The 121896-nt window shown below is 50.1% G+C and overlaps 6 protein-coding genes, 3 long non-coding RNA genes and 22 other non-coding genes across 32 annotated transcripts in view; 16 read left to right on the forward strand and 15 right to left on the reverse strand.

Annotated features, from left to right (window-relative positions):
• The window catches only part of LOC136292922 (uncharacterized), a 2723-nt gene extending 2315 nt beyond the window's left edge, over window positions 1–408 (reverse strand). The window contains exon 1 of the long non-coding RNA XR_010721997.1: window positions 197–408. This is a non-coding gene — a long non-coding RNA (uncharacterized lncRNA). The remainder of the gene's footprint in view (window positions 1–196) is intronic.
• A 3649-nt stretch (window positions 409–4057) lies between these two features.
• LOC136292923 (uncharacterized) lies at window positions 4058–5921 on the forward strand. Its single transcript, XR_010721999.1, has 3 exons — window positions 4058–4152; window positions 4725–4760; window positions 5788–5921. It is a non-coding gene; the product is annotated as an uncharacterized lncRNA (long non-coding RNA).
• A 23014-nt stretch (window positions 5922–28935) lies between these two features.
• On the reverse strand, window positions 28936–40678 carry POFUT2 (protein O-fucosyltransferase 2). Its single transcript, XM_066189318.1, has 10 exons — window positions 40452–40678; window positions 39107–39357; window positions 38394–38538; window positions 37990–38100; window positions 35886–35952; window positions 34313–34438; window positions 33319–33499; window positions 32953–33076; window positions 30714–32662; window positions 28936–29159 (listed from the first exon to the last, which is right to left on the reverse strand). Exons 1-9 carry the CDS (start codon window positions 40676–40678, stop codon window positions 32509–32511), a joined length of 1386 nt encoding a protein of 461 aa, XP_066045415.1. The 3' UTR covers window positions 28936–29159; window positions 30714–32508.
• A 47-nt stretch (window positions 40679–40725) lies between these two features.
• On the reverse strand, window positions 40726–41481 carry YBEY (ybeY metalloendoribonuclease). Its single transcript, XM_066189319.1, has 3 exons — window positions 41083–41481; window positions 40927–40995; window positions 40726–40812 (listed from the first exon to the last, which is right to left on the reverse strand). The coding sequence occupies exons 1-3, from the start codon at window positions 41419–41421 to the stop codon at window positions 40726–40728; spliced, it is 495 nt and encodes a 164-aa protein (XP_066045416.1). The 5' UTR covers window positions 41422–41481.
• Window positions 41482–41712: 231 nt separating this feature from the next.
• MCM3AP (minichromosome maintenance complex component 3 associated protein) lies at window positions 41713–63209 on the forward strand. Its single transcript, XM_066189320.1, has 28 exons — window positions 41713–42553; window positions 42639–42862; window positions 43578–43656; window positions 44922–45069; window positions 46083–46279; window positions 47254–47393; window positions 47777–47974; window positions 48189–48457; window positions 48636–48798; window positions 49335–49495; window positions 49963–50207; window positions 51011–51201; window positions 51851–51951; window positions 52781–52912; window positions 53572–53685; window positions 53830–53982; window positions 54413–54610; window positions 54906–54974; window positions 55710–55844; window positions 56249–56402; window positions 56829–57087; window positions 57420–57517; window positions 58328–58718; window positions 58833–59090; window positions 59572–59701; window positions 60634–60828; window positions 61464–61614; window positions 61731–63209. The coding sequence occupies exons 1-28, from the start codon at window positions 41713–41715 to the stop codon at window positions 61887–61889; spliced, it is 5553 nt and encodes a 1850-aa protein (XP_066045417.1). The 3' UTR covers window positions 61890–63209.
• Window positions 63210–63392: 183 nt separating this feature from the next.
• TRNAS-GCU (transfer RNA serine (anticodon GCU)) lies at window positions 63393–63474 on the reverse strand. Its single transcript has one exon. It is a non-coding gene; the product is annotated as a tRNA-Ser (tRNA).
• A 181-nt stretch (window positions 63475–63655) lies between these two features.
• On the reverse strand, window positions 63656–63728 carry TRNAM-CAU (transfer RNA methionine (anticodon CAU)). The gene has a single exon. It is a non-coding gene; the product is annotated as a tRNA-Met (tRNA).
• Window positions 63729–63863: 135 nt separating this feature from the next.
• On the forward strand, window positions 63864–63945 carry TRNAS-GCU (transfer RNA serine (anticodon GCU)). Its single transcript has one exon. It is a non-coding gene; the product is annotated as a tRNA-Ser (tRNA).
• A 1456-nt stretch (window positions 63946–65401) lies between these two features.
• Window positions 65402–65473, reverse strand: TRNAP-AGG (transfer RNA proline (anticodon AGG)). Its single transcript has one exon. It is a non-coding gene; the product is annotated as a tRNA-Pro (tRNA).
• A 277-nt stretch (window positions 65474–65750) lies between these two features.
• TRNAS-CGA (transfer RNA serine (anticodon CGA)) lies at window positions 65751–65832 on the forward strand. The gene has a single exon. It is a non-coding gene; the product is annotated as a tRNA-Ser (tRNA).
• Window positions 65833–66445: 613 nt separating this feature from the next.
• Window positions 66446–66517, forward strand: TRNAP-AGG (transfer RNA proline (anticodon AGG)). Its single transcript has one exon. It is a non-coding gene; the product is annotated as a tRNA-Pro (tRNA).
• Window positions 66518–66789: 272 nt separating this feature from the next.
• Window positions 66790–66861, reverse strand: TRNAA-UGC (transfer RNA alanine (anticodon UGC)). The gene has a single exon. It is a non-coding gene; the product is annotated as a tRNA-Ala (tRNA).
• Window positions 66862–67102: 241 nt separating this feature from the next.
• TRNAP-CGG (transfer RNA proline (anticodon CGG)) lies at window positions 67103–67174 on the reverse strand. Its single transcript has one exon. It is a non-coding gene; the product is annotated as a tRNA-Pro (tRNA).
• Window positions 67175–68296: 1122 nt separating this feature from the next.
• Window positions 68297–68368, forward strand: TRNAA-CGC (transfer RNA alanine (anticodon CGC)). The gene has a single exon. It is a non-coding gene; the product is annotated as a tRNA-Ala (tRNA).
• Window positions 68369–68918: 550 nt separating this feature from the next.
• On the reverse strand, window positions 68919–69000 carry TRNAS-UGA (transfer RNA serine (anticodon UGA)). The gene has a single exon. It is a non-coding gene; the product is annotated as a tRNA-Ser (tRNA).
• Window positions 69001–69255: 255 nt separating this feature from the next.
• TRNAA-UGC (transfer RNA alanine (anticodon UGC)) lies at window positions 69256–69327 on the reverse strand. The gene has a single exon. It is a non-coding gene; the product is annotated as a tRNA-Ala (tRNA).
• A 1138-nt stretch (window positions 69328–70465) lies between these two features.
• On the reverse strand, window positions 70466–70547 carry TRNAS-CGA (transfer RNA serine (anticodon CGA)). Its single transcript has one exon. It is a non-coding gene; the product is annotated as a tRNA-Ser (tRNA).
• A 285-nt stretch (window positions 70548–70832) lies between these two features.
• On the forward strand, window positions 70833–70904 carry TRNAP-AGG (transfer RNA proline (anticodon AGG)). The gene has a single exon. It is a non-coding gene; the product is annotated as a tRNA-Pro (tRNA).
• A 344-nt stretch (window positions 70905–71248) lies between these two features.
• TRNAA-UGC (transfer RNA alanine (anticodon UGC)) lies at window positions 71249–71320 on the forward strand. The gene has a single exon. It is a non-coding gene; the product is annotated as a tRNA-Ala (tRNA).
• A 351-nt stretch (window positions 71321–71671) lies between these two features.
• On the forward strand, window positions 71672–71745 carry TRNAT-AGU (transfer RNA threonine (anticodon AGU)). The gene has a single exon. It is a non-coding gene; the product is annotated as a tRNA-Thr (tRNA).
• A 599-nt stretch (window positions 71746–72344) lies between these two features.
• Window positions 72345–72426, forward strand: TRNAS-GCU (transfer RNA serine (anticodon GCU)). The gene has a single exon. It is a non-coding gene; the product is annotated as a tRNA-Ser (tRNA).
• A 3961-nt stretch (window positions 72427–76387) lies between these two features.
• LOC136292924 (beta-keratin-related protein-like) lies at window positions 76388–77766 on the forward strand. Its single transcript, XM_066189215.1, has 2 exons — window positions 76388–76419; window positions 77064–77766. Exon 2 carries the CDS (start codon window positions 77084–77086, stop codon window positions 77369–77371), a length of 288 nt encoding a protein of 95 aa, XP_066045312.1. The 5' UTR covers window positions 76388–76419; window positions 77064–77083; the 3' UTR covers window positions 77372–77766.
• A 4769-nt stretch (window positions 77767–82535) lies between these two features.
• TRNAA-UGC (transfer RNA alanine (anticodon UGC)) lies at window positions 82536–82607 on the forward strand. Its single transcript has one exon. It is a non-coding gene; the product is annotated as a tRNA-Ala (tRNA).
• Window positions 82608–83167: 560 nt separating this feature from the next.
• Window positions 83168–83239, forward strand: TRNAA-CGC (transfer RNA alanine (anticodon CGC)). The gene has a single exon. It is a non-coding gene; the product is annotated as a tRNA-Ala (tRNA).
• Window positions 83240–83540: 301 nt separating this feature from the next.
• TRNAP-AGG (transfer RNA proline (anticodon AGG)) lies at window positions 83541–83612 on the reverse strand. The gene has a single exon. It is a non-coding gene; the product is annotated as a tRNA-Pro (tRNA).
• A 127-nt stretch (window positions 83613–83739) lies between these two features.
• On the forward strand, window positions 83740–83821 carry TRNAS-CGA (transfer RNA serine (anticodon CGA)). The gene has a single exon. It is a non-coding gene; the product is annotated as a tRNA-Ser (tRNA).
• Window positions 83822–85599: 1778 nt separating this feature from the next.
• Window positions 85600–85671, reverse strand: TRNAA-UGC (transfer RNA alanine (anticodon UGC)). The gene has a single exon. It is a non-coding gene; the product is annotated as a tRNA-Ala (tRNA).
• Window positions 85672–86588: 917 nt separating this feature from the next.
• TRNAP-AGG (transfer RNA proline (anticodon AGG)) lies at window positions 86589–86660 on the reverse strand. Its single transcript has one exon. It is a non-coding gene; the product is annotated as a tRNA-Pro (tRNA).
• A 562-nt stretch (window positions 86661–87222) lies between these two features.
• FTCD (formimidoyltransferase cyclodeaminase) lies at window positions 87223–93167 on the forward strand. Its single transcript, XM_066189216.1, has 14 exons — window positions 87223–87351; window positions 88118–88301; window positions 88655–88783; window positions 88896–88984; window positions 89202–89381; window positions 89470–89607; window positions 89901–90032; window positions 90692–90753; window positions 91433–91562; window positions 91673–91834; window positions 92217–92260; window positions 92340–92478; window positions 92757–92852; window positions 93020–93167. Exons 1-14 carry the CDS (start codon window positions 87298–87300, stop codon window positions 93104–93106), a joined length of 1626 nt encoding a protein of 541 aa, XP_066045313.1. The 5' UTR covers window positions 87223–87297; the 3' UTR covers window positions 93107–93167.
• A 900-nt stretch (window positions 93168–94067) lies between these two features.
• Window positions 94068–96288, forward strand: LOC136292926 (uncharacterized). The gene is made up of 4 exons (XR_010722000.1): window positions 94068–94186; window positions 94607–94642; window positions 94886–95142; window positions 95990–96288. It is a non-coding gene; the product is annotated as an uncharacterized lncRNA (long non-coding RNA).
• Window positions 96289–96726: 438 nt separating this feature from the next.
• Window positions 96727–121598, reverse strand: COL6A2 (collagen type VI alpha 2 chain). 2 transcript variants are annotated; one of them, XM_066189321.1, is made up of 28 exons: window positions 121389–121597; window positions 116535–116681; window positions 115259–115857; window positions 114765–114785; window positions 114043–114108; window positions 113592–113645; window positions 113466–113510; window positions 113199–113225; window positions 112891–112917; window positions 112755–112799; window positions 111543–111596; window positions 111099–111161; window positions 110781–110843; window positions 110207–110296; window positions 109533–109595; window positions 109097–109159; window positions 108912–108974; window positions 108386–108448; window positions 107918–107968; window positions 107550–107585; window positions 107117–107179; window positions 106812–106874; window positions 106581–106616; window positions 106315–106360; window positions 106037–106189; window positions 105419–105871; window positions 105098–105136; window positions 96727–98107 (listed from the first exon to the last, which is right to left on the reverse strand). In XM_066189321.1, the coding sequence occupies exons 2-28, from the start codon at window positions 116650–116652 to the stop codon at window positions 97500–97502; spliced, it is 3072 nt and encodes a 1023-aa protein (XP_066045418.1). In that variant the 5' UTR covers window positions 116653–116681; window positions 121389–121597; the 3' UTR covers window positions 96727–97499. The 2 variants fall into 2 exon arrangements, with proteins under 2 accessions (XP_066045418.1, XP_066045419.1); XM_066189322.1 differs by lacking the exon at window positions 96727–98107 and adding an exon at window positions 101160–102440 and having other exon boundaries at window positions 121389–121598.
• Between the last annotated feature and the right edge of the window lie 298 nt (window positions 121599–121896).

Consider the following 121896-nt stretch of genomic DNA (forward strand, 5'->3'; position numbering starts at 1 on the left):
ACCCCAGTGAGGTGTCCCCATGTGTCCCCAGTTCCAGCATGGTGTCCCCAGTCCCAGTGAAGTGTCCCCAGCCCCAGTGAGGTTATGGGGCTGAAGGAGGACACAAAGGTCCCCAAAGCCCCCAGGCCACAGCTGCCCCCAGTACAAGAAGGAAAATCGTGGAGGGGAAGCCCTGAGATCCCAATTCAAAGCTCACCAGGATGAGGGAATCCTCCCCCGGAGCCAAGATCGTGGTGACAAACCCAGCCCTTTCTTGGAACCAGGATGCATCCCCTCCCAGCCCAAGCATCTGCTGAGGGGCAAAGCAGGATGGAGAAGAGCAGGGCCACGCTGAGCACAGCCACCTTCATCTTCCTCTGGCACTGGGCAGCGCTGCCTGAGGCTGCAGCAGGGCAGGAGAGCCTTTATCCCTGCCAGCCTTTATCCCTGCCAGCTTTTATCCCTGCCGGGACTCCTCCCTGAGCCCTCCCCGACAGTCCCCAGGTCAAAACCCAGGTTGGCACAGCCCCCAGCCCTGACCACAAGCCCAGCCCTGGCCCAGAGTCCATCCCACCTGTGGCACAGATCCAGCCCCGTTCCCTGGCATCCCTCCAGCTTCCTGCAAGGGGCAGCTGCCCGTGGGACAGTGAGACCCCCACAGAGACCCCAAGGGACTTGTCCGGGGGCACATACAAGCAACAGAACCCTGGGGACACCGAGGGGACAGTGAGACCCCTAAGGACATCCCCATGATCTTCTGTACAGGTGACAGAACCCTGGGGACATCGGGGTGGGGACAGTGAGACCACACAGAGACACCCAGGAACTTGTACGAGAGCAGGTACAGGTGACAGAACCCTGGGGACACCGAGGGGACAGTGAGACCCCAGGTACGAGTGAGAGAACCCACGGGGGACCCCCAGGCACCCTGAGGGGGCAAGGTGGCAGGCAGGGATCCCAAGGCAGCTGGGGACCCTGTGGGGACAACCCCCACTCCAACACAATTCATCCTCCAGCAGCCCCCAGTGCCAAATCCTCCATCTCCCGCTGTCCCTGCCCTCCCAGAGCTTTCCCTGTGGGATACCCCAGAGCTGAGGCCGGCCCCAAACCCAACATGTAGGAGAACAAGGGGAACAAGGGAGATGTGATCAGGTGAGTGACTGGGATCTGCAGTCACTGGAGACACTGGGAGCACTGAGCAATGTTGATCACCTGCAGACAAGGCTGAGGGTTTTGGGGAATTGCTCAGCTGTGGCAATTCTCATATCTAGAACAGTCTGCAGATCCCGAGTGGGTTCAATTCCCAGCCCCGGAGCAGAGTCCAGAGGGGAATGTCCCCTGCCCTGACCCTCACCCTGTCCCCCCACAGCCACCGTGCCCACCCAGAGCACCTGGGTCCCGCTCTGCACAGCTGCTCCACATGCAGGCTGCCAGGGACCCCATGCCCAACAAGGCTCCCACTCCAGCCCTGTCCCTGCCTGGGACATGCCCGCAGCTCCCCAAGGCCCTTGTCCCCACAAAGGGTCTCTGCAATGCCCTGGCCCTGGGCCCAGGCCAGTGCTGGCCCTGAACAGGATGTTCCCATCCCGAGGGACATGGACAAGGGGACATTTTTCCCCAGGCAGCCACTGGGAACTAATTGGGCAAACAGAGGTGCCCTGGGAGGAGGAGGAGGAGGGATGTGGGTTCCCTGCCAGCATCTCTGATAAGCCCTGTTTACCCAGGGCCCGAGGCACCAGGAAGACACTCAGCAATCTTGTTCTTCCTGGCAGTGCCTGGCGTGGGGCAGTGTGGGCAGGGGGAGGTTCAGGCAGCTGGAGGCCCTTGCTCCCTGCAGGTCTGACAGTGGGGAGAGCCTGCAGAACAGGGCAGAGCTGGGGGCACAGGTGGGAGCAGCCCCTGGGGCACCCCACACCTGTGCTGCTCCCTTGCTGCCATCAGCCAAGGCTGGAGCCCCAACCTGGGGACAGTGGCCAAAGCCTGCCCAACTCCAGGCTCAGAAATTCCACTCCCTTCATGCATCTAGGGTGCTGTCTGATGGGGGCAGAAACTCCTGTTGGCCAAGCATGATTTCCTTAGGTCAATCCATGCTGACCACTCCTGGCCCCCCTCCCTGGCATCCCTGTGGTCAGGTGGCCTCCAGGATCAGCTGTTCCATGCCCAGTGCAGGGATGGAGGGGACCTTGCCTGGCCTGTGATGCCTTAGGATCACAGGAGGCCATTATGATTATCTTATTATATATTTTGCTTTTATTATTATTATATATTTATATATTATATATTTAGCAGGTTTTTCCCCCAATATTTGTAAGCCATTTTTACTGTGTAACTCAAAACTCCATATACAGTGTTGACTACTGTCTTCACATTTTGGTCAGACAAAACAATTCCCCAATATGTAAATGGACCAAACTTAAAAAAAGTATAAAAACTCATGACCCATTGTCCCTTTTAGGTGTAGCCCCTGGGGGCTTCATCTGCATTAAATGTACCTGAGGACCCTGCAAAAAATATACCCACTTTTTATTCCCTTGTACTTATCTGGCCTCTGTTTTTAGGGAAGCCTGGGAAGGCATCACCTGCATTTCCCTGCTGCCCTTTGGGAAGAGTGGAGTGACACTGGCTTCCTTCCAGCCCTCAGGCCCCTCTCCTGACTGCCCCAGCCTGGTAAAGACTGTCATGGGAGGCCTGTCTGGGGTGTCCCCCAGCTCCCTCAGCGCTCCCCAATGTCTCTATCAGCACCCTCAGACTTTGGGATGCCAAGTTTGCCCAGGGCATCTCTGACCAAATCTCCAAGGGGTGAGGGAAAGTCTTTTCCACCATTCTTTGTCACTGCTCTCCTGGGTCAGACATTGCTGAGAGCTGCTCTTCTTTTACAGAAAGGTCAACTCCACCACTCCCTTGTCTGTCCTGCTTTTCCAAAACCCCTGGAGCTGTTCCCGAAAACTCACCAAACATGGAGCAATTGCTCCAGTCTCTCTGGGCCATCCAAGTCTCACAACTGCACAAAATCTCTCAGTCTCTGGGTTTTCTTCCCATCCCTCATGATTTAGGACCCCGGCCCTTCAGTGAGGCATTGAAAAGTGTCAGTGTCCTAGCAGGGATGTCAGAGGACACCCCCCGAGGGTGGTGTCTCACCTAGGAGGCACCTCTGTTTGCCCAATTAGTTCCCAGTGGCTGCCTGGGGAAAAATGTCCCCTTGTCCATGTCCCTCGGGATGGGAACATCCTGTTCAGGGCCAGCACTGGCCTGGGCCCAGGGCCAGGGCATTGCAGAGACCCTTTGTGGGGACAAGGGCCTTGGGGAGCTGCGGGCATGTCCCAGGCAGGGACAGGGCTGGAGTGGGAGCCTTGTTGGGCATGGGGTCCCTGGCAGCCTGCATGTGGAGCAGCTGTGCAGAGCGGGACCCAGGTGCTCTGGGTGGGCACGGTGGCTGTGGGGGGACAGGGTGAGGGTCAGGGCAGGGGACATTCCCCTCTGGACTCTGCTCCGGGGCTGGGAATTGAACCCACTCGGGATCTGCAGACTGTTCTAGATATGAGAATTGCCACAGCTGAGCAATTCCCCAAAACCCTCAGCCTTGTCTGCAGGTGATCAACATTGCCCAGTGCTCCCAGTGTCTCCAGTGACTGAAGATCCCAGTCACTCACCTGATCACATCTCCCTTGTTCTCCTACATGTTGGGTTTGGGGCCGGCCTCAGCTCTGGGGTATCCCACAGGGAAAGCTCTGGGAGGGCAGGGACAGCAGGAGATGGAGGATTTGGCACTGGGGGCTGCTGGAGGATGGATTGTGTTGGAGTGGGGGTTGTCCCCACAGGGTCCCCAGCTGCCTTGGGATCCCTGCCTGCCCCCTTGCCCCCTCAGGGTGCCTGGGCCCTTCCAGGGGCAGCTGCCCTGTGCAGGAGGGGAGGGGGGCTGGATCCGTTCCGCAGGTGGGATGGACTCTGGGCCAGGGCTGGGCTTGTGGTCAGGGCTGGGGGCTGTGCCAAGCCGTGCTTTGGCCTGGGGGCTGTTGGGGAGGCCACAGGGAGGAGTCCTGGCAGGGATAAAGGCTCTCCTGCCCTGCTGCAGCCTCAGGCAGTGCTGCCCAGTGCCAGAGGAAGATGAAGGTGGCTGTGCTCGGTGTGGCCCTGCTCTTCTGCATCCTGCTGTGCCCCCCGGCACAGGCCAAGGTGAGGCACCAGCCAAACGCTGTCCCCACATCCTGTCCTTTCTTGCCTCCCATCCCACCCTTTTGATCCCTTCACAAATTTCCTTCCTGCTCTCTCCTCTGTGTCCTATCCAGGGTCTCCAAACACCCTCCCACTGACCATTCCCAAGGCCTTTCCTTCCATTTCCCCCCTCAATCCTTTGCCTTTCATCCTGGCCACCGCAGCGGGGTTCCCTGTACAATTCCCTGACCTGCCTCCTGCCTCACACCCCCTCTCTCAGTCCTGTCCCTTTTGTCCCCACCCATCATCCTCCTTCTGTCCGCACCAGGCCCCTCCCTTTCACTCCCATGTCCCACACCACAAGTCCTTTCTCCTGCCCTCTTCCTTACACCATGCTCCTTCCACACCCCCAGCCCAGTCCCTTGGGCTCTCAGGTTTCCCCAGTTCAGTGTCTTTGGGTCTGCCCCACCTCCAACAGATCTCCTTGGAGGCCCTGAATCCTAGGCCTTTGCCTCCACCCTGCTCCCTGCACCCATGTCCCCCCACAGCCCCACAAGGCCCAGTGCAGACCAAGCCTTTGTTCTCCTTTCCAGGGACTCCTGGAAGGAATCCCAGATGAATCTCAGGAGGTGAGTGGGGTGCTGGGGTTGGTGGGCATCCCCTCTGGGAATTGGGGGCAGTTGTGTCCCCCCATCCCTTGCTGGCACCTGGGACATGCCAGTGACCAGTGAGGTCTCCTGCTCTCTCTGCAGCTGGATTTAGACAGTGTTGAGATCTTGAATACAACTCTGGTGCGTACCAGGAGTTCTGCCTCTGTCAGACCCTCCCCTTGCATGGCCACCACAGCCCAGACCATCCCAGTGTGTCCCAGCACAGGACAGTGCAGCCGTGCTGACACCCCAGACAAGTCCCCTGCCCCAGGGATGGTCCCCAGGGATCCTCTTGCCCCGGGCCCCTGTGCATGGCCATCCCTGTCCCCCCAGCAGCCCCGCCTGGCCCAGGACAAAGCCCCTGTCCCAGTTGTGCCTCTTGGCCAGGCCCCCCGTGCTTGTGGGCAGGAGCACAGCAGCCCCTGCACCCCATTGCTCCCATAGGCCCCTTCCCCAAGGATCCCCTTGCTTTCCCCTTTGCTCCCAGTCCAGCCCAGTGCCCCCAGTGTGTCTCTAAAACTGCCTTTGTCCCCAGCCCCCTTTGGCTAAAAGGTTGGCTGGAAAGCTGAGGCAGCACATCAACAGTACTTTTCATGGATAGGTGGCAACACTTGGTGGTCCCCAGGCTCTCACATGATCCTGTGAGATTCATGGGGGACCCTGGAGTTTTCCGGATGGCCAGTTTGGGGCCAGTAAAGGGACACAAAGGGGGCTTTCACTGATCCGTTTCCTGGGAGTGCTGCACAGAGCTGCCTTCAAGTCTTTCCTTGCACTTGGGGAGATCTTGGAAACCCCACAGTTCCCATGGGTGCCAGTTCTCTTGCAGGTTTTTGGGCATCCCAGGGCTTAGGGGGTCTGGGGGCCCTGTGGATCTGAAGAGCCAAATCCTGTCCTGGGTCGATCCAGGGCCTCAATTCCTTTCTTCCTCCAGAAACAGGGGTGGGCTCAAGACTCCTCTCCTGTCCTAGTGGACACAGGGGATCGCTTTTTGGTCTCTGTGTTTTAGGATTGGAACTGTTGGTGAAAAGCATGTCCTGTCCCCCTCCAGTGACATGAGGAGATCATCATCCCTGGAGGAATCACCTGATCCCCTGTGAGCCTTTTTCCTCAAATGAGCAATAAATCCATTCAGCAAAGCTACACTGTGTTTCTGTGTGTCTCTGTCTGTGTGTGTGCTCCAAAGGAAATTCCCCCAAACCTTCAAAAAGTTTCCCCCAGAGGTGTTGTCTTGTCTCGGTGTCTATCTGCACATCCCATCACTCTGTCACTGTCACCTCCACACATCTCTGACCTCACTGGCATCTCCCAGGTTTGCACTGAACTCCTCCCTCCTGCTCCCCACCACCAGGAATGACCATGGGAGCTCAGACCAGGAGCACCCAAGCCAGGGGTAATGCCAGGATAGTGAGCACCTGGCAGAGGCAGGAAGAATCCCTCCATTCCAGTGGGCTGTGGGGTGCAAGGGGGCCAGCTGTGTCCCCATCCCAGTCCCTGAGCTACAAATCAGGGAGGAGATGCCTCAGCTGCCTCAGCTGAATCACTTCCCTCAGCCCTTGGCCTGGGAAGTGCCTACCTGCAGCACAGCCTCTAGAGGAGACTTTCCACAACGAAGACAAAAGAGAGGAATTTTTTTCCCTCTCCCTCATCCCTCCCTCCCACGCGACTTCCTTGTTATCTCTTAGTAAACCAACAGAAAAGCATCTGCAATGAGGTGTTTCTGAGGGTTGGTTCCTAAATAGACCAAAGGAAGGTTTTCTGCCAGGGCAAAAGTGAGAAATGTAGGATTTGGTCAGATAGATTAAAACATGACTGTGAAGGCCCAGGGGCCTGCCACCAGGAGAGACACCCTTTTAGATTAGGGTGAGAAAAACCTTCCTTCCATGGGCCTTTGCAGCCACATGTTAATATTTTTTAGGTTTCATTGTTTCATTGGTTTGTCAAGTTATGTCACCCTGTTCAGCCTGCGTTCACTATATAGGCACCCCTCCTAGAATGTTCTTCCATTCCTTGAATCCCTTTGGGTTAATTTGGCCACAGTGTTCTGTAGCAATGTATTTGAACAGTTTAGGCCATAATGTACTCCAGACAAACCATTCATAGTTATTTTCATCAGAACCCTCAGGAATTTGTCAAGGTTACTAAAACATAAGCAGAGACCAAGACTGCAAGAGCTAGATAAAAGAGGGCCATGAAGCGATGGACTGTAACCAATCATATTTCCTGAAGGGTGCATGCTGAACACGTGGACAGGATAGAGGCACCAATTAAGTAATGTGTGAATGCATGAACAGTAGTTTTAGAATGTATAAATATAGCTTAATGTGAAAAATAAACGGCTTCTGCTTAATCATATTGGTTGTCCAGAAGTCCTGAGCTCCGACATGTTGGTGACCTACCACGTGATAGATGCCATAATATGGAAGCAGACTGGACTTTTTGGACTCTGAAGAGGGTACAGCAGAGTGAAAAAGAGAGAAGCCCCAGTCAGAGACCACTGTGGCAGGACCATGGTGGGGAGGAGTTGAAGGACAGCTCCACGGAGTTGAGAGAAAGAGCACTCCTGGGAAACAGACTCTGGAAAAAATATGCATACGCTGCAGCAGAAAAGGTGAGCGGCCGGGGAGCTGGGAGGATGGAAAAGGCGTTGTCAAAAGAAGAACAAGATACACTAAATATCATCCAGCGTATTCTCTCTAAGAGAGAAAGTATGACCTGGAGGTCTTAAAGAAATTACTGAAATGGGGTCAGGAGAGAGGATATTTTACCACCCCCAGGAGTGTTTTTGACAACTTCAAATGGGAAAGGCTGGGAATAGAGCTTTGAGATGCTGTGAGTGATGGTTCAAAAGAAACCAAGGGATTAAGCACAGTGTGGAAGGTAATAACCATGGTGCTATTGCAGGTAAAAGCTGAAAAAACAGCTGTGGCAAGAGCAGCGGCCGCTTTGGAGCCAGACGGCCCTGTGGCAGCATTCCCAACATTTGCACAAGAATTTTTTTGGGGAAAGAACCTGCTATACCATCCCTACCATCTACCCCCCAGAGCCAGAGGGGGGTAGGTGGTTCCACAGGCGCTTGCAAGCAGTAACAATATGGAGCAAAAGCCCACGCCAGCTCCGGAGCTTGCATCAGAATCAGAGAAAATTGAGGTGGACGTGCTGCTTCCCCTGTCGGCACCAGGATTACCTATGGGGTGCCCCATGGTTTCCTCTGAAGAGTTAACAAAAGTGTAAGGAGGGTATGTCTACCCCCCACTGCCTCTCTCGCTGTTGGAATCACCTCAGCTTAGCTGTAGCAGATATTCAAATGTAGAATATGGGTATTCACATGCGGAACATCTGCATCGCTTTGAAAAGCTTTGAAAAGGACAAACATCGGTGGCAGCAGAAAGAATCAGCTGAACTTAGAGCTTTGATAGATCAACAAATAATGCAAAGAGAAAATGCAGACAGAACTGTAACACACTGCTGACAGCAGAAGGGAAAAGAAGTGATAAATCAAGTGTGATTTATCACTTGTGTGTAAATCAGCTTACCGTAGGCTCAATCTGGACCACACCAGCAGCAAGGATCAGTGAGCCGACTCTCCAGGGAAAGTAACCCTGATGATGAAACTGTGTCACGAGCAGAAGAGAGGAGGAAAGAGCAGGACCAAGATTTTGACTGGTACTGTGGAATGTGAGGAATGACCAATCCCCCAATGACTCAACTCGACGACAACCAGGAGCGCAGGCAACAGCAGAAGGAGGAGAGAAGCCCCGAGCAATGGAGGCAAAGTCCTGAACAGAATTTCCCAAGCCACTTTGGGTCTGATGACAGGCTCCTGCTCGGCAGTGGTGGGGAATCATATGAGACGCTTTGATTGAGGGTGAGTTCATCCTGCAAGCTTTCCTGGTTAATCTCTGCCCCTGGTAACCCAAACCAACATCAGTGGGTCGCGCTGGATTGGAAGCTTGCCCATGAGAGGCAAAAAGTGGTAATGCAATACGGCTTGACCAATCCTTAGGTACAGACCTTGTTGGATCACATTTTTACTAGCAGTTTAATGGTTCCATTTGACTGTAAAAAGCTGGAAGACACCTTTTTAAAACCCACGCAGAGACTGCTGTGGCAAGCAGACAGGGAAAAACAGGTAGGTGATGCTGTGACTGTAAATCTCGGGCTTCCTCAAGGGGACCCATAGCAGTTCGCAACTCCAGATACGATGTTGGGGAAAGGGCCGTTTGCTGATCAGCAAGCTCAGGCAAGATTACATGCAGCAATCTTACAATAGTCTCAGAAGCTAGCATGGGAAGCATTCCATGCTGTCCCAGATATGGGACTTTATCATCATCTTATACCACTACTAAGCAAGAGGTAAAGGAAACTTTTATGGGTTTTCTAGATCACCTTAGAGGTATGATCAATCAAGTTCAGGGAATGTCTCCAGATGTTAAAGCTGCTCTTGGGATGCAATTGGCCATGGAGGATGCAAATTCCACCTGTAAGAGGATTTTGCAAACTTTGCCACAAACAGCCTCTCTAGTAGAGATGATTGAGGCTTGTTCCAGAGTTGGAACTCCAGAGGAAAAAAGCCACTTATTTAGCCAAAGCGATGGTAGTGGCTCCTAAACCACTGGTTCAATGAGGAAAAGGTAACAGACTGAAATGTTTTAATTGTGGGAAACCTGGTCGCTTCAAAGCTCAGTGTCATGCTAGAGCCATGAAGAAAAGTAAGGCAACAGCAATATCTACTGGTTCTTCGAGAAACTGCAATAGATGTTATAAGTTTGGGCACAGAGTGAATGAATGCAAGTTGAGATGCAAAAAAAGATTGAATGCTACTGGGAAACGAGAGACAGAGTGCAAAAGCGGGACACACGATGTCACAAATGCACCCCCAAAACCAGGCAGCTGCCTGGATGTCCTCAACTCAGTAACAATAGGAAGTGCCAGAGTGGACCTGGAAACAGCAATAGAGATAACCCTGAAGGACATTTACATACAGGTTGTTCCATGAACAGCAAACGGAGCCTTAGAATATAGACTCAGTGACCTGTTGATAAGGAGATCATCCACATCAAAGCAAGGCATTTTTGATTTGCCTGGACTAATTGATGCAGATTATTTGGGCAATATTGGGATAATGGTGCAAACACTGAGATCACCCATCCATATTCCAAAAAGCACTTGACTGGCAGAACTGATTCCCTTTAAGGCCAAGGTTCCTAGACAAGGGGTCATGCTGATGGGGGATGGAGGTTTTGGGTCAACGGGAACCCCTCAGGTGATGTTTACCATACCATTATCAGGAGCAAAACCAATTAAATACATTACTTTTCAGCACCTTGATGGAGGAACCCTGATAACAAAAGCCGTGTTGCTGGACACAGGTTCATGTTACCATTGTTCCCTCGTTTGAGTGGCCTGCTACATAGCCTCTGAATACCCTGGGAACACCAGTTATGGTGGTGGGGGTTATGCAGATGACTCAAGTTAGTGAAACACTCTTAACAGTGTGGGTTGACAAAGAAGCACATTTGTGCCCAGGTGAGACCTTACGTAATGAATACAACAGTCTGGCTACTGGGATGGGATGCATTGAACCAGATGGGTCTCCATCTCACCAATGAGGGTTTTTAGGGGCAGTCGTTGAGCAGCAGCCAATCCTAAAACTAAAATGGCAGACAGAAACGCCAATATGGATTGACCAATGACCACTGTCTAAAGAAAAAAGCTTACCCATGTGTCTTGGTTTAGGAAGACAGGTATCTGCTAGGTAAAATTACAATCAGAGGCTCTTTGGCAAAGATTTGGGAAATAGGAATAGCAGTTCTTTACTAGTATGTAATACAAAGCAAACAAACACAAAAAAAACTCCCCCCCCCACCAAACAACTACAGCATTAATGACAAACGACAACAGTACCAAGAACCTTGAGGGCTTTGTTTCACAAAACCCAGGGCAGTTTGGTTTCGGTGTCCCTGCAGGATCCTCCGAGCACCAAGCTGGAACAGTGGAAAAGTCCCGGGCTGGTAGCTGGGATGGCAGGGTGTCCCGGCAGGCAGGGGCAGGATGTCCCGGCAGCGCAGGGGGTGCAGGGTCACGCTGCAGCAAGAGGAGCAGCACCGAAGGAGCCGAAGGCGAGGCAGAAAAACGGCCCAGCTTCTGCGAGTGGCAGAGAAAAACTCAGGATTCAGGTCGAACCGGTGATAGTAGATTTCCCAGGACTGGATCCCTTTGGCCACAGTGAAACTCCTCCAGCCAGCAACAGCCATTCCCCGCTCCGCGTGCTTTGCGGCAGCTGAGCTCCTCGAGGAGCGGCAGACATGCGCCTACCCGAACGCCGGAAGCAGAAAAGCACGCAGCTGCCTCAAGCTTTGTCTTTTACCTGCGTTATCTCCCCCTTCCACCTTTTGTCCACCTCTTTGTTTCAGTTAAGTACTCTCAAGTATCCAACACTTGGTCTCCTTGGTAACTTGTGGGGAAAAAATTCTTTAGAGAAAGAAGGAACAAACCTAACCCCCAACATTATCCACCCCGAATTTTTTTCCCATACCAACATATTACATTGAGTTTTAACTGTTAAAAATACATATATATATATGCAAATATGGATGCAGCCACATTGTCATGGGTAGTTCACCCCAAAACAAGGTCCCCTTGAGGTATGCATCGGGTCTCTCCATCCTTTTGCATCACCCACCAGGTGCAACCTGGTCCCTGAGCGAAGACAACCCCACGGATGGGATTGTCTTTGCTGGAGGCAGGATTAATCCAAACAGTTTTTCCCAGCATACCTCTCATGTGTACCACTGGAACCTTATCTCCGTCTGTCTTTTGCAAGGGCTCAGATTGGGCAGGACCTGCTCGGTTGGTGGAACCTCGAGTGTTCACCAACCAGGTGGCCTTTGCTAAATTAGTATCCCAATTCTTAAAGGTTCCCCCACCCAGTGCTTTCAAGGTAGTTTTAAGCAGGCCATTGCACCGTTCAACTTTCCCGGCCGCTGGTGCATGATAAGGAATATGGTACACCCACTCAATGCCATGTTCTCTAGCCCAGGTGCTTATAAGACTATTCTTGAAATGAGTCCCATTGTCCGACTCGATTCTGTCAGGGGTGCCATGTCTCCACAGGACTTGTTTTTCCAGGCCCAGGATGGTGTTCCGGGCAGTAGCATGAGGCACAGGGTAGGTCTCCAACCATCCAGTGGTGGCTTCCACTATGGTTAGCACATAACGCTTGCCCTGGCGGGTTTGGGGAAGGGTGATGTAGTCAATCTGCCAGGCTTCCCCATATTTATATTTGGACCACCGCCCACCATACCATAAGGGCTTCACCCGCTTGGCTTGCTTGATTGCAGCACATGTCTCACAGTCATGGATAACCTGAGAAATACTGTCCATGGTTAAATCCACCCCTCGGTCTCGGGCCCACTTATAGGTGGCATCTCTGCCCTGATGACCCGAGGCATCATGGGCCCATCGGGCTAGGAACAACTCTCCCTTGTGTTGCCAATCTAAATCTATCTTTGACACTTCTATCTTGGCAGCCTGATCTACCTGCTTGTTGTTTTGGTGTTCCTCATTAGCCCGACTCTTGGGAACATGGGCATCTACATGGCGGACTTTCACAGGCAGCTTCTCTAAACGAGTGGCAACGTCCTTCCATTCATCAGCAGCCCAGATTGGTTTTCCTCTACGCTGCCAGTTGGCCTTTTTCCACCTTTCCAGCCAGCCCCACAGAGCATTGGCTACCATCCACGAATCAGTGTAGAGGTAGAGCTTTGGCCACTTCTCTCTTTCAGCAATGTCAAGGGCTAATTGAACAGCTTTGAGTTCAGCAAGCTGACTTGATCCCCCTTCTCCTTCAGTGGCTTCTGCAACCTGTCGTGTGGGGCTCCATACGGCTGCTTTCCACTTACGGTTCATTCCCACGATGCGACAGGAACCGTCAGTGAAAAGAGCGTAGTGTGTTTCTTCTGCTGGCAGTTGGTTGTACGGAGGAGCTTCTTCAGCCCGTGTCACTGGTTCCTGCTCCTCTTCGTCCGTGAGACCGAAGTTTTCTCCTTCCGGCCAGTTTGTAATTATCTCCAAAATCCCAGGGCGATTTGGGTTTCCAATACGGGCACGCTGTGTGATGAGGGCAGTCCATTTGCTCCATGTGGCATCAGTGGCATGGTGCGTGGAGGGAGCCTTTCCTTTAAACATCCACCCCAGCACTGGTAGTCGGGGTGCCAAGAGGAGTTGTGCTTCTGTGCCAATCACTTCTGAGGCGGCTTGAACTCCTTCATAGGCGGCCAAGATCTCCTTCTCTGTGGGAGTGTAGTTGGCTTCAGATCCTCTGTAACTTCGACTCCAGAATCCCAGTGGTCGGCCTCGGGTCTCCCCTGGCACCTTCTGCCAAAGGCTCTAGGACAAACCGTTGTTCCCGGCTGCAGAATAAAGCACATTCTTCACATCTGGTCCCGTCCTGACTGGGCCAAGGGCTACTGCATGAGCAATCTCCTGCTTGATCTGGGCAAAGGCGTGTTGCTGTTCAGGGCCCCAGTGGAAATTGTTTTTCTTGCGGGTAACCAGGTAGAGAGGGCTCACGATCTGACTGTACTCAGGAATGTGCATCCTCCAAAAACCTATGGCTCCTAGGAAAGCTTGTGTTTCCTTTTTGCTGGTCGGTGGAGACATTGCTGTGATCTTATCAATGACCTCAGTGGGGATCTGCCGCCGTCCATCTTGCCACTTTACTCCCAGGAACTGGATCTCTCTGGCAGGTCCCTTGACTTTGCTCTTCTTGATGGCAAACCCAGCTTTCAGCAAAATCTGGATGATCCTCTCTCCTTTCTCGAACACTTCAGCTGCAGTCTTTCCCCACACAATGATGTCATCAATGTACTGTAGATGTTCCGGAGCCTCACCTTTCTCCAGTGCAGCCTGGATCAGCCCATGGCAGATGGTGGGGCTGTGTTTCCACCCCTGGGGCAGCCGGTTCCAGGTGTACTGCACGCCCCTCCAGGTGAAAGCAAACTGAGGCCTGCATTCTGCAGCCAGAGGAATGGAGAAAAATGCATTGGCAATGTCAATAGTGGCATACCACCTCGCTGCCTTGGACTCTAGCTCGTACTGAAGTTCCAGCATGTCCGGCACAGCAGCGCTCAGCGGTGGAGTCACTTCATTCAATGCACGATAGTCCACAGTCAGTCTCCATTCTCCATCAGACTTGCGCACAGGCCAGATGGGGCTGTTGAGGGGGGAGTGGGTTTTGCTGACCACCCCTTGGCTCTCCAGCTCACGGATCATCTTGTGGATGGGGATCACGGCGTCCCGATTTGTCCGATACTGCCGACGGTGCACTGTCGAGGTGGCAACAGGTACTTGTTGTTCTTCTACCTTCAGGAGTCCCACTGCAGATGGGTTCTCTGATAGTCCTGGCAAGGTGTTCAACTGCTTAATGTTCTCTGTCTCCACAGCAGCTATTCCAAAAGCCCATCTGAGTCCTTTAGGGTCTTTATAATATCCATTCCTGAGGAAGTCTATGCCCAGAATACATGGAGCCTCTGGGCCGGTCACAATCGGAAGTTTCTGCCACTCCTTCCCGGTCAGGCTCACCTCGGCTTCAACCAGAGTCAGTTCCTGTGATCCCCCCGTCACCCCGGCAATGGAAATCGGTTCTGCCCCCACATGTCCTGATGGCATTAGAGTACACTGCGACCCAGTATCTACTAAAGCTTCATATTTTTGTGGCTCTGATGTGCCAGGCCATCGAATCCACACAGTCCAAAAAACCCGATTTTCCCGTGCCTCTTCCTGGCTAGAGGCAGGGCCCCTCTAGCACTGGTTATTATTCCCTTCTTGGACATACATGGTAGAGGTTCCTTCGAGGGAATCTGACACAGCATTCCCACCTCCGTAATACCTGGCAGCTTGCTCATGGGAGGCTGAGGCTACCTTCATTCTAGTGGAACTCCCTCTGTTAGCGTTTCTCTCCTTGAGCTCACGTACCCGTGCTGCCAGGACAGAAGTAGGTTTCCCATGCCACGCTCCCATGTCCTCCCCATGGTCCCGCAGATAAAACCACAGGTCAGCTCGAGGGGTGTACCCTCTCTCTCTCGCTGGGGGATGTTGGGTTCTGATTCTGGGGCCTGTGACTCGCACCGGTGCTACATGGGAACTGTTCCTTCTCATCTCCTCTCTCACCTCCTTTATCTCCTCTTTGAGTTCCTTCACCACCGCAGAGACATGAGCCTGCATTGGGCCACTGATCATACTTTCATAATTTCTGAGCTTGTTGGCAACAGAACCCACTGTCTCTCTGTTATCCTCGGCATTAATTGTTGCGATGAATGTGGCGTATTGGGATGGTCCATGAGTTGCCAGATTCCACAACATGTGCCCTGTGCATTTAACCTTGTCGGGGTCATTATCATGCTGTCCGGTCCTCCCAAAAAGTACTTCCAATACTGCCACTTCTCTCAACTGTTGGATTCCTTCCTCAAGGGTCTTCCATCGCATTCTATTGTTGTGCTCTTGCATTCTGTCTCTGTGGACAAATCTCTCTCTCACACTCATTAGAAGTCGTTCCCAAAGGGGAAGGGGCCTTTGCTCTCTTACAAATACCTGATTTATACCTGAGTCCTGGGTCAAGGGTCCCAAATTCCTTGCTTCAGCACTATCCAGTTGCACACCTGTACCCATAAGGTCCCAGACTCGAAGTAGCCAGGCTGTATAAGCCTCACGTCCTCGTCGTGCAATATCTTTTTGCAGATTACGTAGACTTTCATATGTCAGGGACTCAGTGATGATCTCAACCTGTGGCTCTTCTGTGGGCTGTGAGGACCCTCCTTTCTTACCCTTAATATCAGGATCTGACGATTTCACTTTACACTTCCTTGTTTCCACAGGGGCGACTGCTGCTGGCTGTGGCTGCCCTTGTGGTTCAGCTGGAACCTGGACAGTTGTAACATCTGTGGGTTCCACTGCTGCACCATCAGTCTCTGCCTTCTCGGGGCAGGGGGAGGGTTTTTCATGAGCTGGGGAAATGTACTCCTTCAGCATCTGGCCCATCTCATGTATCTCTTTTACCAGAACCTCAACCCAATCCGGGTGGGTCCTTTCTGAGGCAGGCTGTGGGGCAGAGTCAGGCTCTGGGGTATCATCCCTATTCTGTGGGGTAGGTATCAGGGTGGTTATCCAGGTCAATCTTCCCTTATCTCTGAATGCTAAATAGAATACGCATATTAGCAGCACCAGCCATTGTATGATATCATTAGCATTCAGAGAGGATTTAAACCCTTCAAAAACTGGTGGGGCAGACCCAAAGAGATGGGTAAAGGGTTGGGAAAAAGAAACTTCCCCCGGTGTCATTTCCTCACAGTAGGTACCATTGTTAAAGTAAATCCAAAAACACACAGTTAGTGTACGATAGCCCTGAATCCATGTGCCTGCCTTCCAGAGGAAATTAAAAATCCATGAGTTCTTCACCTTATTAAGCCATAAAATAAACTGGATGACAGTCACAGTAGCCTTAGTTATAGGGCCCATGTTTAGATAAGGGCCTGCAAATGGAAGGAATACAGCCACAACCACATGCCACCCAAACCAGGCTAAGTTAGACCACATGATGCAGCCTAATGAGGTTTTTATATCCAACGCACACAAAAGAAAGTACTAGGTTAGTTAAGAACTGCTATTTCTCTTCCCTTTTCTTTTCTCAATGCCCTCAAGCCCCACACTTGGGCGCCAAAATCTGTCTTGGTTTAGGAAGACAGGTATCTGCTAGGTAAAATTACAATCAGAGGCTCTTTGGCAAAGATTTGGGAAATAGGAATAGCAGTTCTTTACTAGTATGTAATACAAAGCAAACAAACACAAAAAAAACTCCCCCCCCCACCAAACAACTACAGCATTAATGACAAACGACAACAGTACCAAGAACCTTGAGGGCTTTGTTTCACAAAACCCAGGGCAGTTTGGTTTCGGTGTCCCTGCAGGATCCTCAGAGCACCAAGCTGGAACAGTGGAAAAGTCCCAGGCTGGTAGCTGGGATGGCAGGGTGTCCCGGCAGGCAGGGGCAGGATGTCCCGGCAGCGCAGGGGGTGCAGGGTCACGCTGCAGCAAGAGGAGCAGCGCCGAAGGAGCCGAAGGCGAGGCAGAAAAACGGCCCAGCTTCTGCGAGTGGCAGAGAAAAACTCAGGATTCAGGTCGAACCGGTGATAGTAGATTTCCCAGGACTGGATCCCTTTGGCCACAGTGAAACTCCTCCAGCCAGCAACAGCCGTTCTCCGCTCCGCGTGCTTTGCGGCAGCTGAGCTCCTCGAGGAGCGGCAGACACGCGCCTACCCGAACGCCGGAAGCAGAAAAGCACGCCGCTGCCTCAAGCTTTGTCTTTTACCTGCGTTATCTCCCCCTTCCACCTTTTGTCCACCTCTTTGTTTCAGTTAAGTACTCTCAAGTATCCAACACTTGGTCTCCTTGGTAACTTGTGGGGAAAAAATTCTTTAGAGAAAGAAGGAACAAACCTAACCCCCAACACCATGTTATGGAATTGGTGTATGAGCAATTGGAAAACGGGGCATATAATACTCTCTATGAGCCCCTGGAACACGCCAATTTTTACAAACCTTAAAAAGTCAGGAAAATGGAGGTTACTATATGACCTTCGAGCCATTAATTCTGTAATGCAGGATATGGGACCCCTGCAGGCTGGCGTACCCTAACCATCAGTGTTACCTGTTAATTGGCAACTGTTATTTATTGACTTAAAAGAATTTTTTCACAATTCCTCTGCATGAGGACGACAATGTGAAGTTTGCCTTCTCAGTGCCATTTATTAACAAGGCAGAGCCAACAAAGAGGTATCAGTGGGTTGTATTGCCACAAGGGATGTGTAATTCTCCCTTGATGTGCCAGCTATATGTTGTATATGTATATGTATATTTCCCCACTGAGAAAATGGTACCCACAGTATCTTATCTATCATTACATGGATTATATTCTTATAGTAGAACACCTGGATGCAGCAAACCTGCTACCTGCCTTACAGCAACAATTGCAGATGGCAGGCCTTCAAATTGCTCCTGAAAAGGTAGAACAACAGGTCCCATGGAAATATTTGGGAATCCTTATCACTGAAGCCCAAATTTGGTCCCACAAATTAACTATTTGTATGGAAATTCGGACTTGGATGGATGCTCAAAAGTTAATTGGGACATAAAGTGGATTCGTAGCACTTGTGGCATAACTAATGAAGACCTTGAGCCCCCCATGCCATTATTTAAAGGGGGAAATCAGACCAATTTGCTGTGTGAATAGACTGAAAAACAACAGAAGAGTCTGACTCAGATTGACACTAAATTGGCTAATTCCTTTGCAGATTGCTGGTCTCCCACTTTACCATTGTCTGTGGCTGTGCTGAATAGGGAAGCACACATAATGGCTATACTAATGCACTGAGATAGCCAAGCTAAACTACTAAAAATCTTGGAATGGGTGTTCTTACCATTTAATTTGAACACATCATTGACCACGCCATGGAAGCTATAGCAAAACGTGTGATCAAGGCACGGAAATGTGTCACCCTGATTCTTCAAGCCTTCTGATGTTTACATATTTCTAATGGAGTCTCTCACAAATGTAACATAAACAAAAGTAGATTGCTTTCGCATATCTCTCTGTGATGGATTGCTGAATTGACCACTGGGGACAGAGAGATGTTCCTCTCATCTTCCAATCCTTGATCAAATCCAAAATTCTATTTAAACCCCAAATCTTAATAAACTTCCCCTTTCTCAGCTCATCTCTCAACCTGAGTGTGGGTTTTTTGTGTCTGTAACAGCGACATCTGGTGACTGCTCATGAGAATTGCAGTGTGTGGAGTCAGCTTTTTAAGGTAACAGGGCTTCTTGGTGACTAGCCTTTTGCAAAAATGGGGTACCCCACGTCCGGAGTTGACGCCTTGGTCTTGGACCTTTGGCAAGTCTTGCTAGAGTGGAAAAAGGCTTCTGTTTCTGAGGATGATTTTAGGCGTTTGTTTTATTGTGGGAAACACTACGGGTTTTTCCCTGATGCTGCAAGAGGCATTTCAGAATGCCTGGGGCCAGTTTGGCGCCTTCATCATCCAGGCTTTGTCTGAAGGTTACGATGCAGACCTGGTGGAGTTAGTGGAGCTCTGGAACCAGTGTTATGATGCTTTAAGAAGTTATGTGAGCTTGGTAGCTCTCGTGGGGGCCCGGGTCTCCCCTGGAGGGTTTTTTAGTTTGGATGCTGAAGCTGGGGGAGAAGAAGGCGCGCCCCTCTTGGAGGCTGGGATAGGGTCCGAGTCGGATTAGGGGGCGGAGCCCTCCCTTTTCTCTCAGAATGCTGCGATGGGGGATGACTCGATCCCTGGCAGAGAGTTCGGTTCCCCAGGGGGGGTGGATGGGGCTCCCAGCCAGCTGGGCGGGGGCCCATGGGCTTCCGGGGAGCCGGCCATGGCAGACGCGGCGGCTGGGCCGGGCCCACTCATCCCTCTGCCCAGGAGACTGAAGAGCGGGGGGGTTCCCCCCCCGGCGCTCTCCCGGTGCTGGGGGAGGGTGCTAAGCTGAGTCTGTCTGATGGCGGGGCTGAGGCGGAGTCTGCGGTGCCAGTAGCACCAGCTCCGCCTGTCCCAGCCCCAAGGAGAAGGAAGAGCGAGGCTGGGGCGGAGTTCTCGCTGGGGGCAACTGCAGCGGGCTCCGTGCCAGCAGCTTTGCCTGCACAGGTCACGGTGGACCCAAAGGTCAGGCAGTCCGTCCCACCCCGCGTGGGGCGGGCGGTGCCCACGGTAGGTCCCTGCATCGCAGGCGGGGCATTGCTGGCTGCGGGGCTGGGCCCCTCCTTCCCTGTGCCAATGCTGCCTGGCGCGGCGGGTGACATGGCTTGTGGGGGAGGGGGCCCAGGCTGGGCAGCCCCATGCTGCCTCCTGCTCCTCCCATGGTTCTTCCCCCTTTGGTGCCACCTGCGTGGCAGGTGCCGCCCGCCCCCCCGGCAGCCAAGCCAGTCTCGGGCAGTGGGGCAGGGCAGGGTCGCGGCTCCGCAAACCGCGCCCCTCCCAGCATCCCGTTCCCCCCATGCCCTGAATCGGGGGGGCTGTGTGATGGCCTCGATCCATCCCCCACTGGGTCTGCATGCCTCGGCTGGACCCGTGCCTGTACCAAGGTCCCTTGTCCGGGTCGCGAAAGCCAGCACTCCTGCCCTGCAGACAGATACGGGCTCTGTGGGGGCTGGAGCGCCCCCGGAGCCGGCGAGCCCCACCCTGCCACTTCCCACGGAACCCAGGGCTGTGGAGGGGTGCCAGTCCCACGAGATGCACTTTTAGTGCAGGCAGGGACATGGCCACCAGGAGGTCAGCACCTCCTTGGAGAGATCAGGATTGTTCAGTTTGTGTTGAGTCTTTTGTTCACAGGACAGAGAGCCAGTGGCAAGAAGGCAGCTGTTCTGAAGCTACCGGGCTGGCTCAGGTTCACTGGACTGTTGTTCTGGCCAGAGTTTGTCCTGAAACAATCTGTACCCTGTCTGTCTCTGAAGCGGACATCACGTTTCTCTCCTTTGCCGCTTGACCTCTGGAATGGACTCTCTCTCAAGACAAGTTCATCACCCATCGGGACATGGTTCAGGAGCTGTTGGACCAGGACCAGCTGGAGCCTTCCTGAAACACTCCTGTTTTCTGCATCAAAAAGAAGTCTAGGAAATGGAGGTTGTTACAAGACCTCCGAAAAGTTATTGTCATGGTGGACAGCATAGGGATGTTGCAGGTTGATATGCCGTTGCCCACCATACTTCCCGCAGATTGGCCGATCCTCACTGTGAATCTGAAAGATTATTTTCTTGTGATTCATTTGTATCCTACAGGTAACATTGACCAATGGAATGATGAATTATCCAATCCCTTGCACGTTTTGGACTGGGTGTTCCTGCCCCATTAGCCACAAAAGACGGCAATTGCATTGTTTGAGCTAACTGCTTGATTTCAGCTGCAATAGATGGCAAAGACACTGTTTGAGCTCACTGCTTGATTTCAGCCTCAAAAGACAGCAATCACTTTGTTTGAGCTCATTGCTTGATTGATAATTAAATGCAGGCAACACTGCTGAGTGTGGATTTTGGGAAGGACAAGATAGGCCATTGTTACTTGGAAGGATGGATCTGAGTAGCAAGTTTTGGAAGGTCATAAGGATGGGTCAGCCCAATTGGGTGAATTGAGGGCTGTTGTCATGGCATTTCCAAAGTTTTCCCAGGAGTCTTTCAATTTAGTCACAGATTCTGCTTCTGTGGCCGACATGGCACAGTGGTTAGGTCATTCAATTTTGAAGGAAGTCAGCAGTGCTGCTTTGTTTCATTTGCTGAAGACCCTGTGTTGTGTGCCACTGAGGCAAAAAAAAAAAACAACAACCAACTTTAAAACAAAAACGGGGAATGCAGGGTGAAACCCCACACACAGTCAATTGGCAAAGCTTTGTATGCCATCAAGAACCTTATGGTGCCACAGAATTGTAATAACCTTGTCATGTTGAAAGCTGGAGACTGTGACCAAATGAAAGGCAGCAAATGGATGAACCATGGAGTGACGACTCAGATGCAGATGATGCGAGTGTTCACTCTGATGGTCCCTCAACAAGACTGAACGTTGTTCATTTTTCTTTTTTCCTAATGCAAAAAGGGTGAGATGTCACCCTGATTCTTTAACCTTCTGATGATTGTTCACATACTTATACTGGAGTCTCTCACACATGTACATAAACAAGGAAGATTGTTTTCATTCCAGTCTGTGATGGACTGCTGAATTGACCACTGGGGTCAGAGAGGTGGTTCCTCTCAACTCCCAATCCTTGATCAAATCCCAAATCCTATTTAAACCTCAAATCATAATAAACTTTTTCTTTTCTCTGCTCACCTCTCAACCTAAGTGAGTGTGGTTCATGTCCGTAACAGTGATGGGTGTATTTTAAGACACTGGAAAGAGCTGGTGGGCTATGATGGTATGGAAACCAAGAGGGAGCTGGTTAAGTTATGTACACAGTGGTGGCCACTCTATAAACTGGATGATGGAGTGAAGTGGCCAGCAAATGATACACTGGACTATGAGACACTTTTACAGGTAATGCTTTTTTTCCAATGAGAACAAAGATGGTCAGAGGTGACTTATGCAGATATGTTTTTCAGCCTTCTAAATCAACCTGAGTGGCAAAGGGATTGTGGAATGAGGCCACCATCTGATCCTTTAGTATTGGCCCTTGAAAAAGACAATAAAGCTACTAAAAGGAAGCCCAAATGGTGTTGCAGCACCTACTCAATAAATCAGAGGTGCACACATCCCGACAAGGTATACCAAGTAGAGGCTTTGGAACAAGAGACAGAAGACTTATTTAAATCACCCCCAAAAAAGACAGGAAAGGAGGAGGGTGGTGGGAAATGCAGATTCAGAACCACCATTAACTCCAACCTCCTCCACTTCATCTCTAACTTCATCTTCCTTTGGAAGGACAGCAACTGAGTTCAGGGTTTTTCCACCCACTCCTGAATCATATCCACCACTGCTTAGCAGTGACAGTGAGGAGGATGAACCTGAACCTCCCCCATCAGCCCCCAAACTTCCCCCACAAGGGCCTATAGCATCAAGGACCTGAAAACAAACCACAGAGGTCATACAAGCACCTCTAAGACAAGCAATGACCTCTGATAGGGAAACAAAACTGATTAGGGTTCCCTTTTCCTCAATTGATTTAGAGATTTGGGAAAAGAGTGCTAAGGGCTATCGAAGTGATCCAATAGGAGTTTCTAAGAAAATGAAGTTTATAATTAAGCAGCATTCACTGATTGGGCAGATCTGCAATTACTGCTTGATGCCTTAACAGAGACTTAAAAGCAACTAGTTTTGAAAGTGGCTAAGGATCTGGTGGAGGATGATTGTAGAACAACACAAGATGTTAAAGATGTATTTCCCCTTCAAGACCCAGGCTGGGATCCTAATAATGATGAGGGGTTGAGACGGTTAAAGAGATACCAGGAATTGATAGCAAAAGGGCTAGAAAGAGCAATCCCCAAAACCATAAATTGGTCAGCCCTATATGCTGTCAAACAAGGCCCCTCCCAAACACCTTCTGAGTTTCTAAATCACCTGCAAGACACATTGCGCCGACACACCACCCTGGATCCTGGATCTAATGAAGGGAAACAGCAATTAATAAATTTATTTTTAGGGCAGTGTACAGGAGACATCAGGCGGAAACTCCAGAAGATCCGGGGTCCAGACAGCTGGAATTTAGAAGCTTTGCTAGATGAGGCCTGGAGAGTTTTTAGTAACCGGGAAAAAGGATATAAACAGGGGATGAAGAAATTAGTAGCAGAAGAAAAAGAGAGAAAAAGGAAAACATGGGCAAGGTCCACCGAAACAGAGACCACCCCGACTGGAAAAAAATCAATGTGCATTCTGCAGGAAATTTGGTCACTGGAAAAACAAGTGCCCAGAATTAAGATAGGGTGATGAACATAGAAAAGGTGGTCAAAAAGGGGAAAAGGTGGTTGCTCATGTAAAAGAGGACTGAGGAGGACCCCACCCTAGGGGACCCTCTGGTTATAGTCAAACTAGGGAACAGAGAAAAAGAGGTAGAATTCTTAATAGACACAGGGGCAACATTTTCAGTGTTGAATAATGCCCTAGTACCTGTAACCAATGACTATGTTATGGTAAAAGGAGTGACTGGCCAATCTAAAAGAGCTTAATTTTGCAAACCATTGAAGTATAAATTAGGGAAACAATGGGGAATGCATCGATTTTTATATATGCCTAAAGCTCCATCTGCACTTTTGGGCAGAGATCTGCTAGAGCAGCTGGAAGCAAAAATAATATTTAAGAATGGGGAAATTATTTTGGAGGTAAACGATCAACAATACGTAGAACTGTAAAGTTTAATGATGATAACCAAAGCAATTGAAGTTGCAAATGAAGAAGAGAATTTCAGGAAAATAATGGATCAGCTGTTTTCTGGAGTGTGGGCTTCTGACATACCAGGCAGGGCAAAGAATGCACTACGAGTACAGGTCAGACTTAAAGAAGGAGGACAGCCAGTAAGGGTTAAACAATACACCCTAAAGAAGGAAGACAGAGAAGGGATTAGTCCAATTATTGAAAACTTTTTGAAGATAGGACTACTGAGAGAGTGTCAGTCTGATTTTAACACTCCCATCTTGCCAGTGAAAAAGCCTGATGGGTCATACAGGCTAGTACAGGACTTAAGGGCTGTTAACAGGATAACTGAAGACTTGTATCCAGTAGTTGCTAACCCTTATACCTTGTTAACTCGTTTAACCCCAAACTAACCTGGTTTACTGTTTTAGATTTGAAGGATGCTTTCTTTTGCCTCCCTCTCCATGAAGCCAGCCAGAAAATCTTTGCATTTGAGTGGGAGAACCCCAAAACTGGACAAAAAACTCAGCTCACATGGTGCATTTTGCCTCAGGGGTACAAAAACTCCCCCACCACATTTGGGGAACAGCTTGCAAAGGATTTGGAGTCTTGGGAACCTCCACCAGAAGGACAGTTGCTCCAGTATGTGGATGACCTCCTAATAGCCACCCAGACTCAGGAAACATGTGTGGACTGGACAGTAAGCCTCCTAAACTTTTTGGGCCTGCAGGGGTATTGAGTATCCCAGAAGAAAGCCCAAATGGTGAGGCAAACAGTAATTTACCTTGGCTATGAAGCGAGTGCTGGACAAAGAACCTTAGGGCGAGATCGCAAAGAGGCAATGTGCCACACCCCAAAGCCTCAGACAGTGAAAGAACTGAGAACCTTCTCAGGCATCACAGGATGGTGCAGACTATGGATTTATAATTATGGATTACTTGTTAAACCTCTGTATGCCTTGATCACAGAAGGAAGCGGAGATCTTCAATGGACGAAAGAAGCAGCTCGAGCCTTCAACCAGCTAAAGAAGGCCCTCATGTCAGCACCAGCCTTGGGACTTCCAGATGTAAGTAGGACATTCTTTTTTTTTTTTTCCCATGAGAAGCAAGGGATCGCTTTAGGGATACTAGCACAAAACCTGAGCCCGTATTGAAGGGTAGTTGCTTACCTCTCTAAGCAGCTGGATATGGCAGCTAAGGGGTGGCCAGGGTGCCTCAGAGCCGTTGCAGCAGTGACAGTGAACATCCAAGAGGCACACAAGTTCACCCTGGGTCAGAAGATGACGGTGCTAGTGTCTCACACAGTGCCTACAGTCCTGAAAGCAAAAGGGGGGCATTGGCTCTCCCCACAGAGATTCCTGAAGTACCAAGCTATACTGGTGGAACAAGATGAGGTTGAGATGGTGGTAACTAACGTTGTGAACTTCCTCAGCGGAAGTATGGGAGAACCAGTGATCCATGACTGCCTGGAGACCACTGAAACCACCTACTCCAGTCGCCCGGATCTGTTAGATACCCCGTTTGAAAATGCCGAGACCTGGTTTACTGATGGAGCAGCTGTGTCATCAGTGGAAAGAGGCATGCTGGGTATGCAGCTTCCCCAAGCAGACAGCTTATAGGGTCCAAACCATTATCAGCAAATACCTCTGCACAGAAGGCTGAGATAATTGCCTTAATTCGAGCCCTAGAGCTGGCAGAAGGCAAAAGAATTAACATCTATACAGACTTAAGGTATGCATTTGGAGTTGTGCATGCACATGGAGCCATTTGGAGAGAGAGAAGACTATTAAACTCACAAGGGAAGAACATTAAACATGGACAAGAAATATTGAGACTGTTGGATGGAGTACAATTACCTGAGAAGGTAGCCATCATGCACATCAAGGCACACCAGAAAATGAGCTCGGAATTGGAAGAGGGGAACATGCTGGCGGATAGAGAGGCAAAAGAAGCAGCAAAAGGTGAGATACCTGATGAGACAATTAAGGCAGCATTAATTCCAGATGGAAAAATTTCTATTGAGGGTAAGCCAATATACAGTAAAAAGGATAAGAAACTTATTAAGGCAGAAAAGGCAAGTTATAACCAGGAGGGATGGGCTGTAACAGAAGAAGGAAAACTTGTAGTACCCTCCTATTTGTTGTGGGCATTAGTACAGAGGGAATATGAGAAAACACACTGGGGAATAGATGCCCTGTATAACCATTTAAAAGAAAGAATCATGGCCAGGAAATTGCAGGGCATAGTGATACAAGTAACTCGTCAGTGTAGCCTTTGCCTCTGAACTAATCCCAAAAATTAGGATTTGGATAGTGGAGTATTTGTCCCACTATACTCCAAAGCCTAAAGTGGGACAAATTGGGAAAGGCTGTGGACCTGGGCAACAATGGCAAATTGATTTTACAGAGCTGCCCAGGAAGGGAGGATATCGTTACCTATTGGTGTTAACTGATACCTTTTCAGGATGGCCAGAAGCTTTTCCTGTCAGGACAGCTAAGGCCCGAGATGTAACCAAAGAACAGTTGCAAGAAATAATACCGAGGTTTGGAGTTCCAGCCACCATATCCTCCGATAGAGGGCCATACTTTATTTCAAAAATTGTACAGCAAATAAGTAATCACCTGGGAATAGACTGGGAATTGCATACCCCATACCACCCTCAATCAAGTGGTCAAGTGGAAAAAGTGAACCACTTGATTAAACAACAAATTGTGAGATTGAGGCAAGAAGTAAATTTGCCCTGGCCCCAGGCTCTCCCATTGGCATTATTACGAATTCGGACAAATCCAAGGGCAAAGGAGAAACTAAGCCCTTTTGAAATACTGTATGGAAGGCCATATGCAGTTCAAGAAGGAACAACACCCATGCAAGTAGGGGAAGAAACCCTACATAGGTATATGGAGGCCCTAGATAGACAACTTAGAGAAACTGAGAAATATGTGACTGGAGCTCAAAACGGGATTAGATGGGCCAGTACATGATATACAACCTGGGGATTATGTAAAGTCTTTTGCAGAAAAGACCTTGGAACCACAGTGGGAAGGACCATTCCAGGTGCTTCTTACTACCTTCACTGCAATCAAGATCAAAAAAAAGAAGGCCTGGATCCATCACTCCCGAGTGAAGAAAGCCCCAGAAGGAATCTGGAAGATCACACCAGGCAATAACAAACTGAAGCTGAAGCTCACTCGGAACCACAAATAGATGGACTAATAGTTATTATGGACATTATATGGAAAGTTGTAATTATTGCAGTAATTCCTTTAACTATAACAAGAATCAATGCAATACCACGTAGATACAATGTGACCGAGATGAACAGATGTCAAGGAAGATCTTGTGATGGTTACTCTCATAAGGCTTTTAATAAGATGCTAAAAGTCATGAATGCAAGTTTGTGGGAAGGAAGAAATGTGTGGGGTTGTAAGTATGCATTCGTACAGGATGGGTTCCACGAGGCTTACCACCCACCCATGAGACCCATCCGGATTAGTCCTAAATGCTGTGACAAATGCTTGAGTAAATGTCCTCAGTTTAGACTGAAAATAGAGGGGTGTGCAGTAAGAGGGCATGACATTGACTTTAACATCACTCAAGCATGTACTGAGCTCCATAAGGACCAGACCAAGATTACTCCACCAGTGCCAAGAAAGGCTGCGATCACCCAGGTGCCCGCTAGAAATAGAAGAACAAATAACTCCTGTAATTACCAAAATTGGGCCATATGCTATTAAAAAGACAGGAGTTCAGAAGCTGATAATTAACTCAAAGTGGTCTTTAAAACGAGTAGAAATGGGAGTACAGGTAAATGCTTCTCACGTTCGACCAGAATATGCTCCATTTCTCAAGAACTCCTTTATGGACTGGACCACTTGGCTCCAATAAGGTATGCCTTCTAATTTTAGAAGTAAGAGGGGTCTCACCAGATTGCTAGGAACAGAATCAGGAGTACTAAATACCATAGATTCAGAAGTACTGATGAATAAATTAGCCTCAGTAGGGAATGATTTAGTCCAACTACAGCAACCTTTGCAATCCTCTCTACTCGCACTGGGTAACAATCATTGGAAATTGACCCAAATACTACCAGAATGGGAAAACACGGTAGAGCGAGATCATGAGACAATAATTAATGCGCTAGGTACAGCTAGTGAACACATTTCACTGGCTCTAGGGTGTACTCAGGCACAACTGTGGATGCAATCAGTGGCTGTCACAGTTATCAGAGAAGGTGGAGAGGGAACATTCCCTGCTGAAATTTGCAAAATTGTTTGGGACAATGCCTCTGATATGGAGAAAGAGCTTCAGTCTTGGTGGGTGTTGGTCAATTTCACCTAAAACCCTGAGACTAGTATAGTGACAGCCTTTGTTTTAACCATACACGATGCCTCAGTGGACCTAACACACCCAATAGTCCCCTCAGGGTTAAACCATGAGGGAGCTGTATTGTACCCCTCTGAACACAGAATGTGGGCATGAGAAATTGAAGGAAAATGGCAAACCATTAATCTAGAGCCCTGTACTGCAAGGAGACAACTAGGATACATATATGAAGGGACATTAGAAGGCGACAAAGACACTTGTTTGAACACAGACCAAAATATTTGTCACTTTGAAATGCATCCACGCAAACAGAAAACTTCACTGGTGTATACTGGACAAAGTTGTGTCTGCCTAAGGACAGCATGCCCCATCACAAGGATAGACAACCAAATTCTAAAGGAGACCCAATTCAATTTGTGTGTTGGCAATTTTGTTAGAATTAAGGGATGTGATTTTTCCTATCGAGCACCTATAATATCACATCAATATATAAAGACTAACCTAACCACTGTGCAGAAGATACTGCCTGTGCCCATAGGAATGAATTTGACTTAAGATGTTCAATTGATAAAACATCCCAAATTGAGAGAAATCTTACAGGAAATTAAAGAAGGGGGGGAAAAGACATTAATTACGATACACCATGACAGAGACCATCAAAGGAGTTTTTAGAAGGCTTGAAGAACATGTGTCTCATCATTGATAGAACGTGCTTTTTGGGTAGCCTCCGACAGCAAGCGGTATACTAAATACCTTCGTTTACCCTATAGTTGTGTTACTTATTTTGGTTAGTGTAAGTTTAGTTTTATCTGTTTGTCTTGGTTTAGATAGACAGCTATCTGCCAGGGAGGGTTGGAGTCTCCCTTGAAATGTAAGCCCCTCTCCCCCCTTTTCCAAATTATTATAAATTTGCAATTAAAAGGCTGTCAGGCAAAGATTTTGGGAATAGGTATAGTAGTTCTTTACTAGGGATATTAAAAAAAAAAATACAGATGTTGTAGTACAGAAGAATAAGCAAGCAAATAAACAAACAAGAAATCCTAGAAAACCCTGACAGAGGCAGAAATACAACCTGACACCCTGTTGGTCAGGGTGTTGGAAGCAGTCCAAAGTAAGCCCTTCTGGAGTGGCAGATGTGGTTCTGTTGGAGCAGAGATGGTCCTGTTGAAGAAAAAGGGTTCAGTAATGGTGAGATGGGTCCAGTTTTCCTCCGGGGATCCGGTGGAAAAACTGGATACCTAGTGGGACTGTGGCTCTTTTTTATCTCGGTTAAGATGGTTTGGCTCCTCCTCCCTGTGTGGAGCAGCTTACAATAGTACAATGTAATATGTGTCATGTCATTGATGAGCTCTTAATGGTCCATTAGCAGAAGATATTTCCATGGGAGTAGTGAAACAGTGAAGAGAGATAAGTAGCACTCCACCATCTGATAAGAGACACTGACCCATTTGGGCAAAGAAGCAATTCTGCTCCACCCAGATGGAATAGAATAACATGCTCTTTACAAAATCCACGACACTGTTGTAATACTTCTTTGGAATTGGAGGATGCTGCGAAGAGTAGCAGCCATAACTTCACTATCAAAAGCATATGGCTTGGTCTTGAGAGATGCTAGCTGTACGGCTTGGATAGATGAGGAAGACTATATATAGAGTAAAAGAATTTACTCACTTTAAAGAAGAACTGGGGATTAGGTGAGACATTAATTTTGAAGAATTAAGGACTTTAGTTAAACTAGATATTGCTGAGGTAAGACAGACTTCCCTTTTGATAATAGAAGCCGGATTTAAGGAAATGATAAATCATGAGGCCTGTTAACTTATGTTTGTGTATTCTGTCTAATCAATAGATTTCAAGGATACAATGAAGTCGTAACTCAAGACAGTCCTGGGAAAACAGGATTCAGTTGTCATGCAACACTAAAAGGTTAAAAAGTCAAAGCAAAGAAGACTCACTTTATCATTTTGAGACCCCCACCCCATTAAAAAGGGCCACTGACCCATTTCAAAGAACAAACTACACATGCTTAATAGCTTTTTGGATCATTATCATACGAAGCGGGGAATGGGATGTACCAGAGTTATGAATATATATTTGTGTTTTGGGTATTCAATACTCCTGTACAAAAAAAGACCCTGTGATCATCTGTGAGCACGCGTGTGTATTTGGGAGTTATCCCGCACGCTGCCCGGAGTCGTAATAAAACATACACTTTCTAATTTTAAACTGTTAAGAGAGTCTTTGTCCATCATAGACAGACATCAGCATTAGATCAGTACCCATATTTTTTCAATAATTCAATACGAGTGACTCAAAAAACCCCACCAAAATCCATGCGATACTGTCACAACTCAATAGTAATTATTAAAATACTGTACCAAGAATCATAAGGACACGAGGCTCAGCTTGGCTACTTCAAGCACTTTCCCACCCAGGGAACCCAGTGAGTGCTCCCAGCTTTGAACAGCACACTTGCTACAAAGCCGATAAAACTGCAGCTTGCTGCCAGTACTAGAGCTGCTTCCATACACAGACAACACGAGGCTACTGCGAGTTGCCCTTTGGGCAGCAGCAGCTCCAGGGAACATCAACTGCATCCCCCGCCCCCAGCTGGCTCAGCCCAGACTCCATGCAGCACTCAGCCAGAGCTGGGAGCTGAAACTCTCGCTTGGAAGCCCTGCCTGGCAGACCGTGCCTCACCCCCACCCCTCTCACCTTTCTGGCAAAGAGAGCAGCTGCCTCCTCCTGGCTGCGGGATGGCTCAGGCAGCTCCGCTGACTGCTCTGCCCCGATGCTTTTGAGTTTTCCTCCATTTCCGTCGGGCAGGAGCTGGAGGAGGCAGCAGAGGGGCGAGAAGCCCGGCCCAAGTTGGCTTCTGGCGTGTGTGCAAGTGAGCCAGGGCTGAGACAAGGACTTGTGCTAGAGCTGTTGCCCTTTGGAGCCATTTTAGAGGTATGATCCTAGAACATTTTGGAGGCTATTTCCCAAATTCGGTTTGTAGCTGGATCTCACTGGAAAGCCCAGTCCAGCAGCCCAATACCCCAGCTGAAGGGACTCTCTATAGTGCTGATGGGGCACCACAGGACACCTGCCAGCAGCAAGGGGACACTTTAAACACTCGCCTGAAATTTTGCTGTGACTGGGAACAGCGGCACCAGGGGCTGCACATTACTCCCTGATGTGCTGAGGCCTGAGCAGCACGACTGACTTACAAGATGAAACCTGGGCACTGTATGAATGACAATATCATTATTTAGCTAAAAATAGATGACAAAGATGCAAACATAATGAAATTAAAGAGACCTCTTACAAGGGAAGGAGGAAAAACACCTGTGGAGCTCAAAAGCAGAAATCCTTTCGGTATGAATGCGTACCAACCTCTTGATTTTTTATGTTTAGATTTTTTTCTTTGGATTTGACTTCATTCCCAACAGTTGTCTAAGAAATAACATTATTCAATGTTTGTTCCTATTGGTACATGGTTAGAATTTGTTATTGCTCTGCATGTGTGGCTTTGGCCACGCTTATGGAGATGTAAAATAAGCACTTTGATTTCTCCAGACACATAATCGGCAATGTGTTACAGAAACCGCCTGCTGATAAACTGCTGCTCTCCTGTAGATCTGCAGTAGTGCTGAGTTTTGGAGTGGCTGAAAGGTTTAACCCACCTTCACTGTGGGGAAGGCTGATGGACTCCTGAGGGCTGTGGTGATGCTGCTGCCTTGTGCATGTCTGGACAGAAACTACTGGAAAAGGCCCTGAAGCAACCAGGACCCACCTGGGAGGGCCACCAGCACTGCCCCGCTTCCAGCAGCGGTGCTGAACACATCCACCCTCCTCTCCCAGGCGTGACCAGTGCTGTGGCAGGCAGAGGAGGGAGCTGCCTTGAGAAAATGGAATCTTAGCCTTGCCTCCATCAGGTACCAACCTCTTTCTCTACTAGGCAATGTGCCTTCACATGAAAGATGAGTCCCCAAGGGATGGTCCTTGCAGGCTCTTCCCTTGAAGTGGGAGCAGCACCCCCACTTTTTTTTCTGGTGGCAGCTTGGTTCCTCCATGGGTAACACGGCCAGGCCCCCCAGCCCTGCAGTTAAAAAATGTCCCACAGACCCCCAGAGAGAATCATGGACAGTTAAGAAATACTCCAGCAGGTGAGGCTGGTTTGAATAGCTGCATCCTGGGTGTTGATTTGCCATCTCCCATCATGCAGCTCTGCAGCCAAGAGGCCCCTGGTCTGTCGCAACCCACTTGGTGCATGTGGGATGACTCAGGGAAGGCAGCCAGAGCAGGACATACTGGGAACCCAAGTCCAGCAGCAATGTAGAAATGTTGTGAGGTCCAGAGACACTGAGCAGTACAGCCACCCCATGTCACACCCATGCTGGAAGGGGAGCGGGAGCTGAGAGTACAGGACTGGGTCATACTTTGTTCCAAGGGAGGTAATTCCCCATGAGTTTTCCTTATTATTTTGAGCTCTAACAGTATCGAAAACCTTTATGTTTCTCTGTATTTAATATACAATTTTCCAGTGAGTTGGCTGCTCACAGTTTTTCTCTGTTTCACCACAAAATCGGTTGTAAGTTGTTTTTGGATCAAATCCCAAGATCTCCCTTTCCTCGTGGATTCGGAAGGAAAATGTTGAAACTGAGGTGCCTATAAAATACCTGTGGAAAAAAAAAATCAAAAAAGGTTTGTGAGCAAGGGCAAGTTTTTAAAATGCAGGTAATTAGATTTCAGTCCAATGAACTTCACTGTTCAGTGAAATAATATAATAATGAAATTATCATATATATACACACAATATAACCATTATACATCTACTATATACATCTCAATTATATAATTGATTATATAACGTCTTACACAACTTGTAAACAACCATAGGCAAAAAAATATATTCAGTTTTGTGACAGTAACATTAAGCTTTGGCTGATGTAAAAGTCAGGTTTCCTACCTTGCATGTGCGCAAATCCACTGGTCAATCACAGCCAAGCCCCCATCCTTATAGAGTTCCAGCTCCTCTAGAGAGGGTTCAAACCTCACCATCTCAGGCAGCAGTTTCTTGAGCAGTTCAATCTCTTAAAAAAGGAAGGATACAAAATTTATATCTACATTATGAAGAGCAACTTGCTGCTGTCACACACTGTGTTTAAGGGAACTCTGGGTGAACAGTTACAGAGCAAGTGACACCAAAATCTACCAACAAATTCTACAAAACAGTTGCCAAAATTCACAGCATTGCAGGCAAGAAAGGGAGCCAGTGGTAATTGCTACACATGGTCAGAAGTTACCAATCCTGAAATGACTGTGATCTGCCTACCTCCCTCAGCAGCATCTGTGGCTACAAAAACTTTTTCAAGTTTAAGAGTCTCCAAGAGGCTGTGGATTTTCTTTACTGCTCCTTGCAGGGAAGGCACATCTTCTCTGTGACCCCAAATGAAGTCTCTCCTTCTGAGATGAACCCCAAGGTATGGGCCACCTAGAGCTGTGCCCGTCTTAACCTACAAGAGAAAGATCAAAACTTTAAAGCTTGACAGCATCACTGTTCACACTGAAAAGCCAGAATGCATCATCTCTGGATAAGGCACAGAATCACTCTAGATGCAGAAAGAATTTTTTAAGTATGGACTGGAAGTAGCTTGGGACCCTTGTTGCAACATTTAGACCTCCATCATACAAGAGAAACTGGAGTGCCAAATCTTTGTAAGCAGAAAATCCTCTCCTTGACCAAATAAATCCTCAAATGACAGGTGGCAGCTAAACTTTACACCCACATGTAGTGCTGAAAACAGGAAAAAATTCAACTTTCCTTTACTGGAATGAGGACAACTGTCACCCTGATTCTTTAGCCTTCTGATGACTGTTTACCTATTTCTAGTGGAGTCTCTCACAAATGCAACATAAACAAGTAGATTGTTTTCATACCAGTCTGTGATGGACTGGTGAACTGACCACTAGGGTCAGAAAGGTGTTCCTCTCATCCACCAATCCTTGATCAAACTCCAAATCCTATTTAAATCCCAAATGATAATAAACTTTCTCTTTTTCTGTTCACCTCTGAACCTGAGTGAGTGTGGTTCTTTCGTGTCCCTACCAGTGACAGACAACAAAGATCTGGCCCTCAGAACCAGTCAGGCACACTTTGCCAGACTCTGTTAGCTTGTGTCACACAGGGTGCACAAGGAACATGCATGTCCACCTCAATGTGAGCAGAAGAGTGCCACTTGTGTACCTTCCAACACGCCATACAGCACACAGCCAGGAGTACACAAATGAAATATTTTTTATGGGGAACAGCCTGCTAAGGATTTTACCTTCATCTGTGTCCAGTCCTCCTTGTACTGAGTCCTGTCTGCCTCATCAGTGGACTGAAGGTATTTCTTCCTAAACTCATCTCCCACCACCCGGAGGTGTTTAGCAAACACCATGCTCCGACGGGTCTGTCAGAATAAGAGCAGACACCGAGTCTGAAAAAGGAGAGCTAAAAAATGCGTAGGTGGAGACAGTTTCACACACACAGCACTTTCAGGATGCAGTTGCTTCCGGTGCCTCTATGCAATACTCTAAGCCACGATGACCTTTTATCCAAGCTTTAATAGCTTCTTTCTAATTATCCCATTTATAACTAGCATACTCACCTGCCCCTGCAATACACAGGTACGGGGAGGACATTGCAGTTATTTACAAAAGAACACATAACATACCAAAATAAACACCCTAGCAATGTAACCCACTTCTGGAAACAAAAGCTGGGCAAACACTTTAGTGTGCAAAACACTTGTAAGAATAAAACCTGCCTTAAAAATATTAGGCATCTAGCCACAGACACATCTACGAAATTCAACAGAAAAGTGACGAAAAAGGAATTATTTCCTTAACCTGCAAATAATAACCTCTGAGATTCTGTGATGCAGTTACCACTGCACACAGCCACAGGTGGCCTTTTTATTAACAGGCAAAAGAATGAAGGAAATCCCCATTTCTCCCTTTTTGTCTGCAAAGAAAGAGAAGGGAGAGATGCTTCTCAGAGGAGCATGGAAAAAGGACAAAGAGGCCCTGGGCCCAAGCTGCAGTGAGTAAATTTCTGTTTGGACATCAGGCAAAACCACTGCAGCAATGTTTAAAGTGCCACTATGAAGAAATGTGTGTTATGGAGCCACGTGGATTTCATGTCTGCTTTTACAGGACAAGCCATACTCAAATACGGTACCTTGGTTACGTTTCCTTCTTTGAGAGGTCACTCTCAATGAACAATTTGTGGCTAGAAAACTACTGTTTGGTTCATTTCTGAAAACATGCCATATCTCAAGTGAATAGCCAGACACTTACAAGACTAAGGTCTGTGTAATTTGTGTTGTAATATCATGAGAGTCACTTTCTCTTAGGAGTTTTAACTATATCAAGCACTCCGTATCATGTTCCATTTTCCCGTGTCTGAAGCTTAACATTTTCTTAAAACTTTTATGACAGCAATTATTTTATCATAGACCTTTGCCTTGAAACCCATGGGAATTTTGCCTTTGAAGCCAATGGGGAGGGATTTGGGACAATAATGAGAACTTTATGGAATTCTTTTGAAAAAACTAATCTTGAGGTTGACTAGGTAAGAAACTGCACCCTTCTGATTGTAGATGAGTTGTATAGAGGAGGACCTTTTAATCATCATGCCCTGCAGCACTGGGCCATTAGGCACAAGACAGCAGGACAAATTCCTGTCACAATAATCCACAGCAGCCTGAAAACCATGTTAGCACACATCGCTGAAACAGAAGACACAAGTAACTTTCAAGACAAGAAACCCAAGGCAAAACTGAAGCACACACTGGTTATGAATCTTTTAGCAGAGCCAAGTAAAAAGTCTAGAGAAGCTATCTGTAAAATACTCACATTCCAATATTTTTTCCCTCCGTAGTGGTCATGAAGAAGGTTTTCAGCTCTGTCTAACATCACTGACCTATTGAAAATTGTAAAACTGAGTGCAGTTCCCTTAGGAATAGAATTGACATTATGATGTTTCTTTACACATTTGCTAGGATAAAGCACAGACTATGATCAGTTTGCAAAGAGAGCATGGGGAATGAGAGACAGGCTCCTAGGAGGCAAATTCTAGTTCTCTACAAGGCAAATTGGGACCCACAATCTGCTGGGGAGAGAAGGGAACCATGTCACTCCCTGTGCCTGCTCTCTTCCTTAATAAATGGTACCCTGACTCTGAAAGTTAAACACTAACAAGCAATAATCACCCCTCACAGTCCTTGCAATAGTTGCTACAGGAGAAAAAGATTTCCAACAGGGAGAGTGATCCAAAGGGGAGAAGTGACCTCTGTGATAATGCTCAGCCTCAGAGCACAACAGCCTCTGGGAGGAAGCAGAAGATCATGAAAACAAACCCAGAGAAGGTGTTATACACATGTAGAATAAAATGTCCTACAGTAAAACAACAGATCAAAGAACACAAAGACACTACCAAAATGTGTGATAGTAGACAGCAGCTTGTGCTTCTCATAAATAAACACAGTTCAGGATTGTGTACTGGAAGCATAACTGCACTATCCAAATTCCAAGAAGCAGAAGAGATTTTGAGTTTCAAGTATCCCAGAGCACAAGACATGTATATTTAGTTTGTGAGCACACTGATGATAAGCAAACACACAGAAGAAATGCTTCTGCTAAAAGGGATCAACGTCATTATCTGCATCTCCTTCTACTAAAAAGAGAGGAAGCAAATAACCAATCAACTTTGGATTATCACTGCTGATAATCAGCTGGACACCTGCATGGAAGGCTCTAAATCACCTGGAAAACAGACTAGACTGCTGGTGAAGAAGCAGCACTGCATCTAACAGGAAGTCTGGAGGTGAATGAGGTTACTAATCCAAATGCATTGGGAAGTTTCCTTGAAGTGACCACACTTAAAGGGCAAAAATCCAATCCTAGGACCACACAACTGGTTGTCCAGCCAGCAGGGCAATATGGGAGATCAGAGCTCTGAACAATCAGTGTAGTTTGAAGACACTGGCACACATGAAGATATGGGATATGTCACTGACATTGCTTACGAAGATTTCCTGATAGCTTTCTTTAAAGGCTTTTAAGAAAACTTGGCACAGAAAGGTTCCTGCATGGATTTAAAAAAAAAAAAGTTTATAGACAGGGATAAATGTATGGTTCTCATTGAGCAGCTAAGGCCAACTATGAAGAATTAGAGAAGTCTGATCACTGGCCAATGGAGCAGCAAATGAAATCCAACATAGGAGTGAGTGTAGTTAGAAAAAAAAAACCAACAACTTGGTTTCATCTAATAACTAAAGGTCTTGACGGTCAGGAATGTGGACAGTTTGATGCAAACATCAAGGCAACACTCAGAGGTCAAAATAAGGAACCTGCGTCTCAAGAATTAGCAGAAAAAGAACAGAGCACTTGACAGAGCATGTAATTTGTACTGCAATGTAACAAGTTTAGCCACACTCAGTGTGGAGGATCCTTCTGAAATTCAAAGGTTCGGAGACAGGCAGTGGTGACAACCACAGACATGGAATGGCTTTCACATGGAGAATAACTAAGGGAGCAAGGACTCTTCCCACTGTAGAGGAGACAACTGAGGGGGCATATGCCAGAGACATAAAATCACATGTGGTGTGGGGTAGAATATGGAACAGCTGATGGTTCAGCATCTCTTCCACTGCACAATCTAGGGGATATTTGATGATACCTTGGAGGTGGAAGTCACAAAAGCTGCCTGAGAGGGAATATAAAGGAGCTCAAGGCTAATTGCTCTTAGGTTTTAGCACCACAATCTTTAACTTAACTTACAGTTAAGTGTTTCTTAGAGTGTAAATCCCTTTTGTAATGATTTTAACAGAGTACAATAATTCAGTAATGAAGTATCTCAACAGTGGGATACTGCCTTTAAATTCCCCCTGCTCTTCCCCACCCAGCAATGTGGTTGTACAACAATAACACAACAATACAGTTATACAAGGCAACTCACTGCGCTGAAGTGTTCTTCAGAAGGATGGGAGCCACAATAGAGGCAGATCCTTGGACAGATAAGCAAGAGGCATTCAGACCTCGTGTTTCCTCGTAACCCCAGAACCAGCCCCTAAAAGGGAACACAAAGAACTGGTTCCAGGCTTGTATTTTAAATTAACGTCATATATAGAACAAAGCATCCTAAAAAAATTACATATTATACAAATAAACCAACCACATCCTTTATGCTGCTTTTCTGGAGAGCAACAACATTACAAAATTGGATCTTCTCACAGCAATACAACATTTTATTATTGATGGGCCTTTTAAAAACAAAGTGAACTCCAAGCACCCAGATATTCACAGCACGCAAGTATCTCTCCGAATACAACCAGAAAGACCAGAAGGACTGCTCGATGTTACCTGTAGTAGCCGTGTTTGTCTTTGGAGTACATCAGCTGATCAATGCATGGCCTTTCATTTATTTTTTCTTCCCATGTTCCTTCTTTCCATCCTTCTGCATAGCCTTGTAGCACATAAATCTGTTCAATAAAGGGCCCACCTGACTCTGAGCAGAAGGCAAAACAAAGGATTTGTAAGCATGAAAACTCACACTGTAAAGGTATGAATGAGCATCAGTTGCAGTTAAAAATCTGCTAGAAATGCTAATATTACACTATTCTTTCATCCCTATTTTCCCTGTAAAAAAAGAAAAAAAAAAAAAGGAAGTTCTGTGCAAGCCAGAAAAGCTAAAAGGGTTAGGCAATGTCACTACCTGCTATCCCACCCAGATCTGTGATTTTATGTGCCAAACACAACAGAATCACTGTCAGCTGGGTAAAACACACCACAAAGCACACAGGTTTTCAGTGAATTTAACCACAGGCATTAACTGTCTGTCTTTGGGGGTCCCAGAAATTGACGGGGCAGCAGTGCTACACCAAACGAGCTGCCAAGTAATTGGGTTATTCAATCTTAATGATTGTGTAGCTCAGCAAAACTCCTTCCCATCCCTCCTCTTGCCATCTCCAAGATTTTTTTTACATGAAAGGATAGAAGCCCCTATAAAGACAAACTTGTAAAGAAACCATATCAAATATTTAGTTAATCATAGACTGCATGATCCTATACCCCACCTGCAAGGAACTGTTCATATTCGATGACAGGGATGTTCCTGTTGAGGCTGGGGATATCAAAGAACTCAGACCAAGGGATCCGAACCTGGAGGATGTCAGGGCTCTGCCAGTGATAAAGACGTCCCCAGGGAGGCAGAACCAACACCCAGTTTTCACTTTTCCGCAGGGTGTATAGAAGGGAAGCAATACGAACGTAGACATCTCTGCGAAGGTTGAACCCTTCAGGAGGGTTTACATCGTACAAAAGGTATCTGGGGAGAACAAAGGAATACCATTATTTTTAGTGATGCCTTAAGTTTTAGCTTTCATGTTTCTCAGATTTTGTGCTCCCTAGGGATGTAGTTCTGAGCCTCATATTAAGTCCTAGTAAGCTCTCTTCACAGACTAGATAGACAAAACAAATCCTTTTCCTGCTGAAGACCAAGAACAAGTTTCAGGCCCAAAAGCATAAACAGTGATGGACTGAAGGGAGGAACAAGAAGGATGGGACCTCACAACCTGAAGCAGTAATTGGACAATTAAACCCCAATGTGCAAATGGACCAAAACTCATAAAAACATAAGACCTCATGACAGGTCAGCCATTTTGTGACCATTCTTAGTCCACCTTTGGTGTAGCCCTGGTCAGGCCCTGTCCTGCCCAATGTGTATCCTAGAGGCCTTTGAATAAATACCTACTTTATTCACTAGCTCTGTCCAGTCTCTGTTTCAGGTTAGCCTTCCCAAGGCATCACTGGGAGCAAATTGAGGCTATTACACATTTTTCGGTTTTTACCCCACAACCCTGTGATGAAACTGTTGGTAAGGAAGCTGTTCCTCTTTCTGAATTTGTGGCACTCTGAAGAGGAAGAAGCATGGGAAGTCAGAGCAGTGTATGCTGCAGGGGCTGGAGGGGCCACTAAAGTCTCCTGGCGAGGTGGTGTATGCCAGGAGCCTTTCCTGCAGAGGGTCCAGGAGTGAAGAGCTCATCCTGAGGGTTACACGGGGCATGTGGTGAAAATGATGAAATCGTGGGCAAGTCACCCAGGCTAACTCTTGTAAGCTGGACACAAAGTCAGGAGGACATGCTCTGGAGAAGTAGGGGAAAAGAATGCAGCTGGGAGCCAGATGATCCCTGTGGGATCCCTTCCAACTCAGGATATTCTACAGACAAAAGCTCTCAGACAGCTGCGATGACACCTTCTAAAAATGACCCAAAAAAGCACCAGCAGGCAAAGGAGGCCCTTTACCAGCGGACGGCCGAGACACCGCGGGTCGCCTGTGCAAGGGGACACCGCACGTAGGGGGGCGATCCCGGCGGGCAGGACCGGCCCGGGGCAGGACGCGGCGGGGCCGCCGCTGCTCACCTCGTGCGCGGGGCGGCGGCGGCGGCGGGCAGCGAGGAGGCGGCGTGGCCGGCGCGGAGGGCGGCGGGCGGCGGCTCTGAGGCGGCGGCGGGCGGCGGCTCTGAGGCGGCGGCGGGCGGCGGCTCTGAGGCGGCGGCGGGCGGCGGCGGGAGGGCGAGCGCGGCCAGGCCAAGCAGCAGCAGCGACAGCGAGCAGCGGTCACCGGGCCCCTGCGCCGCCATCCCCATGCCACGTCCGGGGCGGCGCCGGCGGAGCCCCAGCACCTCTCGGTCTCTCAGAAGAGGCCGGCGGTGAGGGGCCGCAGGCGGGAGCCTGTGAGGCGGTTCAGCTCCTCCAGGATTTGCGCTTCCTTCTGGTACATCTGCGGGAGCAGCGGCGGTCAGCACCGGGCGAGCCCCGGTTCCTATAACCAGGGTCTCCAGTCCACCCCATGCCAGGCCCTATACACCCTCCCCGGCCCCAGCACATCCTGTACCTGTTCCCACTCGGGCTTCGTGTCGTGCCGGTAGCCGAGCAAGTGGCACAATCCGTGGGCTGCCGTCACCTGCGCGGGGGGAGGGAGCACAACACACGTGTTACCGACCGAGCCCCGTGCCCACCCCGCCGCCCACCACGCCCGGGAGGGGCTCACCGTCAGGACGTCGTCAAAATTCTCTCCAGTTTCGCGGCACTGTTGGTGGATGTATTCCACTCCCAGGAAGATGTCCCCCAGGTTGTACTCGTCGCGGCAGTGCGGCCGCGGCAGCTCCCCCGCCACCACTTGGTGGAACGGGAAAGAGAGGACGTCGGTGGGCTCCGGGCAGTGTCGGTAGGCGCCGTTCAGACGCTGCATCAACGCGTTGCCGGCGCAGACTAGGCCCACGTCGAAGCAGGAGGCGCCCAGGGCGGCGCGCAGGACGCACACGGCGCGGCGGAGAGGGGCCCGGCGCAGGGGCACAGCAGACTGCGCGTTTCGCAGCGCCACGCTCATGGCAGACTCACCACCGCCCGTAGGGACCCCGCCCCTTCCAATGAAATTCCGTCCCTGAGGCCCCGCCCATCACCGCGCCCACCAATCGGTACCCCGAGGAGATCACGCCCCTGCACTGAAGCCCCGCCCACTCTTCCGCCCACCGTCATTATACCCGCCCACTAACTAAAACCCCGCCCACTTCGACCACCCCCATAGTCACGCCCACAAACCCTGCTCCCACCCATCTCCCCGCCCCTACAGTCCTGCTGCCGCCGTAGCCGCGCCCGCTTTTCCACTGGACTCCGCCCCATGGCTAGGGCCTCTACCGATCGCGCATGCGGGTCCCGCTTCGTCTGGCGGCCCGTGGTCGCCGCCGCAGCGATGTCGGCGCGGGGCCCGTTCCGCGGCTCGCCCTCCTTCCCGCCGCCGCTGCGTTTCGGGCAGCCCGCCGTGTTCGGCCAGGGTGGCGGCCCCGCCGGCCTCCCCTTTGCGCCCGCCGCCAGCTTCGCGCCGCCCTACGCGCTGGGCCAGGCGCCGGCCCCGGCGGGAAACGCGGGATTCAGCTTCAGGCCGCCCACCAGCCTGAGCGGCTTCCCGACCTCCAGCGAAGCATCGGGTGGCGGCGGCGGTGCCTTCACGGCGCCCGAGTTCCGCTTCAAGGCGCCGGAGAGCTCCGCCGCCTTCAAGCCGGTGTCCGGCAGCGAGGCGGAGAAGGGCCCGGCTGCCCCCGCCGCCTTTGCTTTCTCGTCGCCCTTCGGCTTCGCGTCTGAGACGGGCCCCGAGGCGGCGGTGGCACGGGAGCCTTTTTCGTTCTCGCGTCCCACCGCTGCTTTGGGGCGGCCGGAAGAGAGAGGCCCGCGGGCGCTGCTGGAGGATCCGGGGGAGCCTCCGTCCAAGGGGCTGAAGCGGAAGGAGGAGAGGGAGCGCTCGCCGCGGCGGGCGGCGGCGGGCGGACGGGCGGCGGCGCCGCCGGAGAAGCGGGCTGTGATGCTGAGCCGGCCCCGCGGCGGGATCCTGTTCGGCCGCACGCTGGAGGATTTGCTGCGCAGCCAGGCCCGCGAGCAGCGGGAGCGTGGGGATGGCCCCGAGGCCGAGCGGGGACCCACCGAGGAGTCGCCGCCAACCGAGGCCCGGGAGCCCGCTCGAGAAGGTGGGCGGGAGTGTCTTGTGGGGCAGCCCGGCCGCCCGGGTGTCTCCCCGCTTGCTGACTGCTGTCGTGTTCCTTCTCGTCACAGATGCGGCCTCCGCCGCCCCTGCTCGCCGGAGCCGCGGCAGCGAGAGCACGGAGGGGCTGGGGGGCCTGCCAGCCGCGGAGCTGACGGCCGTGCAGTGCAAGAACATCCCTGACTACCTCAACGACAGGACTGTGCTGGAAAAACATTTTGGCCAGTTCGTAAAAGTTCGTCGGGTCATGACCAGGCGTAATAAAAAAATAGCTGTGCTCCACTTTTTTGATCACGTGAGTATCAGAAATGGCATAATTCTTGGGAGTGCTCAGCATGGAGAAGTCTCCAGGGATACCTTAGAGCCTCTTCCAGTGTCTAAAGGGGCCTGCAATAAAGAGGGAGAGCAACTTTTTATAGGGACAGGACAAGGGGAAACAGTGTACATTTAAAGAGGAGTTAGATGTTAGGAAGAAACTATCTGAAGGTGATGAGGCCCTGGCACAGGTTGCCCAGAAAACCTGTGTCTGCCTCGTCCTTGGAAGTGTCTGTGACCAGGTTGGAGGGGGCATGGAGCAGCCTCATCTAGTGGAAGATGTTCCTGCTCAAGGCAGGGGTTTGTAGTTGGATGGTCTTTGAGGTCCCTTCCAACCCAAACCAGTCTCTACTTCTATGAAGAAAAAATCTGAGTGCTTGGGGTGGGTCCAGCACTGATGAAAACTACACTCTTGTTTGTAGAAAAGCAGGGTTGTTTTTTTTTGTTTTGTTGGTTTGTTTTTGTTTTGTTGGTTTGTTTTTGTTTTTGCTTTTGTTTTTGGTTTTTGTTTTTGTTTTGTTTTTTTTTTTTTTGTGGAGACCAGTTCAGCTGATTGTGTGTGGGTCTCGAGGTTTAAAATACAGCAACCAGAATTTTTCGGGAGTCGGTAAACATTTCTGTGGCAAAAACTGTGCTGTGCATTTTGGTGTTGTGATGCCAATAGGTTTCCATGCTCTGCTTTTGTTTCCTTTCAGGCCTCTGCAGTTCTTGCCAGAAAAAAAGCAAAAGAGTTGCACAAAGATATAGTAACATTTTGGCAAAAGAAGAAAACAAGTAAGTCTGTATTTCCAGACTACTGGATGATGTCTAAATAGTGTGCCAGCTGCTCTTTTTTTCCCCTGATGCTGAGGATGATACCAAAATTATCTCCTAGTAGGAGATGCCGTGGTTGAATCCTTAATGCAGTCACACAACAGCAATAAGGTGATGTTCAGCTTTGTGCTTCTGTCCAGAAGTAGGATGTTCTTTGGGGATGTAAGAAAATCCACTCTGAAATGCTTTGCCGCCGGCCTCAGGTCATAGACTGGGATGTGGACTTCCAGCTTTCAGGAAAAGGTTCTGAGAACCAACCTAAGGAAAGTGACCTGAGAATCTCTGCAGTGTCTGCTGAGGTTGCTATTTTGTGCGTCAATAGTTAGACACTGTTTGAACCAAAAAAGAGGGCAACCTACAGAGTTTGGGAGTGGAAAACCTGGATTCCAGACCCTGCTTGGGATGAGGGCAAGAGGAGATTGTTCAATCCCCAGGGGAATGCTGGGGAATTTAATGTCAAGTGCTTCCCTTTCTTTAGCTCCATGAGTGCAGTGTGCCTGTGAGATCCTAGCCTGAGGGTGCACTTCAGCTGCCAGCAGATGGGTGGTTCACCTCAGCTTTGACCAATCAAAGCCTTACCTTCCAAAAAACAAACAGATGCCGAGTTGTCTCCCTGAGAATTAGCATCTTAAGCAGCAGCTCTAGGGCTGCCTCTTTGCCAGAGTCATTTTATCATGGTGTTATGTCTGTGGCAGCACTGTGTGGCAGCATTCTGAAATAACTGTTCTGGGAGGGTTTAAGAAATCCAGCTGGTGGAAAAATTGTCTCTGGAAGAAGAAATTCTCCCTTTTTGTAAGTGTTAGTTCATGCTGACCTGAGTCTAAGCTTGGGTATGTGAAATAAATACTTTCAGTAGGAGCACTTGGAATTGTGATTTATGCAGGTGAAATGCATTTCAAATCCCATAGGGAGTTATGGCTTGTGGATTATATTGCAAACCTGAGAGAACTGTGATTCAGTTGAGGATCAGACTTCATTTACTGATAATTACAGTTATTGCAAAGTGATATTGTCTTGAAAAATCCTTTTTCTTTATAGAGCAATGACCTTGATAGCAATTGGTGGAAACTTCATACAGCTCTTTAGTGCAAGTTGTTGTGGAAGTTTTGCATGCATGTACAAAACTGGAGGTCTTCGTTTTCATCACCACCTCCATGGTGTCAAGAAAGAGCTGTTGCTTAAACTGCTTGGCAGGTACCTGGTTTCATATTTACATGTCATTTCAGGTCCAGCAAAAAGAGAATTTTCATTGAAGGAGAAGAAAGCAGGTGAAGATGAAGGAAGGCAAAGCAGTGAAGAGCAAAGCTATCAGCATTCTCCTCTTAGAAAACCTTTAATAAGATCTTCTGCCAGCAGTGTCATGCCTGGGAGAAGGTATGTTCTCTCCCCTGGGAATCCACCTGACAGGAGAGGGGGAGCTTGGACAAAAATGGTGATCACTGTGCCAAATACTCACATTCTCTTCAGGGATGCTGCTTCCTGTCTTTTCTGGTTTGTCTGAATTAGAAGCACTCAGCTGTCACACTTTGTCAGAAGGATACTTCTAATGGCTTATTATGGTCTTTTACTTTGCTCTCTTGATTTTGTTCATAAAAGCATCTCAGTATGAGGCATGAGGGAAGCGAACAAACAGTGCAGAGCCCAGCTAGGACCAAGCAGTAATGACACTGTTTGTGGTCATGATTTAATGAGCTTCTCATGCAAGCAGTTTCCTTAGGAGGCAGTCAGAGTTCTGTGGGATGTCTCCTTTTTGGAGTAGTTTGGATCATTGCCTCACTTCAAATGAATGGTCTTCCTGGTTTGTGGCAGTGACAGAAGTGGCAAGGTTGTCATCTTTGTCGTACCTCAGTGATGTGTCTGGTCTGCCAAAAGCCATTTGATATGCATAGCCATATAACTATAAAATTAGTAATATGTTGTGAAGGACTTGATTTAAAAAGCATATTTTTACTTGGCCCTCTAAAATCTTTAAATAATCTTTGTTGCTATAGAAAGCACATTTGGTTTGTCTCCATACCAGCAAGTCAGTTCCTAGTTTAAAATACAAAGTGCTGTGCCATAGTGATGCAAAAATGTTACCAGAGCCGTCCATTTCTGTCCCCTCTATGACACTTTCAGTCATATCTTTTCTGTTAGGACTTTCTCCACAATGCCAGTACTCTTGGCAGTGTTGTCAGGACAGTGCTGAGGATGTAACCAGATCAACTCCCAGTGTTGGTGTTAGCTCAGCACATCCATATATTGTTCATATTTCCCTGTGAACAAGCTACTCTTCTCTTCCCCGTGAACAAAAAATAGATGCTGGCATCCTAAAGAACAGTGAACTGATTAAGACCTGGGCATGCACTAAGGTATTATTACTGATAAAAAAAGTCTTCTGTTTTTAGTTCTCCAGCAAAGAAGCCTGGCCTTCGAAAGGTGCTGCAGTTTGAAGCAGAGCTGTTTGATTCCAGTTCCGAAGGACAGAGCTCAGAGGGCTTGGGAGCTTCGCTGTCGTCTCTTAGTAACCTGGTGGGATTGGTGGCTGAGACATCTGAAGAGAGATACAGGCTCTTGGACCAGAGGGACAAAATCATGCGACAAGGTAATTAACATAAGCTAATGAGCGTGACATTTGCTTCTGTGCTGGAAAGAAGTAAGTGTTTGGGTTTTCTGGCAAAGCTGTTGTGATATTATGGAAATGGCTTAAAAGAGAGTTTAATGTGGAACAGCCTATAAAATACTCTCCTAGTGTATTATTTTCTGTATGTTTTTTTTCTTGTAAAACACACAAATCTGTTTTACTATTGCACATGCAACATCTTGTGTAAAGGGAAGGGCAGAATATCCATCTTCTGTGAAGGAGGGCACGTAGAGAGATCTACATCTCTACAGACTCTTTAAAGAAAGTTACCCAAACCTTAACTGCATTTCATAGAACCACAAAATTGTTTGAATTGGAAGGGGCCCTAAAGCTCATCCACTCCCACCCCCCTGGCATGGGCAGGGACACCTTCTACTATCCCAGGTTGCTCCAAGCCCCATCCAGTCTGGCCTTGAACACTTCCAGGGGTGGGGCTACTACAGCTTCTGTGAGCAACTTGTGCCAGTGTCTTTAGTATTTCTCCAAATTCAAACTATTACACAGCTGAAAATTATTTCAAGAAATGCCCTTTTGTTTCCCAGTGGTGGTTGTAACACCTTCCATGCTGTTCTTGAAGTTTCAGAACTGATCCTATTTCTAATTTAAGGTCTTATTTTTAATACTAACAAACTTCTTGTCCACTCAATGCAGAATTTTGAATTTGCTGTTTCTTAGGACACAAAACATTGGGTATCTTTTAAAAGCTTCAGTCTTTTCAGCAAAACTCACAATATGTCCAATACTTGGACAGGCCTCAGAGTGGGGAGAACCCCATCCTTGTGCATTTCTGACTATATCAAGGTTTGGGTACAGCCTTGCATGCTCAGGGCTGTTCTGGCACACTGGAGTAATAGTTTATTGTGAAGAAAAAAACCACAATCCCAAGAGATGCTTAGTTTTTGTTCAATTATTTCTGTTTTTATTGGTTCTTTTAGCTCGAATAAAAAGGACTGATCTTGGCAAAGCAAAGACTGTTGTTGGCACTTGCCCAGATATGTGTCCTGAAAAGGAGCGTTACATGAGGGAGACAAGAAATCAGCTCAGCATCTTTGAATTGCTTCTAGGAACTGACAAGGTATGAGATTCCCAGGATATCAGTATGCCTGATGCTCATTGGAGCTGTCAGTATTGTTTAACTGATTACAGGGATAATTCTGGTGCAGAAATTCTATAGGCTGTTTAATTATTACCTTTCAGTTCCCCATTGGAAAACAAGATTTGCTTTTTCACTCTTTTATTCAGTTATTTAGAACTATAGTTCTAAAGCTGTAATTACATTTTATATGTAATTATCTATAGCTATATATTGTCTTAAAGGTTATGAGTTTGAGACTAAGTCAACACTTCAATAGTCTGCTCCTTACAGAAGTTAAAGGCATAGGTGGGATGAAATCCTCTTTCCTGCTGGGAGGTTTTACATACTTCTTGGGTTTTGATTCTTTTCCTCACCTCCTGCAGGTGGATCATGCAGCAGCAATCAAGGAATATAGCAGGTCTTCAGCAGATCAGGAGGAACCTTTGCCCCATGAACTGAGGCCGTCTGAGGTGCTGAGCATGACCATGGACTATTTAGTGACAAATATTATGGATCAAGGAGAAGGAAACTACCGAGAATGGTATGACTTTGTCTGGAACAGAACTCGTGGAATAAGAAAGGTAAGCACTGTGGATGGAGATGTTAAGTGATACAAAGCAAAAGATCCCATCATGCTGTAAAAGAAGGAAGCAAAAAGCAATAGTTGTTGAAACGTTTTGAATTGCAGAGTGACTCAAAGCACAGTGAAATGCGTTTTCCAGAGGTAGTGCCAAGTGACTGTGCTCTTCAACTAGTTTACAAATACACATAATGTATTCTTTTTTATTCTGTTAGGATATAACCCAGCAACACCTCTGCAACCCGCTGATGGTGTCTCTGATTGAGAAGTGCACTCGCTTTCACATCCACTGTGCTCACCACTTGTGTGAAGAGCCCATGTCCTCCTTTGATGCCAAAATCAACAATGAGAACATGACTAAATGCCTGCAGAGCTTAAAGGAGATGTACCAGGACTTGGCTAACAAGGGGATTTACTGCAAGAGTGAAGCAGAGTTCCGAGGTTATAATGTCTTGCTGAATCTCAACAAGGGTGATATTCTCAGGTGAGAACAAGACATCACTTGTTTTCTGTCTTTACCTCTGGGAAGAATTGAGTTTAGGATTAAATCCAGACAAATTGTAATGCTCCTGGTTTTAATTCCATGCTGTTACAGGATGCTGTTGAATTGTGATTGCTCAGTACTGAAGCAAAAGTTTTGTCCCTGTCTTTTGTCTCCGCAGAGAAGTTCAGCAATTTCATCCAGAGGTTAGAAACTCGCCTGAAGTTAGATTTGCAGTTCAAGCTTTTGCAGCATTAAACAGCAACAATTTTGTGAGGTTTTTCAAGCTTGTGCAAGCAGCTTCCTATCTGAATGCCTGCCTCTTACACTGTTATTTCAACCAGGTGAGAAAAAAACCGGATATTTTTAAAGGTATTGATCAGTAAGACAGTCTGGGATTTGAGGGGAAATCAGCAGAAAACTTAGATATTGAGCTTTAAATATAATGTTACTGTTCCTTTAGAAGTGTTAAAAATTTATCAGGACCTTTCTACTATGATATGAAAGGCAAATACTGATATGCTCTTTTTTTTCTTTTAATTGTGTACAAATAAATATTTCCTTGAAACATAATTGGGAAGCAGAGAAGGAGGCCTAAGAGTCTTGCAAATATTACTCTGCACTTTCAGAAGACCTTGCAAGGTGTTTTTTCTGCACAAGAATCACAAAGGGATATGCTCAAAACAAAAATCATGAAAGAGGAATAGAAACTCAAAAGCAAGTGCTTAGAATACAAAAAGAAAGCTTCAAGTCTAAATAATAGTTTGTGTGGATGACAAAGTATTGGTGTATTTAAACATGATTCTCACATTTATTGTACACTTTGTAGTTTATTTTGGGTTCTTTCCTAGTGGTTGTGTGGCTTTTTCTTTTCCCCCAGATTCGTAAGGATGGTCTCAAATCCCTCAATATTGCCTACACTGTGAGCACCCAGAGAAGTACAGCGTTCCCCTTGGACCACCTGGTCCGCATGCTGCTGTTCAAAGACTGTGAGGAGGCAACTGATTTTATAAGTTACTATGGCCTGAGTGTATCAGATGGGTAAGTGCAAGGAAAATGATGCCTGGGGGGGAACCTGATGCCAAGCAATGGGGTAATATGAGGGAGCTTCTCCTGAAGGTTGGAGCCAGAGAAAGAACGGGCCAAGGGCAGAGGATGGGTCTCCATAGGAAATAAGGACACAGTTCTGCTTCATGGGAAACTGGCATTATAGTGATGCCTGTATGGTGGGACGAAGCTGAACAGTGCAAACTAGCTGTTAGAGGATGTTGGAAGACAGCAGTTCAGAGTTAAGTGTCTGCCATGAAGATCCATGCATTGTAAGGCATGTTCATTCAAACTTGGGATTTTGAGAGACTGGAAAAGGAAGAAAAGCCCTCGAGGATGCCAGTTAGTCATCTGTTCCTGTCAGCATTCTGTTTCGAAACAAAAAGTTTCAGAATTGAAAGCTTGTAGGTTGCTGGAGCTTTGAGGACATACACCTGGTTGTTACTTCTGTTTTTCCCCAGGGGTTATGTGGAGCTGAATCGCTCGGCTTTCTTGGAGCCAGATGGATTACCCAAACCACGGAAATCCCTGTTTGTCAGCCAGAAGCTCACTGTCTCTGTTGGGGAGGTTGTGAACGGGGGGCCCTTGCCCCCAGTGCCCCACCACGTGCCCGTGTCCAGCTTCAATGGGCAGAACAAGTACATTGGTGGAAGCACCTCCGTGGATCAGGCCAGCAGTAGCCAAAAACCCAGTGTGGAAGCAACAGGTGAGAGCAAACCTGCATTTTAGGTACTGCTCAGAGCACACTGTTGAGGCAGCTCTGTGAGCAGGTTTATTGTACAAAGCAGAAACTGTTTGTGTCTCAGAGATTGAAACTGCATTGAAATTTAGATGTAAGGAAAATATTATGATTTAAATCATAAGAGAATAACAGAATGGTTTGAGTTGGAAGGGACCTTGAAGCTCATCAAGTTCCAACACCCTTGACATGGCAGAGGCACCTTCCACTAGACCAGGTTGCCGAGGTGTATTTAGGTATCTGCAAAAGCCAAGAACAGCCTGATTAATCGAATGCATTTCCCAATTCAGGAAATTCTCTATTGAGCCAAATTTTGCCAACAAAAGTGAAATAACAAATGTTTGACTACTTCAGGAAACCAACGTCCCTTTGCAGTTTGCATGTTTTTTATTTGCAACTGTTTGTTGCCACTGTGTGTATAAACATGTCAGTTTCTGGGTTAACTGAATGTGTGCTTTTCTGTCCTTGCTGGAAGTACAGATAGTGTGTGTAGGCACCAGGTGTGCCTGACTTAAAACAGTTGCTTTGTTGGAAATAGATGTGCTTGGTAATGGGGGTAATGTGCAATTAAACGTTTAAATGTTTTGCAGAAAACATACATAAATGTAAATTAGTTTCTATGATATATTTTTAACTTTAGGGCAAGAAGCTGCTGTTACAGATTTATGACCTGCTGAGTTTTATCAGACTAGCCAGTTTTTTGCAAATAAAATTTGTCTCTGTTTGTGACTGATCTGGTTTCCTTAATTTTTCTCCTCTTCCCTCCCAAGAAGGAAGAGTGGAAAGCAGAGGTGTGGATTTAGAGGCCACAGCAGTGAAGGTCCAGCCCCCACCTCATCTTCTGCCCTCGCTGTTGCCTCGTCAGCTCATGCCAGTCGTGCCCTCTGCACAGCCCATCTCCCAGCCTGCTGCACAGCCTGAGCCTCCCCCTTCAAAGCCTCAGCCTGGGTACTCAGACATGGTAGGGAAATCTAAGCCCATCAGGAAATATTTGGGAAAGATCTGTGAAATGTAACAAAAGGTAACCAGGTTCTTACAGTATTTCATTTTCTGGAACATGCATGTAGTTCAAATGAGACATGACAAAGTTTCTTCCTGTGGGTACGTGACCATTAATGCTGGGTCTTGAATGTGCACCCCATCTACCTATGCATTTTTTCTCCCTCCCACATGAGATTTTGTGTGCTGATGCTGAACCAGTCTCAGAGTGTCTCATTGCTTTGTACAGTACAGTTGCCATATTCTACTTAGAAAATGGCAAATTTCAGTAGAAGGGTAGACCTGAAAATCTGGAATTAAATCAGCTAGATTGGAAGTCTAAAGTGGGAAAATAGGATTCTCTCCTCAATTATGGTTTCCTGAATTGATTTGCCCGTATTTAGTACAAAAATCTGCTTTTGTTTATGGGCTGTTATTAACCTTTTGAGATAGTCTAAATAGTCTGAAGTTTGCAAGCTGTTGTGTTTGGTTGAGTTGGCTCAGTTTGTAAGCAGAAATACAGACGCTGCTGTGACTTACAGTCTGTTAAGCAAGGCTGGAGAGCCTTACTCCCAGTTTACTCCTGAGAAGGACTGCACCCTGGTTCAGCGTCTTCCTCTGCTGTGTTGCAGGACATTGCCGAAGTGGTGGATGGGCTGGTGCACGATGTCCTCAAAGGAGAGTGCAGAGAAGTGGGCAGAGCAGGAGTGGCTTACGTGGCTGCTGCCATCTGGTAAAGAGCATTTCTTGCAGGTTCTCCTGGAGTCTGTCACCACAGCTGCCCCTTGGCATAGCAGCACCATGTGTAAATATGGTAAAACTAAGCACTGCCAGGTCTGTGATAGAGAGCCATGTTACTGATGTAGAGGAAAGGAAAGCAGACCTTTCTTCAGATGTCTGTCACATCTCAGCTCTAGCCTAAGGGAAGGCTGACCCAAACCTCTGGAAGCTTTGCCCAGCAAGAAACCTCTGTCATGGAAGGGAAGGTGCCCAGAGGGGGACAAGAGGAGCAAGTCCAGATTTGGCTGGTTTTCAGCTTCTCATAAATTTTCTCTCCAGGGCAATCAGTAGAGTCGTAGATGTGGGATGTGACCCAAACAGTTGTTATTCCACCGTTTGATAATTACTGAATGGGGACAGCTGACCCAGACCAACTAAAGTCCATTCCCTGTGATGCCATGGTCAGCAATAAAATTGGTCTAGAGGAAGAAGTTGGAGATTTGTGGCTTTCAGGGTGGACATTGATTGGATACTGTCTGGGTATTGCTCTTCCCATGGGAACTGATGTCTGGCTGCATTTACTTTGCTTGATGGGGGAGTGGAGGTTTGGCCTTTCTGTATTATAGTGTGTTTATTTCCATCCATGAGTTTTCGTTTTTTCTTCCTACTTTCTTCCCTGTCCCAGTGTGGAGAGGGGAGTGAGCCAGTATCAGTGTGGGTGCTTGGGTAATGGCTGGAGTCAGCCCACCACAGAGAGCAAGGTGTGGCTGAGGAAAGCACAGACTTGGGGCTTTGAATGAAAACATTCTGGCTTTGAAAAGAGATTTGCTGTTTCTGCACAGTGCCTCAGAGGCCACATTGAAGGAACTCATGACTGAGGTGATGGGGGAGATCCTCAGAGAAGTGGCTGGAAACATGCTTAGTGTGGAAAGGCAGCGTGTCCAGGAGGAACGGCGCAGAGTGGAGGAGGAGAGGTGAGGCACTACTTTGGCTGTGGGGCAAGGTGGGTTGGAAACACCCCGGACAATGTAAGGACAGCTGGTACCAGCCTGAGTCCTTGTGCCTCTGCTCAAACTCCGTATCTTTCTGCCACGGTAGCAGAACCAGTCTCACCTTGAACTCCCCTGGGACTGTGCAGGCAGGGTTCCCCTCGGCATTTTCGTGTGATTTGCTGGTTAGCATTTTGGTTGCCTCAGAGCCATGGTGAAAATGGTGGGTGGAAATTTTAGGAACTTTTATTTACCCAGAGCTTCCAGAGAGGGACACGCACCTGCTGTATGCAGGAGCTTTTCTTTCTGAGTGAGCTACTTGTTTGTAGCTTATTGGGGTAAGAATAAATAGAATTCTAGAATGATTTGGTTTGGAAAGAACCGTAAAGATATCTAGTTCTAAGACCCAGCCATGGGCAGGGATGCCAATCACTAGATCAGGTTGCTTAAGGAACTCCATTGTCATCAGTGCTTTTGAGGGAAACCTGGCTCCATGCAAAGCTGTTTATTTAGAAACCAGATGGTGGAAAATAATTTTAGGTGAATTAGCTGTTTGACACTGCATGTAGTGCCTGTGTAATTAAGCAGCAGGTTTGCTGGTGTGAATTTTTTCACTTGTGTAAATCTTTTCTCTGTCCTTCCAGGCAAAAGCAGGAAAGAGAAGAATTAATAAAGCAGTTGAGCCAGTTGCTGGGTATGGAATTAATAGAAGAAGTAATAAAGGAAGGTGTTAAAGAAGCTTCAGCTAATGAGTTAAGGTATGCACAACGTGCTGCATGCTGTAGTTTGCTTTCCCAAGGGTTTCCTAAATGTCATGGGCTTCCCTGTTTGCATCTCAGCCCACTGAATTGTCATCTGCTGGAGATCTTCACCTCAGCAGTCTTTGTTTTATTTGGAACCAGATGTGCCTTAGAAAGAGACCGGCAAGCCCGGATTGCCCGGTGTTCAGAAGAAGTGTGTGGCCACTTCATGGAGCTCTTTCTAGGGGACGAGATTTTCCAGATTGCCAAGGAAACCCTTCAGGAGCTCCAGTGTTTCTGCAAATACTTACAGCGGTGAGTTGCTATCCTGGGACATGGCTGCTTCTCTTGGGAGCATTGGCATGGAGCAGTTAATAGAGATAGAACTACTGCTGTCTGGTTGTGTTATTTTTGAGACAGTTTTTTCTGTCTTACCTCTATGATAAAGGTAGACCTTACAGTCTTAGTACCAGCCTCTGCTAAATTACCATACGTGGGGAGGGGATCACACCTTGTAGTCAGGTAGTAAGCTTGGTAGAGGTTGCAGCTTCATTCCGTCTAGAAACTTGTAATAGTTTATCCTTGTATTCTTTCTACTGATCACTGGTTTTCCTGCATATATGCTTAGTGTGTTGTGGTTGTTGCGGTGCTCATTATACAAATATCTTGTGACAGAGGTCTGCAGAAGAGTTCACGAACATGACTATTTATCTGTATTTATCTATTTATCTGTTCTCTTCCAAAGGTGGAGGGAAGCAGTGGCAGCTCGGACAACGTTGAAACGTCAGATGAGGGCATTTCCAGCTGCTCCCTGTGGCTTGGATTCCAAACATCAACTGAAAGCACTGTCCCCCAGTGCAGAGTGGCCTATAGCCATGGAGAACTTGTGCAAGAGATTTGTAAACCTGGGGAATGGAGGAAAGCTGGGAATCTCTTGCACGAGGTAAGGATACTTCCAGTGGCATCAGTTGGCAATCTGGTTGATATTTGGAAGATAAGTTACCAAAAATTCTTCTATTGTGATGTTAGTGGGTTTGCAGAACTGTTTTATTCTTAAATAACTTCCAAAAGACTTTCTCCACAAATGCCATGACCAAGATTGAAAATCCAAATAAATTCTTCTCTTAACAGCAACATTCTGAGGCCTCTGTAATATCTCCCAGGGCTCAATGTTCTTAGATTTGTTTAAAGTACCTGTTTTATACCAAAAAATACAGCCAACAATATTTCATTTCCAGATTGAACTTGCTGAGAAACAAGACAGTGCATGAAATTAAAGTTCAGCACTTCTACCAGCAGTTGGTAAGGTAGGCTGGGGTTTGGTTCTTGTTTTCTTTAGAAGCAGGCTGCAGCAGATGTGCCAGAGATCCCAGAAAGGGCCAAAAGGTATGACTAACCATGCCTGAATGTTCACTTGCAGCCTTGCTTCTGGGAGTATTTTGGAATAAGTGGAACAGGAAATAGGAATAAGGGGAACTGTCATAGGACAGTTTGGGTTGGAAAGGACCTTAAAGATCATTTTGTCCATTCCATTCCCTCTGACATGGGTAGGGACACCTTCACTAAATTAATGAAGGTGTTGGGCCAGATGATCCTCCTGGGTGTAATTTTAAGGATTTGATGGGTATTATGGGGTGTGACTTTGTACCTGGATGGGATGGGGCCTGGGATGGGCTATGGGGGGAGAGGAGTAAATGAGCTATCAGTGACCTGGCTTGTGGTTGGAAAACATTGAGATGTTTGAAGTGCAGCAGGAGGTCTGGCTTTCCATGGCTCCTCGTGCTCTCCAGTGGCCTGGGTGGGTGTTGGATCAGCTCTCACACGTGTGGAAGTGAAGCAGTACACATGTTCTCCTGAAATCCCCAGAGTAAGGCTCATGTCAAGTTTAGCAGCTGCAGTTTCTGAAGGATGAGCAACAGATCCAAAGAATTAACTGGTCACTATTTACAGTATTGTAACTTGTTCAGTGCAAAACAGACATTCCTCAGGTGGGAAAGAGCCCTGGGGTGGATCTTTTCACCAGATTTTTGTCTCTCTTTAAGTGATTTAGCTTGGACTCCCCTGGATCTCGTCTCGTTAATCACAGAACATATTCCAGTTAAACAAGAACAGGTTTTTTGGAAGGCGCTCCTGGTTTTGCCCAGTGATGATGAATATTCCAAGGATGATCCCAATAGGTACATTGAAGAGCTGGTTGCTGGGTCCCTTTCTCAAACAGGGCAGACTTCTTTTATTTAGGTAGAAGATCAGTAATACACAGTCCTTGATGTAATTTTGCCTGTACCATGTCAAATTTCCAGTTTGCTTTTTTTCTCTCCAGAGCACTCTAAACAATATAGCTGTAACTTATTACAGTGATCTGTATTTTTTAACATTAATTCCTTTTGCTCAGACTGAAAACAAAACCTTGATAGATGATAATTTCATTAAAATGTATAGCTACTTATTAGGGCTATTTATCGTAACATAAATATATGGGATTATGATAGATTGTGATATCTTAGAGTTGCTGATAATAAAACCCTAAAATCCTAGTTTTGACAACAAAACCCACCAATGCCCTCTTTTTTTTTTTTGCTAGGACACTGATGGATTGGTTGAAAGCCAAGTTTATGGGACACAAAACCTGTGAGAAAAACGTTTCACATACAGAAGGCAAAATTCAAACGCTGACATTATTTAGTTCTCCTGGCATGCAGGGGAGCAGAAGCATTAACGTCAGTGTATGTATAAAGGTAGGTGAGAACAATTCCACATCTAAGAGGCCATAAAAGCAGGGTGGGCTCTTTTCCAGTGGATATTGTGTCCTGCCAGGTGGAGGGAGATGATACTGGGAGGGATAGGGTTGTTGAAAAGGTCTGAAAAAAGATGGATTTTTTTCTTTGTTTTCAATCAGCTGAGAAATACCTGCAGCAGTAGAACCTGAATCATCAATTCCTGGTCCAAAAGCAGGTGCTAAAGGGCACTTCTGTGCTCAGCTCATCTGTCAGATACATCCATGTTGGCCTGACAACAGCTTGTTGTCTTAGGCTCTGTAGAGCTTCTGGAAAAGAATGTCAAAGCTTTTTCAAAGGAATGGCAGTGACGATAAACTGCAGATTTTGGTGTGGAAACAGCTTTGTGTAGTGACATTACTGTTGTCATCTTCGTTGCCTGTCTAGGTGGCACATGGTTCATTCTCTGACTCAGAACTTGATATGGCTGAGACACAAAAGGACTTGCTTGGGACCAGTGGCCTTGTTCTTCTCCTGCCCCGCCGAGTTAGGAGTGAAGATGTTGCAGAAGATGATGTTTACTGGCTTTCTGCTTTGCTGCAGCTGAAACAGCTGCTTCAGGCCAAACCTTTCCACCCCATAGTTCCCCTGGTGGTTCTAGTCCCCAGTCAAGAAGAGGAGGCTGTTGAGAAAGAAGTAGAAGATGGTATGTAATTGTTTTTGTGTCTTGAAACAATGAATATTTAGGGCTGCCCCAAGTAGAAGTGTTGTGGCTAGTGCACCTTCTCAGTTACAGCATCCCCTAAAGGGAGAGGCTGTAGAGCACGTGAAATACAGCACATCCCACAGCTTTCCTAAAAATCCTTTAAGAATTCACCAATTTTGGCTTCCAGTTTTTTTCACACACAGTATTTGATCCTGAGAGTCTGTGGGCAGAGATAGAGAGGAGCAGCAATGCAGTGAATGTAATGCAGAGCATGTGGTCAAAGGATGTGTGTTCTTTCTCTGTGCACATGATGTGTTTTCTTATTTTTTAAGGTTTGATGCTCCAGGACTTGATTTCAGCCCATCTTATTTCAGACTACACTATCGTAGAGGTCCCAGGCTCTGTCAATGACTTAGAAGGCACCAGAAGGGTAAGAACAGCAAGATACAGGAATTATTTTCCATTACTTATCCCTGATCTATTTTCACTGACCAGAGATCAGTGGCATTTGTTACCAAAAAAAAAAAAACAAAAACAAAAAAAAAAAAAAAAACCTGAAAACTGCACTGAGACCAAAATTCATGGGTTACCTAAACCCACTCTTGTCTGCCCAGCCTGTGTTGCTGCCCGTGTTGCTGCCCAACAGAGGAGTACCGGTGGTGGCTAAACCTTTTTATCCTTCAGCTCTTAGTCCTAAAATGCTGAAGACCCTTTTTAGCTATTCTGGCTGCTGTGAGATCATTCAGAGTTATCCCATCTTGGTGGATAGGACTGAGATGCCTCTACCTCTCATGTTGTGTACATGAATAGGATCATACCAGATCTCTCCCTGACAAGCCCAGAGTAATTCTCCCCCACAGACCTTCACAACTTAGGTCTGCACTTCAAGGACTGCCATGATCAGACATGATATAGTCACCCTGGGCTAATGCATCTGTCCAATTTTTCCTGGATAAGTTTTCAACAACCCCAGCATCCTGCAGCAGGGAATTCCACTGCATACCTGTATCTCATGTGAACAGCCTCTTCTTTGTCTGTTCCTGAGTCTGCTGTATGGAAATTCAGTTTGTGGCCACCTAGCTAGAAAATTACTGTTGCAAATATTAGTATGATGATACCTGATTTATTTGCCTTTTGGTGCATATTCTCTTGGAGAGTGTTATTCAAACTTAGGGTTGAATCCTTTGTGTCTTGATCACTGCAGAGCAGTTTCCAACCCTCCCTCTTTCACGTGTTGTAGGTCTCTGCAGCTGTGGGCTGGCTGGTGTCCCAGTGTCCTGCCTCCCTTGAGCTCTGCAGCCAGACCCTTCAGCAGTACATTGAGGATGGGATCGATGAAGAATTTGGCAAGCGTTTCTACCATGACTGGAAGGAGAGGCGTTTAGCTGGGCTGTCATCCCAGGAGCCTGGAGTCATCATAGAGCTCTACAACAGCGTGCTGCAGTTCCTGTCAGATGTGGCATCCTCTGAGCACCTTTGTGACTTGTCTTGGCCTGTCACAGAGTTTTCAGAAGCAGGGGGTAACAAGGTGTTGCCTCACCTGCAGTGGAATATGCCAGATCACCTGGCCTGGCTGAGGAAGGCTGTGCTGTCCTTCCAAGTCCCGTACCTAGATCTGCCTCCTTTGGGTGGTAGGTACTTCACACTCTAGTATCTTCTTGGCAGCACGTTGTTCTCCAAGATGAACCCGAGCAGTGTTGATTCTGTCACAAATTCTTGCAATTTTTTTTTTTTTTGTTCCACAGCTCCTTGGCATCCTGTTTGCCACATGATTTTTCAGTATGTTTCTCAGATTGCAAGTTCTTCCCACACTCAACCACTGATCCAGTCTCAGGTGGAGAATCTGCTGGGCAAAACTTACCGAAACTGGAAAACCAGAACAACTGAGAACTCTGATGAAGATGGACCTTCTGTTGATGAAATCCCTTGGGACTGTATCTTGGCAGTCTGTATTGATCATAAACTGAGAGACTGGAAACCACCCAAACTGCCTGTAGCTCCAGGTATTGTGTCCTCCTGCAGCATGGATGATGCCTCTTTTGTGATGGTATTTAATACATTGGCAGTGGTGCCTTTCCATATGGCAGGAAGTGATGTGTAGCAGGGATGCAGTTGTGGTCTTGCAGTGTTATGCATGTGTCTTCCCTTTGGAGCATGTATTTAGTATTGGGTATGGCTTGACTTGATCCTGTGACTACAAATGTGGCTCTGGTCAGAGTCTTTCAGCCCAGCCCTCTCAGTGGGAGAGGGTTTGCATTAAACAAAGGTAAAGAGTGACCCCTCAGAAGCTGTGTCAGCAGGGGGGGCAGGCTGCCACAGGTAATTATCACTTCCATTGATTAATGAAGCTTGTCCCAGACTCTGAAACTTATTTGAAAGTGAACAATCGCTCTTGCCCCAGATTGCCTTTTTTAATACTGAGCTTTTCTTCTGAAGGAGAGAACCTGTGCAAATGATAAACATTGGGCTTGGGTTTATTCACAGAAGCTGTAAGTAAAGATGGTCAGATTCGTGTGTACTTCTTCAAAGAGCATTTAAAGAACTACACCGTGCCTTTCTCGTGGGATCAAGCCAGGCTGCGGACACAAGAGGAGATCCGGCAAGGCCATGAGAGGTGAAGTGGCCTCCACGGTGCTGAAAACCACCATTTGGCATCCTCCCAGAACCTGCTTGTGTTCATCTCCCTAAAATGATGTACAGGGCTGTGCTGAAACAGAGTAGGAAGTAGATTGTATTTGTACAAGGTTACTGAGCTCTCAGGGAAATGGATTGCTTGGGGAGTGCTGAAAGTGTAGAAATTAACTTCTGCCAAAAAAACCCTGCTGTTGAGGCTTTGGAGTTGTGCAAAGCACGGAGGGAAAACAGCGTGAGTCTGAGAAAATGCTAGATAGGTTGAGAGGTGTCGCCGGTAGGGACACGAAAGAATGAGGCAAGCAGCAAGAAGGTCAGCAGGAAAGTTCTATCTTTAACTTTCTGACTCCATCTTATATACAATTCTTTCAGAAGGCACAAGATTGGCTACATAGGTTGCCACCTCTTTGACCTCGTTGGTGAAGACCACCATCAGTCACCTTTCTCCTCCCAGAGGGGAAATATGTAAACAAAAAGATAAATTCTAAAAATATACATTGTTTTCTTGAAGCTGCGTGAGAACAAAATGCAAACTCTGAAAAGCAGGCAATGTTGGGGCGACAGAGAGGGAAGGATGCCTTAGAGCTGTGTGGCATTAAAGTATTTGACAAGTCAAGTCTAGTGCACTTCGCTCGCCACATTCAGAGGGAAGCCACTCTCTTCCCTCTTGGAAGCTTAACTCCAGCTCTGTTGTGTAGTGGATGATGATTGGGGTGAATCCTATGCTCCTTGTCAGATTAGTTCCTCTCTAATCCTATGCACAGGTGGTGCTGTGTTGGACACTGGCACCAAGGGCATTATTTCTCCAAGTGATCACTTCTCACTCCCTGCTATTTCCAAGCTTCAAGCTAATAGGGAAAAATCAACACCCTCATACCAATTCATGTGTTTTTGTTTTTTTCCTCCCCCCTTCAGATCAAAGGTAAAATCTCCCAAGTCTTCTAAGAAACCCTACAGCATTTCCATGGTGCCAGGTCAGCATGGCTCTGGCATGAGCATGCTGCCAGGTCAGGAAGTGAGCATTCCCAGCACAAATGAATTCAGAGACACGTCCTTGGCCCAGGAGCGTCTGTTGGCACAGTTGCAACTGGAAAAAATAGAAAACAAGAGGTAAGTTGCCAGAGCAGTGTCTTTCCTTGCAGCTTCACCCCAGGTTTGTGAACAATTTGTAACTTGTATGGAATAGGAAGTTAAACTGTGCTAGAAAAAAAGGCCAGACTGTATTGAGTTCCATCTGATTTCATAAGGCACATCAGGGCAATTCCCTAATATTTTCTTCTTGCATCATGGGAACAGTCCAGGATGGTAGAAATTCTTGGAGTTCTTGGGAATGGTTGGAAACTCTGTGGTCAGTCATGCCACCAGAACTGAAGCAGTGCAGTGTGTACAGTGGTCTGTGTGTCCCCAAGTGTCACAAACACCTATAAAGTCCTATCTGGGATGTCAGTTTGTAGCAGTGCAGATCACAAAGGTGAAGAACTAAAGCTTTTGAGGTTGGTCCAAGAGGTTTTTGCCTCTTCTACCTTTCCATAAGTTGAGTCTTTTCAGTCTGTGTGGCTCCTTTCTGTACCACAGTCCTCTGTGACAGATTTTGATAGCTGCAGTGGGGCACTTCAGACTGTTTTGAATATGGCTGTGGAGATCAGATGCTTCTGAACCCAAAAAAACCCTCTTAGTGAAAAGCACTGGTTACAGGAACAAAGCCAGGCTGCCATCTGACAAGGTGCTTTTGCCCTTCCATCCAGGTTTGAAGAGCAGCTGCACCGATACCTAGCTGAGGACATGGAGCCCCTTGGGGATCTCCTAGGTCTTCCTCTCTACCTCCCCCAGTCTCTGCTCTCCACCCCAGCTGCTACCCGCCCCTTGGTGAAGAGTCCCAAGTCAGCTGCTCAAGAGGTAAGAGAAGGTGGTTTAGAGCTAAACTAAAGCTCTAAGGAGTGCAGTAGCTGTAAAACCTGTAGTGGAAATTACCTTGGGAGAAAATCTGTCTCATCTCTTTTCCTTCTGCCCAGGCTGGGAGTCAGGAGGGACACAAGGTTCCAGAGCTGGAGCAAAGCCCTGGGCTGTCGGACAGACTAAAACACCTGCAGCAGCTCCTCAGAGCCACCAAGGAGGCTGAGGCTGCCTCCGAGCTCCACCTCTCTGCTCTCGTGGACATGGTGGACATTTGAGCTGAGCTGAGACTTGAAGACTCAGGAAAGAAATCCAGGTCCGGGTGATTGAACAGATACACTCCTGGGGCACGTTCCAGAACGAGCAGGTGTACTCCTGGGATGAGAACACGGAGCAGCCACGGGGCCTGGGCCCTTCTCACATGGCTGCCGTTGTTCAGGGCCAGCATGTCATGGATGGTCTGGGACTCCCTCCTTTTCTGCCCCATAGGCAAGGAGAAGAGTCAAATGCTTTTTCTTGGAAGGCCTTAAATGACTGGTGTTTTTTTCTTTGTCCCGGCTCTCATTGTGGGTAAACACAGCTTCATCAGGTTCAGCTGTAGGGTAGTACAGACCCCTGGGAACAGTGAAGCAATTGCTCTCCATAGACACAGTCCCTGAAATGTCTCAGTCTGTGCTTCCTTCAGGCAAGAACTTCCTTGCAGCAGCACTGTGGTTTGAAGTTCCTATTCAGTTTTCAGGAATGTTAAAGCTGTCATTCTCAAGTTGGAGCAGCACTTGGCTATGATTTTTGTACTTCTTGTTTCTCAGTGCAAATCCAGAAGGATTTTTGTTGTTCTGGGTCCAAGTTCTATTTTATTCAATGTTTTCAGCATTAAAAATGGGTGAGGTGCTTATTCCACAGATTCCATGTCATACTGGAAAACCCAATGCTGCCTTAAGTCTTCAGTAAACAGCTATGGAGAAGCAATTTTCCTTTTTTTTTTTTTTTTTTTTTGGAAGAGCAGATAGCCTGCATTCTCCAGCATTTAAAAACCTTTGGAAATTGAAGGCCCTTGGTTTTAGTTTAATTCCCAGTAAATAATTTGAAGATGTACTTCATGTCTGCAGTACTCCTATACAGTTCATCTTTTTCTTACAAAATCAGCAAATTTTTCTCAGTCAGAGCCTTCTGCCTGCTGGAATATAAATTATTGCACTGAACTGATTATTTTGCCTGCCTAACCCAAGCTGAAATCCTCAGTAGTCTGAAACTGTCACCTGTCTTCCAAAAAAGTAATTTTACAGTTTTTTAAAATAGTGTTTCATTTGTATTATTTCTCTTAAACCCAAAATAGCAAGAGTAGCTTAATGCTAAGTTAAAATAAATTTAAATTGAAAACGGTGTGCTTTGAAGCTGTTCCTGCTCCACATGCTTTTGTTGGGCTGAGTTTTCTTAAGTTTAACTGGTTCCATGGGAAGGGAAGCCTGTCCCCTGCTTTTGATGTTTTCAGTTTACCTGGAATTCAGCTGTCAAAACCGAAGAGAGCTTTGGGAGCATGGATCATACTATCTGCTGTAAATTGTGTTTTGTACCTAATAAAATTTTTAGTGGCTTGAGAGGTGCCTCATTGCTCTGTAAAAACTCATGGTCTGAGATGCTTGCCTGGGGGACGGGTGGGGGTGGCCGCTGTCTGTTAGCCGGGGGGCTTCTGGAGTACCAGTGCGGGGGGCTGGTCTCGCTCCCGGCCTCCTCCATATCGTTCACCTGTGGATGGAGGACCCAGGGCAGCAGCAAAATCCCGACGAGGGTGGGATTCGAACCCACGCGTGCAAAGCACAATGGATTAGCAGTCCATCGCCTTCACCACTCGGCCACCTCGTCCCGCCGCGTGCCGCCCCCGCGCCTCCGCCCGCCCCCCGCCCGTGAGGGTCCGGCCTTGTGGGAACCGCCTGCCGCGGGGGCCGGACCAAGGGCTCGTTAGTGCCCGGGCCGGGCGCACTGCGGAGCCAGCTCGCCTGGCCGCGGGGAGGCAAAGAAAACCCCCCAAAAAATCCCAAAACGTTGCCCTCTCTGAGGCTCGAACTCAGGACCTTCAGATTATGAGACTGACGCGCTGCCTACTGCGCTAAGAGGGCGTCGAGAGCGTGCTTTCCCGGCTGGGCCTCGAGCATGCGAGCAGGCGACAGGACCAGGACGGGTCCCAGAGCAGGGCGGGAAGGGGCTGCAACGGCTGCATCAGTCCGGCAGGGGGCGACAGGCCTCCGCAGCGGGACGAGGTGGCCGAGTGGTTAAGGCGATGGACTGCTAATCCATTGTGCTCTGCACGCGTGGGTTCGAATCCCACTCTCGTCGATATTTTGCTCCCGCGCGGGGGGAATTGGGCATCCTCGGGGTGGGCTTGGATTCTCGCGGCACACGGGGACTCGGCGGGGGCGGGAGGAGAAATGGTACTAGCAAGTGCCTGGTCTACCCTGGCATCTGCGTCCTCGCCAGGATCAAGAGTCACGCGTGCTCTGGAGATTTTTGGAAGGGGATGGCAGGAGAGATTGACGTAGTGTTTAAAGGGCCAGCCAGGGTCCTTATGTGGAGGACCCTGGAAGTCTCTTACCCAAGAGTGGTGGAAAAGAAAGCACCGAGAAATCCTTACAAGAGCGATTACTACCGAAAGTGGCTGTTGAGCAGTCAGGCAATGAAGTTCCGAAACTGAGAGTGCAATAGAGAAGTAAACCGGGACAAAGGAAGTGTGAAACCATGGACGGATACCCTGGATACTGTGGGGAGAGCAGGCAGAGAAGGTATAGGAGGGTTTTTCCCATCAGAGTTGTTGGTGATTATGCCCAATCGTAACTGGGAAAAAGCAGCAAAGAAAGGGCAAAAGGCACAATGCAAATCCCATCCCGCATGTGGTGGGAGCCCAGAGGAGCAGAGGAGAGTGCCCTGACCCTACACCAGCCCAAGCCCCCACTGGCACCGGGATGCTTGGTGTAGCTCTGGGTGACCCACCTGAAGAGCGATCCAAACAGCTCCCTTCTCCCCACCCAGCAGGGATTAGCCCTCTCTTGTGGCTCATCCTGACCACTGGACAGGTCTGGGCACCCTGGGAAGGTACCTGAGATGCTACTAGGTCCCTCCAGCCAAGCCTGCCAGGTGTAGGAGCCTGGAGGGTGGGCTGTGGGCTGAGCAGCCACAGCCAGGGAAACAGATCCTACTGCTGCTTGTGCGGCTTGAGGCGCCAAGGAGCAGGGACAGGAGTGGCTCTGGGGTAAGAATGATGCCTTTGTCATTGCTACGTCCAGCGGGGGACCCTAGGGACCCTGAAATAAGCTTTCAGTAAAAGCATGCACCCAAAGTGCTCTGAGTCAGCATCATCATTGTGAGAGGCAAACGGGGGCAGTGGGGAACCTCCATCAGTGCCCCCAACTTGGGCCAGGGAGTAAAACCAGCCTCCCAGACCCAGGCACCATTGGAAGTCGAATCCAGGACCTCCTGTTTACTAGACAGGCGCTTTGATCAGCTGAACCACGGCCCCCACCTGCCCCACTGCCAGGGGTGTCCCATGGCCACAGACACAGCCCTTCCTTCCCAGCCCATTCCCATCCTGCTGCCAACTCAAAAATAGGGTCAACTCTGCAGTACGAATGCAGACTCCAGGGACAGGGCACAGCCCCGTGTGACGCTCTCTGTGCCACGCTTAAGCTCAAAGCCCCCGCACTGCGGGTGCCCCTGAGGGGTAAAAGTCGATGGCCGGGTCCCGTCGGGCTCCGCAGCGGCCAGGCTGGGACGCAGGGTGGTGATGTCCAAAACAAAAGGGCTCGTCCGGGATTTGAACCCGGGACCTCTCGCACCCTAAGCGAGAATCATACCCCTAGACCAACGAGCCACGGCACGCTGCTCCTCCCGCGCCCCCCCCTCGCCCGGCCCTGCCGCTGCGCCCACGCCGCTGCTCGGGAACCCCGGACCGGGGCTGCTCCCTCCGCACGGCCCGCGGACAACACTGCGCCATCACAGCTGCGCACATGGCCCGCACAGCCCGGACACCCGCTGCCCGCACTCCCGGACACTCCTCCGCACTCCCGGACACTCCTCCGCACCCCGCCCCGCTGCCCGCGCCGCTGCCCGCGCCGCCCGCGTGCCTGATCCCCCGCTATGTTACCGGGGTTGTGATGGCCGAGGGGTGAAGGCGTTGGACTCGAAATCCAATAGGGATTCCCTGCGCAGGTTCGAATCCTGCTCACAACGATGGATTTTACCTAACGCCCTGATCCCCCGCTGGGGGTCCGGGGAGGAGCTAATTACAGGAGCATCGTAAACAGCCAGAGCACCCCCAGCCCTATCTACCCTCTCTTCTCCCTCGAAACACCTCAATGGCCCAGGGCGGGACTTTGGTAACCCCCGGACTCCCTAGGTTTTGCAGACTGCAGGTGGAATATGTTCCCAGGATGCTGAGTAGATTCCCCCTCATAGCCATGTCCCACATCCCTGGGGGTGCAGTGTACCCCACCTCATTAGTCCGGGTGTGCAATTCTCGTTTTAGAGTGCAAGCGGTCCTGGATTCAGCTCTTGGATGAATCTGCCTATTTGGCACCCACTATCCTCCTCCTCTTCCTGAACTGCTCTCCCCAGCATGGATGTTCATCCCAAGAGACACCCTGAGCTCCGTGGGGGCTTAAAAAAAAGTTTTAAAAAGGCCTCTTGTGCCCTGCAGTCTCCAGGCAGGGTAGGGAAAGAGCCATGAGATTTTTACACAGCCTTGGGATGCCAGGACACAGCACCAGGCCTTTCCCGGGGAGCTCTGACAAGCCCCACCACCAGCAGCAAGGGGGTTGAGAAGGCAGGGCATACAGGGCACCGTGGCTCGTTGGTCTAGGGGTATGATTCTCGCTTAGGGTGCGAGAGGTCCCGGGTTCAACTCCCGGACGAGCCCTTCTTTTGGGCACCCAGTGCCCCCCTGCCACCCGGCTGGTCCCCCCAAGGCACCCCGTGGGGAAGGGACACTGCGTGTCTGCACTCTCTACAGCACCGGGGTGGGGAGGGAAATCTCTGCGGGCATTTCCTCGCTGCCTGCCTTGGGGTGCCAGGAGGCAACCCTAGGTCAGGCGTACCCACAGGCAGCCCCAACGGTACTTTGAGGGCGGATCTGGGAGGTCTCTGGTGGCCCCGTGTGCATCAGATGGGATCTGGAGAGGCAAAAGGACATGGAGATGCTGGGGGTTGATCCCAGGGCCCCTTGCATGCAAAGCAAGCGCTCTCCCGCTGAGCTACATCCCCCTGTGCAAAACAAGGTGGGTTGGCCAACTCCCCTCGCCCCACTCTGCCCCCACGGTTCTAAACCCGACTGTCACAGGCTGAACTCCACCCTCCCCACTGCTGCTTCCAAGGCACCCCTCCTCGTTTATGGACGTTCCCAGCCAAAACACTGTGCCGATCCCTGCTCTACAAGCACTGCTTCCCTCTCTCCACTCCCGCACTGGCCCCACCACGTCCCTAGGCACGTGGGTGCCCAAAAGAAGGGCTCGTCCGGGAGTTGAACCCGGGACCTCTCGCACCCGAAGCGAGAATCATACCCCTAGACCAACGAGCCACACAAACCCCTATCCCAGAAAACTCTTTTTCCAGCTTGAGTACTCACAGCACAACCTGGGGTGAGATGGGACCAGTGGTAACTTTGTCTCTGATGGATGGTCACCGTTGAGAAGTCACCCTTGTTCTTCCCTGGCTGTGGGGATGTTACCTGGGCATATGTAGCAGGTCGCTCTGCCTGGAATGGAGGAAACAACTCAAACAATGCTCTATTTCTGAAAGTATCGATGTTAAATGAAGAAAAAGGAGTCACACTGCTTTTGCTGTTGAATAAAGTTGAAACCGGCCTGACTCATCAATCCCAAATTTAAACATCTTGATAGTGAGATGAAGGTATAGTAGATCTGGTAAAATACCTGGATAAAGGAACAAACAAGTAATATTACTGATAACTTTACTAAAGCTGTTGAGCTGGCACAGCTGCTCTGGACATATCTGGCTCACAGTCCATCCTCTTATACTATAAAAGTATAAAAGTCCCATATTTGAATGGCAGGGTTTTCTGACAGATTCCTTCTTGAAGTGTATGTGTGGAGATTTCCCCCTGGAGTGGGGACCCTCCTAAAGGTCACTCCTTAAGGCTGAACCAAAGAGATTTGCCCCCAGTCATTGGTCTGGGTGAGAAACATCAACCTCTACTTAATAATTTGTTTTGGTAGCTTTAATACCTTTGCTTTAATATAATTGCTTCAATATTCCTTCACAGTGCACTATATAGTAAAAGTTGTTTATATAACCTATATTGTGTAGTAAATAATTCTGATTAAGATTTTTTTTTGTCAAATCATCATAATAAATCATATATATTTGTATATCTGCTTTATTTTTAATCCTGTGGGATAAAGCTGTATATATATACAGCTATACAATATTTTAGAGATAAAACTCTGACAAAGTCTGGAGCTAAGGTTGGATTCAGCCACACCCAGGCTCCTCCCTGAAAAGTTTAAAAAACCAGGGGTTCCTTTCTGCACCTCATAATTCAGTGGGTGTTTCTAAACTTCATCTGAAGCTCCCACTCTGCCCAACACAGCATGGTTATGGGCTGCACCTGCCTGGTTTCAAAATGGGGCCACAAGGAGCAGGGGGTCAGCACAGCCCCCAAGAACACCACGCCCAGACAGGGGATGTAGCTCAGTGGGAGAGCGCTTGCTTCGCATGTAAGAGGCCCTGGGTTCAAGCCCCAGCATCTCCAACTTTTTTTCCCCCTCCTCAAATCCACCTCCTCCACGGGCCAGTGATGATAAACTCACATCTACCTCTGGAAGGGCTCCCCAAAGGTGGGGGATGCACCATGACAGAGCTTCCCCCTGAGGCTGCAGTGGTAGCATGGCCCCCAATCAACCGTCCCCCACTGCCCTGCCAGCTCCTTCCCAACCCAGGAGGGGACCAGCCCTAGCCACGGCTGAGCTGTGCCTTTGCCCACGGGCACTATGCAACAACATGCTCCTGGCAGTGATGGGACTATCCCAGCCCAGGGTCCACCTAGCTGGGGAGGCTGTCTGTGCCCTGCTGTGCCAGGCAATGCCTCCCCATCGTCGCCCTGGCACCATAGAGGTCATGCCCGGCCACAGGTGCCCAAAAGGAGGGGCCATCTAGGAGCTGAGCCTAGAGTCCATTAGCCCACCAGTGCCCACTACAAGAGCACGAACCTTCCCTGTCCACTCCCCTCTCGGGATCAAAATCCTCAGCAAAGGAATTACCCTAACACTCCACCTCATCATCCAGTCGTGGGTAAAACCCATCGCTGTGAGCAGGATTCGAACCTGCGCAGGGAATCCCTATTGGATTTCAAGTCCAACGCCTTCACCCCTCGGCCATCACAGCCACTGATGTGAGTCACTGAGGTGAGGAGAGCCACAACACCCCACTTTGCCTCAGGTCATGCTATCCCCCAGCCTGGTGAGGGGCCCTGCTCAGCCCCAGTACCCACACCTTGAGGGTCAGGAAAAGAGAACATGCAGGGATATTTACTGATGGCTGGAAAAAATTCAGGTGCCTTGGCCATGAGACAGGAAGCACAGGAAAGCACCCTCCAAGGATGCCCAGGGATACAACAGCTCTTGGAGGGAAAAAAGAACATGGAGATGCTGGGGGTTGATCCCAGGGCCTCTTGCATGCAAAGCAAGCGCTCTCCCGCTGAGCTACATCCCCCTGTGCAAGGCAGGGAGAGGTCCTGACTGAGTCCGCTTATCCCTGGGGCATGCACTGACAGCCTTGGAGGTCCATCCTACCTACCCAGCCAGGAATGGGCACCCAGCTCCTTCCTGGCTGGAAGGGGCACACACTCCCAAGTGCCAAAGCAGGTAAGTACCCAAAAGGTGGGCTCACCCAGTAGCTGAATCCAGGACCTTTTACACTTTAAATAAGAATCATGCCCCAGATCTGTGCCCCACAATTCTGGGAGTTGAGGAGGGTGGCTGATGCTGCCACCCTCCTTGGCACAGCCGGGAACAAGGAAACCCATCTTAATGTGCCCAGGAGGTGGGGCTGGCATTTGGAGGTGTCCATGGTGCATAACTTCCCTAGATCCAGTGGCCACAGGGGCAGGTGGACCACGAAGACAGTGGGGACTCTTGGCCACCACCCTGCCCTTGCACAGGGGGTTGTAGGAGAGCATTTGTCTTGCATGCAAGAGGCCTTGGGATCAATCCCCATCTCCATGTTCTTTTGCCTCTCCCTCCCTGTTGGTCGTGGGGCTGGCAGAGCCCCACAAACCCCTGCAAAAAGTGCTGGTGCTGCCTGCGTGGCAGCCCCAGGGGGTGGGGGGGACAGCAATCGTGCAGAGTGGGTGCCTACACCCCATGCCAGTCTCCCGAGCTGCCCCACTCATCCTGCCCAGCCCCAAGCTGCAGTGACTGGAGGGGAACAAGGGGAAACCCCAGAGAGCTCTGTACCTCCAGAGAAAAAAAAGACAGACTCTGACCAAAGGGACGATTCCTCTGGGAGTGAGACCCACGTCTCTTCATACCTGAAGATGGAAACAAACCCCAGACCTGCATTGTTGGGCACCTTGGCCCCATTGTTCTTAGCCTGCACGTGTCCTAGCTGGCCCATAGGTAAAAGGAGATAATTCCATCCCTGACACCCGGGGCGGGGGGGGAGGTCCCAACCTCTTCCGGTACTCCCGCTTCCTGGGACAGGAGAATTTCATTTCCCCTAGCCTCTGAGGCGGTGGTCCATGGCACCCTGTCCTACGATGCTACTACATATCCACTGATAGCAGGAGGGGATAGATAAGATGCAACGAACAATACAGAGGTGAACTGCCATCCAGGCTGGTAAAACACATCGCTGTGAGCAGGATTCGAACCTGCGCAGGGAATCCCTATTGGATTTCGAGTCCAACGCCTTCACCCCTCGGCCATCACAGCCCCGGTAACATATCGGGGGATCAGGCACGCGGGCGGCGCGGGCAGCGGCGCGCTGTGGCGGGCAGCGGGGCGGGGTGCGGAGGAGTGTCCGGGAGTGCGGAGGAGTGTCCGGGAGTGCGGGCAGCGGGTGTCCGGGCTGTGCGGGCCATGTGCGCAGCTGTGATGGCGCAGTGTTGTCCGCGGGCCGTGCGGAGGGAGCAGCCCCGGTCCGGGGTTCCCGAGCAGCGGCGTGGGCGCAGCGGCAGGGCCGGGCGAGGGGGGGGCGCGGGAGAAACAGCGTGCCGTGGCTCGTTGGTCTAGGGGTATGATTCTCGCTTAGGGTGCGAGAGGTCCCGGGTTCAAATCCCGGACGAGCCCTGCTTTTTTCACACCCACTGCTCTCCACCGACACAGCTCACCACGCCGCAAACATGCCCCCGCATTCCCGCTTGCCACCTCCGCCCCGGCCGGCACTGCAGCCGGCCCACACAGCTCTGGCACACCTACCTTCGGTCCTTTACATGACCTCTGGGCCTGGAAAAATCACCTCCCTGCTCTGCCCTACTTATTGCCCCTCTTCCAAACCCGTCACGAGCCCAGTGACACCTGAGGGACCGCCAGTGCCTGAATCCCCTTTCCCCAGCTCGGGAGGCAGGGGAAGGCAGCAAGACACAGGCATTTTCCCGAAGGAAGGAGAAGGCCAGGGCAGAGCCTGTCATCAGGGGGATGTAGCTCAGTGGGAGAGCGCTTGCTTTGCATGCAAGAGGCCCTGGGATCAACCCCCAGCATCTCCATGTCCTTTTGCCTCTCTGGACCCAACCCTGATGCACCTCAGACATGGAGATGAGGCTGAGGCTGTCATGTCAGGGCAGTGTAGGGTGGCAGGTGGCACAGCTCTGCCAGGGCAATGGGAAGGGTCAGCATGTCCCTGCAGGGCCTGGAGACCCTCAAACCCAGCTTGTGGTGCTTGCAGGATATGTTGGGCTCCTGTGCCAGAGCCTTGGGTCAGCACCAGGAGTGTTCCCAGCAGCAAAAAGAGATGGGGTTTGCGAGTGAGGAACCCCAAACCTTGGGCAACAGTGTGCAACATGTAGGCAGAAGATCAGGTGTTTCAAGGAGCACCCAAAATAACAACTCTACTAGTAGGCGCCATGGCTCAGCTGGTCAAAGCGCCTGTCTAGTAAACAGGAGATCCTGGGTTCGACTCCCAGTGGTGCCTCAGCATGGAGGGATGTTTTTCCTCCCTGCCCTAAACTAGGGGCACTGTTGGGGGTCTTTGTCCTTCGTTGAGCACTGTCAGTCCCCAGTGCTCTGTCCCCCCCGACTCTACTCTGGGAGTAAAGTGTTGCTTCTTCTCCCTTTTCTCCTCACATGGGAGAGATGGCCTGAACTGTTTTCAGAAGCCAGGGAATTTGGGAAATAAGAGATACATTGTATGCTGTCTGGACCCCCACCATCTTCCTGGTTGCTTTGCACAACCGGTGCTGAATCATGTAGGAAAATCCTCTGGACACAGGCTGGGTGTGGGTGAGTAATGGAGATGCCTGGTGCATGCGTTTTTATGGCAACAATAAATGCCACGTTACCCTTTACCACCCCATGAACACAGAAGGGAACAGAGAGAGGGGCAAATGAATCACAAACGTTTGCTTGTCTCCCTGCCCCGCTGTGACAGGGGCTGCCAGGGCTCTGTCTGCCCTGCCTTGCTCACCAAAGGACACCCTAAAGAACCAGCTCCAGTATTGCTGCCTGTGGGCAAAAATAAGCAAAAGCAAAATCTGCTAAATCATTGTGCTAAAAAGACTTACTGGTATAGGGGACGAGGTGGCCGAGTGGTTAAGGCGATGGACTGCTAATCCATTGTGCTCTGCACGCGTGGGTTCGAATCCCACCCTCGTCGGATCTTCCAGAACCGCCCTCCCGAGGTGGATTTTTTGGCGCAGCCCGCGCAGTATCCTCCTCCTCTCCTTGTTTTGCTCTGCTGTGTCAAATACACACCTCATCTGCTTCTGGACCCACGGGCTGAACCTGCTCCTGGGGGCTCAGAGAGTGGCGTGACCCGTCTGTGCAGTGCCCCAGCCCACCTGCCAGCCTCCCTCCTGCCATCCTATCACCTCTTCTCCAGGAGCACTGAACTGTAGGCAGGGAAGGTCAGGACTGGGCATCTCCAGGGATGCCGATGGGAGCCAACGCCTGCCCTGGACATCTCTGCCATGTGCCAGAGGTGCTTGTTCTGGGGATGGCAGAGCTGCTGGGCGCTGGCAGCTCCCTCCTGTGCCTGGAGCAATGCTCACAGTGGAGGTTCATGGAGACAGAAGAGTGTAACCTATGGCAAGATAAAGAGGAAAGAGGTAAAACTGCCTCTGGAATCTAAGTGGTCTTGCAGAGAGGAAACCCCTGCATTTGGCAGTGTCTGTGCTTTGAGGCACCTGGCAAAAGGTACCATGCCAGTCTTGCCAGTGCTTTCCCTTCTCCCTTCTATTCCTTTCCACTGATGAGAACATGGCCAAGCAATGCCATGGCTTCAATGCAAGGTGAGGATGCTCAGGCTTAGCTGCCCACATCTTTTTAACCTTTCCTGTGCTTACATTTCCTTCCCATGCCTTGGGGAAATGTTCCGGGGGACCAGTGAGGAGCTGCTTCCCTCCATCAACATCTCCTGAGCCAGAAACCGTGTGGGGAAACACTGATTCCATTCCACTCCCAAGAGATGCTGTGGTGCTTGTCCAGCTCAGCCACCCCAGGAAAGGGTGATGTCCCTGCCTGGACAGCCAGGTGCCCTCCAAGGGATCTCTGGGAGATTTCCTGGGAAAAAATACATGGGTTTGGGTCCAGACCAAGTTACAACTGGAGATGGTGAAATGGGCTGGGGTGGTGGGTGCTGGGCTATGGCGGTGCATGGCAGGGGAATTGCTCTCACAGGCTGGGACCCGAGATTTGCAGGGTACAGGCAGCCAGGAGAGGATCCTCACTGATTCCCTTGGGATACCCTTCAACCCTGCCCTGGCACAGACATGTCCCTGTCCTGGTGAGCAGTGACAAATCTTCCTGAAAGGAATGTGCCACTGTTGGTGGTGCTGTGGGGCATCAGCCCACCCAGGGACTTGACAATTACAGGGATCCTGTGGCAGCATGGAACTAGATCATCTGCAGCCCCGGGACAGCACCTGGCAGCTGGAGCCTGGCTCTCCCCAGTGCCACCAGCTGGGCTCTGCTCCCTGGGCTGCACACAGTGGCCCTGGAGCACCCCAAGTCTGCTCTGACAAGGACACAAGCAGCCAGAATGCTCTGTGCCTGGGTCTGGCTGCATCAAGATTCTGCCTTCAGTCATTGGCAGGTCCCACTCATCCATCAGCCATCTGGGAGTGGTCCCTGACTGTTCTGCTGCCGGGAGACAAGCCCTGGATGAGCGCCCTGCGTGCAGACATTCCTTGGAGACAGGATGCTGTAGGTCTATTGCTGCTTCATGATGTGCCCTTGCCTTTGGTTTTCAGGAGAAAATTTAGGACATGGGCAAGCTCTCGCCCTCCAGCCAGTCTTGGACACATCCAGCCCTTGGGTTGTTGGAAATCAAAATGCAAATTGGGGAAAATGGAGTTGCAAAGTGCTGCTGGGGCTGGTGATAGGAAGGGAAACACATGAATAATTGATCCTGGGCCATATTTTTCTTGTCCTTACCTGCAGAAAGGGGCAGGGCTGAGGTGGCCACACATCCTGGATCCATGCAACAGTTAAGAAAATGAATCCAACATGTTTGGTTTGGTGAAATTTTCTCAGGTTTGAGGTTCCTCCAGAGAAAGTCACATCTGAAGCAGAAAGTGCTCATTCCCTGAAATGAATATGGGTTGGATAATTCAGTCTTTGTTTATCTCCCAAATATCTTTCCTCTATTGTTTTCCTTTTAAAAAATTCAATCATTACACAAATCTGATTATTTTAACTTCCTAACATGTGCCTTTTGTTTCCCCTGCTATCTTTTCTATGAAAAGGACTTGTTTCAGTCCACAGATCTGCTCACATTCAACAACATTCCCCTTCTGAGTGCCCCACTGCATTTATCCCAAGCATCACTGCAGCCATCGATATTATTCTGGGATGTGACAGTCCAACGTGAGCAGAACCTCAAATGCTTAAACTGGAATTCAAAACTGAAACACACAGTGAAGCTGCAGTTCAGAATATCCCACCCTGTGCCTGGAAGGGAGTCACCCAGGAAGGGCTGTTTTCCTGAGATCACGGGACTGAATAGAAGCACACCAAAAAAAAAAAAAGAAAGAAAACCAGACTGGTAGAAGAAGGGTTTGATTCTCAGGCTGTGGGTCCAAGGTGCTCTTGTGGCATCGAGTTATTATTCAAGAGTGGTGCAAAACACATCACAGTAAAGCTTAAACTGAAATCTCATCTTTTCCTGCTTGCCAAGTCGCCATTAAAGAGATTATGAATGATGAACCCACAGTGTTCCGCCTCACTTCAGGAGCTGCTAGGTTGCTTCTCTCTGAAGCCCATGTCCTCTGCTGAACCTCAGAAAACCTGATTTCCTTTTTCCCTTTCCAGAATGATGTTAAGAAATAGCTGAGTTAGACCTCAGAACCTTGGAAAGGCTTTGCTGCCTCGACAGGCAGGGCAGAGAGGAGTCACTAGGAACCATTCAGCGTGATCCATCATGGCCAAGTCATCTCAAGAACTCAAATGACCCCCCCAAACCCCACAAGGCACGTCTTTAGCAGGATGCTGACAGCCCCACACATGCATAGTACATGTGTCCCAGTACTGTCAGGGTTTATTCCAGGGCAGGAGATGTTTGTACTGTTAACTGGGCTCTGCTGGTGTGAAATGAAAAGCCTTTTTCAAACTTTCCTTGCCCCTAGAGCTCATGATGGTTCAACATGGTCCTGCTTGGGACCACATCAGCATCTGCCTCTCCCCACTGTGTGGGTGATTCATATTTAAGTGCAGGTTGGGATGTTTGCTATGTTTAGTAGCTGACAGGCTTCCAGCAGAGTGATCCGGTGTCACACTGAAGCCTGCAATTACTGTAATTAACCCTGTCTTGTTGATGTCACTCCATCAGGAGGAAGGACACCTGTGACCTTCTGGCTCACTGCTAGTACCCTATCCGCAGAGCAGTATGGAAGGGCTCTTGGAAGTCAGCTCCCTGCACAAAATCAGCCAGTTTAGGCATGTGTCACCTGTGGGGGTGGATTTCAGAGCCCATGATGACTTTGCTTTTAAAATCTGATGTGCCTTCCAAGCAGGACTCATACCCCAGGTGTGAGAAATAATAACAAAAAAACCAAAAACAAACAAACAAAAAAATCCTCTAAGTGCATTCAAACCCATAACAAATTGCTCATGCTGGGCTAGGTCAGGTCCCTGTGTCCACATAGCTCATATCCTCACTCCTGCAGCCCCTCAGATTTCCTGCCGTCCGTGAGACTCCTGGCACGGAATTTCACTCCAAAGGGATGTTCCTCACATTCAGTTTACATCCCTGGTCTCAGGGATGCACCAGGTGCACCTGGGAACTGAATTGGTTGTGCTGAGAGGAAGGTGGGGATACGTCTGCCCTAAATTCTGCTGAAACACTCTCCTCCCTGGTGGCATAAAGACCTAAAATGTCCCTTGGCCTTAGGAAGGAAGGTAATTAATGCCTGTAGCCCGAATCATTTCAATCTTACTCAGTATTACATGGAAGCAAAACATAAGAGATGAAAGAGGGAACTGTTTAATCAGTCGGGGGAGCTTTCCAGGAGAAAACTGCTGGTTGTTGGGGAGTTTCAGGTGGAAAGCACACACCCACTCCCCTGGGGGGCTGGGCCACCCTATAAAACTGCGGGGACAGTGCTCGGCCCCACCACCTGCTCCAGCTGCTGCCACTGCCACCTCCATCTGGGTAAGTTGAGACAGGCTTCATCCCCTTCCCCACCCCTCCCTCCTCCCTTCCAGCTGCACAGGACATCAGGGAAGGGGGTACTTCTGCCCTAAAATAAAGAGTGCAAGGGGTTGCAGGATGCAGGGCTTACAGGGTCTGCAACCACATAATCAGTTGCACCCTGCATGATTTTCCTTGCTGAAGGAGGAAAACAAATTAGAATAGGGCATGCCTGGGTTGTAGAGATCAATGTGTCCCTGTCCGTGGACGGGCATCAAAGGTCCCTTATATTTTGGGATGGGATGGCTCAGCTCATGTTGTGTTGATTTAAGTGGGTTTTGCTTTAACCAGATGCATCTTGTGAGCACCTTGCTTGCCAAAGGCTCCTTGTCAGCTCAGGGCAGGAGTGGGTCTGCTCTCTGGTCCCAGGACCTGGTGCCTCCAACTTTCCCAGACCCATCTGCTGCTCAAACCAAACTCCCCTCATTCTCCCAAGCGGTCTATGGGGTGAGGCAGGGGGAAGCCTTCCTTTGGTGTTTCCAAACCATCCAAACTCGCCCTCTAGCTCACTCACCCATGCCTCTTATTATGGGAGGTATTGCGTGAGGGCTCAGCAGGGACAGACTGGCCTCTGCCTTTCTTTACATCCTGGCTCTGGCTTTCAGGTGCACATCCTTGCCGAGCCATGTCCTGCTACGATTTGTGCCTGCCCTCCTCCTGTGGTCCCCGGCCCCTGGCTACCAGCTGCAACCAGCCCTGCTTCCGCCGCTGTGGGGACTCCACCACCTTCATCCAGCCACCCACGGTCATGGTCACACTACCCGGGCCCATCCTCAGCTCCTTCCCGCAGAACACCACGGTGGGCTCCACAGCGTCGGCAGCGGTCGGGAGCTACCTGCGCTGCTGCGGCATCCCCGTGGGTTCCCGGGGACTGGGCAAGGCGGGACTGCTGTGCCTGGGCACTGGGCTGTAGAGTGTCCCTGGCGGGCTCCTCCTCCTGCCAGTGCCAGTGGTGTGGTCAGGAAGGGCAAGTGAAGCACACGACCAAGACTAGGGAAGAGGATTAAGGAGATGTCCCTGGGCTTCCCAGCAGTTGCCCCAGGAGGACAGGAGCTGTGTGAGCTCGTCACTCCAGACCATTGCCTCTGTACACCTTTATCTCACTAAGTCTTTATCTTTCCATGTTCTACTCAACATTTGCTGCTGGCTGGGAAATAAATGCTTCTAGCAGGCTGTAGATGGCAGATGATAGTCATGGGGCAGGGGGCGAGGGGACACCTTGTAGGGATCAGCTTGTCCCAAAGTGGGGTTTATCCATTTCTTTAATGAGTGCTGGAAACACACTTGTACTCTGAACTGGTTCACTCTCCTTCTCATTAAAGACTTGCTGTATCATACCCTGAGTCTTCTGTTGTTCTTTGTTCAGGAGTCTGGAGGGGTGATCTCCTCTGGAGGCAGCTTGTTGCAGTTGGGGAGGTCTGGTTTTTACATGAAATAAGGGTGTCTGCTGCCCAGCTCTTCCTTGTGCTGACAGAAGTGTGTGGTTTGCTGAGACCATCCTGGAAATCTCTCCTTCTGCCCCATGGCAAGCACCTGCTCAGGGAGGAATTCCCTCAGGAGCAGACTTTATTGCCTGTTCCCTCAAGGAAAGTTTGACATTTCAAAATGGCATCTACCCTGTATTTTGCAGTGATTTTGGGAGGGGCTGAGCAAAGGAGGGTGAATGTGGAGTCAGGGATAAAGGTAGAAGTGGGATTCTTGGGAGATGGGGTCCTTTGGATGGGCATCCTATGCCGAGCTCACCCAGTGTTTAATGGGTGACAGTGAAGAGTGAAAAAGAGGAGACAATAATTGCTTTATGGATAGGGGACACTGGAGTCTCTGGAAGATGTCATGAATGGAGTAAAGCCTCTCAACAGCCTCTTTTTAAGATGCCATGGATCATCCAGCTGAACTTTTTCAGCTGGAAAGCTGAAGGATGAATAGGAGTATTTGCATAAAGCTTGTGAGTGTTTATAATGAGGGATTATGCTGAGCTTGAAAGCCTATTGATCATCAAAAGCCTTTGATCAAGCCCAACTGGTTTTATTGTTCAGGAGATCTTTGCAGAAGTGCTCCTAATTTGGAGAAAATTTACATGGCAATTGCTCAGCAGCCAGTGCACCAGGGAAAGGGAGGTGTCCTTCCAGGGACTGCTCAAATATTTTTATCCCAGCTTTGGAAACTGTCTGCAGAGATAAGATGCAAAATTTTGAATAAAAAATTACAAAAATCTCTGGAATTTCAGCAGAAGTTTTGTTGGGAAGCTGCAGGTTTCTGGGCCTTGTGCAGCTGCCTTCCCCAAGCCTGCAACACCAAACGGTCCAGGGGGGAGCAGGTGGTCAGAATAATGACATTTTTTAATGTAGCTTTGCACTGAATGACTCCACTGGTGAGGCTATACAGATTGTAATTTGTTTTTTTCTGAAAATACAATGTCTCCAAAAACCTACACAGTTCCTTGATTTGACTTGAAAATTGTGATGTCTTTGTGCAGACGGTCGGGGAAATGAGGACCTTGGTGCCTTTCAGGGCTCCCTATCCTGAGGGTCTGCGGACTCTGTCTCCCATGGGAGCCTTGACTCCAGTGTGTCTCCTTGGCTCCCAGCTCAATAACAGTCCTGAATTCACCCCATTTCCCCCCCAAGCCAGCCCTCGCCCCAGGCAGGACCCCCCAGACCTGCTGATCAGGCCCTAAATACAGGTTTCTGTAGAGCAGCACAGCTAAAGGCTCCAGTGAGAAACACAGAGCTACATAACAAGACAGGGATGAAAAATAATGCTCAGCAGGTGGAAGCATATGGAGGGAAATAGCTGGGTCGTGGGATTTGGTCCCAGCATTGCCTACCTATAGCATTCAAAGGTAGCAGAAGCATTTTTGAAAAGAACCTGCAGTATAGCCCAGGTGCCACCCTCTTGCTGTGCCTGTTGAGGTTCATGTCTCCTACCCATTTCCCATCTTCCCTCAGCTGCTTCATGATCTTGGAGGAAACCTTCTCCCTGTGGTCACTCAGATCCTCAGGCTCCTGAAGGATGGGTACCTTCCCACCATGGGGGTGGATGAGGTGAGAAGGAGAGGGGAAGTCATGATATGTGGAGGAACATGCTCAGAGAGCTGTGGTGGAAAAGGGGAGATTGCTGTGAACAGCAAGTGAGTGGGACCATTCGTAATGGAGACTTTGCCTGGGGAGGGTTAGGCTGGATTAGGAATAGGTTCTTTCCCTAGAGAGTGGTGGGGCACTGACCAGGCTTCCCAGGGAATGGGCACAGCCCCTAGGCTGCCAAAGATCCAAGAGGGTTTGGACAATGATTTCAGGCACAGGGTGGGATTGTTGGGGTGTCTTGTGCAGAGCCAAGAGTTGGACTTTGATGATCCTTATAGGTCCCTTCCAATTCAGGATATTCTATGATACTATGGAAGCCCCAAACACCATGGTGCTGGTGATAGGGCTGGAAGGATTGGTGGTGGCTGGATCATTGGTGGGTCAACACAGCACATCAATCTGCAGCTTCTCTGTCCATGCAGGTGAGGAGAAAAAACTGTGGTGTGTCACAGCAGTGGGAGAGGATGAAGAGACAGATCCACCACCTGTGCCTTTACTGGGTTGCAAAAGCTGTATCTCAGACCAGCACTGGGGCACTAGGCTGAGGGCAGTGCTGTGAGAGTGAGCTGCAGCAATGGGTAGTATCCCTTATCCCCCTCACTGGGGCAAGGACTGTTGGCCAGAGAACTTTGGGACACACCTGGAGCTAGCCAGGTGAGAGACAGAGCCCCTGGAGCTGGAAGTCTGTAGACATGACAGGCAGAGAGATGGGTCTTGTGTGGCCAGTCCCTGGATGTGTTCAAGGCCAGGCTGGATGGAGCTTTGAGCAGTCTTCCAGATTGAGGAAGGGGAGAGAAAGTGGATGCATGGCCAGGATAAGAGGGAGGAGAGGCTGTGGGAACTGACAGTGGTCAAAGAGGAATTTCTAGGCTTCAGGCAGCAACAGCAGAGTCTGAGTCTGTGTGAAATCAAGTCACATAACTTTCTCACACTGGCCTGAGAAATTGTAAAGAAGAATCAAAAACAATCCTTGGAAGGTGAAGGACCATTAGCAGGTGGTGTTTTTTGCCTGGTTGTTGTTTACTTGTAAGAAACAGTTGAGAGGTGTTGTTCCAAATGACCAGTAATATTCATTGTACTGAAACACTGTATAAAAGGATGTGCCTCTGAATAAATTTTTGCTTTTAAGCCCTCCAAGATGATTTGGAGTACATCGTTATTGAAGCAGTCCCGAATAATAATAACGATAGAGAGGCCACCACTGAGGATATCCCACCCCAGATATCCATGGAACAAGCACAGGGCAGGGGCTAAGGGTGCCCTCCCTGCCACACCTGTGGAGCCAGACAGACAGTGGCTCTGCCAAGGGCTCTGGCTCTTCCCCAGGGCTGGAGATCCCATGAAACAGGAAAATAACAGGCTTCCCAAATGTCTGAGTCATGGGGGAAGAAGCAGGCAAATTAAAAGGTACAGCATCCTGGTCTGGCCCTCCTGGTGCTCCCTGTGGGATTGGGGCTCACAAGACTTGCATCCTGCAGCGCTATTGGCTCCACCAGCAGTGTGTCACACCGTGCCCACAGCACCAGCAGACATTGCTTCTGGCTGTCCTACACCATCCTCTGCTCTGAGCTTTTGCTGTGGAGGGCAGCCCTCAGGGAGAGACTGGGATGACGGCAATGAAAGTGGAGCCCAAATCCCAACGGTTTGCATGGTCCTGGGAGGATATCTAAGTTTTAAAGTCAAGAATTGTTTGATTAAACATTTCAGGGCTGTTATTTCTCGTTTGCTGAGGGGTGTCTGCATACCTCCCAAAGTGGAGAAGGGTGATTTAGTTATTGTTCTGTGGAGTAGCTCCTGTCAGCACTGGTTATGTGGTTGAAGGAGCTGGGTATCTATGGGGGGGTTACAAGACCTGGAAATCACAGGGTGCAGTGTTTCCCTTGCCTGCTCCCCTCCACCCCTCTGTGATATGAAAGGCTGTGGCTGAACCATCCTCCCAGTTCCCCTTGGTCAGCTCAGGGAGTTTGGATGGGGGGAATCTCTGCTCTGGCACAGCCATGTGTTACAGTCTGCACTGGAGGCTCACTGCTGTCTGCAAATCATCTCTTTGCGCTGTTCTCTGTGTGTGAAGGGGGGTCCCCAGCAGCTGGAGCTCCTGCAGCAGCTCATTTCCTGCCCCAGTACAGCTACATGCACAGGTGCAGCCCAATCCTCAGGAACTGTGTCCTGAAAAATTCCGTATGTCCTGCACTGGAGCTGTGACCCCATGGCATCCATAGGAGCACCAGCACCCTGCTGACCCCCATGGGAGCTGGGAAAAAATAGCAGATGGAGAAATTTGCTGGTTACCCAGCACTCACAGCTCCTGTCCTTTGTCCCAAAGCCACACCGGGATCTGTGGGGCTATGACATGGATTGGTACAGACCGAGTCCCATGTCCTGCCTAGGCAAATTCCAGTAGGCAGTATGGGAGCCTCAAGGTGCAGAGGCAGATGAGCCTGCCAAGCCTCTGCCCTGGAGGGATGTCCCTTCAATGGAATGTGGTAAGCTTACCTCAACTGTCCCCGGGAGAGATACCCCTTAGAAGAGGCTGTTCTCTCTGGTCATGGCGAGTATCCATAATGCTCTGATATATGTAGATTACTTCTAACCCATTGGTTTTTCCCCTTTGGTACCACCCTTGCTTTCCCCTATAAATCCGCCAGCTTCTGCCCAGTTTGGGAGGGAGCTGTGTCATCCCTGTCCCCCTTCACAGGGTGTTGGACAATAAAGGCTACCCTGTGGAATTCCACATGACTCTCCCGTCTCTCTGTCTCTGTGTCAGCCTGGGATCGCCTCGCAAGGCAGAGCTGAAATCACTGCTAAGAGCTGATCACTTGCAGCCACAGGCTGTGCCTTGCTAAGGCTGCCCGGTGGCCAGAGAACTGCCCGAGACCCCTAGAAGGTTGTTTCTTGCGAGACTTCTCTTTCTGGGAAGGTTGCAGCATTCCGGGTCAGACCACAGACCCCTCGGCTGTTCTCATCAAGGGTAGGCAGCAAAGTGTTGCTGGAGCAGGGGATGTAGCTCAGCAGAAGAGCACTTGCCTTGCATGCAAGAGGCCCTGGGATCAACCCCCAGCATCTCCATGGCTTTTGCCTCCTCAGACTCCCCCCTGCTGGGTGCAGGGCTGCCAGAGTCCCCTCAAAAGGCCCTGGGGTTGCCTCCTGGCATGGCTGGCCTGGAAATTCCTCCTCAAGGCTGTGGGTGTGCTGGGGAAAACCACAGCCTCAGCTGTACCCCAAAATCCAAACTGTAGGGCTGGGGAGGCAAAAGGGGTGCAGCACTTCAGATTGTTGGTGTAGGGATAGGTGTCTTGCGCTTTTGGGTGCAAGAGATGCTGAGCTCAACTCCTGGATAAATGCTCCTTTGGATATAACCCCTCCTTTTTGGGGGCAACCCCTCCTTTGGATAAAGCCCCGGCTTTGGAGACAACCCTTTGTTAGGACAGCTTCTCCTTTGGGGACTGCACCCCTACTTCTCTCTTCTTACGTGGTGCGATATGATCATCCCTTGCATCCCCCCATCTCCCTGTGAACACCACCCTGTGGGGTGGCTGTAATGCCTCTTATTCAAACCGCACTTTTGCTAGGTAAACACAAACCCTGCAGTACCAGGAGAATGTGCCCTCTCCAAAAAACTTACAGTAGGGGATGTAGCTCAGTGGGAGAGCGCTTGCTTCGCATGTAAGAGGCCCTGGGTTCAATCCCCAGCATCTCCAGCTGTTTTGTGGGGGTTTTTTTCCCCACTTCCTCCACGAGGCGGCGATGCTAAACTCCTTTTATATCAGGCTTTTCCAAAAAGGAGATTCCCTGCACCATGGCCGTGCCTCCCACCCGCGGTCCAAATGGCAGCGCCGACCCCACGCTCTGCCGTCCCCGCTGCCCTGACAGCGCCTTCTCCACTCAGGAGGGGTCCAATCCCGACCACGGCCGGGCCGTATGGGGCCCCCCGTGGCCCTGTGCAAGGCAGCGTCGCCTCACGCCTGCCCGGAATCCGGAGACGAGTGCCCAAAAAAAGCAGGGCTCGTCCGGGATTTGAACCCGGGACCTCTCGCACCCTAAGCGAGAATCATACCCCTAGACCAACGAGCCAGAGTGCCCGAGTTATCCTACAACCTCGTTCTCTCCCGGGATATCCCGGACACTTTCCCCCCCTTCCCAGAAAAACGTGGCGCGGTCCAGCCCGGCGCAAGGGTGTCCCCCCAGCCACAGGGCCTGGGATGTGATGGCCGAGGGGTGAAGGCGTTGGACTCGAGATCTAATAGTGGTTCCCTGCGCAGGTTCGAATCCTGCTCACAGCGATGGGTTTTACCGAACGCCTTGTTCCCCCGCTGGGAGTGTTCGGGTGCCCTCGCTGGGGCTCCCGGGAGAAGCTGATATGGCAAGGACATTGGCAGCCAGAGGAGCCCCGCTTCACCCTCGGGAGCAGCTCAATGGCCCAGGCAGAGATTATGATGCCCCTTGGGCAGTGGCACACCCGGGGTTCTCCAGGTTTTGCAGACCCGGTAGAGGTGAGGAAAAAGATACTGAGGGAGGTGGAACAGTGTCCCGTCTTGCTGAGTGGATGCCCCCTTATCGCCCTGGCCCACATCCCTGGGAGAGCAGTGCACCCAGCCTCGTTTGTCCAGCTCCCAGAAGAGGTTTTGGGCACCACCAGCCCCTCCTTCCCAGCTGCTTCTCCCAGCACCGATGTTCACCTCTAGAGGCACCCCGAGACTCGTGGGGAAGGAAAACAAAATGCCCCAGTGTCCTGCAGCCTCCGGGAAGGGAGGGAAAGAGCCTGGGGCATTTCTACACAGGCTTGAGGTGCCAGGACACAGCGCAAGGCCTTTCCTAGGGAGCTCTGACAGCCCTGCATCCAGCAGAAAGGGGTCTGGGAAGGCAAAAGGATATGGAGATGCTGGAGGTGGATTCCAGGGCCTCTTGCATGCAAAGCAAGCGCTCTCCCAGTGAGCTACATCCCCCTGCACAAGGGCAGGGAGGGAACCCTGGGATGCTGGGGTGGGGATACCTTCATTCAGGGTCCCTTCCCAGACTCACCATCTTGAGCTGCTCCTGTGTTTCTGTGCCGTGATTAAATTGTTTTAAGGATCCAAATGCCAGTGACTTTGCCAGAGGGAATCTGTGGTTGTGCCAGTGAGGAAATTATGTGGTGACTGAATGGGAGTGGAGTGTACAAGGAGCCATGTGGGGTGCTCGTTGGATCACCTGGAGCTGCCCGATGAGGCAGCTGGGGCTCTGTGCAGCATCTCACACTCTAGGAGCAGGGAGGTGCCTCTTGCTGTGGCCACGAGGTGCCAGATCCAGCATGTCTCGCTCCCAGCCCCTCTTTCCTCCATAAAATGCCCCGCGCTGGCCATTTGCAGCAGTTGGAATGGCCAGTGCTTTTTCTGCCACTTGCCCTCAGTGGCAGCAAATGGTCACGTCCGTGTGCCAGGAGCTGTCCATGCACAAAGTGCCTTTGCTATCCGTGCATGGGGTCCTATGGTGCCGGGACCGGGAGGAGGGGGTGGTTAGGGGGGAGTGCAGTGAGCAGTGTTGGGAGTATGAGTTGGTGGCATGTGTGAGGTGTGGAAGGGCTGTAAAGGTTTGTAGAGGTGTGTGTGCATGGTGTCCCTGTGCAGGCAGGGCCTGATGTGGCAGCACGTGTGTGGAGCAGCGTTTTGCCAGGCAGTGGGGAAGTGTCTGGGGTGTGGTGGGCCAGAGGGGCACTGCAGGGTGTGCAATGCACTATGGCTTGTTGGTCTAGGGGCATGATTCTCGCTTAGGGTTCTAAGAGGTCCCAGGTTCAACTCCCGGACGAGCCCTTCTTTTGGGCACCCAGTGCCCCCCTGCCACCCGGCTGGTCCCCCCAAGGCACCCCGTGGGGAAGGGACACTGCGTGTCTGCACTCTCTACAGCACCTGGGTGGGGAGGGAAATCTCTGCGGGCGTTTCCTCGCTGCCTGCCTTGGGGTGCCAGGAGGCAACCCTAGGTCAGGCGTACCCACAGGCAGCCCCAGCGATATTTTGAGGGCGGATCTGGGAGGTCTCTGGTGGCCCCGTGTGCATCAGATGGGATCTGGAGAGGCAAAAGAACATGGAGATGCTGGGGGTTGATCCCAGGGCCTCTTGCATGCAAAGCAAGCGCTCTCCCGCTGAGCTACATCCCCCTGACAACAGCCTCTGCCCTGGCCTTCTCCTTCCTCCGTGTGTCTTGCTGCCTTCCCCTGCCTCCCAAGCTGGGGAAAGGGAATTCAGGCACTGGGGGTCCCTCAGGTGTCACTGGGCTCGTGACGGGTTTGGAAGAGGGGCAATGTGAAAAACAATTTCCACTCTCTTTTAGAATTTTATAAGTTTAATGGAAATTAAAAAAAAAAATTAGACAAAGTAGGAGACAGAATAAACCAAGCTTCTCGGCCGAGGGGGGACTTGGCACCAGGTCTGCCCATCGCCCCCTTCACCCTTTTAGTACTTCTATCTTTAAGGAGTGCCATGTTGAATATTCAATAGATGGTAATCAAACATTCTTTTTTGATCTGTTTTAACTATCCCCGATAATCTTATCTAGTAGATTTATTTTGTGGGTGTCTCCACGTAGTCTGGTAACATGGGTATAAATTTTCTTTTGAGGTTTTCTGGTTCTTTTCAGTTGGATAAGAAAACAGAAAATTAACAGGTTTTTTTCTTAAAAGGGTCACAAGATGACCCCCTTCCCATAACTTCGGGCTTGGTGGCTTAAGCGTTACAAAAAAAAAAAAACCAGTCTTACCCCTCTGGTATGATCAAAAAATGTACATTCATTACCCTTCTAAATTCTTATTGATAAAAACATAATACAGTACAATTATAATAGTTATGTGAAAAGCCCACTATAAAATGTACATTTATAACAGGTAATAACTATGGCAGAGCAGGGAGGTGATTTTTCCAGGCCCAGAGGTCATGTAAAGGACAGAAGGTAGGTGTGCCAGAGCTGTGTGGGCCGGCTGCAGTGCCGGCCGGGGCGGAGGTGGCAAGCGGGAATGCGGGGGCATGTTTGCGGCGTGGTGAGCTGTGTCGGTGGAGAGCAGTGGGTGTGAAAAAAGCAGGGCTCGTCCGGGATTTGAACCCGGGACCTCTCGCACCCTAAGCGAGAATCATACCCCTAGACCAACGAGCCAGAGTGCCCATGTTATCCTGCAACCTCGTTCTCTCCCAGGATATCCCGGACACTTTTCCCCCCTTCCCAGAAAAACGTGGCTCGGTCCAGCCCGGCGCAAGGGTGACCCCCTCGCTATGGGGCCCGGGGCTGTGATGGCTGAGGGGTGAAGAGATCCAATAGGGATTCCCTGCGCAGTTTCGAATCCTGCGCACAGCGTTGGGTGTTACCCGGTATCCCTGGTATTATTCATGGTGAAGGTCCTGCAAAGAGCTGTCTTCCCCACTAGGAGTGGTGGTCGTGTTGCAGTGACTTGGCTGTTCCGTGTGGTAATCACAGCAATCTTGCTGAGTGCAGTGGATTTTTTCCTTCATCCATTAATTGGTGCTGGTGAGTGCTGCCATCTGACCCCACAGAGCCCTTGTGCCCAAAGCTGTTCCAAGCACAGCAGGGCCATTACCATGGTGTTTATCCAAGCCCCTTTCTGTCCCCTGGCCACAGATCGATTCAGTTAATGAAAAACTCCAGCTTGGGAAAGAGGCCACAGGTCAGCTGCTGAAAGGCTTTTGCTCCACAGTGGGACGGGAAAGGGCAGGAAACCCCCAGGGTGCGAAGAGCTGAGCTGGGGTCTGAGGGGTGCAAGCAGACCCTGGGACCCATGGCCAAGCTGGTGGAATGCGTCCCCAACTTCTCAGAGGGGAATAACAAAGAGGTGAGGGAGTGCATGGAAGGGCTGAGGGGTGGGTGGCACTGGGGTGCTGACAGACAGGTTTCCCCCTGAGGGACAGTACCCAGTGCTAGACTCTGCCATGCTTCCTTTGTAAGTGCCATGCACCTTTCATTGCCTGGCTAGTACCAAAATGCCTAAAGGTAGCCTCAGCTCCCTTATGGCACCTCAGTGAGAAGCTGGGTCTCAGACCTCCTCCACCATTGCCTGCGGGTGGCTGTAGCACCATGTCTGGGGTTGGTCTGGGGTACCCCTGCACAGAAATATTGCTTGAAGTTGTTGTGCCAGAAGACGCTGTCCAGGTTAATGGAGTCCATCCTAGGCATCAGCCTTCAACTGAACTTTGGCTCTGCTGGTGGCAGGAGAGTTTAGCAAACCCAGCATGGCTGTAAAAACACAGCCTCCTCCAGCAAAGAGGCTTTTCAGAGCCAAATGTGTTGGGAAGCTGGCAGGTGGATGTATCCTCAGGAACAGCAATTTGTGCTCTGTGACGTGCAGCAGCAGCCAGGTGTCTCTCCCCCACCATGGCAAGTTTGGGGACCCAGGGGTGCCCCAAACCCCCTGGGTGGGAGTGGCATGCTTGAGCAGGGCTGCATCCCCAATGATCACGGGATCGTCCTCCACCCCACCCCCCCCCCCCCCCCACAGTGGGAAGGGGGAGAGCTGAGATGTCTCCTCTCTTGAAAAGCCATGGCTTTGTTGTGCAATCCCAGCCATCTCAGCTGCCTTGCTCCTGTCCACTGTCCGGCAGGTGATCGATGCGGTGGCACAGGCCATCTCCCGGACACCAGGATGTGTGCTGCTGGACGTGGATGCTGGCTCCTCCACCAACCGCACTGTCTACACCTTTGTGGGGTCCCCTGAGGCCGTGGTGGAAGGGGCACTGAGCGCGGCCCGGGTGGCTGGGCAGCTCATTGACATGAGCCGACACTCGGGTGAGCTTGGGGCAGGCCCAGAGACTGTTCTGGCACAGAGAAGGCTGCCATGATGCTGGGACCAAGCATGGCACTGGAACAGAGACTGTGGTCACAGCCCCAGGCCTGAGAGAGTTTAAGAAGTGTTTGCAATGCTCGCAGGCACCTGGTGGGATTGTTGGGGCCGCCTCGTGCAGGGCCAGGGCTTGGACTCAGTGATCCTGGTGGGTCCCTTTCAAAATGGGTTATTCTGTGTTTCTACGATTTTCTCACAGCAATGGTGTCCAGTCTGTAAGAGTGTGGGAAAGGGTTGTTCTCCCTCCTTATCTGCTTGTTCTTCCCACCTCCCACTCCTATATCGCCCCCACCACCAGGTGAGCACCCTCGGATGGGAGCCTTGGATGTCTGCCCCTTTGTGCCAGTGAGGAACGTCAGCATGGAGGAGTGTGTCACCTGCGCCCACATCTTCGGGCAGCGCTTGGCAGCAGAGCTGAGCGTGCCTGGTGAGTGGGGTCAGGAACTTCTCCACATTTCATCCCACCCTGCATGATTCCAGCTGTTGGAGAAAGTCCCAGCCCCTGTCTGGCGGTGCTCACTCCTGGCCGTGTCTTGCAGTTTACCTGTATGGAGAGGCGGCACGGGATGAGAGCAGGAAAGCCTTGCCCTCCATCCGTGCTGGGGAGTATGAGGCGCTCCCTGAGAAGGTGAGCCTGGTGGTGGCACAGGCTGGGCAGACCTAACCTGTACTTCCCTGGCTTCAGGGAGCATGCTGGGGGCTGGTGTAGTCCGTTTGCACCAAGAGGAGCTGGTGACACAGGTGGTCATGGCAGATTCCAGCTGGGGAGGGAGATGCCCTCCTTAGGAGAGTGGCATGTGCTCCTTGGCGGTGCCAGCCCACAAGCTCTCCTCCCTCCTCCCCAGCTTGCAAAACCAGAGTGGTCTCCTGATTTTGGGCCCTCAACTTTTGTCCCTCGGTGGGGGGCCACAGTGACGGGTGCCCGGACCTTCCTTATTGCGTACAACATCAACCTGCTGTGCACCAAGGAGCTGGCTCACCGCATTGCCCTCAACATCCGCGAGCAGGGCCGTGGCCCCGACCAGGTACCCCAGGAGCATGGGCACGGCAGGGGCATGCCTGCCTCTCCCCACACCTCCTGGACTGTACCCTGAATGTGGCAGTTGTTGGCAGCCTGGGCGCTTGAAGAAGGTGCAGGGCATTGGCTGGTATTTGGAGGAGGAGAACATGGCCCAGGTTTCGACAAACCTGCTGGACTTTGAGACCACGCCGCTCCACACTGTCTATGAGGAGATCTGCCGAGATGCACGGGTGGGTGGCCTGGGATGCTTGTTCCCAAGGGGGCTTCCCAGAGGATGTCTCCCACCACGTTTTCTTCCCCACCCTCAGGTCAGGTTCTGGTTTCTCTCTTGCTTAGCTCAGCCAAAGTGCTGAATAGCACAAAACCCCCAGAAATTCAGCAACTTGCTGCAAGCCCCCAGCTCCTCTGTTGAAAGCTTTTCTGTGAGCTTCCCATGGCTTGGGAAGGGATGAACCACCACCAGGCTGGGGTAGTAATGGCAGCAGGGCTCTGGGGAAAATCACATTTCTGATGTCCTTTGCAGGAATTGAATCTCCCTGTGGTGGGGTCTCAGCTGGTGGGGCTCATTCCCAAGAAGGCCATGCTGGACACAGCCGAGTTTTACATCAAGAAGGAAAAACTCTTCATCCTGGAGGAGGAACAGAAGATCAGGCTGGTAATGTGGCTTCTCCTGCTACCAGCACAAGGGTAGGATCATGAGAGAGACACATCCCACCCCCCACCAGCCTCCCAAAGTGGTATTGAGCAGAGATTTGGGACTACTCAGGCCCCAGGCGTGACACTTTTCTCCAGGGTGGATTTTGCGGGGGGACAACAAGTGGGACAAGTTACTTTATTGTGCTTAGGATGCCGAGATGCACAGGGAGCAGGATCCACAACCCATGAGGACTGAGTGTGGGTAGCAGCTACTTGTCTTGCCTGCACGGAGGCCAGGAGGGGAAGAAGATGTCCCCAGAGCTCAAGGACAGTGTGTGGCATTATGGGAGGCTGCCCAAGGACAGGGAGTAAGCTGAAAAGGAGGAGACAGGCTCTGTTGTTCCACTGCAGGAGGGAGGGACTTTTCCAGCCTGTGGGGAACGTGCTAGATAAGAGCAAGCTAATGATTTATCAGTACAGTTCCCAGTCATTTGGAGGTGACTGAACACTGCCCCAGAGTCTGGGATGGGATGGGATGGGCTGGTGGTGCCAGCTGTCCTCTCTCTGGGCGGTGGCCCAGTTCCAGTGCTGACTCACCCATGGTTAATTAGCAGTGGGGAATGAGGATACAGCAGGACTTATGTGACAGGGCTGACTCAGCGGTGCTGCTCCTTGCAGGTTGTCAGTCGACTGGGTCTGGACTCCCTGTCTCCATTTCACGCCCGGGAGCGCATCATCGAGTAAGGGACCCACATCCTACTTCTTGTCATGGTGCCCACTCCTGCCTGGAATGGGGGATCCTGCTGTCTGCATCCTGCACTCAGCTTGTTTGGGGAGTGGCTGCTCCCAGCTCCTCTACACAGCCTGGGGACATCTCTGCTCGGTGTTGTGCAGGAACAGGGTGGTCTTTGCTCCCAAATGCATTTAATGGATGTGAATGTGGAGTGGGGGAACTTCAGGTTGTTTCAGCAGGCAGCGGGAGCAGGTTTTGTGGCCAGATTTGAATGTTAAAATTCCTTACCCTATCCTCATGCAAAATTTCACTGTCTCTGATTCACATGGTGCAGCAGCCGGTGTGCAACATGAGTCTGTATAAGGGGAAAGGAAGGGAAATCCACTCACAAGGTGAAGTCCTTGTCACCCCTCCCAGGCCATGGCTGCAGGGGTGTTTCTGTCCTACTAAAAGCTGTTTGCATCAGCTCAACCTGCCTAATGCAGAGAAACCCCACAACCACCTGTGTTTCCCAGCTGTCCCCATGGGGTTCCCAGTCCTTACACTGACCCTCAGGCTGGGTTTTTTTGGATTAGTCCCCTACTCATTCACGGGGTCGATGCTGGAGAGGGCAGTGTTGGGTGAGAAGGGTCTGGGTGGTGGTGGTGTCCCTGCACATGGAGGCCTCTAAATAACCTGTGCTGCAGGTACTTGGTGGAGGCAGGAGAGGTGGACGGGGGGCTGGTGGCCAGGCCACTGGGTGCCTTTGTGCGAGCAGTGGGAGCGAGGTCAGCAGCGCCTGGAGGAGGCTCCGTGTCTGCAGCTGCAGGAGCCCTGGTAAGTGCCCCACGCTGAGACGGAGGCCTGGGAGTCCTGGCTGTGCCAAGGGGAGCTGGCATGGTGGTAGCAGTGGGCACTATGTCCTACTGGAGGATTTACCCTGGCAGGGAGCAGCGCTGGGCAGCATGGTGGGGCTGATGAGCTACGGGAAGCGACAGTTTGAGGACCTGGACCCCATCATGAGGAAGCTGATCCCCCCTTTCCACCAGGCCATGGAGGAGCTGGTGGCAATGGTGGATGCTGACTCCCGTGCCTTCAGCAGCTACATGGTGAGGTCCCACCAGAGGCATCCTGCAGGGAAACAGGGGGGCTTTTCCGCTGGGAGGAGGGCTGGGATCGCTGCACTCTGGATTCCTTAGGAGCAGGGCTCTGATCTTAGAATCATAGAATCATTAAGGTTGGAAAAGACCTCCAAGATTATCAAGTCCAACCTTCTACTGAGTATACCCGTGCCCACTAAACCATATGGCAAAGTGCCACGTCTGCTTGCTTTTTGAACACTTCCAGGGATGCTAAAGCCAGGGCCAGGGGAAAGGACATTGTCACATAAGGGAGGTTTGCAAGAGCGTGGGAGCTATGGGGTCTGCCCCTACCCCCGATGCAAGGCATGGTCTGGGTGACAGCAGCAAACCTGCTTTTCTTTGCCTGCAGGAAGCCATGAAGCTGCCCAAGAACACCCCTGAGGAGTGGGAGAGGTGAGCTGGGCTGCTAGGGGCTGGGTCACTGAGGGGAACAGCCACCCAGCACTCACCCCAGTGCTGTCCCCCCTCCCAGGCGCACAGCTGCCATGCAGCAGGGGCTGAAGACGGCCGTGGGGGTGCCCTATGGCCTGGCAGAGAAGGTGAGCGGGCTCTGGCCTGCTCTAAAGGAGCTGGCACGGCACTGCAACCTGGCCTGCAAATCTGACATCCAGGTATGGCCCCAGCTCATACACATGCCTTGCAAGGTGTTCCCTCATGTCCTGACCTCCAGGATGCGTATCTCCAACTGTGCTTTTAAAACTGGCCAGTGGTTTCCACCCAGCAATTCTTTGGCACCCATTTCCTGAGAATACCAATAGACTGGAAAGTGCTGCATGCTGGCGGGTGGTGCAGGGTGGGAGTCCTGCAGCGTAAGGGTCTGACCTGCTTCAGCGCTGTATGGTGGGACTGGTTCACCAGAAGAGCTTCTCGCAAGCCCGACTTTTCTCAGGTGGGAGCCAAAATGCTGGAAGCGGCGGTGTTCGGGGCTTACTTCAATGTCATGATCAACCTCAAGGACATCACGGATGAGAAGTTCAAGCTTGCGGTGAGCGAGGCCGCGCGGGCGCCCCTGGCAGTACGGCGGGGGGGGCAGAGGTGGTGGCGCCTCAGGACCCCTGGTGCTCCTGGGCCGCCAGCGGGACGCGTGCGGTGCTCGGCCCACGGCTCTTCTGGCCCGTCGAGTGGCGAATGACGCATCTTGTCCCCACACAGATGTCACAGAAGGTCTCCGGGCTGCTGGAAGAGGCGAAGCAAGGCTCGGCGGTCGTTCTGGCACTGTTGGACAAGCGGGTGGCCTGAGAAGGGCTCGGGAATGCTCTGGGGGTTCTGCAGTGGCAAATACATCTGGGAAATACTCTTTTCCCTGCCTAGACTCTGTTTATATCCACCACTGGAGAGCTGCTCTGCTCAGGCACATCCAGCATCATATCCCCTGGCTTTTCCCTGAAAAAGGGGGATTTTTGCTGTCTGGGGCTTGGACCCCAGGCTCCATCCTCCCATCCCTGGGGCAGACTGGGTTGGCAATTCCTGGGACCACAGTGATCCCAATAGAAGGGATGGCAGGATCCCTGTGGCACTGCCTGCAAGGAGATCCCTGTGCATGGGCACCTCCTGACCTGGCACAGTCCCTGTGTCCAGAAACCCCCATGAAACACCCTCCTACCCAAGATCTGGGGCAAGACCTGGCACAGTCCCTTTCTGCCAGGTGTCTTTTCAGGCTACGTGTGACACTTCCAGCCTGTTGAATTGTCTGGGAAGGGAGCACTGCCAAATCACCATCAGGGGTGTTAGGAGGGAGATGGGGTGGGTTGAGATGGGAGAAACCCTGCACCCTCCTCACAGATCCTCCAAGAGGAAAACCTGAAAATCAGGACATCCAGCCCTGCCTCCTGTCCCTGTTGACCGGGTGTGACAGCAGATACTGTGCCCTCCACCCGCACACGGCGGCAGCACCCTGAACAGTGTCTGGCCCCTGCACCCCGCTGTCCCACAGCCTCGTCTGTGGGAACGTCACCCCTGTTCCTGGGCACTGTGCCTGGGCGGGGAGCACCGAGCCAGGGTTCATGGCAGGGTTAACTGACTCACTCCATCCATCCATCCATCCCTTGGCGCCGGGAGCTAGAATCACCGCCCTCCATCGCCTGTGTTTGTTATCCCTGTGGGACCTTTGTGCCGGCTGGGAGCGGCGTGTTGACGTTTCGTGCGTGCCCATGGTGACGGCACGTGGTCATCGCTCCGGTGTCACCCTTGCCCGCCGCACCTCTGCTCACCGAGGCAGGGCCCCACTATTTAAGGGGTGCCCGACAGCCGGGAGAGCCGTGCCGAGGACGGGGATCCCGAGTGCTGCCGGCATTTCCTCTTCTGGGAACTTTTCCGCAGGTTTGATGAGTGCAGAGCAGCAGGGGAGCACGGGGGCAATGGGAACATGGACACCCGTGGGTCAGGGAGCACTGTCCCCATGGCTGGCACTGCACACACCCATGTGTCCCCAGTCCTTTGTGGCCCACGAGGACTCCAGCTCGGCACCTAGGCTGGGCCAGTGTGGGTTTATTTCTATTAACAATGGAAACCACATACCTGGGCCTTGGGGGTGCATGGAGGAGGGGACAGTCGCTCTGGGGGACAGCCGAAGGGACAGGACAGCGGCTGGAGTCTGGGGGTGCATGACACTCCTAGGGAAGCAAGCATGGTCCCTGTGCTGGGGACAGACATGTGGGACAGAGGAGGCAGGTCCCAGCTGCTAGTCTGGCGATGTCCCATGGCAGGAGGTGACTGATGGTGCCTGTCCTTCCCTTTCAGCTTGGAGACCACTGAGGATGTGTGACCCCAACCAAGGTGAGAGGCTGTGGGGCCAGGCAGGGCTGCGGGTACCACACAGCCATCAGGGCTTAGAGGGGAGCTCTATGCCATGGCCACAGACATCTGGGGGGTTTACCTGCATCCCAAAGGGGTGTGGGGTGTCCTTTGTGAGGAAGAGATAGACCGGGGTGGGCCCTTTGGGTGGAAGGCTACACCAGCTCCCTGTCCTCTCTGGGGAGAGCCTGTCTCTGCCCACTAACAGCCCTCTCTTCTTCCTAGGCCCACCACATCCACACCTTGCAGTGTGCCCTCCCGCCCCTCCAGGATACCGTGGTCCTGGCACAGGTGTGGCAGTCTGCCCCCCACAGCCTGCTCCACCTGGCCAGCACCCTCACGGGCACCCCCCACCGGGGCATCATCCCCACGGGCACCAGGAGCACCATAAGGAGCACCATAAGGAGCACCATAAGGAGCACCATAAGGAGCACCATAAGAAGCACCATAAGAAGAAGCACTGCAAGCACCATGAAGGCAAGGTAAGAGTGGGACAGCAGTAAACCCTTCCCTAATTCTGCTGCAGTCCTTTGGACCCCCTCCCCATACCGCAGCATCCAACCTGAGCAGCTGGGACTCGCCTCTCCTACCCTGGAGTGGCTGGAGCAAACTGCCCAAACTTCAGTGGCTTTTTTTAGATGTGGAAACTTGTTAGGTTAAATAAATAGGCAAGAATGAGTCATATTACGTGAATAATTTGAAAAGTAGTCCATGAAATTCCTTGAAGCCATTTAAAGGGGTGACATGGCACCGTGCAGTGTATTAAATCCCAGGACTTTGTCCTGCTCACCTGAGTGCAAGTCTTGCCTCCGTAATGGACATTCACTCAGTGTCTTGCAGAAGAGGAAGTTTGGTTCCCCCTTAAAAACAAAAAAAAACCTCACAAAAAAAACAAAAACAAAAACAAAAACAAAACCTCACAAAAAAAAAAAAAAGGAGAAGCAATTCCCTATGCTTGGAGAAGATTCTGCAGAAAATACCATTCCAGGGATGGGCACCATCCTGAGCAGGTCTGAATGAGGAACTGCTAAACAAGGACCCACTTCTAACATTGGGGGTGGGAGCATTTCCCAAACAAATCATACCAGCAGCTCCTCTCACTGGGAAACAGCTCTGGAAGTGATCTGCTGTGATCAACGTCCTTGCTGGCAGAGAGGAAGACCTTTCTGGAATTTCCTTTATTGACCTTAAGAGCCTTGTAAAAAAATCATAAAAAACCTTCAGCCCTCCCACAATATAGGGCAGTCATCACAGGGTCACTAACCCCTCTCAAGACCGCTCAGTTTTCCTGCTGTCCTAAAGTTGTTTGTTTTTTTTTTTCTTCCCCAGCCCTCTGGTGGCTCAAGCAGCTCAAGCAGCAGCTCTGACTCTGACTGAACATCTGGCATGTCCCACCTGCTCCGCTGTGATCAGCAAAGCATGAGGCCAAACTCCTCATGGGAACCGTCTGCATGTTGATCCCCTCCCTCCCCCTTCCCCTTGGAGCAGTCTTTTGCCTGCTGAGTGATTTTTCTTGTGTGCAGCTTGTAAATCCTTTGACCCAGAATCTCCAAGTCAATGGACAACATTTCCACCCTCTGTCTTTTGGGAGATCCTGCTGAAAGTTATCACGTGCTGTTTTCCAATCAGCTGGTGTCCGTGTGTTTTTTTCCCCAGGCAATGATGCTGGCTGCTAACATGGATCCCATAAAACTCCTGACATTTTGTGTGAGCTTTCCCATGTATAGCAGAGCGAGTGGCTGGGGGATGCTGTAATCATGTGCGCTGCCATCCTCCATGCCAGGGTAATAACTTTTAGGAAAAGGTGCACCATGGCAGTGGAATTCTGCCATGAACAGATGAGCATGAAGAGCTGGAGGTGTACAAGACCAGCGCTTAGAGCAATCTGTGTCCCTGCCCATCGTAGGAGTGGAATGAGATGGTCTTTCAGTTCCCTCCCAACACAAACCATTCTGTGATTCCATGATTATCTGGGATTTGCCAGCTTGAAACCAGGAGAATCAGCTGCTCACTGAAAATAATTTTAAAAATCCCCACAACTACAGAAAAAAAAGGCTTTTTCAGGATAGGGTGAAAAAAGGTTTATTTTTGCAGACACAATTCAAGTTCAAATCTGGGTATTGCTCAGCAGATACTGGTGGGAGGAAGTTACCATGGATGCTTTGAGCACACTGGGATGACTGGGAGGCAGCTCTGGTGGCTGTCCAGTATTTTGTTGATGCTGGGAGTCATGCTGCCCATCTCAGATGAAATTTTGAGTGCAGTAATAGATGAGCAGGTTCTGGTGAAGGGCAGAATGACAGAAGGAATCAAGGCAAGTATGGCCCACAGGAAAATAAAGATCTTAGAGATGATTTGCAAAATTTAAGGTAGATAAACCCCCCCAAAGGAGCATCTGTGGAAGGCAGCAAAAGCTCTCACACCATCCTGCTGTGCCCAGAAAAGAGGAGCAAGATGCACTGAGAAATACTGAGTTTTTGAAAACTAGAGTTATCAATTGGTCCTGCTACTCTGGAAAGGTTTCTTGCATCTCTGATAAGCCCTCCTAGGATTACAGTACGTACACAAGTCATGGCTTGGTGTGTGCAAAGCTTTACAGAAGTACTTCATATGGCTCTGTATCCTGCTTTGATGCGTGTTTTAATTAGCACCATACATGTAAGATACATGACTCTTCATCATCAAAAAGAAGAAAATAAAAAAAGAGCTCTGGATTTTGGTTAGAAAGGAGGACCCAGAGGGCAGCTCTTCTGGGCTAGCAACCATACAAGGGGAAGAAAATACAACAGGTAATATCAGGGGTGTGTATATCAGTGAGAGAAGGATTGTGTGTGCCCTTTTAACAAATCCACCGAATGAACCTGTCAAAGAAGCTGGGCTGGGAGAGGCTGTGATAGTCCTTCTCCCGGAAGATGGCTGCCCGGTCCCCCAGACCAAGCTTCAGCAGGACATCCATGTCCACATCGCTCCCCAGAGCCACCACTGTGGGCATGACATCTTGCTTCTTCATGGAGTTGATGGCCTCCTCCAGGTTCTTGCTTCCCGTGATGCCGTCAGTGATGAAGATGAAGGAGAGCTCGGCATTGCGTCGGGCAAGTCGCTGCCCATTGCCTGGGCTGAGCACGATGTTGTTGATGGCATGGATGATGGCTGACCCAATGTTGGAGGATGAGTCCAGGTACTTGATCTGCGCCAGGGCATCGGAGATCTCGGTGAGGTTGTGGGTCAGTGGGAAAACCACGTTCTGGTCCCGCTCGCTGCCATACTGCAGCAGCGCGATCCGGGCATTCATGTGGTCACTGCTGCTCCGGGCCAGTGTCAGCTGCCGGGCCACATCCTCCACAAAGCGGTGGGCACTCTGGAAGTTTTGCTCCCCGATCCTTTCTGAGCCATCCAGCAAGAAGACAATATCAACAGGGCGCTGGGTGCACTGGGCTACGGCAAGCTCTGCAGGGGGAAGAAGGAGACAGGAGCTGGGAGGACGACAAGACTATGGGATAATTTGTGTTGGAGTTGCCTCTGTGCATCCTTGTCCAAAGAAGAACCAGCCCAACCCTGCTGCCAAAGCCTGTCTTTACAGCTTGAAATGTAGGAGCTGTACATTTGCTTTTGATGCCCTCAGCTACTGGGCATTTAATGAATGTTAATTCTGGGACCAATGGCAGACCCTCCTGAAATTAGACAGGTCTGTGCATTTCAGTTCCAAAATTACACCCACTGCCCTACATCAATTTCCAGCTCTTATTTGTGAGAGGAATATCCAGAGGTTAATGGCAAGCAGCACCTGCAAACCTCTCAGTTACTTCAGGACAGTGGTTTACTGTCAAGAGTTACTCTTATAATAAAATCCTAGAATCAGAGAATCTCAGAATGGTTTGGGTTGGAGGGAACCTTAACATTCATGTCATTCCAATCTCCTGCCATGGGTAGGGACACCTTCCACTAGATCAGGTTGCTCCAAGCCAAATCCAACCATATCGAATATATGAATATATGCAGTGAATAAACTCAGGAAAAAACAAAAAGGAGAAGAAAGTAGCTATCTTTGGAGTCAGCTGATAGTCAGGGACCATTATTTCCTCCTTTTTCTGTAGTTACGTGCATTCCATTCAGTGTTTCCTCTGAGCTGGCAGCAGGGCAATGCCCATAGCACTCAAAGCAGTTCTATGGCTGTGAGACTGAATCTCAAAAGGGTGAAGTCCTGAAGATGCTGCCATATGGTGTTGCATGACTGGCAAGGAATAGGAGCTTCTGGACCAGCCCCACCTTGAGCATTCATTTCTGGCAACAGGGGGCAACTTTGGGGGTAGGACTGTAATGCTAGATTGAATTTCCACACTAGGAGCGAATCCAGCCTGACAAAGAGCTTCCCTAGTGCTGAACAGTGCTAGGCCTGGGTTCAGCACAAAATCAGGGAATCGCAGATTCTGTGTGGTTAGAAAAGCCCTCTGAGATCCTCAAGGTCAGCCATTAACTCAGCATTATTGTGTTAACCTCGAAACCATATCCCCAAGCATCACACTTTCATGGATGACTCAACTGTTTCCCTGGACAGCCTGTTTCAGTGCCTGACTGCTCTTTCAGTGAAGAAATTTCCCCTAATACCCAATCTAAATCTCCCCTGGTGCAACTTGAGGCCATTTCCTTTTGTCCTCTCACTTGTTATCTCCCCTCTTTTAAAGCAATAAAGGCACATACTCACCTCTGCCCAATCTTCCATGAGAAATATTGTGAAATATGTTGATGCTGCAGTTCCTGGTATGCAGGCACTGCTGCCACAAGGATACCTCCACTTGGCAGAACCTGCACTCCTGGTCCTCACCTGCTCTGAGGAGCCGTGGAGGGGGAAAGGCAGGAAGGAATCCCCCTTGCAACCACACAGCACAACACCGACATGAGGGTCTGTGAAAGCAGCTGGGAGCAGGGGCTGCGCGTTGTCTTGGGGCAGTGTTAACAGCCTCCCTCAAGGCCTGCCCACAGGTTTTTTGAGATGACAAGCAAGCCTGAAGAGCTCCTGACTAAGCACAGGGCAGCATCACTCCATGAAGCTTCAGTGACAGCACAGTGCACATCTGACACAAGCATTCCCCAAAGCCATGTTCCACTTGCTGCTCAGCCCTCACAGCTGGAGAGGGCTGCCTTCCAGCTGTTTTTAATAAGGTGCCTTTACATATGAGTTATCCCAAGGGAATGTGAGGCAGCAAAGCCTTGGGTTTGTCCTATTCAGTGTCAGGCTCTGGTTGCAGCTTGTTCCCATTTCTGAGAGACTGAGGACCCAAGCACCCTTTCCTGTGGCAAGATTCTCATCCTAACTGCAAGAGACAGTCTCAAAGGCACCACCATGCATTAGGCCAACTAAAATCTTCCTGTAATGTTTTTAACTAGTGCACTGGTCCTTCTCATGTGGATCATGAATGCCTGTAGCTCACAGCTGAGGGATGTCTAACAAAGGCAACACAAATAAGCAGAAATATCATTGATTTTTCTGCCATAAGTGTGTGCAGAGCAACCCCACCCATTCACATCACCTTCCTGCTTCTTCTAAAACCGGAGGAACTTGTATTTCCTCTATTCTTTTGCAGTGTTGACAGTGGAGATGAAATTGAGGTGGGGACTGACCTCCCAGACCTTTCTGGGGTTTCCTCCTTTCCCAGCCCCTTCTGTGTATTTGGGGAGGCATGGACCATCCTTTACCCAGCTCCTTATCTGTCCTTCCTTTGCTCTAGAGCTTCACTGAAAGAACTGCTACTGTGATGAAGTCCATATGGTTTTATCAGAGGGATTAGCTAGGATTATGCTAAAAAACCACTCCCTCACCCATTTACCTCTAACAAGGACAAGCACAGAGACATCTCTCATGCAAAGCGACACTTTCTCCCTCTCCCCACCTCTAACGAGCTGAAGGTTTTTGAGAGGTAAAAAACAGTGTTTCCAATGTTTTGCTAGGAATAAATGGCTACTGTGTGATGAAATTAAATAAAATCAACACCCCCGTTACTGAAATCTTCCCCAGTTCTCTCTGTGTTCAGCAAAATGTCCCAGCCCTGAGATCTTTTCAAATCAGTGGGGTTTGGGAGCTTTTCCTCTGGCATCACAGCTGGAGCAGCTTAACTACTCTGAGTTCAGTCCTGCATCCCAGCAGGCTAAGTCACACTAATTTTGGGGTAAAAAATCAAAACTGAATAGGGAGTTTGGCTTTGCACAGACTATCTGGAATATGTGAATTATGACCAGAGTCAGGCACAGGCTGATTTTTTTGCTTTCACCTAAAACACAGTGCACATCATGGAAAGCCCTCAGAACTCTTTTCCCTCTTTCTACACTGATAGCAGCAGAGTTCTCTAAGCAACTTGTCCCTGTGAGGAAAAAGTGCTGAAACTTTGGGGGAACACTGCAATAAGTTCAAAGTGGGCAATTCCCACTGGCAACTGACTTCACTTTTTACAGCCGGAAATATTACAGCCACATTCTTGAAGATGGCACACCTTCCTTTTGCCCATTAAATATGACATTTGCTCAGCATACTTTATTGCAATAATATCATGTCAGTCAGAGTAAGTGCTTCTACTCCTGTGTCTGCACACGAACTCCCACTACCTCTAAATAGAGCTTGAGAGCAGTTAAACTGGAGGTGGGAATGGCACTCGCCTGCCTGACTTTGTGCAACCAGGGGCAGCGGAGTGGATGGAGATACCAGGCCTTGTGTAAACACACATATCTGCATTGCAGGTGGTGGCTCTGTGGTCTCTGAGCCAAAGCAGCACTGGGTGTGGATTGATAGGCTCTACTACATCAAGCTTGCTTTTAAACAACTCACATCAGTCAAGGAGTTTTGCTTTGGACCACCTGGCCCTACGTGACAGAATATCTGCCTTTTGTACATGGACAGGTACATGTTGTGGATTATGACAGGGGAAATACAAATGTACAAGCAGAGAAAAAAGCCAGGGGAGCCCACACAGCTTCTGAGGGACACACTGCCCACATGTCAGCGCTCCCAATGGAAAGGGAGGGTTGCCCCCTCTCCTATCCTGCTTGCTCCTTCCCTCCACACCCCTAGCTGTCCATGAGGGGTTCCACAGAGACACTGGCGAGCAGGGATGCACCTTGCTTAGTCAGCCTTACAGGACTCCGAGAGAGCCTGTGGTAACTAAGAGAGAGGATGCAGAAGGTGCTTTGGAGGGGGTCAGCAAGGACATATGCAGGAAGGCATGGGGAAAATGCATCATTAGGCTCTCGGCAAAAAAGCAGCAGGCAGAGCAAGAGCGTCCCTTGGTATTGCTGGGGAAAGCCACCATGCTGGCCAAGCTGGAGGGGACTGCTCCTTGTGTTCTGTCCCCAGCTGAATGCAACCAAGCCATTCTACTGCCGCTGTCTCTCCTGAACTAAAAGCATCTCCCCCTGTGCTGTCCCCTCTGCCACACCGGAGCGATGAGTTCCACCTCCACTCAGCCTCTGCCTGCATGTGACCCCCAGGAGAGGTCTTAGCACAGCCCTAGCACGGTCTCTGGGTCCCCCACAATCTCACTGTGCACCATTTTGAAGGTGTCAATGAACAAGTCCATCCACTCCTGCCGCTCATTTCCAGTGGCAAACTTGGCTTTTTCGGCGGTAAAGGCCAAAGTGGCCACCAGTTGGGTGTACATGCTGGGGTCCTGGGATTCCCGCGTGGAGTTTAGGAACTGGGCGATCGAGTGTATGGTGCTGGGGAAATCTATGTTGACTCCCTCTTCCATGGGGCGGAAAATTACTGGGTTTACGCTCGCAGGGTTCCTGTCATCTGCAAGTGAGCGTCAAAAGAATATTTTCAGGGCTTGCTAGCAATGGCTGCATCTCTGAAAGCTACCTGGCTTTCCTACCAGCACTGCACCAGAGAAGAACAGAGCTAACGAGGACAGAGAAGTAAAGACCAAAGCCAGATTTAAAATCTTTCTGCCATTTGTGTCTGAGGAACTGTGAGATTTGCTCTGAAATCTTTCACACATCAACTGAGTGACTCCAGAAAATTACACAGAACCTGAACTCCCCAGTTGCTACTGATCTGGCACAGGCACGATGGAGAAGGAGCAGTGTTCAGGAAAAAGGCCACTTCCTTCTGCAGATACGGTTCACCCATCATGTAGCTCAGGACTGTGCTACGTGCAAACTGCACACATGATGCTGTAAGGCAGAAAGACATCCAAGGGACAGCATTATGTGACCTCCTTGCCTGGCACTCAGCCTCAGAGCAGTGACTCCAGTCAAAGCCACGTGGTGTCTGGGCTTGTCAGGACCCTGAGAGCCTGTATCTGCACCTGGCTGTGCTGCATTTAACTCTGAATAAAACCTCAAAGCTCAAAGAAAATTCTTTTGCATCGGTTAGCAAGAGCCTCTCAGGACGTCATGCGATTTCTACAAACCAAGTGGTTAGTTCAGATTTGCTCAGCATTCAACCCTCCAGCATCCTGTTAGCACAGCAGTAACTGATGAGAGACAAGGGCCTATGCTGAAAATGGGAAAATCTCAGGTAAAGCTGAGGCAGCATGGGGGGAAGACAGGCTATATGTGGTACCCGTCCCTGCTGGCAATACCCAGGCTGAAGCTGAGGCAGTTGATTTGCCCCTCCAAGCACCAGAATCACCACACTGAGCCATCGGGCCAAGAACAGGGCTGTCCTACCTGCCTCCCTGACCTGTCTATCTGGCCAGTCCACGACACACACACATGCATTGGATGTGCACTGGCTCACTCCCATTCCCTCCGAAGGGCACCGTCCCCACCCAGAGGAACTGCATGGGAACTGGCACAAGCTCATGGGATGCTCTGTGAGAACCAGAGAAGCCCCAGGCTCTGTCACGTGCCTTATGTTCCGTCCCATCCCATCCAACATGTTCCCTTGCCACTAGGGAAGTGTGACCACTGCAAATCCTTCTGAATGATGACAGCAGTGCAGCACGGACAATCCGGTGTGGTGGGTGGGAGACTCCTGAACCTATTACTTAAAATTTCGTCTATCAGACCTAGAACAACTTTTGCCCATGCTGAAAGGGCACTTTGAGAGGAGGCCAACCTTACCCAGCCATGTCACTTTACCTCCCAAGTTCTCTGGGGAGTAGGTCTTGCCCGCATTTAGTCTTGTTTGTGTATAGCATGGCTTAAGGGATTCACCGAAGAGGGAACCTCCTCAGATGCCTCCTCAAGCCATTCCTGTTCTGGTTCCCAGGGCTGCCAGGCACCAGTGAACTGTTCTCACCTTGCATCAGGAACAGGAACACTCAACTGCACTACAAGGAAAGAACTGACAACTTTGCCCTTCTTTGAAAGACTTTGATGGCCCAAGCCCAGGGGAAATAAGCGTGCCACTGCTTGTGCTCCTTGGAAATGAGAAGGCTTGCAAAGACCAAAACCTTAGGAAGACACCTGAGCAACCACCAGTGTGGCCTGGGGATGTCACCTCCTTGTTCACACATTTGTAGGTAAAGCTCCTCAGAGGACACGGCAGAGGAGCTCAGTATCTTGGTTGGACACTGTGTCCCTGGCATGGCCAGGTGCAAATATTCAAAATCCCAACAAGAGATTTTAGACACGAATAATTACAGATTTTCTCTGATTTTCTGTGCATCCTGGGACCAGTTTTCCTTTGCTTTGCATGGAAAGAAAGGGACTTATTTAAAAATGAAATTTGATATTCTGTATAAGGCTCAGTTGAAGCTGGGGACTGCCACAAGAACATTCATGGTGGGAGAAGAGATAGAAATTGCAGAATGGGAAAAACTGTGGACCTCTATAAACTTTGTGTCTGTTGAAATACTATAGATGCACTCTGTGCATCTATAGTATTTCAACAGACACAGGGACTCAGGCAGACAGGATCTCTAGGAATTTGGGATGCACATCTGCCCCTTAACAAGCAAAATGTGAACGAGTAAAGCTACCTTCAGCACACAGAGCACGAGAGGATCCTTACAGCCTTTTCTTTTAATACAACACCCTCAGTTAATTGTTAATTAAATACAGCCAGCATTAGAGAAGCCAAAGCTTTGGGTCCACTAACTTGCCATTTTCCAACTGATCCTTAATATCTGCTCTGCCTGTCACTCCCAAGGAGCATCCTGCTACAAAGGTCATGTGAGAGGGTGTTTAGCATAGGGATTTTGACTTGAGTTTGGAGGTCAAAACCTGGTGGCTCCCAAGAATTTGGATGGAGAAAAATATCAGGGATGAGCCATGTACTCACACAGTGCACTCATACCTACCTGTGCAGAGAACACAGAGAGACAGGAAAAGAGCAGGAGATGAAACCCTGGAGCCTCTCCTCATATAAATTAACACTATTTCCCAAACTCCTGCCTTCCAAAGGGTTTGAACAGGGTTGCACCCCCCTCTCACACTCCTGAGCCTTGTGCAGTCTTCCCCCAGAGACTGTGTAGATGGCATGAAGCTACTTGTAATGTTTACCTGTCTGACATGGCAGCTCAGGGCAGACGACCTGTGGATCTGGAAGGAAAAGAAACAAGGAAAACTCAGCCATATTTTGCCATCCCCCTTTACAGCTTGCACAGTCAGAGTGACAGGACAAGGTCTCTTACAGGGAACACCAAAGGACTGTCCCAAAAGGTTGGTCCTTTTGTATCTGAGGAGGGACTCTTAGTTCAGGTCTAAGGTCAGACCCCACCATGGATGACCCAGCTGCTGGCCAAGCTGCTGGGACACATCTCTGCCCCCTATCCCAAACCCTGGGGCTCAAAACTTCAGCTCCACACAAGGACAGCGACAGACCTGGGCAGAGCACATCCTCCATCTTGTCAATGAACTCCTCTGCCACCAGGTCTGAGAAGAGCCTCATCTTCTGGACTCGCTGGGGTTCATTGCAGGCGATGGAGACCAGGGTCTCGCTCTGCTCCGGCTGGTCAAACATGTCTCCTATGCCGATGGTGTTGACCACCACATCTCTACCACAAAGAGCCCCGAGGTTCTTGTCATCATCCCGGGGGTCATAGCGCCCATCTGTGATCACGACAGCAAACACTTGGGCTTTCTTTCTCCGGCTCTCTTTGATGAGCTTGTTGTAGGCAAACTGAAGGGCAGATGGTGTCCAAGTGCCTCCAGCGATCCATTCCAGGCGCTTCACTGCTTCCTTGAAGCTTGACAGGGAATTGATGCGCTCATCATCAAGCTTGATGGCTTCAAAAGTCCCCTCGTGACTGTACTGCACCACCCCAACACGGGCACCTGTCAAGGAAGTGTCACATTACTTGGCTTTGCATCCTTGGGGAAAAGTGGAAAGAGTCAAAGATCTGCCCAATTGGTCTGAAAAGCCATGGAAAATAACCATTGAAAGGATCCAAGACCCTTTTCTTCTCCCCATGCCCCACTGTGTCCCCACAGAGTCCAGACCTGTCTGTGACTTGGGGTCCTTGGCAATAGAGCCCAGCCTGCTGACCACATTGACAACAAAATTCTTCTCCAGGGTGAAGTTGGTGTAGCCGATACTCTCAGAGCTGTCTATGACAAACATGATGTCCAGGGCACCGCAGCGCTTCTCACAGTCTAGGGAGAGGGGCAGGGGGAGGGAAACACAGGGGTCAGTGATGCTGGGAACCTTCTGGTGACCACCTATCCCAATCCCTCAAGTGGTTGTTCCCCTTCCTTAGGGAGAGGTTATGTTAGCTCACCACAGCATCCGCATGTCTCTCGCACGTAGGTCATCACGTCACAGTCCTGCGAGGAAAGGGGTGCAGGGTCAATGCTTCCCTCTAAAGCAAAAGTTCCCCTTTCCCTTCCCACCCAGCCAGCCCTCTCCCCTCTTTCCCTGGTTCCCGTGGGAAGCCACAGGCCACCTCTGCCAGCCAGCAGCAGGACCTGATCTCCTGTTTCATTCTTGGGCTGTGCACAGAAAAGCCATGATTGCCCCAGGAAGAAGAGTAGCAGGGTTACTTACAGTCAGACCGGGGTCTCCTGGTGGGCCAGGGGTCCCCTGTAAGAAGAGCATAGGAATTTCAGGCACAGTTTTCCCAAGAGTTATTTTTCTGGGAACTGGATGTCAGAGCCATCAAAAATGTGGCTTTTTGCAGAAGGGGAAAGGGAAGGCCCACTGTGAGCCAGTGGACACATCTGGCAGCTGTGTCCCCTCCAACAGCATCTGCTCAGACACAGTGCCATGGGACTGTACCTCAGGGCCTGCTTCACCAGGTGGACCACGCTGTCCAGGCTCTCCTCCCGGGCCAGGATCACCCTGGGGAAGAAGTAAAGGAGGGTCAAATATTTCCTGGGCATTGTTGGTAATGCAGCCCCCCGTGTTCAGGGACGCTCCTGACCCCCTGGTCAGCCCCAGCCCTGCTAAGCACAGTCACCAGCCTGCCACAGCTGAGCTTGGGGACAGGGACCAGGAAGAGAGTGGCAGTATCATCCCCAGCACACGTGGCAGGGGTGTGGGAGGGGACACTGACCCTGGGGCAGTACAGGGAGTCTGCTTACCGGCTCTCCCTTCTCTCCTTTGGTCCCTTGTACTCCTTTTGGTCCAAGCTCACCTCGTCCTCCCTGCTCGATGGAAGGAGAAACAGATCTGGCATGGAACACATCTGGATGTGCTCAGGCAGAGGCTCTGCTGCATCACAAACATATGCCTGGCTGGCTTGGGACAGCATCCTCTAAACCAGCAGCTCAGAGGACAGCAAACAGTGTTTATACAGGCATTATCCCCCCAAAAAAAGAAGTTCTGCAACACATTTTTCATATGATTTCAAAAGGAAATGGGCCTGGGAAATATAACCAGGCTCCAGCTGCAGGAACATCCAGGGCAGCTGCTGGCAGGGCTGGCTCCTCAGCCATTAACCCTGAGGGCTGGGAGACAACTCCTTGGCATTCCAGTCAGTATAAAATTAGAGATGATGGAGACAAGCACACTCACCTTGGGTCCTGGCTGCCCCTTCTCACCCTTGTCACCCTGCAAAAGGAGATGAGGGAGAGGTTAGCAGCTGTCCAGGAGTGGCCCCACACTGGGTACCCATACACCCAAAGATTGCAGTGAGGGGCAAGCTGAAGAGCAGCTGTAGCTTCAGGCATCATCACCATGACTGGAGCTGGGATCGCCAGCACCTGATGGAATGTGGCCAGGTTCAGTCCTGGTGTTCAAGCCCCTTTCTCCTTCACAGTCTCCACACATCTGTGATCCTGAGCATTTTTCTTCCTCCTTCCCTGTTTTCTCAGTCTGCTCAGATCCAACGGCAACATCCACTCAAAACAGATTTACGCATGTGTTGGATGAGGAATACGCACCTGAGGTCCTCTGGGTCCAGGGTAGCTAAAGCCAGGCCTGCCTCTGTCACCCTTTGGTAGAGAAAAAAAAAAGACCCATGAGATACAAAACCTTGCCCTTCTCCTGTCTGTGACAGTTACAGTCATTTTCGTCTTCTCTGGGGGTGAGACACCAGCTGGAGTCAAGGCTTCTTCAGCTGGCCCTGAAGCACTGGGAACAGCTTTGCAGAGCAAGGATTTTCAGGGTCTTGGGGATGTCACATGCCAGGGACGCCCCTGAGTTTGCGCAGGGTGAGGAGAGCAATTAGAGATGCCTTGGCCAGTGCAAGACCTACATCTCTGCCCCATAGGCAGGCTCAGGTCTGATTCTGTTTTAGAGGCACACAGTTTCTGCTGTGAAAACTGCCTTTTTAAAAATAAATAAATAAATAAATAAATAGGAACACAAACCTGCCTTTTCAAATGTAGAGGTTTTTTCATGAACTTTACCTTTGGTCCTGGTGGTCCAGCATCACCTCTTGGGCCCAAGTCACCAGGGTCCCCACGCGATCCCTGCAGGACAGATTTGGGGAGAAGGCAGGGAGTGAGTGAGGATGCTACCTGCTGCCCCCCAGCACACAGGGGGCTGTGCTGGAGAAACCAGCTCTCGAGATGGTGCTGCAGAACCATCTCCCTTCCTCAGTTTACTGTGGCAGTGATGGTCTCCCCACTGGGGTCCCCACGTGCCACAGAGCCACCTGAATATCACAGTAATACTGCCACAGTGGCGTGATGGACTAAACACAGACCCAGGACAAATGGCTGCTTGTAGAGTCCCATCTTCCCTCTTCCCAGTGACCCACCCACTCTGGAGATCCATTCCACATTGTCATGGGAACACCCAGTTTTGAGCCGCCCTGAGAGAAGGTCGTGCAGGTTCTCCCTGGGAGGGACAATGCAGGCAGCTTGTGTCAGCAGGGCAAGCTCTCACCATAGAAGGAAGGCATGGTCACACACATGCCCAAGTGTGACTTACTATCCTGCCTGGCTCTCCCACAGCACCTGAAGGGCCTCGGGGTCCTGGCAGTCCTTGTTCTCCCTGCATAGCAAAGAAAGACACAAGAACAGAGTGCATGAGGTGGAAAGCCAGGCATGCTGCCCTGGGTGGCATCAGTGCTCTCCCTTCCTCCCGGCTGTCACCAAGCCTTGCTCCATGCTTACCCTAGCTCCTTTGTTTCCAACCTCACCAGGCAGACCACGAGTACCCTCTGGACCAGGATCTCCCTGTGAGAAGGGAAAGATATTCCTAGTCAGTGATATCTCCAGTGCTACCTGTGTGAATGGCAGTGCTCCATGATGCCCTTCTCAAACCTGGTGTTTCTTGGTTTTAAACAGTGTCAGGGCAGTGTGCCCTCTGAATGTGTCTCTCAATCTTGAGCTTTGGTGCCCTTTGTCCCCTTTCTGGACGAAAGCCTGGAGGAGGAGGCTGTAGCTGGTGCCAGTGACACAGTGGGAGCACAGCACAGTGGGATCTGCATTCCCAGCTCTGGTGCTGCATGAACGCTGCATGGCTGGGCTGTAGCACATCACACACACCCCAGTCAGTCCTGTCCATTTGGGGCTCATTTGCAACAACCTGGGCAGTTGCTTTACTCACCCTTTCTCCTATGCCTCCAGGAGAGCCTTTGCTGCCTTTCGTCCCTGGATCTCCACGTCGCCCCTTGGCAGACACAGAAGTCGTATAAATGCGTTGAGAAGATACATGTCACCTGGGCCCTCCCTCCTCCCTCTGGGCCCGAGAGATGTACACCTGTCCCCTAAGCAAGTGTGCTCCCAGCAGCAGGGGAGCAGGGATGTTCATGCTTCCTTTGGGAAGGCACAGCCAGATTGTTTTTTCACCACAGTGACCGCAAACATGCCTGGTTCATTCCCTCAGGGTTGAAGACTATGATTTACTTCCAGCTCATCCAGTGTTGCTTTCCTCACTGGATCTTGTACAAGGATACAAGCTGACTGGGTTCTGGCCCCTTGGTGCTTGTGGAGCTGTGCCAGGCATCATCCTTTCCAACCCACTCTCCAAAATTTGCAGTACCCCATCATATTAACTTGGGTCTGTGTGGCACCACTAATATGTGACACTGCCCTTTTCACAGAGCTCTGCATAATGGCCACCAGATCCTGATTCTCTGAGCTGCAGCAAGGAGCCAGAGGTTTGGGGAACTTGCCAGAGTACAACCAAAGTGTCCCTGGGTACACTTTGGGGAGTTTCTCAGCACTCATCCATGAAACTGCCTCAGGTTCCTGCGGTGTGCATAATGTCCAGTCACTTACAGCCTCTCCTTTGGGTCCAGGAGGTCCCACTTCACCTTTCCTTCCCTTGGTTCCAGCAGGCCCTTGGGCTCCAGGGTTGCCTGGAAGTCCCTTGGAGAAGAAAAAGAAATACAGTTTGTTGGAAGAGAGATCAAGGTGTGCACACATCCCCCATTTTTATCCTGTGTCAAGCAATCCCCCTCAAGCAGAAGTGTGTATGACCACCCAGGTTCTGCCTCCACACACGCGGCATGCCCATATGGCACTGCCATGAGCAGGGGCTCCAGCCTGGGAGCAGAGTGATCTTGTATCACCTTCCCTTCATCAGCTGACAACAGGTGTGTCAACTGCTCCTTACAGCATCCGTCCAGTCCTGCCCAATGCCAGAGGGGCTGTGACTGCCCCATCCCTGGAAGTGTACCAGGCCAGGCTGGACAGGGCTTGGAGCAACCTGGTCTAGTGGAAGGTGTTCTTGTTCATGGCAGGGGGTGGGACTGGATGAGTTTTAAGGTCCCTCGCAGCCCAAACCATTCTGTGATTTTACGAACAGACCACAGTAAAACACTGGAGACATTTGAATGCGGCATGAACCTACCGGGCTTCCTTTTTCTCCTGGGGGTCCCAGGGGTCCACTACGACCAGGCCGGCCAGGATCCCCCTGAAACAACCAGAGAGCCAATGGTCACTGCCTGCCTCACCAGCACATTGCACCACGAGTAGCCCAAGGAGCAAGGCCAGCAATGCCCTTCCCTCAGCTCCTGTGCCTGGTGATGGGATCCAGACCCCAAAACCTATGGGCTCCATAGGCAGCGAAGGATTTAGGAGATATATATAAAAATATGGGGAATGGGGTTTAGCTGCCCCCACTGTCTGCCTCTGCTCACATCCTGATGTCTGTCCAGAGCACTTGTACCTTTATGCCTGCATCTCCTCTTTCTCCTTGGTCTCCTGCATCTCCTGGGTAACCATCAGGGCCCTGGCGAGGGAAACGACAAAGAACCACACACTTCACACTGGGAACATTTTCCATGCAGAATAAATCAAATACAACCTTCTAATCAAATAACATTTCTAAGCCAGTGCTTAGAAAGTTCCTCTAGAGGCTAAAGTAGCTTTTGCTTGTTGCTAATGTTGACGAAAGGGGAAATTCCTCCTCTCTCTCTGGAGGGGAGGGATGCTGGGGGCTCCCAGCTTGTTTGTCCATGGAAAGGAGGCACAGAAAAATCAAACTGTGGTCCCCATTCCAGGGATCCCAGGTCTGGGATCAGATTACACAGCTAGTATGAAAATGGGCCAGTAAACTCCTGTTGGCCAGCTACAAAATGGATGTGCTAGTGAAAGGGTAAAGTGTTCCTACCTTGTCACCTGGGTCACCCTTGCATCCTGGTGGTCCAATTCTCCCCAGCCTGCCCTGGAGAGATTACATTCAAAATGAAAAGACTGAGAAGTTATAGGTGGCTGAAGAGAAAACACAGCTTTTTTTGCTGACAGTTAATATTAGCATCATCTACTGACCTTATCTGTCACCAGCTAGAGCACAAATAACAAGTGTTTTCCTTAAACAGGGAGAAACGTGGAGAAGAGGAAAGCAGACCAAAGGAAATCAGGGAGGCTCATCCCATGAGTGTACCCTGAGAGATGGGAATGTCCCTTGAGGCTGGATTTGGCTGTCACTGAAGTCCAGGGTTGTGCTGATCCTCTCTCATACCTCTCCTGTCAGTGCAGCTCAGGTGTGCAGCAACCACTCTGCCTGACAGATGCTGTGAGAGAAGGGACTGCCTTGCTCTGTCCCAAAACAGCTCTGGGATAGAGGCTGGGAGGAACTGAAAGGCTTTAGTGTTTTAGGAAGTGGGGGGACTGAAGGATGTTTTAGAGCTTCAGCTGCACTTGAGAAGTGGGAAGAACAGTTATTACCCACAGATAGACTGGATTGGGTGTGCAAAGCCAGGATGTGCTGGCTAGCGGACAAAGCGGACTTTGCTGTGAGGCCCTTGAACTTGTCTTTAGGGCTTTAATACTAAGTACAAGCTGTGGTTTACAGATGAAGTGACAAACTGCTCTGAAACCAAATTTCTGAAGCTTTCTGTGCTCAGAATAAGGTGTCTACACCCCAACTATCTGGCTTTATCACCTTCTCAGGAGGAGCACAGACCAGATTACATGCCCAGGTCAGCAGAGAGCTTGCTGACAGAGGGACAGCACTTAATGGCATAGAGCTGTGTGAAGGATTTAGGCTGGATATTAGGAAAATGTTCTTCCCCCAGGGGGTGGTGGGGCACTGGACAGACTCCTCAGGGAAGTGATCATAGTCCCAATCCTGTCACAGCTCGAGAAGAGTTTGGACAATGCTCTCAGGCACAGCGCGGGATTGTTGGGGTGTCCTGAATTACTTCATGCATTTCTACAGAACATGCAGAATAACGTAAAGATAAGTTCACAGAAATCTCCATTGGAACAGAAAGCCAGCATGTGAGATAGTAGAAAATAAACAGCCCATGGGGATGAAAGAGGGTAAAGAAACAGAACAGCAGCAGCAACATTATGGGGTGCTCCCAGTGCTCCCAGTTACCTTCTGTCCATCTGTGCCGTTTCTTCCTGCCAAGCCAGGGGCACCCTTGGATCATGGAAAAAAAAAATCTATTAACACACAGTCCAAGGGTTTGGGAGGTGGAACAACGTGCAGGTTAGAAAATATTCTTTCTTACCCTCCGTCCGTCAGATCCAATTTCTCCCTGGGAGAAGAAGAGGACAGGAAGTCAGACACTGCCTCCATCCCCCCCCCCCCCCCCTTCATTTACATACTAAACCCATTCCCGCTTCACCAGACCGTGACCAAGGCCTGGAGGACGAGACTGGCTTTGCGACGCCCTTGGAAATCCCTTCCCAGGTCCACAATTACACGTTCATAGGGTTGTTATCCTTGCCCATCACAGCTAATTTCTCCTCTGTGCATCAGAAAGGAGTATGGCCCCTGCCAAGTACCCAGCCAGCCATTCTGTGTCTTCTTTCTCACCTTCTCTCCTTTCAGCCCTGGGACACCCTGGACAAAGGAGGGAAAAAAAAAAAAAAAAAAAGGAAAAAAAAAAAAAGAAAAAAAAAAAGGAAAAAAAGAGAAAAAGAAAAAGAAAATGGCTGTGTTAGTGCCTGGGCAGTCGGCAGGAGCTCAGCGCAGGAGTGTGGGCTGGGAAATGGGGAGGTGAGAGGGAGAAGCAAAGCTCCCCTTGCTTTACCAAGAATCAAGGAATGCAAAGAGCTCAGCTATCGGCTATGGGATTCTTACCTTGGGACCAGGGTATCCGATTGGACCTTCAATACCTGGGTCGCCCTTCGGGGAGGAAGGCACGGAGAGTTAGCTTGAGGTCATCAGAGATGTGGCAAACAGAGGGGAGGATTTTCCACAACTCACCTGTCGTCCCTTCAGCCCAGGGGAACCCGGCTCACCCATGTTCCCTTTTGCACCCTAAGGAAAGGAAAAACCCAGCATAAGTCCAGGCTTGGTGCTGATTGAGAAAACGGCAGTTTCTGTGAGATCAGAGCACACAGAGCTGGAGCAGGAGAGTGGGACACCCTGTGCATGTGAGAGCTCTGCTCTGAGAGTGGGGAGCTCAGCTGCTGCCTCAGTCCTAGTGCCCTCAGGGGCTCAGGTGTCTCTCTGCACTACTGGCAGTGCATGAGCCTCGTCACAAACATGGGCACACCAGTGCTGGCTCTGTCTCCCAGGGCCAAGACAGATGCTGGGGGGAATTTTCCACCTGGGGGCTACCTGAGAATGCAGCTGAGGTGAGATCTAGGGCATCCTGCGGTTGTTGTGGCAGGCAGGGGCATTATTGCCTTTCCCACAGCTTAGAGCAACTTACCTTCTGCCCTCGGTATCCCTTGGGACCAGGTGGACCTGCAATCTCCAGGCAGCTCATCTTGTAGCACTGAAACACAAGAAATTAAACTGAGGTACTGACAGTGTGCATCCCAAACTCAGCTGAGCTCTGCACCCACGGCTCTCCATGTGGCTCTCCCCATCAGCTCAGGGCTAAAATCTACTGGGTCAGGGCTGAGGCAGCAACAAGCACACAAAGAAGTGTTGCCTGTAAATTAACAGTGGAAAGTTGCCTCGAGGATGTTCTTTATAGCTTGGCTCTGGGCCCAGACTGGAAGAAAAAGACTGTCAAGTGTCAGAGGTGGTGGGGGCTTGCTCATCTGCGGTCATCATGGGACTGGAATTTTCTTTGGAACATCCCCTGCATACTCCCCTCTCTGTGTGCCAAACCCTGCCCGTAGTACCAGCAGGGCAGGAGCTTCAGCAGGGGGAGCACTTACGGAATGTGCCTCCAAAGTCATGAAATATGTCTGTTCCATAGACCAGAACCCACTGCAGTTGAGGGGGAGGCAGGGAGTGAGTCCAGTATGCTGTTACAACCCCTGGATAACGGAATGCGTTCCCAGACTCTGCCCTGATCCACAGGTGGGCAGGGACCCATCCCATGCAGGTCCATGCAATTCTGGGGTCTGAGCTGGTCTGCTTTAACTGGGGCAACTTAAACCTGTGTTGTGTGGCAAAGGCATAAAGATGCTGCTCGCTCACCTCGCCGTAGGCTTCGTGTTTCTGCAAAGGAGAGAACAGGAGGAAGAAGATCAGTTAAGGTGCTTAGTCCTGTGGGGGAGACAGCAGTCTACCCTTGGAGGGGTGTGTGGTGGTAAGGGAGAGGAGGTGATAAAGGTCCCCTGGCTGTAAAGATGTCCTCTGGAGAGCCCCTGATTAACAGCACCTCACAGCTGGGGTCTCAAAGACCACGCTGATGGTGAGCATGTGTCTCAGTGTGGCACACTCTTGCAATGCCCCTGGATGGAGAGGAGGCTGGGGTACGGCCTGGTCTTCAGCAAGAGCCAGGACTAGGTGGGGCAACCCACCCAGACATGCTGGGAAATGGAGGCACAAACCAAGGTGTCCTGGCTAAGTACCAGAAAAAGGCTCCACTTTCCTTACTAGAGGTTATCTCCAAAACCCAATATAAGGGGAAGCATCCCCCACCCATGAGCTGCTCCTCTTTTTCCCCCCTCTTCCCTCCCTGCCCCTACCATAGCCTGGATGATCCTGTCGATGGTGTTGACGTCAATCTCCAGGGTGTCCCTCTGGGTGATGGCATAGTTGTTTCGGTACAGCTCGTGTGGCAGGTTGGCGATCTCCCGCAGGCCCTGCTCGTACACCTTCTCGCTGGGGGCCACGGCGAACAGCTTGATGCCCATGTCTCGTGCCCTCTCAGCCTGCATCTTCATCCCCCCACAGGGGCTGCCTGTTACGTGGCCGTCGGTGATGACCACTGCGAAGTTCACACCATTGGCCATCTGGGTCTGGATCTGCTGGGTCATGTTGGAGATTGCACAGTCCGTGAAGGTGCCCCGGCCCAGGTACTTGATGGCGGACAGCCTGGGCAGGTAAATGTCTTTGCTGCTTGTCAAAGGGCTGTAAATTTCCACCACGTCTGAGTAATGGAGCCCACCAAACTGCCAGGTGATGTAGACTTGGTTCTGGTAGAGCTCGCTCTCCAGTTTATCGATGAATATGGGGATGAACCGCTTTATTTGGTCCACAAGGCTCTGGATGGGCACAGTCTGAAGAGCCACACTCTCCGAGGTGTCAATGATGAAGTAGACATTGATGGGGCAGTTCCTCTTTTCTGCATGGGGACATTTATTCAGACCATGTCAGAGCACTTCATGCACCCCCTTTGCTGTCCCGCAGACACCCTCACCAAGTGTGATACCGGAGAAAGCACAAGTCCCCCCTAGTTCTAGAAGTGACACTTGTGTTTAGGTCAGACAGTTCCCTACTGACCAGGACTTGCAAGATCTGCTATAGAATCACAGAATAATTAAGATTGGAAAAGACCTCTGAGATCATCGAGTTCAACCATTAATCCAGCACTGCTCAGTTCTGAATCAATCTTGAAAATCTTGGTTTTTTGATAAGAATCAGGCTGGACCTGTGAATCACCTCTTTATTGTAACTAAAAAGTGAGGAAATGACCAGATTTAAAGTGAACAATTTTCTGGCATTAGATAGAGAGCTGAGTGCTGGAGACTGATGTTTTTTACTGCAGCTGCTGGGAGAGACTACCACTGGCAGACCCCAGCTCTTCCATCTCTACCTATCTGCACACCAAAGCAAACCTGGAAACGTGAGTTTGGGTGGAGGACGATGCTTCTCACAGATGGATTGTTATCACAGGAGTGCAAAGGGCCAGGGGAGGTGGAATGTCCCACTGTCAGTGCCTGGCAAACAGGTTCTACAACTGAGCCTTGTTCTTGTTAAAATTGCTGCCCACAAAAGTGACCCAAATTATTTGGTTAATACCTGCACAGGAGGTAGGACTGACATCTCCAACATCCACATCAAGCTGAGCAGAGTGGAGAGGAACTAGGAGAGTGGGAAACACACAAAGGAGAGTGGGAAACAAGGCTTGTCGGAACATCTCAGTGGCCCCTCAGGATATTGAGATGCCTGTGGGAAAGCACAAGTTACACATTAAACATGATGAACAATCTCCCGACTCTGCTGGTGTGACCCAAAGCCAGCCAGTAAACCTTGCTCCTTGTAAACCCATAGAGTGAAAAGAAAATAAAAATCCTCTTGAAGAAATGCACATCTTCAGTGCTCAACCCATTGCCAGCCTCCAAGACCCAGCTGCATGTGGGAGTTTATTTCATGTAGGGTTATGACAACTTAAAGCAGCAGAAGAGTTAGAGATCTAGTCTGAAAAGTTCTTAGGAATGTATGGAAGTGTTCAAAGGAGTGCGGGATTTGAAAGGATATTCTCAGGCAACACTCAAGCAACACTTGTCACCAACATGGAATATGGCAGAAGGGAAGATGCTCACCTTTGTGTCTAGAGGACTCCAGAACCAACCAACATGGCCCTGTGGTGGCCCAGAGATGCTTTTCTGCATGGTGGCCAACTCATCACTAACCAAACAGGGGCATGTGGGATGTCTGTTATGAAAAAAAGACCTGAATCCAGTCCAAAAAGAGAGCTCCTTTCTTGAATGTTTTGATTGGGGTTTTTTGGGGGTTTTTTTAGTAACTTTTGGAAGAGTCCAAGGCTTGAAGGGGCACTGAGCATGCATTTGGTGGCACTGGCAATGCAGGAGGAGGACAAGGGTGCAATGCAGCTGGGTTGCTGCCGCAGTTGCCTGAGGAACAGCACTACTGAAGAATACAGCCAACTCAGCCCTCCCTGGCATTCCTTGAGACCTCTCTCCATGTGGTGCCATGTTGGGGAAGATGAAACGGGAAACCTTATAAATAAGATTGCTTGGCAAAAGATTCTGAAACTATGAAACCTAAAAGCGAAGTAGAAATGAAAGCTAGCTTTGAGTTGTAGGATACTGAGCCTTAGTTACTACAAAACCTGAAAACAATAGTCTAGCTAGCTGAAGGAGAATCAGCTAGTTGAGGGGTCAACTGCTAGTTGAGGGGTCCAAAGGTCCGTGCAGCAAGAGAAGGGAGTCTAGAGAGTAGCTTTAAGAGTTTAAAACGTAACACAGTATGGCAATGTAGTAGTTCTAATAGGCTGTATGTAAATTCTGTAGGATTTGTGTCTTGTACTTGTTGGTTAGCGTAAATTAGAATATTCACCACAGAAAGATATATAATGTATTGTAACAAGAACGTAGCTCTCTTAGCCCTTGCTCTCTTACCTCGCTCTCTCCCCCTCTCTCTTAGCTTGCCCTCTCCCCCTCTCTGGTCTCTCTCTCTCGATCTCTCTTTTGGGCATGCTTTTAGCTGTGGCTGGCAGCTTAAGCAGAGTTCTTGCACCCATGACCTATGCAATAAACCGCATGGTCCAAGAGCTGCCCCGGACTCCAGAGATCTCTTGTTGCCATCCCATCAGACCCGGCAGGCTCCTACAGTGCCCCAGCTCTTGCCTGGGGGGACATGCCCCGTTCCAGTTTACAGTGCCAGCTGCAGTGCACCACAGGCGTCTGCAAACTGGTTTATGCTGGAAAGGTTGGTGTCAGTGTTGCTGAGACCCTACAACAGTGACAACAGTGAGTCTTCCTCCTCACTAGGCCTTGTGCTTATGAAAGAATTGGGATTGTTCAGTCTAGAAAAGAAAAGGCTCTGGGGTGATCTTACAGCACGTGCCAGTACCAAAAGGAGCAACAAGAGAGCTGGAGAGGGACTTTGGACAAGGGCCTGGAGTGATAGGACAAGGGTGAATGGCTTCCCATTGCCAGAGGGCAGGGCTGTGTGGTGTACTGTGTGGAAAGAATTGTTCCCTGTGAGGGTGGTGAGGCCCTGGCAGAGGTTGCCCAGAGAAGCTGTGGCTGCCCCTGGATCCCTGAAAGTGTCCAAAGCCAGGTTGGATGAGGCTTGGGGAAACCTGAGACGGTGGAAGTTGCCCCTGCCCATGGCAGGGAGTGGGATGGGATGGTCTTTCAGGTCCCTTCCAACCCAAACCATTCCATGATTCTATGAAGTCCCTGCACAGGTCAGGGTGGCTCAACTTCCGTTGTGCTGCAGAGAATAAAAGTGGTTGTGGTAAGGATAAAACACTTTCATGCTAAAGGGGTGTTTTAGTTAAGATCAAGATTTCACCCCTCTAAGGCTTTCCTTGTTTTGTTTGCCCTTCATAAAACAGGGCTGCAGGAGATCCCGATCTTTTGTAGGACACAACAGCTTTAAGCCTTCAGACAGCACCATTTTAGAGCCAGTCTTTAGCTGAGGAAGACGGAGACATTAACTTTTGGAGAGGGTGGGAGCACTGAGAGCTTTGGCCAAGTGTCTGACTCATCATTGCATCCTGAGTTTAACCACATCCCTCTCTCCCTCCTTTCCTTCTGTGTGTCTGGGTGGGAAGGCACTGCAGAGCAGAGCAGTTGGCCTGCACAGGCAACCAGGACAGCTTCTACCCACAGCCTTCAGGGCCTGGGACTGGGTTAGTGAAGCACCACAGCCTTGGAGTCTCCGTGGGCAGAACAACGAGGCAGGAAAGCAACTCCTGAAAACATGAGACACAACTCACTTCCCTGGGGTCCTCTTGCACCATCTCCTCTATCCCACTCTGCACCCTGAGCTACATTAGTCTCCTGCTCTCCCAGCATCCCACCTGGTATTAACCCCCCTGGATACATGGTAGGGGGCTGCTGGGAGCTCCAGTCCCCACCTCAGAGGCCTCCAAGGCTGGGGTGGGTGATGCTGCCCATTTTGTTATCCTCAGAGCACCAGCAGCTGTTGTATGCTGTTGCAAACTCCATAGTATTTGATATTTGACTTAAAGTCCCACCTGCTGCTGCAAGATGCTGAGATGGAAACCTCAGATTTCACCAGTATTTCAGACTGTTTTCTGCATGTTGAAGGCAAATTTTTAACACAGTTCAAAAAACTAACACAAAGAGCAAATTGGGAGCTGGTTCATAATGCCTGAACAATTGGGTCTGCCTATCCTGTTCTTCTTTGACTTTTGTCTCTCTGCCAGAGCAGGACCTTTGTTCCTATGAGGCCTTCTCTCAGTATTTGTGAGTGTATCACCTCTATCCCCATATGCACACAAGGGAAAACCAATAGGAAATCTCAAGCAGTGGGTCCTCTGAACATTGTTTGAGGGTACTATTTTGTATCATTCTCCCTGAATGAGGGTTCTGTGCTCCTACTCAGGTGCAGAAAAATGCATGGTGTTTGCTGGTCCCACGCAGAGATCCCAGGTGACCTGGCACGCACATAACTGAAAAATATATGGATTTATCTAGACAGAGCCCTGAAAAAGAGTGGCCTTGCAGGAGGACCCAAGTTCTCTGCTTGCTTCTCTTCTCAGCACGAGCAACTGAACCAAAAGTGATATTATGGCAGACAATTTACTGCAGTGGTTCAAATGTGCAAATTATATCTGGTTATTTGCCATTTCACATCTGATTATCACTTTGAGCAGATCCCAATGCAGTGGAAATGCCACCTCATGCACCTGGCCAGGCAGAGTCATGGTCTGTCTTATCCTACACATTGATATTCCTGAAGTTCCCCCTGGTGCACTGTGTATGTCTCCTCCAACACCAGAACACCCATTGTAACTGAGCAAACTGTTCCCCAAATTTGCAAAAGTCGAGATGCTCTGCTCTCTAAGCTAATGCTGTCTTCAAGGAACTTATCTAAAGCCAGATACATTTAAAGCTACACAAATTGCATTACTCTCCAGAAAGGAAAGTTATGCTGACTCTGCTAAAATATGCAGAATAAAGTTTGAAGCCTCCCTGCTGCTCAGTCCCAGCATTTTCTGTGGCCATGCCCAGCAGGCAGTGCCTGTGGTATCACTCACTTGTGCACGCAGCATTTTCTCCACTCAAATAGTTGATAAATGAAACTACAAAATAAAAATATGTCCCATTCGGAACAAAACTCTTAAAAATGCACCTCCTCTTCCCTCCCGTTTGTGTGCCTGTGGTTTGCATACTGCATGAGGAGGGAATTTTGATGCTGGTTGCAGCTACTACCCAAAAGTGCCTTGTAATTTCAATCCCTGAGCAGAGCACCCAGGGGAGAGATTAGCAGCAGGTACTCCAGATCTTCCCCAGGTCTTCCAATGTAATTATCCTGGGATTTCAGGCAGGGAAAGCCCGGGCTGCAGGAAGGCTGTGAGGAGCAAACCCCTGCCACCAAGTGCAATGCTTTCACAGGCATTCCTAAATGTGCTGCCACCTCCCAAAACAGAGGAGCTTGTGCAGATGTAATTCAGCATAAATGAGGCACGAGGGCCACAGGTATAAATCGGATATTCTGAAATCCCAAAAAATCAAGGGGGAGTCACGCAGCACAGCAGTTCTCTGCCCTGCTGCCATCACTTCACTGCAGCTGTTGAACTCAGCTCAGTTACCCAGGGAAGACTTTGGTTCAACAAATCCACCCCCTACACTGAGGGATTGTCTAGGCCTGTGGCCATGGCAGTTTGTGGCCGACGCTACTTACACCTGGATAAAAACCCAAAACCTTGGAAAAATGCCCAAACTAGCCAAGAGCTGAAAGTTAAGAAAAAAAAAAATTATATTTTCTAATAGCAGGTACTGTCTAAACATGAAGTAGACACCTTGCTGGAAAGCTGGTAAGCAGCAGCAGGCACAGGCTGAAATTTCAGAGGGATTTCTGTTATTCCCGGCTGGAGCTCGGTCAGTATGTAGCCACAGAACCCCTGTACTCAGAGTGAAAAAGTCTGCCTACCTGGAAAATGAGGTCATCAAAATTTCTCTCCCAGATCCCTCCGCAACGTAAGGAAAAAGGACTCTGTGGAGTGGCCGGTGTCAGGAAGGCTCCCGCATCCCCGGCTGGAGTGTGGCTCCGGGCTCTGGGCGCTGGGATGTGCGGGGTGAGGGAGCGGGAGGAGCAGCGGAGGCGTCTCCAGCCCAGTCCCGCTATTTCCCGGCCGTCTGGAGCTGCCCTCTGAGTGCCTCCTCCTCCAAAACCCGGCAGAGTCTGGTTTGCAGTAGCTCCGAACATCCACGGAGAGTCACTGTGGGTCTACCAAGACCTGGCAGGGTCCCCTCCCCTCCGCTCCCACGCGGCTCGGGATGGGCTGAGGGCGAGGTTGTTCCCTCTGGAGCTGGAGGCATCTTTGTTTGACGCGAAATGGAACAAGTCTCATTTTTCCATTATGAGAGGCCCCTTTTCGGGGTTGGCATTGCTGCCTCATATATTTATACCATCAAACGGTCTTTTTCTTTCTCCCCGC

Source organism: Chamaea fasciata, unplaced genomic scaffold, assembly GCF_029207755.1.
Source record: "Chamaea fasciata isolate MVZ Bird 193981 ecotype frontalis unplaced genomic scaffold, bChaFas1.0.hap1 SCAF_8, whole genome shotgun sequence".
In the NCBI taxonomy this organism is placed as follows: domain Eukaryota; kingdom Metazoa; phylum Chordata; class Aves; order Passeriformes; family Sylviidae; genus Chamaea; species Chamaea fasciata.

Excerpts from the sequence above, each read along its gene's own strand:
- POFUT2 (XM_066189318.1), bottom strand. The coding sequence starts at position 40,678 with ATGGGGATGGCGGCGCAGGGGCCCGGTGACCGCTGCTCGCTGTCGCTG. Across the intron at positions 38,539-39,106 it reads ATATGAACAGTTCCTTGCAG|AGTCAGGTGGGCCCTTTATT; the intron begins GTGGGGTATAGG and ends CCTTCTGCTCAG. Across the intron at positions 35,953-37,989 it reads CTGAAGAACACTTCAGCGCA|GTCAGTGATGTTAGACAGAG; the intron begins GTGAGTTGCCTT and ends AATTTTCAATAG.
- COL6A2 (XM_066189321.1), bottom strand. The coding sequence starts at position 116,652 with ATGTTCCGACAAGCCTTGTTTCCCACTCTCCTTTGTGTGTTTCCCACT. Across the intron at positions 113,226-113,465 it reads TCGGATACCCTGGTCCCAAG|GGTGTCCCAGGGCTGAAAGG; the intron begins GTAAGAATCCCA and ends TCCTTTGTCCAG. Across the intron at positions 108,975-109,096 it reads TTGGAAACAAAGGAGCTAGG|GGAGAACAAGGACTGCCAGG; the intron begins GTAAGCATGGAG and ends TTTGCTATGCAG.
- YBEY (XM_066189319.1), bottom strand. The coding sequence starts at position 41,421 with ATGAGCGTGGCGCTGCGAAACGCGCAGTCTGCTGTGCCCCTGCGCCGG. Across the intron at positions 40,996-41,082 it reads ATTTTGACGACGTCCTGACG|GTGACGGCAGCCCACGGATT; the intron begins GTGAGCCCCTCC and ends CCCCCCGCGCAG. Across the intron at positions 40,813-40,926 it reads CGAAGCCCGAGTGGGAACAG|ATGTACCAGAAGGAAGCGCA; the intron begins GTACAGGATGTG and ends CTGCTCCCGCAG.
- LOC136292924 (XM_066189215.1), top strand. The coding sequence starts at position 77,084 with ATGTCCTGCTACGATTTGTGCCTGCCCTCCTCCTGTGGTCCCCGGCCC.
- FTCD (XM_066189216.1), top strand. The coding sequence starts at position 87,298 with ATGGCCAAGCTGGTGGAATGCGTCCCCAACTTCTCAGAGGGGAATAAC. Across the intron at positions 89,382-89,469 it reads AGGGCCGTGGCCCCGACCAG|CCTGGGCGCTTGAAGAAGGT; the intron begins GTACCCCAGGAG and ends AGTTGTTGGCAG. Across the intron at positions 92,261-92,339 it reads ACCCCTGAGGAGTGGGAGAG|GCGCACAGCTGCCATGCAGC; the intron begins GTGAGCTGGGCT and ends CCCCCCTCCCAG.
- MCM3AP (XM_066189320.1), top strand. The coding sequence starts at position 41,713 with ATGGCTAGGGCCTCTACCGATCGCGCATGCGGGTCCCGCTTCGTCTGG. Across the intron at positions 60,829-61,463 it reads GAAAAAATAGAAAACAAGAG|GTTTGAAGAGCAGCTGCACC; the intron begins GTAAGTTGCCAG and ends CCTTCCATCCAG. Across the intron at positions 61,615-61,730 it reads CCAAGTCAGCTGCTCAAGAG|GCTGGGAGTCAGGAGGGACA; the intron begins GTAAGAGAAGGT and ends CCTTCTGCCCAG.